This window comes from Helianthus annuus, chromosome 6, assembly GCF_002127325.2.
Source record: "Helianthus annuus cultivar XRQ/B chromosome 6, HanXRQr2.0-SUNRISE, whole genome shotgun sequence".
Classification (NCBI taxonomy): domain Eukaryota; kingdom Viridiplantae; phylum Streptophyta; class Magnoliopsida; order Asterales; family Asteraceae; genus Helianthus; species Helianthus annuus.
In genome coordinates this window covers 29,796,439-29,897,726 of record NC_035438.2, presented here as the reverse complement: position 1 = coordinate 29,897,726, position 101,288 = coordinate 29,796,439, and the positions used below count along the sequence as shown (strand labels likewise).

The 101,288-nt window shown below is 35.6% G+C and overlaps 3 protein-coding genes and 4 long non-coding RNA genes across 7 annotated transcripts; 6 read left to right on the top strand and 1 right to left on the bottom strand.

Moving 5' to 3' along the window:
• The first annotated feature begins 19,776 nt into the window (after positions 1–19,776).
• Positions 19,777–20,961, top strand: LOC118479747. Its single transcript, XR_004860386.1, has 3 exons — positions 19,777–19,869; positions 19,963–20,062; positions 20,847–20,961. It is a non-coding gene; the product is annotated as an uncharacterized LOC118479747 (long non-coding RNA).
• Positions 20,962–25,405: 4,444 nt separating this feature from the next.
• On the top strand, positions 25,406–34,019 carry LOC110893602. The gene is made up of 23 exons (XM_022140700.1): positions 25,406–25,465; positions 25,574–25,676; positions 26,530–26,727; positions 26,799–26,913; positions 27,032–27,244; positions 27,326–27,458; positions 27,527–27,729; positions 27,835–27,955; positions 28,041–28,219; positions 28,330–28,369; positions 28,489–28,560; positions 28,667–28,739; positions 29,725–29,829; positions 29,938–29,976; positions 30,043–30,111; positions 30,267–30,428; positions 30,525–30,641; positions 30,783–30,893; positions 30,991–31,429; positions 31,524–32,464; positions 32,621–32,782; positions 32,896–33,837; positions 33,922–34,019. Exons 1-23 carry the CDS (start codon positions 25,406–25,408, stop codon positions 34,017–34,019), a joined length of 4,695 nt encoding a protein of 1,564 aa, XP_021996392.1.
• Positions 34,020–35,043: 1,024 nt separating this feature from the next.
• On the top strand, positions 35,044–35,574 carry LOC110893601 (ATP-dependent DNA helicase PIF1-like). The gene has a single exon (XM_022140699.1). It carries the CDS (start codon positions 35,044–35,046, stop codon positions 35,572–35,574), a length of 531 nt encoding a protein of 176 aa, XP_021996391.1.
• A 3,856-nt stretch (positions 35,575–39,430) lies between these two features.
• LOC110897164 lies at positions 39,431–41,286 on the bottom strand. The gene is made up of 3 exons (XR_002568499.2): positions 41,046–41,286; positions 39,964–40,082; positions 39,431–39,752 (listed from the first exon to the last, which is right to left on the bottom strand). It is a non-coding gene; the product is annotated as an uncharacterized LOC110897164 (long non-coding RNA).
• A 9,629-nt stretch (positions 41,287–50,915) lies between these two features.
• LOC110897163 lies at positions 50,916–52,163 on the top strand. The gene is made up of 3 exons (XR_002568498.2): positions 50,916–51,054; positions 51,590–51,643; positions 51,900–52,163. It is a non-coding gene; the product is annotated as an uncharacterized LOC110897163 (long non-coding RNA).
• Positions 52,164–64,883: 12,720 nt separating this feature from the next.
• Positions 64,884–66,130, top strand: LOC110897161. Its single transcript, XR_002568497.1, has 3 exons — positions 64,884–65,013; positions 65,549–65,602; positions 65,859–66,130. It is a non-coding gene; the product is annotated as an uncharacterized LOC110897161 (long non-coding RNA).
• A 20,893-nt stretch (positions 66,131–87,023) lies between these two features.
• On the top strand, positions 87,024–93,423 carry LOC110893600 (uncharacterized protein At4g15970). Its single transcript, XM_022140698.1, has 3 exons — positions 87,024–87,290; positions 91,376–91,735; positions 92,926–93,423. Exons 1-3 carry the CDS (start codon positions 87,024–87,026, stop codon positions 93,421–93,423), a joined length of 1,125 nt encoding a protein of 374 aa, XP_021996390.1.
• The last annotated feature ends 7,865 nt before the right edge of the window (positions 93,424–101,288 follow it).

Sequence of the window (101,288 nt, the reverse complement as noted above, 5' to 3'; positions counted from 1 at the left end):
CATAGAGTACAAACTCCTAATGCATGCTTCTACCATATCATAATAACCATTCAAATTTCCACATGAACTCCATCTAAAACACACTTCACATATTAGTTAGTTAACAACTACTTCATTATCACTTTCTAAACTTATTTACTCACAACTTGCATATAATTCCACATTTAATTGTCACTTAAGCATTTCATCAAACACTTGGTGTGCATACAACGTTCTAAGCCTAATGTACAACCCATTCATGCTTTGTTACCCATTTCTTGTTTTCATTTATCAATTTCAACTAATTTCTCGTAACTTTCCTTCTAAATCAGATTCATTTAGCAATAATCTACAACATCAAACTTCATACATATCGAAACTACACCCTATCTAGCATAAGCAACAAAATCATCTTCTTGACATTACTTCCATAAGTGGGTTTTTATTAAAACATCAAAATAATCAGAAATTCGAGCATGATTCATGTTTCATGAGATGATTCTACTTCATTATCATTCTAATTTCACATAAATTCACGGATTGAACACAACCCATTTCATACAACTTCACCAAATTGGATTCTACAACTTACCTCATGTATAACAAGTCTAGATGAACATGGATTTGAGTTCATGCATAAGATTTGAGTTGAATCTCCCTTTTGATTTGGTCAAATTGCATTAACATGAGCATTCTTCCTTCCTTCTCTCTTATGGGTATCGACACACACCACCAACACCCCCACATAATACTGAATCTTCTAATTTAACTCAACTTGACTAAATATTTCCAAGTTTAGTCCCTCTAGTTTGTCACACCATCACAATTGTCACCAAATTCATTCTTTACTTGTTTTGACTAAGTATTTTAACTAGGTTAAATAACCTATTTTATTTTTATTTCGTGTCATATCATATGTGAAAATATAGGGCGAATATATGCGTTCAAATTTTGGGGCGTTACAAGTCTACCTCCCTTAAAGAAGGTTTCGTCCCCGAAACCTTTCTCATTCTTAGTAGACCAATACTACTCTTACTTTTTCATCTATCCATTCACGATGCTCAATATCACATGAATACATTCAGGATCTTTGCAAAAGTCTTATTCATGAATAAATATAATCATACCATCACATTATCGTACTAGAACTAAAGTGTGCAAACTAGAAGCAAACCCAAGGGGTTACTACCATGATTTACATAAAAGCAAAATGAAGTTCATATGAACTTGCTACCACATTCACCGTTTGTCACGGCCCCCGACCCGGTTTGACCCGGTTCAAGAGCCGCGGGACAGGAATCCCGTGGTATTTAATTTAAGCGACAGCGGAAGTCTTTTTAAAAACAGGATCTTTCAATAATTTAAACTACTCGTTTCATAACTTAGGGATAATTTCCCGAAATTTACAATAATGTGATTTCTCAGGGAAATCTTTATTTTCAAAACATGTTCATTTATTTATTTACATTGAGCCACTTTTCTAAGCTGGGAGTGCTCCGCGGCACTTTTCTTTGCTCATACCAGATCACCTGAAACATGTTTGAAAAAGGTTTTGTCAACGGGGAAATACTGAGTGAATCATTCATTTTACTGAAAACGACACATTTGTTATAATCTACAGTATTAAGGGGAATTACAATGTTTCTGATATCAAACCAACTACCCACAGTACTTGTCACTCGACTACCCATTGGCTATCTCGTTGTCCAAATGGTGTCTGTGACTGTGGTCAGATCACCCCTTGGCTAACTCGTTGTCCAAGTGTGATGGGAAATAAGTAATGTATACAAAACCCCACATACCGGCTGTAACTTGGTGATTACATAGACTTAATCACTGTAACTATAACTTTGAAAATAATTTGGAGTTTTGTAAAACAGTTGATAAAAAGAGAATGACTCACATTGCAGATTTACGAGCAGAGTATAAGCTTTACTGATTAGCCTGCTAACCTAATTTAAATAACAATGCACACACAAACGGGATTAGTAACTAATTCAGCAGTTATGTCAATTCATGAGATTAAACCCTCACAACTATTATCAAGTGCGATACTTAATAATTCAATGGATTCACAACGAATGACAGAGCATAGTCCGAATTCGAACAGCACTCAAACATTCAAGTTGAAATCACAATGAATAACAAAGTACAAGCTCAATTTGAGCAGCACTCGGACAATCGTTGGATAGTTATAATCGATCGGACGTTGAATCGTAATAGCGATCGAGTTATTACCCTGATTGCGGCAGTACCTCGTGATCGTGTGTGTTTAATTGTGGACTGTTTTGAGTATAACTCGACGTACAGACAGAATTCTTACGTCGTTTTCATTTCCCTGTTCAAGTCCCAATGTCTGCTATTTATAGTAATTTTTGGGACTCGCTTACGGACCGTATGCCTGACCCCTTACGGTCCGTAAGCTAAGCAGTCTAATTCATAGGCTGCCTAGACTCGGGACTAGCTTGCGTGATTCAACAAATTAACCAATCAGAACTGTGCAACGTTTTAATTAGCTTGGGTGATTCAACTAGGGTTTGCCCCCCTCGAGTTTTAGGGGCCCTGATCCTAATTCCGATTGTCCTGAAAATTTTAGGGCTAGTGCAGAATTAATTGGGTGTCTCAATTAGGGTTTTCTTATTGACTAATTATCGTCCTAATTATTGATTTTAGTGGCAGTTGTTACACCGTTAGTACTAGTTCTAATAATTTCGTATATACTTGAAGTTTTACTTCTACCTTCTTACTCATACATGCACTGTCTACTACTTAAGCCAGATTTAAAACTCATTCTTAGCCTACTTCTTATGTAGACTAGTTTCGTCTTTTATATCTTAAATATGTTTCGCGGATTCGATCACCTTATTCATACCTTTCGTACCTTCTATGTTTTGAATCCGTCTCACGGATTCAAACATTGCATTTACATCTTTCATTTGTTGAATCCGTCTCGCGGATTCAAACATTGCATTCACATCTTCCATTCTTTGAATCCGTCTCGCGGATTCAAACATTTCATTCATGCTTTTCATTCCTTGAATCCGTCTCGCGGATTCAAGCATTGCATTCATGCTTTTCATTCCTTGAATCCGTCTCGCGGATTCAAGAATTGCATTCATATCTTTCATTCTTTGAATCCGTCACGCGGATTCAAATATTGCATTCATACATTGTTGATTCGTACTTTCTTATGGATTCAACATTCTTTATTCTTATCATTCGCACTTTTCACTCTTACGTGGTACTCTCAATCTCCCGGTAGTATTACTACCCATTTCACTTATATGCCCACCTGCTACCCAATTCTAACGGACATACCTGTAACAATTATCGCGGTCTCACGAACGTCATACGCTTCTTGTGTACTGGCCAGGTACACAATCCACGTACTAGTTTCGTGTCTTCGCGCAATCGCCACATTATGTTCGAAGAATTAAGTTTCAGCACGTGTTATATTTTTTTTAAACTTCTTTACCATGTGGTTATTATATTCATTTAAAATTTTCTTTCACTTGCTTAATTATACAATTTCATACATCCACGTGTTGAGTTTACGTACCAGGGGTCAATTCGTCTTATTACTTGCCTTGATGTCGGTCCTAGACCGTATTCACGGACTCTCCCTTCTGAACAATTGTTCTTACCCTTCACATAACATACTATTAGTTCTCTCAAATACATAATCCGATACATACTTACCTTTGCTTCTACCTTTAGATCTTGACCGAGTCTCGGATTGTACGGATTTCTTGTTACAAGAGCACACAGGTTTGAGTTCAAGTATTCATCTTTTCATACTTGATTTCACTCAACCCATTGCTCTGATACCAACTTGTAAGACCCTAACTCGTATTTAACAAAAATCGCAGCGGAAATTTGTGCCATAAAATTTCTTTCATTACAACGTCTTGACTTACTTGAAAGTCCGTTTAAAAATAACTCTTTTACTAAACAAAAGCAAACTTCCTATTTGCTAAGGTACACAATCGATCATTCTCGTACAATCTACCTTGTGACTCAGTCTTCTATCTCTATTCCTTGTGATAATCGCCCGTACTCTCGTACAACCTGCACTCACCATATACATTTATAACATTAGCACACGTTATACATATAAACAAGATTCATACATGTACACTTTCCATTCAGCTTTCTCTCTAATTTTAAGCATATCATTCGCATATCCATTCCCTGGTGAGCCTTCAATAATGTACCTGCATAAATCTTCGTTTTCTAGGCACACGATTAATATCATTAACACTCAACGTATCCAAAATCATACTTACATATACACGTGCATACATCCATACCTCTCTACATACATGCATACACTCATACGTATCTTCATATATTCTTAAATACACTTCTACATACGTACCTACATTCGTACGTTTCTACATACATGCCTGCACTCATACGTATCTTCATACATACATAAATGCACATCTGCATACGTACCTACGTTCCTACGTCTCTACATACCTGCATACGATCACACATACTTCCATACATACATAAATACACATCTGCATACGTACATACATTCCTACGCCTTCACATATATACATACTATCATACGTATCTTCATATGTACATAAATACACTTCTACATACGTACCTACATTCGTACGTTTCTACATACACGCCTGCACTCATACGTATCTTCATACATACATAAATGCACATCTGCATACGTACCTACGTTCCTACATCTCTACATGCCTGCATACGATCACACATACTTCCATACATACATAAATACACATCTGCATACGTACATACATTCCTACGCCTTCACATATATACATACTGTCATACGTATCTTCATATGTACATAAATACACTTCTACATACGTACCTACATTCGTACGTTTCTACAAACATGCCTGCACTCATACGTATCTTCATACATACATAAATGCACATCTGCATACGTACCTACGTTCCTATGTCTCTACATACCTGCATATACTCATACATATCTTCCATATATACATAAATACACATTTACATACACGTATAAGATCTTGCATACCTCTTACATACTCATACGTTAACTACATGGGACTTAGACTTTGATTTATAGCCCATAAACATCTAAGGATCGATCAAAATCATGTTTAGAAAGCCCACCGTAGTCCACGGATAACAAACCGAAGCCTACGATACATAAATCAACTTAAATAACAAATTTCAGGTTTTTGGACTTGGAGAGGGCGTCGGCGACGGCCCTAGGGCCCGTCGGCGACGGCCTGTGGTTTTTCGCGTAGCCAAAAACCCCGTAGACAGGTAATTAGGGCGTCGGAGAAAATCTGGTTTTCTAGAGCCCGTCGGCGACGGCCCTAATCGCGTCGGCGACGCCCTCTAGAAAATGCCTTTTTCTGCAGATTCGTTTCGTCGTCCGTACGCACTAAAACGCGCATAACTTTTGAACCGTTTACCCGTTTAACCTCCCGTTTCTTCCTACATGATCGTAATTTGGTCCTCTATCATGTGGACCTAAAATCCCACACCCGGATTAAGAAAAACCTTTACTTACGCTTACGGCTTAATAATCATTTTTGACGTAATTGACCCATTCATATATTTGACAACATAACTTGTTGGTTTAACCTTAACTTTACATGAACTTAATAATTCCAAGGTCATCTACTATAAAAGAGTCATTCCCGGATACCTTACACCTTTTTCCATCCATTTTGCTCAAAAGCTTATTTTGACCCGTTAAGGTGTTTGCGCATTAAATGGTCTATGGTTTACAAAACCATACTCCCCACTTTTATACTTGACCAAAACCATTACACTAATCGAATAGCTTTCTTATAAACTACTTTTAAGATTGTTCGCCCAATATACCCATCAAGGGCGTTTTAATCAACTTTATTCCCATTATTTACAACGAAAGTCTTCAACACATACTTGACATCAAACATCATGTTTAATTAAATAAAGCATTATATTACATAAAAAAACTAAGAAGTGACTACGGACATCACTTACCTCGAGTGCCCGTTTCGTACCTGCTTCCTCCTATCCTTTCCGTTAGCCTTCCTTGTTTTCCCCATCTTGACATGATCCTATACTTTCATGTCATCATGGTTGCCACTTCGTTAGTATAAACTCACATATGGACATAGCATGTACTTAATGATTTCTCTAACATCACACTCGTGATAAAGCCTTGTTATGCTATTCATGCACAGTTGACTTTTAGAAAGTCAACTGTCTATCTTATGAATTATCAATCTAATCCATATATTCGCATCATTATAGTCGATTATACTACGGACATCAAATACATTCCCTACTCACATAGTAAAACACCATGCGACCACAAGATCATATATGCACACCACATAAACAATTCCTTCCATACTAGTCATCTCATAATTTCATGACTAAAAACATCATTCAAGATTAACTAATTTACACTATCCTTGAACCCGACATTAACCTTACTAGAAATCCACATACCATACAAAGACACCACTTTCACCCCTTGATCCCTACCACCAAATCAACTAAACGCATAGGGTGTACCGTATCTTCAAGCATAGAGTACAAACTCCTAATGCATGCTTCTACCATATCATAATAACCATTCAAATTTCCACATGAACTCCATCTAAAACACACTTCACATATTAGTTAGTTAACAACTACTTCATTATCACTTTCTAAACTTATTTACTCACAACTTGCATATAATTCCACATTTAATTGTCACTTAAGCATTTCATCAAACACTTGGTATGCATACAACGTTCTAAGCCTAATGTACAACCCATTCATGCTTTGTTACCCATTTCTTGTTTTCATTTATCAATTTCAACTAATTTCTCATAACTTTCCTTCTAAATCAGATTCATTTAGCAATAATCTACAACATCAAACTTCATACATATCGAAACTACACCCTATCTAGCATAAGCAACATAATCATCTTCATGACATTACTTCCATAAGTGGGTTTTTATTAAAACATCAAAATAATCAGAAATTCGAGCATGATTCATGTTTCATGAGATGATTCTACTTCATTATCATTCTAATTTCACATAAATTCACGGATTGAACACAACCTATTTCATACAACTTCACCAAATTGGATTCTACAACTTACCTCATGTATAACAAGTCTAGATGAACATGGATTTGAGTTCATGCATAAGATTTGAGTTGAATCTCCCTTTTGATTTGGTCAAATTGCATTAACATGAGCATTCTTCCTTCCTTCTCTCTTGTGGGTATCGACACACACCACCAACACCCCCACATAATACTGAATCTTCTAATTTAACTAAACTTGACTAAATATTTCCAAGTTTAGTCCCTCTAGTTTGTCACACCATCACAATTGTCACCAAATTCATTCTTTACTTGTTTTGACTAAGTATTTTAACTAGATTAAATAACCTATTTTATTTTTATTTCGTGTCATATCATATGTGGAAATATAGGGCGAATATATGCGTTCAAATTTTGGGGCGTTACACCTACCAACCAAATTCTGTTTTGGACAAGTGATATACCTTCGTGACTGTGATGCAACGAACTTTCCTTTTGTGCCGTGCCGCCATATACCACTACTGGAAAAATTGCTTCTAGACAGCAGGTTAACTGGTTGAAATCTTCGGTTATCGATGGACCCTTGTTTACACTCAATTCTTCGTATGAGCCTCAGTAACTCCCTGTTATCTCGATTTGGCAACCAATGTAATGAAACGCCAACAACCATACCACGATTTTCACCAAACACGAGACTACCTCACTACCCTGTTGGATGGTTCATTCTCATTCTATTTGACTAGCTCTCTCGTATACTCAACCTGGTGAATGGATGCCGTTGCTGGTGATATAGTCTTCAAGACGTTTGAGGACGGAGTTATGGATCAGTCGACCTACCAGCGAGCACGATAAATTTTACGTTTGCATGACCGACCTTACCCTACAAGAGACGTACTCTATTTCGTGATAGTTTTCTCGCTTATGCGAAATCTTTGCACTAGCTCATGTACCGACTCATGATTATTGATTGTTAGTATGTCCGCTTTCTACCATTTGCTTAGACCAAGCCATCACACCCTTACCATAGCAACGTTACGATCTCGCTCCCCATGACGAGCCACTGAAGCGAACACCCTCTAGCTTAGTACATACAACATGGGAAGCCCCCACTGACTGAACACTTATGGTTACAACTAGTCTAGTACATACTCTTGTTCTCGGGTTGAGAAGAACACTGATGGTTACAACTAGTCTAGTACATACAACATGGGAAGCCCCCACTGACTGAACATACTATTGGCCTAGTAGACTCAGCTTGATTATGAAACGAACTTACGATACCTGAACGAATACATTAACTGATTAATCAACTGTGAACTCGCTCAACTTTGTTGTTGACTCTCTGATTGCATGCCTTGCAGGACGTTAGGTGCTCATGGAGCTTGCACGTGAGGCACGATCGTTGTGGGAACATGGACTGTTGAGTTCCATGTTAAACTTTTACACTTTATGAGCTTATTACTTATGTTTGGGATTTCACAATTATGCTTCCGCTAAACACTTGACTATGATTTGTTTTGAACACCTTTTATATTGATGGGTTGAATTTTACTTACCTATAATGTTCAATATGATTGGTGGCTTGATCCTGGTCATGTCACGCCTCTAAGCGGTGGTACTCCGCGTGTGGATTTTGGGGGTGTGACAGTGGGTCCCCCGAAACTTTCTCTTGGTTTTTAGCTTTAAGTCTTTTTCTGAGAAAGCGTTCGGTTTCTTCAAGAGGTTCTTTTATGTCTCTACTAGAACTGGAGCTCATACACTACGTGGAAAGTTCAGATGTGGCGCCTGGGTTCCAAGTCCTGCAATAAAACATAAAATAATGTTGGTCAGAAGGTTCACCACGGCCCCGTGCTCACTGAGCACGGCCCGTGGTCGGAGATACAGTAATTGTTTTCCGGATCCCTGTTACTGGGGAGTTGGACACGGCCTCGTGTTGCACCGACACGGCCCCGTGTTCAACTCTCTGTAACTCGGAAAATAAAAACTGCCATTGACAATGCTGGGCACGGCCCGTGTCCGACCAGGCACGGCCCGTGCTGAGCTCTGCAGAAGCTGAAAAATTAAGAAAATCCTAAAAAAACAGAAAAAATAAAAAAAAACGATTAGGCCGCTGATTCCTAACTTTCTTAAAATCCTTGTGTCCCCGGCAACGGCACCAAAAACTTGATGCGTGTGTAGTGTAATATATTTTAGGTGTATATTTTAAGCCCTTTTACAGTTTTTAGCCAAGTTTTAATTTTATAAAACACGATATTTACTAACACTAAACACACATATGGGCAAGTGCACCCATCGTGGACGTAGTATAGTGTTGGTAAAATACCGAGGTCGTCCAAGGACACAAGAGCTTTTAATACGGTTTATCCTCAACGTCTAATCAAAATGAAAAAGTTAGAAAAAGGTTTTTAAACTAGAAAAATAAAACTAACTAAAATGCTGAAAAGTAAAATAAAAGTAAAAACAGATAGACAAGATGAATCACTTGGATCCGACTCGTGTGTAGTGTAACCTTTGATTATTTCCGCACTTTTGCACTTGTTATTATCTTAGTTATTGTAGTAGGCCCCTCTTTTGAAGGTGACGTTACCCTCAACTCAGTAGTTTGAGTCAACAAGGATACAATCCTAAAGGGTCGGATTATTGAAAGATAATTAATTAAGTTATTAATGCATAATGTGGTAGGCCCCTCTTTTGAAGGTGACGTTACCCTCGGCTAAGTAGTCTGAGTCAGCAGGGATACAGTCCTAAGTAGTCGGGTTAAAGTTTTAATAGTAGTTTAACTTATGAGGGGGTCAAAGAGTTTGGACCCCCGCCATCCAATACCGTTGGGTATTGAAGGAGGTCCTACTAAATTTGACCCAGGTCCTTTGAAGGATCTATACACTGAACAATGGCAAAACTCTTACCAAACCGTTCCCTTAACCCCCGATCAGGTAGCCAACATACCTCTATATAGACCGTGGAGATATGAATGGTGAAAATCTTTTATTTTATAAAGACAGTAAAATAATGCCAAGACACCACGGACAAACGATAAGAAAGAATCACCTTCAGCATAAGAAACTAGTTATTAAAGTCATTAATACATAACCAATTAAAAAGTGCGAAAAGATTAAAAATAAAAAGTATTACACTAAACACTTGTCTTCACCAAGTGATGTAAGAGACTTAGGCAAACATGGCCTTTGATTGTCAAGAACTCTTACGATCAATCTTGGATCCCGAGACGACTCACACACACTATGATGGGCAATGGATGATGGTGGTGGATGATGGTGTTGTGATGGTGGTGGGTGAAGTGTGAGAGAGGTGGTGTGCCAAAGGATGAGTTGCAAGAGCTCCAAGCACTCCTATTTATAGGCTGAACAGAAGCTCGGGCACGGCCCCGTGTCCATTGGGCACGACCCTGTGTCCATCCTCCTCTATTTCTTCATTAAATGCAGTTTGTCTGCATTAGTTGACCACGCCCCCGTGTCCGCTGAGCACGACCCCGTGTGCAGAAGCATATCTGTACTATCAAGATTTGCTTGGATTCCGCGAATCTTATAGTTGACCACGGCCCCGTGTCCGCTGAGCACGGCCCCGTGGTGGGCGATGGAAGCTTCTACAACTTTGTCTTTTCTGCTGACACTTGGGCACGCCCCCGTGCTCACTGAGCACGGGGCGTGTTCAGCCTTATGTTCTCTTGTTTTGCTTGGGAAGATGCTGTCGGGAGGTCGGGCATGCCACGTTTGTTCCTTTTCTTGTATTTATGTTAGATTTAGCTGCCTTTTTGCTTCTTTTGTTTATTTGAGCTCATTTAATCCTGAAAATACAAAAGGAAGACAAAAGCACACTTTTTCCAACATTAGTACTAAAAAAGGGTTAGTTTTATGCTACAATTGATGTAATTTATATGTTGCATTTTGTGCACATCATTCATCTTCTTGTTCAGGTTATAAACAACTTCCAAATTTAAAAAAAAAATAAAAACTTAGTCGACGGAACCATTAGAATGAACTGAACTGTAATTCGCATAAACATTTTAAAATAGGACGCGGGTTCGATTGGATACCTCAGTTGCCAAAAGGTGCTGGCCAGAGACCAACTTTTAGCGCTTCAGATGATGATTGTACGGAACTGAATCGAGGTGAATAACAATGGTTATTCACGGTTTACGCACGTCTGATCTCGAATCAAACCGACTTGAATGGGATGCGAGTGGTGATCCGCGGTGGCGACCCTGGTTCGTGGTGGCAGACGGTGACGCCGCGACGGTGTGTGGTGGTGATGTGGCGGCGTTTAACAAGGAATAAGGTAGAAGTTGATGTGAGGAGTTCGAATTTGGGGTCAAAGTTATTAAGTTTGGTTAAGAGGAGTAATACCCCAATCTTCGCCCATATCGTTTAACGAAGATAACCATTTAATTTGAATGGAGTCTGGATAATGATAAACGATAATTGCAGGATTTGAAATTTTGAAAACTGGAATGGAAGTCAAAAATGGAATATTTGCTATTTCCTTCCTCTAACAAGTACTGTTATTGTATATTATTTTATTATTTCTTTCTCAAATAAAAACACACTCATTAGTGTACAGAACATAAGAAAAATGAAAATGAATTATTTGCATAAGGATCAAATATTACTATACATGATTAAAGTATAAATATATAATAAAAATATAATTTATTAGTAAAGATATATACATAATAGTCCAATTAAATTATTACTAAATTTTCAGGATATTACAATTCTACTCCTCTAAAAAAAAGTTGTCCTCAAAATTTCTATGTACGGGTATAATGCTATCACACATAAAGAACACAAAATAGACTTTACATATAGTAAACATTTAGACATCAAACATATTAAGGTACTGAGTTTCTGAGACGGTCAATAGACGCATACTAAATAAATTCACATTCAAAAATAACAAAACAAGTAAAGTGAGATTTAGAATGTTAATACGCAACAAATTCGGGTACATACTAATCTACACAATAAGAGTCCAAAAGCACACATATGTACCTGTAAGTCACGATTACGTTCGCGACCATAATTGTCAACTACCTTACATAAGTGTACTAACGGTCCTCTTATCATGCATCTCAATGACCTATTAAAATTGTAAAGAAAAGGTAGTGTGGCGATAAACATATCATTGTTTTCAATAGTTCTAAAAAAACAATGTAGTAATATCTAAAGTAGTTGCGACGACTCCGCAAGGATACATATTACTGACAGTGGCGGATCCAGGATTTTTTTCCAATGGGTTCATTTTTTCAAATGTCCCAATATAAATACGGGTCGGTTCAACAATTCGGGTCGTGTATGGTTTATCACATAATAAAAATACGATACAATAATGGATAAAACATTTTAATGATTAATTTAAAAACACATAATATAAATAGAATGGTCTTTACAAATGAACAAACATATAAAAAGAATATTTTTTTTTCATATATCTAAAAGGATTCTAGAGAAAGCCTCATCATAGTTCTCAAAACACAAGACTACTTATAAATACTTCAAGTATCACATCCTTCATCTCACATTTAGTTAGTTTTCACATTCTTATATGTTTGTTATTAATAGAAAGGCATGTGTTATTAACTACTTGGATCAACCTAATGGAACCTAAAATGCATCCCAAGAAATTAAAAGGTGAAATAATGTAATCAAAATAAAATAATTGTTAGGTCAAGCAAAGGAGACGAGAACAATCATTTTAGCCAAATTAATTGATACATGCACAATAAATAAAAACAGAAAACAAAAAAAATAAATAAAAACAGAAAACAAATTATAAATTCTTGTCTCAAGTGTAGTCCACAATTCTACACCCCTTCGGTATTTCCACTTATTTTCACTGACATCAGTGAACATATTGAATCTTAAATCAACAAAGTGGAAGTTAAAAATGAAAAAAAAAACACACCTTACAAGACTCGAACTTGGGACATCTACAGTATGGACGCGCGCTTTACCATTTGAACACTAAATTAATTTGATTATAGGGTTCCACTACAAAATATTAAGGGGTTCCTTAATATTTTCTATATAACTTAACACTATAAATTTCGAACCGAACGGGTTCCTAGGAACCCCCTTCTTAGCCGTAGATCCGCCCCTGATTACTGATGTGAAATACCTCTTGAAGCACGTTTGGTAGCAAGGTTCTAATGGCGCGTAATCGACTTCGTCAATGTCGTACTTACTTTAGTCGTGTTATCCACCATTTTCCAAGTCAATTCATGAATTCGATAATGAGACCGCAATGATGATGGAATAACTATTTGACACATTCGAGAATAACTATTTGACACATTCGAGATACATTTAATAACTCTACAATTTTTAAAACCATAGAAGCAGCAACACTATTTAACTTATTTAAAGATTTGGAATTAATCGAATCTAATAACTTATTAAATTTACTAACAAATCCTTATTTGATAAAAATAACAACTTTTCTATGATTGAAAATTTATATTTAAGAAACAAATGATCTAGATAACAAGAATATGAAAACAAATACTTGAGAACTTGTGAAAACCTTCTATACTCATATGGAACAAGAAAAGGAAACAAAACTGATACTAAGACAGACACTTAAAACATGTGTTGGCAAATATAAGCTAAACACACAATCTACATCTAAATCTAAATCTAAATCTAAACCTAGCACTAAGACAAATAACAACCCAAAACCAATGCGGATAGTGTATCAAATAGTTACACCTGATACGGAAACAAAATCAGGTAGAGAACATGATCATAGGCAGATCTAGTAGCGATCGACAAAAGAAACGCCACAAACAGATAGACCCAAGACGAAAAACTAATGAGTAAGAAAATTGATTGAAAGTCGAAATCCTAACCAAACGTCTACCCATTAACTCACAGGTTGTTTTTAAGGTTTAACTTTTCTACAGGATCTGATACCATATTTGTAACACCCCAACCCGAAAGGGGCTGACATGTCACTCTTACAGATATCAATCCCACAAATCTATAAATGAATCCTAATTACATTTTCTTACTTTACTGAAATGAAACAAAACTTGATCTTCAAAGCACTCCTCACTTATTTCCCCAACTTCTCCATATTACCTGTCAAACAAATAAGACAAACACAAAAAGAAAAATACGGCTGAGCCAAAAAGTTGCTCAGTAACGGAGAAATCAACAGTACATGTAAAGACGAACAAATGGGAACGAAACACCACATAACGGAAGCTGAACCGGGACTGATATTGAACCACATTTGAAACTAAAACAATTTTCCTTCTTTCAAATAGTTTTATTATAATATAATATTGTTTACAAATCCCAATTCCTTTAAAACAAGAAAATATTCGAAATTACTATATCATGAATAAACATTTAGATTTAAATCAAAATCTAATGATAACTCGAATTTCGTAACAAATAATTATTTAGTCAAAACAACTATATTTCTAATTTGAAAATATATATATATTTAATTAACAAAATAGTTTAGATAACATGAGTTTCGAAACAAAGTCATTTTATACTTATAAAATTTTGTAAACCAATACCGTAAATCAATCAGTCTAAAGACAAATATTGAGGCGGACACCGGAACAAATGCTGAAAACATATAATGACGGATACAAACTAGCGTACAACACGACATGTGAATTTAAGCCAAAACTGAAACTAATATTAAGACGAATACTGAGACAAAACCGATACGGATACTGAGTCGAAACAACTATAACTAATACAAAACAGAATCAGATACTGAACATAAGGGCAGACATACAGAAAGAAACATCAAATGGCACTGACGCGTAATAAATCTAAATTCTGGCACTGAAACAAATACTTATGTATCTTGAATCCCAATACTTATACAAAACAGATACTGATCACAATCAGAGGTATATAAACTTATCACACATATCATAAAAGATACAAGACATACGTGACTACACATAACAATAACACAAGTCACGCAATATAGAAGCACCCACGAGCCTAAACAGAGGGGTACATAGCTAGCTAGTCCATGCACCGAGACGGTGCGTGTAGGCGTACACACATTATTCCATCTCAACAGGAGTCAGGAGTCAGGAGTCAGAGCTAAGATCGATCTATTCGCCTCTAGGGGACAGGTGCTACACAAGCACAAACTAGAGACGCCATGAACTTTAGTTACGCACCGTCATGATGAGTGCCATGTCGTTGACGCCCCAACGACAAGTCTTATAATTGCTCGGGTGACAGAGTACAACGCCGTATCATAAATAAACGTATCATATGGGAACATGCAATAACGAGCACAAGATTTAAAGTCTATTGCATGCTACTATATATATACTAGTCATATAACAAATACCAAACAGAGACGACCAACGAAAACATCCGTACTACAAAGTAACGGACTTGAATAAAAATACTATGATGACAAGAACAAGAACCCGTACCGAGTGACGAAAATAAAAATTATACTATGATGTAAAAGAAACAGAATCCGTACCTTAGGTGTAGCAAAGCAAAGCATAGCAAGATAAAGTTAAGTCACCCTTAAATAAACACGGAAACCTACATTTTAAATTATCTCAAAAATTAGACTTACTGAACCTAGATTATGATGTCCAATTCTTTCACTGATTAACGTTCCGACGACTTAGCGTTTCATGCTCATCATGTTGCTTATCAAAGAAAAGATACAAGAATACATAATTAGTACTCGACTTATACCCGTTTCTCATTTGCAAAAGAAAAAAAAACTATTTCTAAATAGTTTAGAAAACATATTCTAGGATGCTACAAAAATAACTCATATTAATTACTTGACGTATATTCCATATTAGTTACAAAAACTGTAGTGCATATATTAAACTTATTATTCATGACCCATCAAATTTAACTGCTAAGATTCTAATACTAACAATATAAGGTTTTGCTTATGTCATTTACTTGCAACTTATATTATAAAATGTAGCTTAATTTAATACCTCATATACCCATGTAGTAATATAGATGCTATACAACTAATGTAATGTAATAATATACTCATCAGTTTATCATTTACATCCTTTGTCGGTCCAGCCGAACAACAACAAGCAGAGCCAAAAACCTATTTCAACCCACCTATACTTACACACACCTGTAACATACACATGCAACAGACATCCTAATAAATCTCTATACACACTCACGCATCAACAATAACCATGCAACCAATTAACACATGCTTCATGCACACATCGACACACATATACTAGGTACCACACATCACAGTAACTACATACACATTTAATCCGATCATGGACTCTTGTTCATCTTCTTGTTCAGGTTATAAACAACTTCCAAATTAAAAAAAAAAATAAAAACTTAGTCGACGGAACCATCGGAATGAACTGGAACTCGCATAAACATTTTAAAATAGGACGCGGGTTCGATTAGATACCTCAGTTGCCAAAAGGTGCTGGCCGGAGACCAACTATTTGCGCTTCAGATGATGATTGTACGGAACTGAATCGAGGTGAATAACAATGGTTATTCATGGTTTACGCACGTCTGATCTCGAATCAAACCGACTTGAACGGGATGCGAGTGGTGATCCGCGGTGGCGACCCTGGTTCGTGGTGGCAGACGGTGACGCCGTGACGGTGTGTGGTGGTGATGTGGCGGCGTTTAACAAGGAATAAGGTAGAAGTTGATGTGAGGAGTTCGAATTTGGGGTCAAAGTTATTAAGGTTGGTTAAGAGGAGTAATACCCCAATCTTCGCCCATATCGTTTAACGAAGATAACCATTTAATTTGAATGGAGTCTGGATAATGATAAACGATAATTGCAGGATTTGAAATTTTGAAAACTGGAATGGAAGTCAAAAATGTAATATTTGCTATTTCTTTCATCTAACAAGTACTGTTATTGTATATTATTTTATTATTTCTTTCTCAAATAAAAATACACTCATTAGTGTACAGAACATAAGAAAAATGAAAATGAATTATTTACATAAGGATCAAATATTACTATACATGATTAAAGTATAAATATATAATAAAAATATAACTTATTAGTAAAGATATATACATAATAGTCCAATTAAATTATTACTATATTTTTTGGATATTACAATGTGTTTTCTATTACGAGGTTGGTGTTTAGTTTAATGATTTTTTTTTAATTTTTTTAGGGGTTATTGTCATGATTAGGAATGATTAAGAATTGTTAGGGTTTCGATCTGCAGGTCAATTAAGTTCTTCGTTTCTGTTCAGGGGGATATGTATTTTTGTGGTGAATTGTTTGACTTTTGAGTTTTTGTTTATGTTCTCATTAGGGTTATGTTAGATTTTGGGACCTTTTTGCTGGATTGATGTGTTGTTTGGTGAGGTGTTTTGTGAATTTTTGTGATTTAAGGTTGTATGGTGTTTGAATCATGTTTTTTAATTAGTTGTGGATAGATGGAAGTTTTTTATTTGAATATGAAGGTTTGTTATGGTAAATTTTTTATTTTTGTGTATGACACTTAGTTTTAATTACTGGAAATAAGCAATTGCAAATTGTAGTGTGATTTGTGTTGGAATGTGTTGGTGTGATTTGAGGTGGTGATTTTTAGGGGAATATGTGTTTTTGTGGTTAACTGTTTGACTTTTGGATTTTGTTTTGAGTTTTGATAGACAAAAGACAAGGCATAAGGTTACTTCCATTGAAGATGAGACAGAAGTCATGGACAGCACAGGTCCAGATCAACCTGAGGTTTACTATGTGCCATCACACATAGTGCTGCAATTGTTTATGCTGCTGGTGGAGTCGGATCAAAATTGCCACCTCACCTATATTTCACTGTCTACATCTTCTACAACTCGGATATCTGAATTCATGATGTATATTCAGGTCAAACGACACGTGATGACCCTTCAAGGAAATCACACAGCTACTAACACCGGAGATCACCGTAAGTGTTTATTATAAAAATTCGCGATAAAATTCTATTAGTTCGCTGTGAATTGGTTCAGATTTTGATGTTTACAGTTGGAAAATATGTAAATTTTCGCTTAATTTAGGCGCTGATCATGTTTTATTATGTTTTCTCCCACCTTAGGAGAGTAGGAGACTAAATATGGCGAACTTCAACATCTTGAAATTGATAAAATAAGTATAAAGATAATGAAAATGTAAAAGAATTCAAGGAGTTGTCAATTGAACCAATTGAATTTCGAAATGGTTAAACTAATAGCCATAATTGGCAAATAAATACAATAAATATAGTGTTCAATGTAGAGACATAGTGATAACAAAAAAGAATTCAAAGGCTTCGTAACTGACCGAATTAATTAAATTTTGAAACAGTCAAACTTTTGGCCATCATTGACGAATAAATATAGTGTCCAATGACCATCGACAGATACATCTAGAGTTCAAATTCACATGCATGGTGGCTATAAGTACCCGTAAGGAAATCATTTTGTGGATCTCAAATTTCGATCTTACGATACATTCACAAATTAGGAGCACTAAGCATGATGTCTTTAAGTTTTCGTTGTTTTAACCATCTTTATATCCTGTAGTTATAGATGTTTCACATTTATTATTTACCCGTAATCAACTTTCTTTGTTTCAGATTGCAAACAAAATGAATCGGCATTCTGCTATGTTATGTTACACCCCCGTAGGTGCTATATGGTAATTGGTTAGGTTTATCACTCTTATAGCAATGGAAAGCACTTTGAGAGTCTATCCTCCAGCTGAAGTACAACCAAAACCAACATAAAGTGGAACCTGCATTTTCGACTGGTGGAGCCTCACATCTGCCATGTGTCGAACAACGCCCCCAACCCAAGCTCTCCACACCCTATAGTCTTAGATTCAGTGGTTCCACAAGAAGGATCAGAAAGGTTGTTTAGTAACTGTTGTGATGACTGATGTACCAAAATATCAGCAAACAGATAACGTGCAGTACCTACCTCATCAGCTGAATCATGGCCTTTGTGACATAATTGGTCTTTATTTTTGTTTGGTGAGTTTTTCAATTTATGATTATAGAATGATATTTTAAGTCATTTAGTTTATATAAAATAATTCTCCTTAACCTATTTGTTGTTGTTATGATGATTTAAAATAGGTAACTGTTGATTATAACAAATGTTCGTAGCTTTCAAAGTTGAATGTGGGTGTCGAACTGAGGTAAACAAAGATGACTACTCTCTTACCAATTTAATTCAACACTTTTTTTTATATATTTTATTAACTATGAAAACGTACAAACAACTGTCTACAACATTTACTAACAAAAGTTTTAACTAATGTGAAATTGTGAAAAAGACATAGTTTTCGCTCAAAAACTAATTAGTTTCGATTATGTGTCTTTGTGTGTGGGACTTGAACCCAAGACCTCTCTCTCCCAAGGTGTTTAAAAGCCTTTGCCAATGGACCACCACCCCATTGGTAATTTTTGACTGTTGTGTTTTTTAGAATTATTTTGGTCTTATAGTATGTTGGTTTTACTCACTGGGTTAGAATGATTTTAAAACTTATATGGATATAAATCTAAGACTTATATGACATTGTTAATTGAAGTTTTCACCATTGTTGTTTGGAATGAGTCATGTTTTGTTCTGTTTTGCCATTGCTGTAAGAGTGATAAACCTAACCAATTATTCATTTGTTCATGGATAAACCTAACCAATTGTTCATTTGTTCATTACAAACTTCTCATATATTATTTTCATTGACTGTACTTATACATGATATTACCTTTTCAGCCATTGAGCCATTGACTGTACAATCAGGCGGAAAAGTCAAATGTATGGAGGAGAAACAAATTGAAGTGGATTAATTATTTTGACCACTCAAGTAAAGAACCTTTTTTACAATACTAATTAAAATAATTCAATTGCCGTAAGTTGTGTGACTTTAAATTTATATGGTGTAGCTGATCTGTGACAGGTTGGTGTTCTTGAAAAAATGGAATATGTTTGGAAATATAGAAAGCAATATCGGACGACACACGCCAGTTGTGTCACTTGAAGAAATAAAAACTGACTCGGTATTTTTTTCCTTCTCTTTTTCGTTATATTCAATTGCTTGAAGCACTTTTATTTATATAGGTTGGATAACGGATGTTGAAAAGGGTACATTTTTTTATCAATTGACAGGAGCTGATGTTGAGGATCGGTTGTTTGTGCATTTGCAACACTTGTTCCAACCACAAGGAGGGTACAGGTTGGTAATTTCTTTGGAAAACCTTATACCAGTATATTGATTGTATTTTGGTTTTCTTTTTATATATTGATTATAAAATGATTAGTAGTGTTAATATCATTTATATATATTTATGTAATTTTTAATATTGTTAATGTATTTTACTCTAGATGAAGAACGGAAACGAGTTTATACTAACGGATGTTGTTCCGTTTATTTAAAAGCTTTTTATAATGGTGTCTTTTCAACTGATACATGCTTCTCAATGGAGGCAAGATGTTAAAACTCTCATGCATTATTCTTTTTATCTTCTCGGTAGAGGTTGGAAACTAGACGAGTTTGGCAAAGGCCAGAGTGTGTACTGATAATGTGTGGGTCAAAACAAGTCAAGTTGAGACGACCCATCAACACTTTTAGTTCAAACTTTAGTACTTTTTAATTCCAAGAGTTTCTATAAGTGTATAATTTTCAACACATCTACTGGAAGTGACAGGTTGGGTAATAGTTCACAATAGTTTCGGGTCAAATGGTTAACTTTTACATGGGTGATTATCACAAGTATCAAACATATGATTACAACTCATTAAAAACGTAGTTTTTCTTAAACAGGTCTTATCGTGTGTTAACAGTTTCAATGGAGTTTGTCTTTGAAACGGAGATCTGCCATGTGTCTCGGAAATGTAAGCATTGGATTCAACGCAGTCCTGAATGCACAAAGGTCTAGATCGAGCCTAATAAATACCGTAAGTCGTCGTTGTTTATTAGTACAGGTTCATTGTATTGTAGATTTTTGAGCTAATATTAATCTTTATTTCATTGATATACACACGTGATTCAGAAGCTTCAATCATGGTTCCAAACATCTGACGGGAACTGGGAACTGGCCAAGATTCTATCTATTACAGGATCCGGGTCACTGATATTATTTTCCGAAGAAAAAGTAAGCGAACTTATTTTAATTACTTATTTTTATCGGTGATTCAAATAACCACGACTTATGATTTGATATCTCATTTTAGGTATTAAAGGTGAGCTCTGATAGCCTATTACCTGCAAATCCCGAAATCCTTGATGGAGTAGATGATCTTATGCAACTAAGTTATCTAAACGAACCGTCAGTCTTATACAATCTTCAATACACATTTGATAGAGACATGATCTATGTAATTATCTGCTAACATTGTAATATTTGTCAATTATTTTAAGTTTCTAATATTTGTTATACTCTCTTAATCTTGTATCTCTTTCATCCTCTATTACAATCCAAAGCAGGACCGGTTTTAGTTGCCATCACCGTAAGTGTTTATTTTAAAAATTCGCGATAAAATTCTATTAGTTCGTCGTGAAATGGTTCTGATTTTGATGTTTGCAGTTGGAGAATATGTTAATTTTCGCTTAATTTAGGCGCTGATCATGTTTTATTATGTCTTCTCTTGCAAATCGGTGTAATTTGTGTTTTTTACCCAGATATAGTCTGATCTTCTAGAGGTAAAGTAGATGATTATGGTAATTTTGCGTTGTCGAGAGTTCCTTCTATGTTTATTTTGAAAAAGAATGAAGGACCAGAAATTAGCGACCAGTGATATATCGATTGGTATATGTTTGTTGGTTACGTGTGTTTTAGATGGGTCGATGTTACTATGTTAAAAAGTGTACAGTGACTATGTATTGACGATAAACATGTGTGCAACTTGCAATACATAGTTGGTAATTTACTGATGCAGCATGTATCCATCATTGTGATGATATAGATATATAATTTCATCAATTCTGTACGAATTTATTATAGATTTATAACTTGACTAATCTACTAACTAACAACAGCCTTTGAATTTTGCTAAGGGTAGAGATGGTGGAACCTAAATTGATGCAATAATACCTGGAGGACCTACTGATGAGACCAAGATGTTCACTGTTGGGGATAGAGTTCTAGCCACCAGGTATTGGATGAAATGCTTAAGTCACTTTTACTTTATTAGTCCAAATCTTATTTTATATTAAAAAAATAAAAGAAAAAAAATAATTTTGTTACAATAATAATAATTGTTGTTGTTATTATTATTATTATTATTATTATTATTATTATTATTATTATTATTATTATTATTATTATTATTATTATTATTATTATTATAACTATTCAAAGCAATAAGTTGCTGAGGTGTCCAGTGATCTTTCTACAGATACACGCCTCTTGAATTCAATGAAGTCAGACCTTGATTATATATTTCAAAAGCCAAGGTTGGTTGACTAGCTGCTGCAGTTGTTTATGCTGTTGGTGGAGTCGGATCATTCGGAATTCAAATTCAGGTATTTTAATCTCTTAAAATCACATGTAGAGATATTCATGAATTATGTGTGTTTATTTCAAATACTTACTTAAAAAAATAAGATTATGTATGGTTATTTCAATTATGTATGTTTATTTCAAATACTTACTTAAAAAAATAAGATTATGTATGGTTATTTCAAATACTTATTTAAAAAATAAGACTTTGCATCAAAAAGGTAATAAACCTCTTCCCAAAAAATACTGTTCACATTTTTAACTTTTCAGCATTCCTAAAGGAAAAAATGCTGTAAAAACAAAAAATAAACCCTGTCTTTTTCTTCTTTTCGTATAGATTTTCATTTGACCTTCTCAAAGATCTTCCAGACAGGCAAGCTATGCTATTTACTCTTTCATTAAAATGGCTTTTTTAAAAGTATGTATATTTTCTCATGAATTATTGTTTAATAGGCATATATGCATATGCATGTATATATAAAATATAAAATATAGTGTTTTTAATTCAATTTCACATGGAAACGATGCAGGTGAATGGTGGGGGAGGTTACATTCGGGCGGATGATTTTAGTGGTGCGTATGCAAGTCTGTATATTAGCATACCGGCAGACGGGCACGGGCAAGACTTTCACCATGCTAATTAGTTTTTCTACTTATTATAACTAAACTATATTATTTTTTCACCTTACATATTATTGTTTGCTATCTTTAAAATAACATTTCTTTAACCTTTTTGTAACTGATATTCATGAATTATATGTTTATATCAAATACTTACTTGAAAAAAATAAGATTATGTATGGTTATTTCAAATACTTATTTAAAAAAAACAAGACTTTCCATCAACAAGGTAATAAACCTCTTCCCAAAAAATATTGTACACATTTTTTTAACTTTTCAGCATTCCTAAAGTAAAAAATGCTCTAAAAACAAAAAAATAAACCCCGTCTTTTTCTTTTTTCGTATAGATTTTCATTTGACCTTGTCAAAGGTCTTCTCTATACATTTGATCTTAGCAGCTTTTATGTGTAAGGTTACTTTTGCAAGAAAGCAGCTTTCAGACCCACAACATACATCTGAAACATAATATAGGTCAACTATAAAGGCAAATCAACCATTTCAAATTGTTTCACATTTTAGTTATCCAACTACCTAACCAAGAAATCTGATTTTTTTCTGTATACTTTCAGATACCCTAAAATAGATTTGTTTTCTTTTATCACCAACTATTTATAACCACTACCACCACCCTCATATTTCAGCAACTTAAACATACATTCTTGCATTTTACCTGTCCAACACTGAACTCATGGAGCACGGGTACATATCTAATAACTTTGCATTTAATAATTTAGTCATTCATATCATATTTTATATGTAATACTTCTAACCATATATTTCATGATACATTAACATCACCTACCTATTTGAAGGATTTGGATTTGGCTCGCCGTGATTACACTGTGAAGGTTCGTGTACTTCGGTTATGGAAGCAACCCATGTATAACAATCCAGAACAGTTTTACTCAATCGAGATGATTGTTGTTGATGAAGAGGTATATGTTTCAAATCTATTTTTTTAATATTTCACATTTAGTCAGTTATTATATTAATTAATTTAAACCTATCTAAAGGATAAACATATTCATAGTTTATATTTTTCATCTTTTATGTTGTAGGGAACAAGGATGCAAGCCAATGTTCTCCGAAGATGGTTTCCCAAGTTTGAGCATCTTTTAAATGAATTAGGTAACATGTTTCAACCTTTGGAGAACTTACTTTTTAAACAGAAGTCTTAGAACTTTCAATAGCCATTGATCTTAAATGGATATGATTAAACAAGGGTGTTATTGTAAAATGACATTTAACTTAATTAATTATTTGATTAGTGCACACTTAAGTTAGGGCTAAACTATAGTTTGGTTATAATATCTTTTTATTGTTCTGGTATGGTAGAGCTAGCCCAAAAATTGTAGGATTCATGTATGTTGTTCATTTTCCAAAACCCTAATTTATACGTCACAGATCTGTTCGATTTGAAACCCTAATTAATCAATTGCATTAATGAAAAGTCAGAACTTTCCAATCTAATCATATAGATCCACTGAAGCATATCTAATCACAGATCTGTTCGATTTGATATCTCATTTTTGCTTTCTGTTTTTTAATATACTTAAAGAGACACAAATCTACTATCATCACCCTAATATAACTCTGAAGCATCACTTTCTGTGTATCAAAGAAAAGAATCATTGGGTGATTTTGTGTCTGTTTGTTTTTATGCATATGCGCATAAAGTTGTATTAATTAGTTTGTAAGCGACCAAAATGGCTACTTAACTGAAAATGTGCTCTGTGTGATAGCTTCATCCATGTAGGCTTTTTTTTCTTCAATTTTTAGAACATATATTACCTCTGTGTGGGCACCTATATGGCTATACTTAACTTACAGTGAATTAAAGTTATCAAATCTTACACACTTAGAAAAGATTCAGTTTTCTAGATAGATGATGAAAATACAAACTGATATTGCATTTCAACGAGCTAACTTATTATAGGCAGCATAAGATCGTAATTTCATTAACTCAATGAGTTGAAAGTTTACTTCAAACGCTATACAAATTAATATTAGTACAAGTTCACCGTATTGTAGATTTTTGAGCTAATTTATACGTCACAGATCTGTTCGATTTGAAACCCTAATTAATCAATTGCGTTAATGAAAAATCAGAACTTTCCAATCTAATCATATAGATCCATTGAAGCATGTCTTACTTATTTTTTGCTTTCTGTTTTTTAATATACTTAAGACACACAAATCTACTATCATCACACTAATATAAGTCTGAAGCATATATTTGAAAACAGTTTTACACATACATTTAAAATGACATTTTAGATGATGGCAAGTGAGACGCTTTCTGTGTATCAAAGAAAAGAATCATTGGGTGATTTTGTGTCTGTTTGTTTTTATGCATATGCGCATAAAGTTGTATTAATTAGTTTATAAGCGACCAAAATGGCTACTTAACTGAAAATGTGCTCTGTGTGATTTAAAATGACATTTTAGATGATGGCAAGTGAGACGCTTTCTATGTATCAAAGAAAAGAATCATTGGGTGATTTTGTGTCTGTTTGTTTTTATGCATATGCGCATAAAGTTGTATTAATTAGTTTGTAAGCGACCAAAATGGCTACTTAACTGAAAATGTGCTCTGTGTGATAGCTTCATCCATGTAGGCTTTTTTTTCTTCAATTTTAGGAACATATATTACCTCTGTGTGGGCACCTATACATCTATACTTAACTTACAGTGAATTAAAGTTATCAAATATTAACAGTGAAAATCTAAAACAACATACAAAAAGACAAGAGTTCATTTTTTACATTTGGTAGATTACGATTTATAAGGTATAATTTACTGGAAGGAGTAGAGTAACATTCACAATTTAATAAGGGGCATCCTTTTTTTTGAGATTAGGGGTATCCTTTGTATAAAACCGGTTTTTTTTTTTTGAATTTTTTTACACTACGAAAACAGTACGGAGACGGGGTTGAGGGGTAACCCGTGCTACCTACCCCTTCTAATACACTAGCCCCCCCCTACTGGTATGGTTTATAGAAATAAATAACCAAATTAACTAAAAATTAAATCCAATATATATAACCAATATAACTGAAAAAATCGGTTATATAATCGAACTAGGCCACCCTTAGATTATAAAAAAGTATTGAGTGTTTGGATGATGATAATATGACCTTGAGCATCACTTCAAGGATATTATTATGAAACTTTTAAAAAGATTGTTATTGATATACTAAAATGCTAATTAATAAAATGTTGGGTGCCACTCCCCTTATTGTTTTGACTATGAAAACGTCTCATGTATGCTCGTAACCATCAATAAATATATTAACACATTTAGGATATCGCCACGGATTCGAACATTTATATTATAACCTACAATTTAGGATATCGTTATTTTTGACAAATTTTAATTTTATTTATGTTTATTTTTCTAATAGAATGTTATTTCATTGTCAAACCCACTATTGGGTTAAATGAGTCCAAGTACAAGTATGTGGACAACCAAAACAAGTTGGGCATCTACACTGATAGCAACGTGTACCTATGTGATGATTTCAATGGTCCAACCTATGGCTTCTCATTCACATCCTTTAAGGATATCATTGACAAAACTTTTCCTGAAAACAAATCTTTAGGTAACCAAAAACCTCAAAGATTAATTTTATTTTTTTCTTAAATACTTTAATCTGTTTATATATTCAATTAGATTTTCATTATCTAAATGTGATTGGTTTTGTTGCTGATGTTAAAGACCTTAAGAAGTTTAAGACGACAAAGGGGAAAGACACCAAGAAAATCAGTGTCATTATTCAAGATCTAGAGTATGTATTTTTTTAATTCTATATATATATATATATATATATATATATATATTAATATTTCAAATTTTATAATGTTAACACCTTTTGTAAACCCCTAATATTTATTAATTTTTTCAAGGATGGATTCAATATACTTGTCTTTGTGGGATTCTTATGCTGATCGGATTTTAGAGCATTGGGAAAACAGAGATCAACATGGTGTTATTGTTGTCATTCTCCAGTTTGCTACATTGAAGTACTTTGGACCATTTGGATATGTTAACAGTTGTTTCAGTGTTTCCAAGCTTTTCATCAATTCTGATATTGATGATATAACTTCTTTTCGAAACAGGTTTTATATGTCAAATAATAAAACAAAAAAAAATATTTTTTTAAACTGTTTTCACTGATCTAATATATATACTTATAACAGCCTTATCCAAAACTCTGCTGCTTCTTCATGTTCGAGCCAATCATCTAGGCTTTCAGGAATTTTTTTAACATTGTATGATGAATATGTTGTCAAAACTGAATTCAACAACATAGCCGAACTTAATCTCAGTGAGGTAAACTACATTATTGTGTTATATTAGTAACATGTTTTATGTCTTTATAACAAAACTAATTTTTTTAGGTCAAGTCTGTTGTTATTGTTGGGACTGTTCAGATGATAGCTGAGTTGCCTTGGTATTATTTTGCTTGTAAGGCTTGTAACAAGAAGGTTACTAAGAAAACTGCGAATGATACACCTACTGTTGGTGTCTTGGTGGATGAAGAAGAGATTTATGAGTGCAAAACGAAAACTTGCAAGAATAGTGTGATTGAATATGTGCAAAGGTCTGAATATACATACGTACATATACAAATACATATTATTTGAAAGTTATTTCTCAGTTCATTGTTTAGATTTCATACCTTACATGATAACACTTTGTTCTTTAGGATAAAAATCCCATTGACTGTTCAAGATTCAAGTGGAACTGTGTCGTTGACATTGTTTGATAGAGATGCTTGTAAAATTCTGAAAACAACTACATCAAACTTAATTGAAAAACATCTTGCTGTAAGATTGTCTTATTAAATTTACAATTCTTATATTTTTTCCATGTAATATGTCATTAATATATTACTATATATATATACTACAGGGTGGTGATAAGGGCCTTTATCCCGACGAGTTTGAAGCTCTTTTGGGAAAAAAATTTGCGTTTAAGATTGACATAAAACAATTCAACATTGATAACAACTTTTGGTTTTTTTGTGTTTCTAAATTGACCGATGATGAGGATATCATATGCGAGCTCGAAAAGAAAGCAACAACATTGAGGTAATACTATTATTGAGTACTTTATTTTAGTTATATTTAATATTGAAAGTGATTTGTCATAATATGTGAAATACATTGTAGGTCGACAAGTCTGCTTCTTTGACAAACAGGTTCACTGATATGGATTCACAAGAAACCGTTCACTTGAATGTATGCATTCTATAATCTCAATAATTTCTCATTAGTAATATATCTTTATTATTATATATGTTTACATTGTTAACCTTCTAAATTAGATTTTCTGAGAATTTATTTTACATACAATCCAGGATGATAACCCGATTGATGTTACTATGGGAATCTATGTTGGCACCCATTCAAACGAGAATCTCAAATCAAAGGTATGTTAATTCAAAAATATACTTCAAATTATGAACACTTTAATCTATTTAATTCAAATTATGTTTAGTCTTTATTTGTGAGACCAATTGTTTATATCATTTTTAGGCCGTTACCGAGTCGATGGATGATAATGTCATAACTCCTTTGCCAAAAAAATTGGATGGCGATTGCATGGAAAGTAAGCATATTGGTGAGGCTGTAATCTTTAAGAGGAAATCAAAGAAACTTGATTTCAAGAAAAACTTGGTGGAGAATTATGATTTTGAGGAAAATGGAGAATTATCAACCACCAAACCAGTTAACCATGTCAAACCAACTCTCCTGATTCCCAAAATTGAAAAATGAAGACTTCAAATGCTTTATGTTCCAAGTGTGGTTTTTCTATGTTGTTTTAATGTGTTTTGAATTATGTTAGTCGTTTAAGAACTATTTCATCAGCTTGGAATGATTCCACGTTTGGTTTTTCTATGTTGTTTTAATGTGTTTGAATTATGTTAGTCGTTTAAGAACTATTTCATCAGCTTGGAATGAGTCCAAGTTTTATGTTTTAAGAAGTTTAATTTCCTTTTGTTGGACTCATTGCTCTAAGACATATATGCCAAAACAATTATTATGTTTTGAGTTTTAATGTATTAATGTTTTGTTACATTTATGTTTTGATTTTTATAGCATTATATTTTGTCATTATAATGTAAAAAAATAAAACCTTTTTCAACAAATATCATCTTTCAACAACTTTATTCTTATAGTACAGATTATTATCTTCACTTGGATAATTATTATAAATTTCAGTCAGTTAGTTTTTAAAAATCGACAATCACAGTGAATTTGAGTGTATTATATTATCAACATTGAAGGCTATAAAATACTTTTTTGCAAAATGTAAAACAATGTTTGGTATTGAGTTTGACAAGGACGTATACAATCATGTAGTTTTTTTTTTAAAAAGCCACATTTAAAGCACCATTTTAGATCCATTAGTTGTGAGGTTTATACACTTTTAACATACAAAATTTCTTGAATATCAAAGTATTTGTTTACTTATAATGTATTTTTAAAATGTAAAAACTCAATAAGTTCTTTTTTGATTTATCACCAAACGTGTTTTATTTTTTACTCTAGGTAAGTTTATTATTTTCACACTTATGTTTTATTTTCCACAGATCAAAATGATCGATCTTTTGAAGCAAAGCTTATGCGAAAGAAAAGGAAATTGCATATGGCAGCCAAAAAAGGACAAGTCTCTGATTTTAGTTCCACAATCAAAGGTCATATTTTCAATACATTCTCATATATGTCATTCAATATTTTATTTTACAAATTATAAATCAATTATTTGAAACTAATGAAAATTGCATCTTATTTTTTGTATTCAGACATACAAATTCGAAGTCCGCTATCTAACATTTCAAATGGTATATATTTAATTGTTTTACTTATTACTTATTCAATCATAACTTAAATGTCTAATGTCGTTATAGATGGTAAAAAAAGAAGACTAATGAGAAAAAAAGGGATGGATAAAAGAAAATCCAACAACAATTTAAAAGGTAATGTATATGTTTACAAGTTTTTTGTTAATAATAACATATATTTTAAAGTTAATGTTCATTAGTAAGACCATATATAATTAATATTTTTAATTCCTGTAAATAATAATTGTACATTATTATTAAAATACTCAATGTTTGATATGTTAAAGCAGGTTTGCAAAATATCCAACTCAGTTCCAACAAATCACCAAATAACAGAAGTGTCATTTATGGGAAGGAAGTGGTTATTCCTTATCAATCAATTCAAAATCAACATACCATTGTTACTTCTTCAGATATCTATTATACTCCTCCGCTATCGGATATTACAAATGGTATATATAAATATATTTTCTATTTAATCCGTCGTTTAAAAACTACATATTTCCATTTAGTTTTTGTTTTTATATACAACATTCTATGTGTCACAGCTTCAATCACCAATGCTGATTACACTAGCCCCAAGTTTTGTCGGAGCATCAGAAAACGATATCTGGATAGCAAAAAACCAACCTATAAATCTACATCTGTAAACTTTCAAAGTTCAAGTACACAAACATCTATCAAATTTATCTGAAAGTATACTAGGTACTGATATATTTTACTTGCAAAATATAAATTCAAACTATTTTACATTATCTATTTTTATATTTATATGAACAAATTTAAAATATGAATTCTTTTTTCAGGTACATCTACGTTAAATAACAATATTCAAGCATCTTCATCCAACAATTTGCGAGAAGAACACCATCTTAACGGAGAAATTATTACAGACATATTTTGTGGCAAATCAAAAGGTAATATTCTATTTATAATATCTTTATTTATAAGTTTCACTTTTAGAATACTATATTATAATTATATACTAATCAAATTAAACAATGCCATTAACAGATTACTTGGATCATGGTGATCAAAATCATATATGTGAAACATGTCATGCAAAATTATGGAAGGATGAAGTATTAAGAAGTTATCAAAGAAAGACTAAATCAAGCTTTTCTCTATGTTGTGGTTACAGCAAAGTCAAACTTCCAGATTTCAAGGACCCCCCCTCTGATTATAAAAGTCTTTATACTTCTTTGGAATCAAAAAGCAAACATTTTTTGAAAAACATTCGTCGTTACAACTCAATGTTTTCTTTTACTTCCATGGGTGGAAAAGTAGATTCTTCCATTAACAAAGGTAATTCTCCCTTCGTATTCAGACTTAGCGGTGAAAATTATCATACTATTGGAAGTCTTCTACCAACGAATGGATCAAAGCCTAAATTCTCTCAGTTATATATATATGACCTTGAGAATGAGGTTGCAAACACACAAGCCGCTTTAGGGTATGTTTCCTAAATCATTTATAAAATTTCATTTAGCTAAAATACAGTTTTTTATCTAACCTTATTTACTTTATATTGTATTTATTCCAATTAGGCAAACCAAAAAAGTCTCCACATCAAGTACAGAAAATTTGGATTTTGAAATTATTCAAGATTTGAAGGCAATGTTAGATGCACACAATGAGTTGGTTAAGTCTTATAGAATGGCTCGAGATTGTTTTCGAAGCAATCCTCATATAAATCTAAAGATACGCCTTATTGCAAAAAGGAATCAAGATGGGAGGATATATAACTTGCCAACTGCTTCCGAAGTTGCTGCTTTAATAGTTGGAGATATTGACACTTCGTTTGAACCTAGAGATATTACTGTCAAGACTAAAGAAGGTTATCTCCAACGTATTAGTGAATTACATCGTTCTTATTTAGCTCTTCAATATCCCCTACTTTTTGTGTACGGTGATGATGGTTATAGAATTGATATCCTTCATCGCGATGTTTCTACTTCAACCATCAGTAAAAGACATACATGCACAATGAGAGAATACTTTTGTTATAGAATCCAAGACAGAGTAAATACTTTTTCTTTGATTCTTAATTCCAGAAGGCTTTTTCAACAATTTTTGGTTGATGCGTATACTATGATTGAAAGTGAAAGGCTCTTATACATACGTACTCAACAAAAGAAATTAAGACGCGAGACTTATGAGAATTTATGTTCTGTTAAAAATCAAGGAAAAAGTGATGTCTCCAAAATCGGCCAGCATGTTATATTACCTTCCTCTTTTACTGGTAGTGCACGGTACATGTTTCAAAATTATTTAGATCCCATGTCACTTTGTAAATGGTATGGATATCCATATTTTTTCATAACAATCACATGTAACCCAAAATGGCCTGAAGTGAAGAGGATTCTTAAAGACACGACTCTTAACCCGGAAGACAGACCTGATATTTTATGTCGATTATTTAAAATGAAGTTGGATTCCATTATCAAAGACTTAAGGGATCATGCAATTCTTGGAAAGCTTCAAGCAGGTATTTCATATCCTCATTTTATTCTTCAAATGTTTCTACATTGTTATGACATTTCTAATAAACTATGTTATATATGCATATGAACTCACTAAATGGCAACAAACATTATAAATCAATTATATGACATAAACTTTTTATTTTTTTTTATTATTGTAGTTGTATATACGGTGGAGTTTCAAAAACGTGGCTTGCCTCATGCTCATTTGTGCTTATTTATGCATGCCGACCACAAACTTCCAACTGTTGATTATATCGATCCATTCATTTCTGCCGAAATACCAGACAAAGACAAAGATCCAGAGTTATATTCTCTTGTAAGTGAGTTCATGATTCATGGTCCTTGTGGCGTTTAAAATATGAACTGTCCATGCATGGTTGACGGAAAGTGTTCTAAAAATTTCCAAAGAAATTTCGTGAATCTACATGCATAGATGGTGATGGTTTTCCTATTTATAGAAGATGCAACAATGGTTTTTTTGTTGATAAGTCAGATGTCAAGTTAGATAATCGAAGCGTTGTGCCATACAACAAAATACTTTTACAAAGATATCAAGCACACATCAACGTTGAGTGGTGCAATCAGGCTGGTTCAATCAAATATTTGTTTAAATACATAAACAAAGGTCATGATAGGGCATCAATTTGTTTTGTACCAACTAACGAAACAAATGAGCATGAAAAGAAGGTTGATGAAATCAAAGACTACTATAGTTGTAGATACATATCTGCTTGTGAAGCATCTTGGCGGATTTTTTCTTATGATATACATTATAGGAATCCTTCGGTCATTAGGCTTCCTTTTCATCTTCCTGGACAACAACATGTAATATATGAGGAAATTGAAGAAATAGAAGATGTCTTAGATAAACCTTCAGTGGCTGTTTCAATGTTTTTAGAGTGGTTTCGTTGCAATCAAAGTTACCCAGAAGCACGTCAACTAACTTATGTCAAATTCCCTACAAAATTTGTTTGGAAAAGCAACAAACGTATGTGGAAACAAAGAAAAAGAGGGTTTTCAATCGGCAGAATTCATTCAGTTTCTCCTTCTGTCGGGGAAGCTTATTATTTAAGAATTTTGTTGAACAAGGTGAAAGGTCCAAAAACATTCGAGGATATTAGAACAGTGAATGATGTTGAATACCCTACTTTTAGAGATGCATGTTATGCATATGGCCTTTTGGATGATGACAACGAATATGTTGAAGCAATTGTAAAAGCAAGTTTCACAGGCTCGGGTTATTATTTACGAAGTTTATTTTGTACAATGTTAATGTCCGAGGGTATGTCTAGACCTGAATTTGTGTGGGAAAGAACATTCACTTACTTGTCAGATGACATTCTCTACAACCAACATCTTATTTTAAAACATCCAGGTATTATCCATTATATTATTTTATATACAAATGTTATAGTAATGTAATTTATATCATTTTAACAATATTTTAAATTTTGTACAGGTTTAGTACTTAATGAAGATCAAATTAAAAACCTAACATTGTTGGAGATCGAAAAGTTTCTACTCAGAAATAATTCGACTCTAAAAGGTTTTCAATAATGCCTTTTCCTAATCATGATTGTATATCTTCCGCAAACAATCTTTTACTTAGTGAAGAGCTGGCTTACGACAAGGAGATATTAGCCGAAGAGTTTCATAACCTTTTTTCTTCACTAACTGATGAACAATGTGTTATATATCAAGAAATCATCACGGCGGTTGATAACAACAAAGGAGGCGTGTTTTTCGTTTATGGTTACGGTGGAACTGGAAAAACATATCTTTGGAAGACCTTATGTGCATCTATAAGATCGGAAGGCAAAATTGTTTTAAGTGTTGCTTCAAGTGGAAATGCATCTCTTTTGCTATCAGGAGGGAGGACTGCTCACTCCCGATTTCACATTCCTATAGATGAGGATTATTTTTGCTTCATAAAGCCAGACAGCGACCTTGCACGTTTATTACAAGAAACATCACTTATTATCTGGGATGAAGCTCCAATGGTACATAAACATGGATTTGAAGCTTTGGATAGATCGTTAAAAGACATCTTTAGATCTGCATCTGGAGCATCATCAGAATTACCATTTGGTGGAAAAGTTATAGTTTTTGGAGGAGATTTCCGACAAATACTACCGGTGGTCCCAGGTGGAAGTACACAACAAATTGTAAATGCTTCTTTAAGTTCGTCTTACATCTAGAGAAATTGCAGGGTCCTTAAATTGACAAAAAACTTGAGGTTGAGTACCTCAAATGATTCAGTTGAAATAGAGAAAACTAGGGACTTTGCAAAATGGCTTTTGGATATAGGGGAAGGTAATGTTGGTGATATCAATGACGGTGACGCAAAAATACAAATACCCGAAGATCTTCTCATCAAAGATTCATGAGATCCCATTTATGCGTTAATAGAGTTTGTGTATCTGTCTCTTCTAGATCATTTCAATGATGAAAATTTCTTCCATCAAAGAGCAATCCTGGCTCCAAAAAATGATGTTGTTCAAGAAATTAACGACCGGTTGCTCTCAGTTTTTCCTGAGAAGAAAAGCAATATCTAAGTTCAGATAGTATATGTCCAACAGAAATGATTAATGAGAATTTAGATGACAGTTTATGCTCACCGGATATTCTTAATGGAATTAAAGCTTCAGGTTTGCCCAACCATAGGTTAGTGTTGAAGGTAGGTGTTCCGGTTATGCTTCTTAGAAATATTGATAAAAAAAGTGGACTGTGTAACGGAACTCGATTAAAGGTGGTCTATTTGGGTCAGCGTGTTATACAGGTAGAGATTATATCCGGAAGTCACATTGGAGATCGTCATTATATTCCTAGAATTACGTTGATACCTACAGACAAAAAACTTCACATTAAGTTACAAAGAAGACAATTCCCGCTTGCGGTATCTTTTGCAATGACCATAAACAAAAGTCAAGGACAATCTCTCTCCAGAGTTGGTTTGTTTTTGAAAAAACTAGTCTTTACACATGGTCAATTGTATGTTGCATTATCAAGAGTTACAAGACGAGATGGCCTCAAAGTTATTCTAAATAGTGATGGTAATCTTTCAAATACAACATCAAATGTTGTATACAAAGAAGTTTTTAGAAATTTGTAAAGTATGTTTATATTTTTTTTGGTACATCTTTCATGTCAAATTATTTAGTTTGTTATTTATTTACTTATTTTTATTATTTTATTTTAGATTAACATTAATTTCTATTATTTCATACTCTAAACAAACATTTCATAGGACATTTAAAAAAAATGAAGATATCGACTTATATTTCCTGAACAACTTACTAAATTGAAACTTGTGTTCATAAAATTAAAAATTGAACTGACAAGCGTCAAAACATTATTATTTTAAATTACTTGGTTACATGTTTTTTTCTATTCTTTAAAAAATCATACATCATATTTATTCATATGTTTTAAATTTTATTTTTTGAACCCGTGTGTCACACGGGATATAAGCTAGTATCCTATATACAAAACATTTTAAGCTATACTTAAATTGTCCTTTCCGTGTAAGTATTAAAACTAATTGTGAGAAGTTTAGTGTGGCTTATATTTGGTTATTGTCGAGAGTTGTATGCATGTATTGTTCTAGTATGTATGTTGCTAACTGTATTAAAACCGAGATAACTTTGAGATATGTACGTTTATGATACAGTCACTTATACTTTGTTTTTCATAACTCGGTATTGAGTAAAATTTACGTGTTAAATATAAGCACGTCACAACGACGTTATCGTAATTTTATAAAATATTGTATCTAAAAGCTATAAACGAAAAAATAAAATATGATTAAAAGTAATTATAATAATATAATATTATAACAAATAAATTATTAAATAATATAAAAAACAAATTAGGGCACTGTAGTTCGTGATGTAAATTGTAATTACACTAGTAAATTTTCTCGCGCATTGTGACGGGTTCGAAATGTAAAGTAACTCGAATTTATACCTTCTAATGAAAACGTATTATATTTGACCCGACTTATTTCTGAACAAAACTTACGTTAAAATGTAGACAAACTAAAAACGTACATAAAATAAGTACGAAAACGTATTATATTTGATCCGACTAATTTACGAAAGAAATTTACGTTGAAACGTTAACAGATTTTAACTTATACCGACACCTACATAAAAATAAGTACGTAAGAAAATTAAGTTTTTTATGTTAAAGAATACTACGTGGCGTTGCGGTAGCATTGAAACGTAATACATTTGACCCGACTTATTTTAAAATAAAATTTATGCCAGAATGTAAACCAACTAAAAAGGTACCAAATTCTAAATAATTTTTAGACCCAGGAAGAGTAGTGAAAACATACCCTAAAATATATTATTTTCTATATATATATATATATATAGGGCAAGGATAAATCGAAAACCCACTCCAGTTGACTAAACCCTGAAAACCCAAGATCTACCATTGATTAAAAAAGATCAACAGCTGTGATCATTTTTGGTGTGAGTCTGATGTTACTTTGTGCTTTATAGTAAGAGAAAGTACATGCAAGGGCATTATTGGCATCAAGTAAAAATTAGTGTCTTGGGATAAATGTAGTTGCATGTACATTACGGTCATATCCATCAGAAAATAAAAAAAGGTCCATGCACCCTACCCTACAGCATTCAAAATTCAAACCCCCAGTACAAAACTAAAATATTCCTCTTCTTTCCATTTTTTATCAAAAAATACACACAAAATTTCCCTCTCCCCTTCAACTGATCTTCGAGAGGAAGTTCGAAGAATTTATCTGCATGTTCCTCCACAAGAAAAACACACAAGCTTTAGCAACAACCTTCGTGGGGATTAATCTACAATTTCCAGTACGTCGACTTAAGTAGTTAATTTTTTCTTTCTTTTTGTTGTTTTTGGAGATCTGTTGGGATTTATTTCTACCATATGCAAAATCCGTTTTTGATTGTTTATTTTACATCATTCAGTGACGATATCGCATTTGATAGTATCTCACAACTGAAAAGATGTATCAGCCTTTTTTGGTATCATTTTTATTTGTTGTTGTTTTAAAGGTGCTAAAAAGAAAGGGTTTGATGTGGTTTTGACAATGCTACAAGAAAGTTTTTAGGGTTTTAACATTTCTACAAGATATTTTGTTAAAAATTTGGGTTGGAAATTACAAAATTGTAGTTTTTGACAAAAAAAGAAAAGAATAGGGTATGGAAATTACAAAAAAAAAAATGTAGTTTTTACTAAGTTGTTGATGTGTGGATTAACAAAAAGTTTAAAATAAAAAAAAAGTGTGATATGGTTCTAACCTTGTTTACATTTTTTGGGTATGTATTTTAAGTGTAACGCCCATGTGTATAATGTAAAAAATGTAAAATGAAACTTTTGTACATGTAAACATATTATTTCTTGTTATAACCATGTCAATGTAGGAGATTGACGATAGGCAAGAGAACAACAGGGATGAACTACAAAAGGAAAAAGGCAAAAATCCAACAAAATCACAAAAAGTGTCATCTTTATCAACTAACTATTTTTTTGTACATTTTTTCATTTCTTCAAAAACAAAAAATGTGTTGTTACATTTTTTGCTATGTACTGTATTCGCTTAAGAAAAAAACAATGTAACAACTGTCATTCGGATAAATTTGTAACTTTTTTAGCGCAAATTTTGTTACACCAAAAAAGCGTACCGTGACATGCTTTATTTATTTTTTTTTTCACAAGACTTGTTACAAAAAAATGAAGATATATTATATTACAAGTAAACGAATGGAAAAACATAGCAACTCAAGGGGAGTAGTCGGATAAAATTCTTACTATTTTGAGTGATCATAATAATGTCATTATTTCTTGTTTTAGTTTTTATTATGATATACATATGTAATGTATCATAATTATGGGGGGCATGATATATGTAAAATTAATGCTCATAAACTATTGTCTTGTTAAATTTGTTACTTTTTGATAAATAGCTAATGCAACAATTGGCAAGTGGCGGGGTTTATATAACATATGAAAAAATAATTTGTTTTGTAATTAAAACTTTTTATTTATTATATACTGGGTAAATGGTTGTATGATGTTTAAAAAGTCTTTGTGTACTTTAACAAGAAACAAAAGATACACATTTTTCTATTAAAAATGTGATTGAAAAAGATAAACTAATAAAGACTGATGTGACTATATGGAAGTACACTGTACTAGTCAACTTTTGCTAATTTCTCTCTCTTACTCATTTTCCCATACTCTCTCTCTCTCGTTTTAAATTTTTTTTCAAAGATAAATGTACCAGCATAAAATAATACATAGAAATGTTATACACAAAAACATAACATAAAACATGTAAACGTTACATAAACATGTGGTTTTGACAATGCGACAAGAAAGTTTTTAGGGTTTTAAAATTTCTACAAAATATTTTGTTGAAAAAAATGATGTGACTTTTGTTCATAAGGGTTTTGATTTGATAAAACAAAAAATAAATTAAAACAAAGGGGCGTTTATTTAGGCTTTGATTCCCCACCACGTACACATTTGGGCTTTGAATAAACAAAAAACTTTCAATACACCGACCAATGTAAAAACAAAATCGTGTCGTTATTATATGATTAAAAAAAAGATGATATCTTAAAAGAAAGCTTACACGAGTTACACACTTTAGGAAAAAATAATAAATAAAAAAGAGTCACGTGATCAAATCTAAAAAAACATACAACGTTGTCGGGGAAAAAAAGATATTCAAGCAACCTTCAACAAAAGCACATGATCAAACACACATAGAGCAAAAATATACAAAAATCTCAGTGAAAAAAAAAATGTAACTCGCATACAGCAAAAATGTACAAAAATCAGAGGCAAAAAAAATGTAACATGGTAAAAACAAAACCAAAAAATCAATAACATATAAAATTCTCAGATTCAACACAGCAAAAGTCTACATAAATCTGAGGGGAAAAATGTAACATGGTAAAAACAAAACCAAAAAATCCATAACAAAGAAAATTCTCAGATTCAACCAAACATCAACAAGTACATACTACAAATGTCATTAACATACTAAGAAGGATAATCCAACTAAGTACCACCTATTTCTTAATCACAACAAACAATGCTAACAAGTAAGCTGCCAATCACTATCGCTAATATCAGTAACCATATAACCCTCTTCTTCTTCCGAATTTCTTGCTCACGGGTAAACAGTTCAGCTTGCAGGTTGTTGATGTTCCTCAAAAGACCTGGTATGATCCTAGTTGACCGTAAGCACATCGGTGGGTCAACCCAACCAATGAAAGGGCAGTTGCTAGGCTACATTAAAATAATGGGGATAAAACACGATTAGAACATACATTTACTTATTAAAATCGGGGTTCAATCATCATAACAATAAACAAGAAAGTAACGTAGATTTTAATCCAATACATAAGAACTTAAATCAAATTGTTTCCATTTGTTCATATCTGAAAACGAATTTTACACAAAAAAATAAAGAAATCAGTAATAAAAAACAACATCGAACCGTTATATGGAATATCATCTTCAACATCGAACATCTTCAACCGGATCTGGAGCATCTTTTGGATCTGGTAGCATCTTGGAACTGGATCCTCTTTTTGGATTTCAGATCATCTTTTAGATCTGGAACAATAAGACCCACTTTTTACATGAGCAAAAAATGCAACATGCAATTACAAAAATGCTTCAAATCTTAACCAGTTGTTCAACATCGACCCTGTAATCTGAAACATCGAACCGTCATATGAACCTCACCATGCTTCACGTCACTCTACAAAAATCAACAGTGGCGGACCCAAGAAATTTTTCTAGGTTGCGGAAAATTATTAAGAGTTTTAGCCCCCTAACGATATATAATATTTTTTTCGGTTCATAGCGAATCGGATCAGGTCGGGTCGGGTCAAATTCAAAAAAGATAATAAAACTAAAATTCATATAATTTGGACAATCCATAGTTCCTTTCGTTCTCACAACTCATATTCATTTTATCTAATCCTTATATATATAAACGCATATTGCTAAGCTAGCCTAATAAAAATTTAAATAAGTGTAAAATAATAAGTGTGGTAAAACAAAAAAATTATTTTATTATTATTAAGTATTTTATATTAACTGATAAAAAAACTGAATACAGATACGGATTCATCCAGAATTGCATATTAAGTATTTCATATGAACCCGTATCGGTTCAGATGAAAATAAAAAACAATGTAACACAATTAATAAATATGTTTCAGTGTTATAAAGAAAAACAAAAATAAAAATTGAAGATGGTGCAACTAGTTTTTGAAGATAAAGAGGTGCACGTCTCACCAATTATTTGGAACAACACTTTTTAGTGGACCTGTTAAATTACAGAAATGCCCCTATTTAACTAAAAAGATCATCTTCTCCAAAATATTGTTCCATGTCTCACACAATCAGAAAACTTTTCCAGTGAACACATTTTTGACCAACTTTCTTTATTTCTGTTAAAAACACTAGATCTAAGGCCAATTTAAGAAAGGAAAAAACTAGGATAAAAAAACATCATCTCCAAAAATAAATCGAGACCTGAAAATGGAAACGAGAATTCAAGTAACTAACCATGGACCACCACCGCCAAGTAGCTACTAAGTGGTTTTCCGGCAGGAGGAACCACTGTCACCTCCACCACTTGAACCAGATCTGAATCTGATGTTATATGGAACACCCGTTCGATCTTCTGATCTTTCTCCGATCTTCACTGCCTCTCTCACCGATCCTCATTGCCTCTCTCTCTCCGATCTTCTCTCTCTTACCATCTATCTCTCTGGATTTTTGGGAGGTAAAAATATGTTCTTCATTTGAGAAATACTTCAAAAAAGTAAAACATGGATCTGTTCTTCATTTAAGAAATGTAATAAGAAGGAGAGAAGGTAAAACATGCAATAAGAAGGAAAGAAGGTAAAACATGGATCTGTTCTTCATTTAAGAAATGCTTTCAAAAAAGAAAAAATAGGAGAGAGAAAGTGATATGTTCTTCATTTGAGAAATGGTTCAAAACGTCAAAACAATAGTGACAGAAAGTGAATTGAAAGTGATGTCTGCCATGTCTTAACACTTCTCTACCCTCTAATGTAAAAAAACTCATTTACCCTTCTTATCATTTGGTGTGCATGTGACGTGGTTCGATCCTAACCACACATATAGGTTTCCAGGGTTTAGTCAACTGGAGTGGGTTTTCTCCTTATAATTAGCCTATATATATATATATATATATATATATATATATATATATATATATAGAAACGGGATCAGGAGAAAACGGCAAAAAGTGTGAGAACGGTGAGAACGCATCCTGGCCGAACACGTGGCGTGGAGCCTGATCAAGGACCGAGGGGTTTTTTTTGTCTTTTTAGTATTCTTCTCCTTTCATGGTTTTCGAGTTTGAGAAGCTTCTTTATTTTTTGCGTGCAAGATAATTTTGGCGTTCTGTAGATTTATTAATTATTTGGCGTTTATTGTTTTTTCACAGATTTCTTCTCTTTGAGGTAATTCTTTTTGTGTCACATAGTTAATATTTTTGGCGTTATGGCTTTTCCATGTTTTTTTGGCGTTTTGTATCTTTTTGTTAATAATTCATTACCATAGATTAATATTTCAAAAAATTACAATAAGTAGAAAATCAAAATAATCTAATAGTCTTCCGTAGGTGGGATTACATCGGAGATGTACCCATCGCTTTGTTCTTCACTTTCTTCAGATTCTTCATCATCAAATTTCATTTTTGCGTATAACGCCATTAGCTCGCCTCTTCTTTGCTGCAGCCTATTCAAGAATATTACTGCATCATTGGATTTTGGATCGTTTGAAGGTGTTAAATCACAGAGTTGTTCAATGATAGATAGCAACCCTGTCTTCAACATTTCTTCCATTGGTCTTGAATATTGCACCCCGTTTTCATAAGTTACTTCAAGTGTTCATTCTTTCTCATGCAATACCCAACTCCTAAGTTTTGGTATTTGTGTATCTTCAATATCATCATCTTCATTATCTTCTGCTGGAAACTTTCTCTCTAGTCTTCTTATTACAGTTCTTATTCTTTCACAGTCGTTGTCTCTTGGAACCCCAAGGGCCAGGATATCTTTTTGAATATTTTCATTCATTCCCATCATGGCTTTTATTGTTCTTACCTTAACCCTTCTCCTGTCAGCGAACTTTATGATGAATCTTTTTTCTTTCCTTACAAACCTCCATGCAATAACCTTAGCCATTTTTAAAATTTTTTGGCGTTTTGGAGAATATGTGGCGTTTTAATTTTTTTGGCGTGTTTGAACTTGGGTTCTGATGATCTTCTTTTATATTGACTTTTTTTCCCCGCGTATGTCAGGTAATTATGGCGTTTTGAAAAAGATAGATAAATTTAATATAATAAATGTTAGTAATTATGTTTTCCGTCAGTTTCATTTTACTGATTTTTTTGCAGTTTACCGTGTTTTGTTTTAAGACTCAATTGTTTTAATGGTGTAACACGTCAAATCTTTTGACGGCTGTAATTAAGGCGTTTTGTTTTCCAATGACGGTTAGATAACTATTGGACTTCTTTTGTTTTATATTCTTTTGCACATTTTCACTCTTTTTTTAATAATATTAGTTGTTCAAATTAATTTTATTATAGTTTGGTAGTTTATTTGGGGGCTTTTGTATGGCATCATGGCGTTTTACACGTATTTGCTAATTTTGGCGTTTTATTATATTTTTCGTTATAGCATTAATATTATTTTGTCGTTTATTAATTGACGTTACAAAACAAACAATAGACAAAGAAAATTAAAAAAAAGTAAAAAAAAAGAAAAAACAAAGTAGAAGCAATTTATTATTTTAAATTTTCAGTGTCATCAGTCTCTTTTTTCTTTTGAAACTACAAGAAATGTGACAAATAAATGACGTTTTGGGTTTGGCGTTGTTTATTTTCTTTGTTCATGTGTTGAATTGTCTTTGTTGATGTTTGAGTCATAGAGCGACCCCCTGTGGGTGGATGCTATCTGCAACTGGTATAGGTCTCTTCTTATCATCCAAACCTTCTTCAGGAACAAAGATGACAGTATGACATATGGGTGTCATCAGTCCCCCTTTTTTCAATTTTGTCCATCTCATGCAACAAAGATGACAGTATGACATATGGGTGTCATCATTAAATGAAGCTTCATGCAGAACTTTACTGAGGATAAAAGAAAAAGATGTTTTTTGCTGTCGTATTTTTTGGCGTTTTACATTGAGTTGTAATTTTTTTTAGCAACCACTGTGTGTTTTTTTTTGTATTTTTTTTGGTGTGATAAACGGAAGGTGGTGAGACGTTTCTATTTATAGAACTTTTTGGCGCGTAGGTCAGGTGGGATGTTATTTTTATAACACAAAATGTAAATAACATTTATTCGGATGTAAAGTTTGGCATTATATATAATGGCGTTTCCTATGTTATGGCGTTTTTGTAACCAGAGAGTTTAAATAAAAACACAGAAAAAAAGCACCCAGTGATAAATTTGGCGTTTTGTTTTTTTTGGCGTTTTATTTTCAATGGCGTTTTATGTGAGGAATAGTTTTTTTTACTTTTTTACCCTTAATGACGCGCGTCCACGTAATAAAATTGGTGTTATTTACTAAAATGCCACCGCGCCAATCTAGTCCATAGATTGTTTTGATCGGACGATGCATAAGCGTTCTCTCCGTTCTCACACTTTTGAGCGTTTTCTCTAAATCCTGACCCTATATATATATATATATATATATATATATATATATATATATATATATATATATATATATATATATATATGTAGTGGTTCCTGTAAAAAAGGGTGTTTTTTGTGAGAAAGGTAAGAAAGAATCTACACCATTAGATCTGGTTGAGATCATAATGGCAAAATTGTAAATAATGTTTACTATTAAACATATTAATTTTATAGATTAAGGGTATACAGGTAAATTTAACATTTTTAAATTAAGAAACTAACATTAATGCACATGCAACTTCCCCCCGTCTTTTTTAAAGGGCAATAACTTTTTATACGTACCTTTTTTTTATAAAAAATACACCATAATAACGAGCGTTTTTTTATCTTTAATATAAGTACCATATTGCTATACTTATATAGAGAAAAAAATATGTTTCGATCAGATGTTTTGTCTATGTTCATACAGTGGTGTTTTAATTGTATTGTGATTCAAAGCGTGGTGTTTTAAACACATACTGAAATGCAGGTATAAAACACCATACGATGAACATGTAAAGAACATGTACTGGAATGTAGGTTTAAAATACCATGGTGTTTTAACATATGGAATCTGGAACATCTACTAGCATGCAGATGTAAAACACTATGCATGCAGGTTTAAAATACCATGTACAATAACCATACTATGAACATTATACTAAGAACACATTCTCGAAATGGAGGTAATGTCTTTAATAGTGTTATATACTTATTGAATGGTGTTATATACTTATTGAATGGTGTTATATAATTATTGAATGGTGTTATATACTTATTGAATGGTGTTATATAATTATGAATGGTGTTATATATGTGCTGAATGGTGATTTTGCAGTGTTATTCATAGTGTTTTTATAGAGATCTTTAAAATGGTGTTATATACTTATTGAATAGTGTTATATACTTATTGAATAGTGTTATATAATTATTGAATGGTATTATATACGTGATGAATGGTGGTTGCAGTGTTATTCGTAATGCTTTTATAGAGATCTTTAAAATGATGTTATATACTTATTGAATGTTGTTATATACTTATTGAATGTTGTTATATAATTATTGAATAGTGTTATATACGTGCAGAATGGTGGTTGCAGTGTTATTCGTAGTGTTTTTATAGAGATCTTTTAAAAAAATCATGTTCCTATAAATAAGGTAACGGTTATGGAAGGTTTTGAATTAATTCAATCAATGATAAAATTACTTGTTTACCTTTTTGAATTAATTTAGATTGAGGACACGTGTCATCTCCACAATATTTCTCACACTTTTAACCTTTTTTTACAATAACCTTACCATATATATATATATATATATATATATATATATATATATATATTCATAAAGCTTAAAACGTTTAAAAAAACTTAAAGATACGATAAAAATTAATAAAATATATATAAAATAATATTTTAAATGCCCAATATGACTAACAAAAATGGGCCTCTATATGGGCTCATATATATGTTTAAACCTTATATATTGGTATACCCTTGAAAAGTATAATTGACAAAACAAATAAAGATATAATTGACAAAATAAATAAAGATAGCTTAAAAGAGAATTAATTTATTAAACTTATCTATATCTATACTATATAATAAAAGAAACTAATTGATGGACACGTGTCATTATTCTAGACCATCTTAATTGTAGATAATTATTATTTAATTTAAATTATTAAATATTAATTAAATTAATATAATATTAGTTTGATATAATATTAATTTATCTTTGAATTTTAGAATAATTCTTTCGAAGTTTTAATTTTAAAGTTACTAATTTTGTAAAATATCATCTTAATAATAATTCGAAGTATTTAACCTTTAATAGTGCAAATTGAGATCATTATTATATTCCCGACTTTTCGAAATGTTTATCACATATCCAATAATCTATATCTTCTATACTATATATAATAAAAGAAATCGGACACTTGTCAATTCTAGACCATCCTTAATTGTAGATAATCAGGGGCGGCTCTTATGGTGTGCGGGGAGGACTTCCGCACAAGGCCCGTGGTTTCGAGGGGCACAGGATTTTTTTTAAAAAAAAAATCGATATATATATATATATGTATATGTGTGTGTGTGTGTGTGTGTGTGTTATTTAAAAAAAAATTGTAAACACATACAAATCCAATATAGAGGCCCATTATCAAATACCTTTTTATGCTTTATAATTTACCCAACTTAACATTGGGTTTATTGGGCCCAACCAATACTAATATGATTTAAAAAAAAAACAATTTTCGTTAAAGCATACGGGCACATTTTTCGAGCTCGAACAAGGTACATGAATTCTCAGAGAGACGCCACTATAGTTAATTATTACTTAATTTAAATTATTAAATATTAATTAAATTAATATAAATCTTATCAACCTCTAAATTATTGGTATAAACTTAACTTCAAATCATAAAGTCTTATCTAAACTAAAAAGCATTGTTTCACTTAACATAGATAAACATGCATATTATTTATTGTTTTAGATTTATTCAACCCGTATAATACACGGAGTTTTTTTAAATATAACTTTTTTTATTATTTAGTATATAAAATTACATTTCTTCCACCCGTGAATACACATTTTTTTAAATAGAACTTTTTTATTGTTTGGTATATATTATTACATTTATTCAAACCGCACAATAAAAGAGGTTCTTAAATATATAACTTTTTCAATAACTAATATATAAAATTGTATTTACTCAACACGTTTAATAAATAAGGTTTTTAAAAATATATTGTTTTTCTATTTAGTATATAAAATTACATTTATTCAACCTGTGTAATACACGGGGTTCTAACCTAGTATTTTACTCATAGAAAGATATTAAATCTTTATTTGTAAACAATATCTTTCTGTCACATGATATTTGATTCATTTTAAACATCGGAAAAAATACCTTATAAGTGACGGTATAAACATGCAATCCAAGTATAATCACAGAAGGAACAAACCATCTCTACTACATGAAATTGAAATTTTTAAGTTCATATTTATTTTATAATAGATAAAACGAAGATTTATTGGGCCCTTAAGGGTTAGGGGCCCTGTGTGATAGCTCACCCGCACATCCTATGGGCCAGTCCTGACTCACCGATTTAGGTTTCAAGTAGGATATCCGAATCAGGTTCACCGTCTGAGTACCCCAAATTGGGTAGTGGCTTGCAAAGTTGTGTGGATATGAGAGAGAGAGAAAGTAGTATGTATGGGGATAGAGAGGATAGTGTAAAAAGGTGTAGTCCATGGCTTAGGTTAGTGAAAATTGGGACAATAATGCGTTTTGGGACAATTTAGGATAAAAATGTGTTGACAGCGCGTGATTAGTGAAAATTGGGGTATGTTCATGTTGTGCCCTACCCCCCCCCCCCCCCCCCCCCCCCCCCCGCACAATATCCTTTATAATAGTTTCACGTGTTTTCCCTTGCAAAAAAAAAGTATTAAAACTTTGTAATCTTTATATTGTTACTGGTGATGTATTATACAGGGTTGAAGAAATAAGAGATTGTAAAATGAAAAGATATCCTTAATATGATTTATAAGTTTGTAAATATTTATTTGTATACAATGTTAAAGGATTTATTTGTAATTTTTTCCTCACTTTTTAAAAGTTTTAATCCGTCCATCCTTTTATTTTTGTATTTCTTGGTTAAACTTATAATAGTTTGACGGGTTTCCCCTTGCCATAAAAAAAGTTTTAATCCGTCCATTCTTTTATTTTTGTAATTCTTGGTTAAACTTTATAATAGTTTGAGGGGTTTCCCCTTACCATAAGAGAAAAGTATGAACTTCATCATCTTTATACCGTTGTATTTCTTCATTATAATTATAATTTTCTTATATCTAGAAATATAATAAAACTTTGATAGTTGATCTAATAAAGGGTATTTTACGTATAAATGTCACATTAATTTACGTGTGACAAAAGTGATTATGAAGTAATGTGTGACGGAAATGATCACAATATCGCAAACGTCTACGGTGGATTAGTGGATGAGTTTGTTATTTAATTAAAGACATTCAGTTTGTTCGAAAAATTATGATTAATAACTCTTCTAGTCATCAACAAAAATTATTCATCAAATAGCTTTGCTACATCCCACCCTTCATAGACCTTAGCAACACTTTTGCTATTTGTGGGATTTACTAGGTACGATTGTTGTTATTTTATCGTATAAGTCCCAAAATAGGTAAGTAGTTTATATATTTTTTTAATATAAAACTTATACAATATTAGACAAGGAATAAATAGCGTTAACTTTTAGAATTTTTAGAAATGAAATGTTATCTTTCTCTTTGTTTGAATTTAATGCGAGTTGAACAACAACATCATGATCATTACAAATAAACTAATGGTTTTAAACCTATGCATTGCGGCGAGGATGACGAACGAAACACAATTCTAAACAAATATGTCGGAAAGGTAAATAGTAACGTAAACAGTTCATTGTATAATGGTTTAAACAAGATTTACAATCAACAATAACAATATTTAACATAATAGGATTATTCCCTCAGGCATGTTGCGCGGGCGAGTCCGGTTTAACTGTGGTTCAAACCAAACTAGCTCATATGTAGGCGTTTCCATCATCTTAGCCACACAAAAATCAAAGCATAAAGTGGTTCATATAGTATATGATCATCACCGGTAACAATTGAACATATCTCATGGAAATCAACAACAATATAAGTTTACAAGTCGTATACATTTGTTGGGGTGCGTAAAACCATGTTAAAAAGTAACAGCGAAACGAAGCAAAAAATCACACCCAAGGGGGGGGGGGGTTGCATGCCAAATCTTACCATCTACCATCCTTGCCAGTTGCCACGCCACCTCATCAATTGTGTGAAAAATTTTGAACTCATCACAGCCATCCGACAAAACCCGTTGTTAGAAAAAAAAATCTGAACTCACCACAGGCAAGCGACGAAACCCTAACCAAGCAAAACAGTCGAAATAAAGAGCACAAAAAGAATAATTCGATGCAAAACCCTAACAAACACCGATAGGTCATGCAAAAACCCTAAGAAAACAACTGTTACATATATCGACAATCACCGCTAAGGTCTTTCAACCATCAATCCATCATGCAAAAACCCTAGGAAACCATCCGTTACATAGATCGATGACCACCAGAGCAATAGGAAGAGGCAGCAAGGGCATCACCGATACATATATCGACCACCATTGCCACCATCTGTAGCCAGAGCGATACGTAGAGGTGGCTAAGTGTAACAACCCTCAAAAAGGTCCCACAACGATTCATAATCGAAACCCCGAACACGTTCGACGAGAACCAGCACGAAAAACTAGAAAAACCAAGTTTTGGTAACCGTCGCGTAACGCAACGAGATCCTTAAGGACCGTCGCGTAGCGCGGCGGGTCCAGATTTCCCGGATGCTACATGATGCGTGTAAAGTGTGTTATATTTTTATTAATATTTTAAGCCAACTTTACACATTAGTCAAGTTTTAAATTTATAAAACACGATATTCTACTAACACTAAACACACATATAGGCAAGTGCACCCATCGTGAGCGTAGTATAGCGTTGGTAAGATACCGAGGTCGTCCAAGGACACAAGAGCTTTTAGTACCGGTTTATCCTCAACGTCTAATCAAATCAAAATTTTTAGAAAAGGTTTTAAACATGAAAAATAAAAACTAAAATGCTGAAAAATTGAAAAATGAAAATAAAAACAGATAGACAAGATGAATCACTTGGACCTGACTCGCCTTTAATGTAACCTTTGATGATATCCGCACTTTTGCACTTTTTAAGAGATTATCTTAGTTATAGTAGTAGGCCCCTCTTTTGAAGGTGACGTTACCCTCAACCCAGTGGTTTGAGTCAACAAGGATACAATCCCAACGGATCGGAATATTGAAAGATAATTAATTAAGTTATTAATGCGTAAAGTGGTAGGCCCCTCTTTTGAAGGCGATGTTACCCTCGGCTAAGTGGTTTGAGTCACCAGGGATACAATCCCAAGTAGCCGGATTAATGTATTAATAGTAGTTTACATATGAGGGGTTCAAGCTATTCGCACCCCCGCCATCTAATACCAGTGGGTATTGAAGGAGGTCCTAGTAAGCTTGACCCAGGTCCTTACAGGATCTATACACTGAACAAGGCAAGAACCTTACCAAACCATTCCCTTAACCCCCGACCAGGTAGCCAACATATCTCTATATAGACCGTAGAGATATGAATGGTGAAAATCTTTTACTTTATATAGAGAGTAAAGTAATGCTAAGACACCACGAACAAATGATAAGGAAGTTTCACCTTCAACATAAGAAACTAGTTATTAAAGTCATTAATATAGAACCAAATAAAAAGTGCGAAAACATTAAAAATCAAAAGTTTTACATTAAATGCTTGTCTTCACCAAGTGATGTAAGAGACTTAGCCAAACATGGCCTTTGATTGACAAGAACTCTTACTATCAATCTTGGATCCCGAGACTACTACACACACTCTAAGGTGTAACGCCCCAGAATTTAATATTTTTATTTTATATTGCTATAACATGTTATAAGAAATAGCTATGAGTGTTAACCTATTTAGAATGTGAATTAGAAATTGTTAGTTAGGAGAAGCAAGTTGGGCCATTTAAAAATGAGTATGCATACTTGAAGGGGGGAAATGTAAATAATGAAAGATTAACTTAACAAAAAGGGGCTAGTAACACAAAACCACACACATATGCGTGTGTTTATGTCGCCAGGAGCAAGCACAAGATGAACCCCCTTCAAGTCTCACTAAATTAAGCAAATTGAGGCCCTAATCAAGACAATTACTCTTGCATGTTGGTAGATTCTGGATCATCTAAGCTTAATACACCATAAGGTAACAAGAATTTTACGATTTGATAATCTTGTATACATAGGGTTTCAAGAAATCTTTGAATTTATATGAAATTAGTATGATTATGAGTTAGAATCACCAATTAGAGAATGATAAACCCTTGTAGAATGTTAAATTGGTGTTTAAAGAGAAAAAACCCACTTAGGTCAAGATAATGGTTCTATGTAATATGGAATCTTGTTGTAAAAATTTGTATAAAAATGTTGTATGATGATATTCTTGCTTAAATTCGATATGGGAAATTGAATTGGGTTGGAGGTTATATGAGATGTTGAGTGAAATTGATGTTATTAGAGTTATTGATATGACTGGGTCAATAAGGCATAAAATAGTTGTACATTATGCTTAACTATTAGTATGCACGCCAAGTGTTTGTCAAAATGCTCGAACGAATTAACCACGGGATTTACAATGTAGAATGGTTAGAATAGAGAGTCGGTTGTTTGCTAATGAAAGTATGTTGATATTGGAAGGAAAAGAATGACGTGAATCTAAAGCATGTGATTATTGATTATAGGGATCAAACAAGAAAGCTCGAGTCACTCCGGATCACATACAAACAACGACAAAGGTAAGTTCTTGCTTACATAACGTTATTAGCATGTATTGTCGTAGCATACTATTGTTCAATGGTTGAAGTCGTTTCCTTGTAACGAGTTATTGCAAGCCGATTATGTAATTTAGGTATGGGTCGAATGAGTTAGAAGAGTAATGTGAAAAATGGAAGAAACTTCATGTTCGGAAGAAGGTTTACTTGAGGGTCATGTTTGTAATTAACGTTGTATGAATTTTAGTAACTAAATGTCTAACGGTTTGGTTGTATGTAGGTAAAGCGACTTGTTAAATGGCGTTACTTGGATCGAACACATTCATGATGCACGCTTCCGTGAAGAAACTAGTTTTAGTCAAAACTTTTGTTAAATGCTTTCCTTTTGTTCCAAACGGGTCTTTTGTAAGTTTTATGATCCGAAAGTGGTAGATGTTGAACTTATAGTTAAAAGACTATGTTAGTAGTTTATGTAATGTTTGGGTTAAAAACTTTTGTAGTCGTTATGTTGTTCGTTACCAAGTTAAATGCAGAATTTTGGTTTATAAATTATTCGACCCGTTTACTATTTTTGTTAAATGAAAGTTCGTTAGTGTCTTTAAAAAAGTTTGGATCTTACAAGTTGGTATAAGAGCCAAGGTTTGAGAGATTCGAGTAAGTTATGGTGCTCGAACTCAAACCGAAAGCTCTTGCGAAAGTGAGTTCGTTCCAAGCGCCACGCAAGTAAGTAATTTAAGGATTTCATGCTAGTAGACAAAAATGGGAATGGGTTATGGTTTAGTTACTAGCATGACTTGGGTTTGGATGATAATGGGTACTATAGAAGGCTTCGGGACTGCCCAGGACCGTTTCGGGTTGGAAAAAGGGGCTGGAAATGGAAGATTTTAGTTAATCAGCGTTTGCACACCAGGAAGCCCGTCGGCGATGGCCTATATGCCGTCGGCGACGGCACCCTCCCATCCGACGGCTTAAGCACCTGCCTACGGGCAATTTGTGGCGACGGGGTTTTCCCGAGCCCGTCGGCGACACACCCAAGGCCGGCGACGGGTCCCCCCTAATAGTGTTTGCTGAAATTGTTTGTTTATCATGTTAAGGCCCTTAATTCGATTATGGCATTCGTTAAACATAAGGAATACCCCGAATCGACTATGAAACTAAGAAATTCATTATAGCTAGCATGTTTTAATAATGAACGTGCGAAAGAATGAGGAGTCCTTACATACGAATGGATGAAGTAAGCGACACATTAAGAATGTTTATAAAGAAGGATTGGACGGGTTCACGACTCGTGAAAATGAACTTATTAAGAATAAATGATGTATATATAGAAAGACGAGGAGGATGAAAGTAACAATAATTAATACGAACGTTTAAATTGTAGATGGTAAGTGGAGGAAACACGGATGCTACAGAACGTATAACTCGAAACGAGTTAAACCAGATGATTTCGGATGAAGTAACGAAGGCAATTGATGCAAACGTTTCCAAGCTAGCACAAGAGGTGGAGGGCCAAGTACTAAGTACGGTAGAGAATATGATCACGAGCAAAGTGGATGAATTGAAGGAAATGATAGCCGGAATTCAAGGCAAGAAGGAGGCAAGACGGTGCACCTACAAGGATTTCATGGCATGTAAGCCTACAACCTTTAATGGGGAAATTGATCCCATAGAATGCCAAAGATGGATAGCTAACATGGAAGGGGTGTTCATTCAAAGTCATTGTGACAAGGAAGATCAAGTCATGTTTGCCACGGGGCAACTTTTACGAAGGGCTAAAGATTGGTGGGACTCGTATAGTAAGGAGATCGGAGAGAATCGAGTTCAAACTTTGACTTGGCAAGAATTCAAACAACCTTTTATCAAGTACCATTGTCCACAATCAGCGGTGGATCGAATCCAAGAAGACTTTCTCCGACTCCGACAAAGAGATGAATCTGTCAATGAGATCACGAACACCTTCCTTGATCAACTGAAGTTTTGTGAAGAGATAGTTGGAACGGAGAGAAAGAAGATTATCCGTTATCATGGCATGCTTAAGGCTGAAATTCGGGAGTTCATAACTCCTTCAAAATGCGAAACTTTGGACGAGATCATTGATCTAGCGAGGGATAGGGAAATTGAAATAAAGAGGCAAGACGAACGTGGAGAGAAAAGGCAAGTCGAGAAGGGGTCAACGCAAGGTTCTTCTAAGAAACCCAAGACGCACGATCAAGGAAAGAAAGAAGCTCCCAAAGGCGGGTTTCCACGATGCAAGACATGTGGAAAACCCCATTCCGGTGAATGTTTGTTGGGAAGGAAGGGGTGTTACAATTGCGGACAAGAAGGGCATCCGTACTATAACTGTCCGAATCCCGAAAGGGTATGCTACAATTGTAACGAATCGGGCCATGTGAAAGCTGAATGCCCAAAGCTTAAACAAGGGGTGAAGAAGGAAGGAAAGAAAGAAGAACCCGCGAAAGCTAAGGGAAGAATGTTCCAAATCTCCACGGAAGAAGCAAGGGCTCACCCGAATGTGGTCTCAGGTATCTATATGATAAACTCTATACCCACTTATATATTATTCGATACTGGAGCTAGTAGATCATTTATTTCTAGTGAGCTTGCACGTTTCCCTTTATTCACGATAGAAAGAATGTGTACACCTCTCGAAGTAGAAATTGCCGATTGTAAGAGTTACCTTTTGCACGAAATATGTAGAGGTTGTAGAATCACTATAGATGATGAAGATTTTGATATTGATTTGATTCCCATGGTTTTAGGAGAATTTAAAGTAGTAGTAGGTATGGATTGGTTATCCCGTTATCACGCGGAAATTTTATGCGAAAACAAAATTATTCATGTGACATCCCCTAAAGGGAAACGGGTAACCATTCATGGGGAAAGGGAAGTAGGGGCTAAATTGTGTACTATCTTGGAAGCAATTAAGTACGTGAGGAATGGAAGTAAAGCATTTTTAGCCTATGTTGTCGATACCAAGTTAGGAGTTTCAAAAATTGAAGATACTAAGATAGTAAATGAATACCCGGATGTATTTTCGGACGAATTGCCGGGACTTCCACCCGAGCGGGAAGTCGAGTTTCGTATCGAATTAGAACCAAATGCCAAACCGGCAGCCAAAGCCCCTTACCGGTTGGCACCCGCGGAAGTACGGGAATTAATGGTCCAATTACAAGAACTTCTTGACAAGGGTTTCATACGCCCTAGCGTGTCCCTGTGGGGAGCGCCTGTTTTGTTCGTTAAAAAGAAGGATGGGTCGATGAGAATGTGCATCGACTATCGTGAACTTAACAAACTCACGGTAAAGAACCGATACCCACTTCCGAGAATAGATGATCTCTTTGATCAACTACAAGGGGCAAGTTGGTTCTCAAAAATCGACTTGCGATCGGGCTACCACCAAGTACGAGTAAGGGAAGAGGATGTACCTAAGACTGCGTTCAGAACTCGCTACGGACATTACGAATTCCTAGTAATGTCATTCGGGTTAACTAACGCTCCGGCCGCTTTCATGGATCTAATGAATAGGGTATGCCGAAATATGTTAGATCAGTTCGTCATAGTGTTTATTGACGACATTTTAGTATACTCTCGTAGCGAGTTTGAACATGCAAGTCATTTACGTCAGGTACTTGAGACGCTTCGAAAGGAAAGATTATATGCTAAGTTTTCTAAGTGTGCGTTTTGGCTTAGGGAAGTGTAGTTTTTAGGACACGTAATTAACGAAAAGGGGATTTTGGTGGATCCCTCTAAGGTGGAAGCCGTGATAAAATGGGTACCCCCGAAAAATGTTAGTGAAGTAAGAAGTTTCCTAGGTCTAGCCGGCTATTATCGGAGGTTTATCCAAGACTTATCCAAAATAGCCCTTCCTTTAACTAAACTGACAAAGAAAGAAGAAAGGTTTGAATGGAATGAAGATCAACAGAAAGCTTTTCGAATGTTAAAGGAGAAATTGTCAAGTTCTCCCGTATTAACACTACCAGAGGGAACGGAAGACTTAGTTGTATACGCGGACGCATCCCATCAAGGGTTGGGTTGTGTCTTGATGCAACGAGGCAAGGTTATTGCCTATGCTTCAAGACAGCTAAAGCAACATGAAATTAACTATCCAACCCACGATCTCGAACTGGCGGCGGTAGTGTTTGCCTTAAAAATCTGGAGGCATTATTTGTATGGAACAAAGTGCACAATTTATTCGGACCACAAAAGCCTTAAATACTTCTTCGAGCAGAAAGACCTCAATATGAGGCAACGGAGATGGATGGAATTGATTAAAGATTATGACTGTGACATTCTTTACCATCCGGGTAAAGCTAATGTTGTGGCGGATGCACTTAGTCGGAAGGAATACCCACCACCTATTCGAGTGAAATCAATGAGAATGATAGTTACCCCAAACCTTCTCGAAACGATACGCGAGGTGCAAGATAAGTCCTTAAATGTTGGTGATCCGAAAAGTGAAAGAACGAAAGGGTTTGAAAATGAATTTGAAGTGAACGCAAGTGGGTTAAGAACGAGGTTTGCACGGATTTGGATACCGCGACACTGTGAGGCGAAGACCTTATTATTGGAAGAAGCACACAAGTCCCGTTACTCGGTTCATCCGGGAGCCACTAAAATGTACCGAGATTTGAAAGAAAATTTTTGGTGGCCGGGAATGAAACGCGACATTGTTAAGTATGTATCTAAATGCTTGACATGTTCCCAAGTTAAGGCGGAACATCAAAAACCATACGGGAAATTGCAACCCTTAGAAATTCCGGTACGGAAATGGGAAAATATAGCCATGGACCTTGTAACTAAACTGCCGAAGACAAAGAAAGGGCATGACGCAATATGGGTCATTGTCGACCGCCTTACTAAAAGCGCCCATTTTCTACCCATTCGGGAGACTTTTTCCTCGGAAAGGTTAGCGGAAATTTATGTGAATGAGATTGTTTCTCGCCACGGTGTACCGGTGTCTATTGTTTCAGACCGGGATACGCGATTCACCTCCCATTACTGGCGAAAATTTCATGAAGGAATGGGTACCCAATTGCATGTGAGTACCGCATACCACCCACAAACGGATGGCCAATCCGAACGAACGATTCAAACTCTCTTAGACATGTTGAGAGCGTGCGTGATGGATTTTGGGGGAAACTGGGATGAACATTTGCCTTTAGTGGAATTTTCGTATAATAATAGCTACCAAAGTAGCATACAAATGGCGCCATATGAGATGTTGTATGGGAGAAGGTGTAGAACCCCTGTTTGTTGGGGAGAAGTAGGACAAAGAGAACTCGCACCAAATGATGTGGTGGCGATAACTAATGAAAAGATCGACATTGTACGGGCTCGATTAAAAGCGGCGCAAGACCGACAAAAGTCCTATGCGGATGAAAGAAGACGCCCTATTGAGTTTCAAGTGGGGGACCGAGTGTTCCTGAAAGTGTCCCCGTGGAAAGGCATAATCCGATTTCGGAAGCGAGGAAAGTTGGGTCCTCGATATATCGGACCGTTCGAGATTTTAGCTCGAGTTGGAAAGGTGGCCTACCGGTTAAGGTTACCTCCCTCCTTAGAGGGAATTCACAATACCTTCCATGTGTCACAATTGCGGAAATGTATAACGGATGAAACGGCTCATGTACCTCTTGAAGACATTGAGATAGACGAGAAAATGAATTACATAGAAAGGCCGGTAGCCATAAGGGATTCAAAGATAAAGACTCTTCGCAACAAAGAAATTAAACAAGTTCTAGTTCAATGGCAACACAGAAAGGGGTCGGATCTCACTTGGGAAGTGGAGGATGATATGAAAAAGTTCTACCCGTCTTTGTTTGGTACGTAATCGGGTTTCGGGGACGAAACCTTCTTTAAGGGGGGTGGACTTGTGACGCCCCAGAATTTAATATTTTTATTTTATATTGCTATAACATGTTATAAGAAATAGCTATGAGTGTTAACCTATTTAGAATGTGAATTAGAAATTGTTAGTTAGGAGAAGCAAGTTGGGCCATTTAAAAATGAGTATGCATACTTGAAGGGGGGAAATGTAAATAATGAAAGATTAACTTAACAAAAAGGGGCTAGTAACACAAAACCACACACATATTGTAGGATCGTTTGCTGACCCGATGAGTCGTTCAGAAGAGCACTTAGACTAATCCAGAGGCGGAATTCATTGAATTAGTCTTCGTAAAGCTTGATTTCACACTTTAACGTCTCCTTTATTGATTATATATCAGTTTACAAGCACATGGAGACAATCGGACAGGACTTTGCTTTTTCACATTCGAAAACACACACAACCAGCTACCTGGAACCGCCCATATGACACCTATATATAGGAGTCTTGGGCCGCTCATATGGACAAGTCCATATGAGCGATCCAACCAAGTGACAGATGAGCGGTCCACTATGAATGCCACAAAAGCGGTCCAGCTCAACTACCCTATAAGCGGTCCTAAATCTAATACATGATTTCTCGTTTATCGTTTACTATACAAACAGCCCTATCCTAAGACTCGAACTAAGATGTAGTCGACAGACAACTGCACCAACAGACTCCCCCTTGAATGTTGACGGAATCTTCAGTGAGAGTCTTCAATCATTTCCAGCTCTTCACTCTTGTTCGGTCTTCTTCAGGAACTCAGCCTGGAATCAAATCTTCTACAGAAACTTCTTCCTGAAATCATATGCCTGGGTCTTTCTCTGGTTTTAACTTTCGTCAGACTCCCCCTATCATCATGCTGGGATCTCTGTCTGGAAATCGTTATCACCATTGAAATCAACTCCTGGCTTTCTCTGTAGCAACAGGATCAGAAGCCTGCAAAACTCAAACACTCTATCACAAACCAAAATAATTGTGATTCAACTTAATGAATCAACTAATCATTCGATAGCTTTTTCAAATTAAACACTGATTCACAAATTTGAAATATTTCAATTTCTGATTCAACCTAATGAATCATTTTAAACATTTCAAATGATTTAACCAACCCGTCTGTTCATCAAGTTTAGCCTTTGAGATTTTGAAAAACAGCTCTTCACCATCAGTTGTCGAAAATCTTTTTGGATTTTTGAAAATATGAAACATAAATGCAAAGACAGAAATTTAAATGCAAAACAAACATATTTTTGTGAGTTTGTGCAAGAGGATCACATCAGTTTTTGAGACATAACACAAGCACCGTTAAGCTTTTAATCGTTTTAAGTTCTAAACGATTCACGTAGATTGACGATATAATTGTCCTCTTAAATTTTCATACAATTTTCAATCTATTCAGGATACTATTTAGGTATTTTATGAACTTAGTTCAATTCATGTGTCCCACCTCTTGAATATACTCCTGTATCCAGACTCCCAATATTCAGTCTTACAGGTATGAACACTACAATGATGTCTGTACATAAATTAGGGGAAAGATGCGAGAACTGAGGGATCTCAGGTCAGAACTTCCGTTCAGCAGAGAGATATCAACTTCGACTTAGCAGTGTGTCCCCTTTAGAGGATCTTTTCAGCTACAACAGATGATTATCAATTTTATTGTCTAATCAACTGAGGGCTTTATGCTATATTTCAAGCATTTTGTGAAAGGTATTAGCCAAGGACTAGGTCAGAACTACCGTTCGGCAGAAGTCCCGGAATAATACCCCAGACATCATAGAGTATAAACATCTAGTATATCAGAATATGAGACCTTTCAAACGAGATTTCAGGGGTTACCTATATATCCAAGTAGTGTTCCCCACGAATTTCACAAGTTTGAAATTTTAGGTTTATATCCCGAAAAAATCTACTAAATGTACAAAAACCTATCGTCACATCATCAGTGAGACCGTTTATTACATTTTGCATTACATTTCTTTAGCATGCTGTGATAGTCTAACTGATTTACTATCATTTCCTCTTGTTTCGCAACAAAACTCATTTTACAATTTTTTAATGTTTTTGACATTTTCAAATTTTTCTAATTTTTTTAAAATTTTACTCCCCCTAAAATCAAAATATGTTTCAATTTTGATTTTTTGGGAAAATTTGAAACAAACTATACAAAAATGACAACATGATGAAAATCACTTCAATTCTCCATCCATAAGGCATAAACAATCAGAACTCCCCCTTACAACAAACTAATTTCCCATTGTGATCTCAAAACACTTAAGCTTGTTTTAATCAAAATGATTTTTCTGAAAAATTAGTTTGTGTTCAAACCATTTGTAGGTTCGGGGTTATCTCTACATCTTGTTTTCTTCAAACATTTTAAAGATTTATCATTCCCAGTTTTACCATAAACCATCTTGTAGAAAATCAAGTACAAATTAATGTCCCTGATTTACCACATGTAAAGCGAAAAATCACCAAAGTGAAATTTCTCAAGAAATGTGCCGATTCATGATCCACGATACCATCTTGGGATCTCCGGCAAGTCAGGGTTTTTCATTTAAAAAGATCCACCCAAGCCCGACCATCCTTGGGTGTTTTCGACAACTTTATCTCTACCAAAGGCTCCTCTGGCTTTGACGAACCAGAATCATTGCCTGAATGTGGCTTGTCTGATTTTGACCTATCAGATTCATCGCCGACATGTGGCTCCTTTGTTTCCGAAGAAACAGATTCATCGCCAGGAAGTGAAAACTTCACTTTCTTCTTTTTCTTCTCCTCTTTTGTCCCCATATTTGTATCTGATGAATTCTTTTTGCTTGTTTTTGCAGCTGAGGAAGTAGATTCATCAGAACTATTATTCTGTTTATCCCGTGAACCCGAGGACAAAATATTCTCAAGATACTCTCTTGCCTTCTTTCTCTTTTTCCTCAGTCTGTCTTTCTGCCCCTGTGAAAGTTTTACTTTCTTTTCTTGAGTTGACTGTTCTTGAACTTTAGGTTTCAAAACCTTCTGTTCCTGGGGCTTGACTTTGACTGGAATCTTTGCCATTTTCTGAGAATTAACCCTCAATCTTTCACTAGATTTCCTTGGGCAATCTCTGGCAATGTGACCTTTGATGTTGCAATTAAAGCACCTCCTGGTCTCATAACTCCAATACTGGCAGTTAACAGCAATATGCCCCTGATAGCCGCAGCTGTAGCACATTCTGTTATCGTACCTATCACCATTTTTAGTCCAAACACTCAGATCAAAGCATTGTTTGGCCTGGTGATACTCCTTCCTCAACTCTGCTGGATTTAGCTTTTGAGCACTGTGGTCCGACCTGCACCACTTATTACCAACAATTTTTGAGTTTTCATTTTTTACCTTTTTTAATTTTTTCTTTTGATTGGATGAACGATCTGATGAATTTTTTATATCTTTTTGAACAATTTTCTCATTTTTAATCTTTTGATTCTGTTCTGCTTTCTTCTTCAAAGGTTTTTGCTTCGAGCATTCACCCTTTTCAGTTGATTGCAGAACAATATTCTGAAATTTTTCCTTTTTATCATCAGATTTTTCACCACAATCTTTAACTTTGACTTTGTCAAAGTTTGTGACTTTGTCACTCATTGGAACAGAGTTGATTGGTTTTGGACAAGGAATATTCAACTTGTCAGATGAAGTCACAAAACCGATCAATTTCTTTTCAAGTTCATCAATTCTGTTCCTCGAATTCTCAGCTTCACTTTCAAGCTGAGATATTCTTTCAAGATGAGACTTGATTGAATTTTCATTTTCATTTTTCAAGTTTTCAAGAACAGTCTTTTCAATTTCCAAAATTTTTATCTGTTCTTGAAATTTTTGTTCACTGGCTTTCAGGTTTTTGTTTTCAAGCTTGATCCAGAAATCCTCATCTTCTGACGATTTCTGTTTGTTTTCAAAAACCTTTATATTTTCTTTCAACTTCCTGTTTTCAAATGTCAAACTGTTCAAGTTACTTAACAATTTGTCATTTTCAACTTTCAACTTTTCACAATTTTCCTGAACTATAAGAATCTGCTTATCATCAGTTTGCTTCACATCTTCTAGCTTCTTGACTTCCAATGTCAAACTTTCCGCATTCTTCAAGAGTTTGTCATTTTCAGTCTTGAAGCGGTCACATTTTGAACAAACTGATGCAGAGCTTGAAGTTTCATGCTTCACAGATTCTTCAACCTTCGGCATTTGTTCTTTCTCTATCTTATATGTACCTGCACCAAAGATTGTAACAAGATCAAGAGGATTTCTATTATCATCGATATAACAGCCTCTTTTCATATCATACATTGAATTTCTTTTTGTTCCCAAACAAAAATTGATTCTTTTGTTTATTTCTTTTATCACTTCTAAACTCAAACCTTCCAAATTTATTTTTATCTTATCCAATAATTCTCTTTTCTTTTGATAATTCTCATAATCATGATTTTTAAGTTCGCTGATGAATTCATTCATAGTTAATTTTGAAAAATTAGAATTTTCTTTCAAATTTTTCAAAAAATCATCCCATTCAACTGATAAACCATTAGCGAACTTTGATACCATCTCAGCTTCTGATATCACTATTTGATTTTCCTTCAAATAGTCTATCAAACGATCAAAACGTTTCTCCAAATCATCCAATTTTTCATCTTTCTTACTCAAAAAGCAGTTGAAACGTTCATACCAAACTTCTTTTGATATTCTCTGATAAGAACAACTAAGATATCCTCGATACCAACTATTCATTCTCTCAAGATCATTGTTTTCTTGCACATCAAACCTCATCGTCATTTTTCACAAATCCAATACGTAATTGTTGACTAAAAAGCGAATCAACAATTTGTCAGATAAGCGGTCCGAGTGAGTTCAAATAAGCGATCTAAGTTGGATTAACACAAAAGCGGTCCAACTAATATCCTTTTGAGCGGTCCAAAATCTTGTCCAGATAAGCGGTTCCAACCACTAAACCAAATAAGCGGCCCAGACAAGTTTGTCGAATAAGCGGTCCAAACAAACTGTCCGAATAAGCGGTTCACAATCAGTCCAAATAAGCGGTTCAGAACTCGTTTGTTCAAGCGGCCCAAAAGATATCTGTTCGAGCGGTTTAAACTATGTCCGTTTGAGCGGTTCAAGAAGTGTTCAAACAAGCGATCCAAGATTGTTTGAATGAGCGATTCAAGTCACCAGTTTGGAGCGAACCAGAACCTAATTTGTACCAATCAGCGGTCCAACACGTGATCTAAGAGCGGTCCATACTGATGTCACTTCGAGCGATCCCAATAACGAACATGTTTTGACCTGCTAAAACTTCAAATTTTGGCACAAAACTTTCCAGGGTTTGTCTCGGTACTATAATGAACAGTCTGTGAAAATTTGAGCAAATTTTGACCGTGAAATCTTTCCGGATCAGTAAAAGAAGGTGTAGAAGTGAGAATTTCGAGCGAAAATCGAGCTAAACAGTAAGAACTCTTCCTCCTGAGCTCTGATACCACATGTAGGATCGTTTGCTGACCCGATGAGTCGTTCAGAAGAGCACTTAGACTAATCCAGAGGCGGAATTCATTGAATTAGTCTTCGTAAAGCTTGATTTCACACTTTAACGTCTCCTTTATTGATTATATATCAGTTTACAAGCACATGGAGACAATCGGACAGGACTTTGCCTTTTCACCTTCGAAAACACACACAACCAGCTACCTGGAACCGCCCATATGACACCTATATATAGGAGTCTTGGGCCGCTCATATGGACATGTCCATATGAGCGATCCAACCTAGTGACAAATGAGCGATCCATAATGATGACCACATAAGCGATCCTACTCATCTACCCTATAAGCGGTCCAATACAATTCAAGATTTCTCGTTTATCGTTTACTATACAAACAACCCTATCCTAAGACTCGAACGAAGATGTAGTCGACAGACAACTGCACCAACAGACTCCCCCTTGAATGTTGACGGAATCTTCAGTGAGAGTCTTCAATCATTTCCAGCTCTTCACTCTTGTTCGGTCTTCTTCAGGAACTCAGCCTGGAATCAAATCTTCTACAGAAACTTCTTCCTGAAATCATATGCCTGGGTCTTTCTCTGGTTTTAACTTTCGTCAGACTCCCCCTATCATCATGCTAGGATCTCTGTCTGGAAATCGTTATCACCATTGAAATCAACTCCTGGCTTTCTCTGTAGCAACAGGATCAGAAGCCTGCAAAACTCAAACACTCTATCACAAACCAAAATAATTGTGATTCAACTTAATGAATCAACTAATCATTTGATAACTTTTTAGAATTAAACACTGATTCACAAATTTGAAATATTTCAATTTCTGATTCAACTTAATGAATCATTTTAAACATTTCAAATGATTTAACCAACCTGTCTGTTCGTCAAGTTTAGCCTTTGAAATTTTGAATGTCAGCTCTTCAACATCAGTCATCGAAAATCTTTTTGGATTTTAAAACATAAAATGTAAATGCAAAAACAGAAATTTAATGCAAAACATATTTTTGTGAGTTTGTGCAAGAGGATCATATCAGTTTTTGAGACATAACACAAGCACCGTTAAGCTTTTAATCGTTTTAAGTTCTAAACGATTCACGTAGATTGACGATATAATTGTCCTCTTAAATTTTCATACAATTTTCAATCTATTCAGGATACTATTTAGGTATTTTATGAACTTAGTTCAATTCATGTGTCCCACCTCTTGAATATACTCCCGTATCCAGAATCCCAATATTCAGTCTTACAGGTATGAACACTACAATGATGTCTGTATATAAATTAGGGGAAAGATGCGAGAACTGAGGGATCTCAGGTCAGAACTTCCGTTCAGCAGAGAGATATCAGCTTCGACTTAGCAGTGTGTCCCCTTTAGAGGATCTTTTAGCTACAACAGATGATTATCAATTTTATTGTCTAATCATTCTGAGGGCTATAATGCTATGTTTCAAGCATTTTGCAGAAAGTATTAGCCAAGGACTAGGTCAGAACTACCGTTCAGCAGAAGTCCCGGAATAATACCCCAGACATCATAGAGTATAAACACCTAGTATATCAGAATACGAGACCTTTCAAACGAGATTTCAGGGGTTACCTATATATCCAAGTAGTGTTCCCCACGAATTTCACAAGTTTGAAATTTTAGGTTTATATCCCGAATAAATCTACTAAATGTACAAAAACCTATCGTCATATCATTAGTGAGACCGTTTATCACATTTTACATTACATTTCTTTAGCATGCTGTGATAGTCCACTGATTTACAATCATTTCCTCTTTTTGCAACAAAACTCATTTTCAATGTTTCAATTTTTTTAAATTTTTCAAAATTTTCTTACTCCCCCTAAAATCAAAATATGTTTCAAAATTTTCTTTAGCATGCGTGTGTTTATGTCGCCAGGAGCAAGCACAAGATGAACCCCCTTCAAGTCTCACTAAATTAAGCAAATTGAGGCCCTAATCAAGACAATTACTCTTGCATGTTGGTAGATTCTGGATCATCTAAGCTTAATACACCATAAGGTAACAAGAATTTTACGATTTGATAATCTTGTATACATGGGGTTTCAAGAAATCTTTGAATTTATATGAAATTAGTATGATTATGAGTTAGAATCACCAATTAGAGAATGATAAACCCTTGTAGAATGTTGAATTGGTGTTTAAAGAGAAAAAACCCACTTAGGTCAAGATAATGGTTCTATGTAATATGGAATCTTGTTGTAAAAATTTGTATAAAAATGTTGTATGATGATATTCTTGCTTAAATTCGATATGGGAAATTGAATTGGGTTGGAGGTTATATGAGATGTTGAGTGAAATTGATGTTATTAGAGTTATTGATATGAATGGGTCAATAAGGCATAAAATAGTTGTACATTATGCTTAACTATTAGTATGCACGCCAAGTGTTTGTCAAAATGCTCGAACGAATTAACCACGGGATTTACAATGTAGAATGGTTAGAATAGAGAGTCGGTTGTTTGCTAATGAAAGTATGTTGATATTGGAAGGAAAAGAATGACGTGAATCTAAAGCATGTGATTATTGATTATAGGGATCAAACAAGAAAGCTCGAGTCACTCCGGATCACATACAAACAACGACAAAGGTAAGTTCTTGCTTACATAACGTTATTAGCATGTATTGTCGTAGCTTACTATTGTTCAATGGTTGAAGTTGTTTCCTTGTAACGAGTTATTGCAAGCCGATTATGTAATTTAGGTATGGGTCGAATGAGTTAGAAGAGTAATGTGAAAAATGGAAGAAACTTCATGTTCGGAAGAAGGTTTACTTGAGGGTCATGTTTGTAATTAACGTTGTATGAATTTTAGTAACTAAATGTCTAACGGTTTGGTTGTATGTAGGTAAAGCGACTTGTTAAATGGCGTTACTTGGATCGAACACATTCATGATGCACGCTTCCGTGAAGAAACTAGTTTTAGTCAAAACTTTTGTTAAATGCTTTCCTTTTGTTCCAAACGGGTCTTTTGTAAGTTTTATGATCCGAAAGTGGTAGATGTTGAACTTATAGTTAAAAGACTATGTTAGTAGTTTATGTAATGTTTGGGTTAAAAACTTTTGTAGTCGTTATGTTGTTCGTTACCAAGTTAAATGCAGAATTTTGGTTTGTAAATTATTCGACCCGTTTACTATTTTTGTTAAATGAAAGTTCGTTAGTGTCTTTAAAAAAGTTTGGATCTTACATAAGGTGGATAATGGATGATGGTGGTGGATGGATGTGGGTGTTGTAGTGGTGGTGGAGTGGTGGTGAAGTGGGAGAGAGGTGGTTTGCCAAGGGATGCCTTTGAAGTGAACCAAGCACCCCTATTTATAGCCTAAACAGAAGCCTGGCCACGGCCCCGTGTCTGCTGGACACGGCCCCGTGGCCATCCTCTTTCTCTTTCTTCATTAATTAGAATTGTCTGCATTAGACTCCACACGACCTCGTGTTCGCTGGGCACGGCCCCGTGTGCAGAAGCGTATCTGTACTATCAAGATTTGCAAGATTTTGCGAATCTTAGCGTTGACCACGCCCTGTGCTGAGCTGGGCACGCCCCCGTGCTGGGAATGGAAGCTTCTACAACTTTGTCATTTTTTGCAGACTTCTGACCACGCCCCTGTGTCCGCTGGGCCCGGGCCATAGTCAGCCTTCTATTTCTTCTTTTTGCTTGGGGAGATGCTGTCGAGGGGTCGGGCATGCCACGTTTATTCCTTTTCTTTGTATTTATTAGTTTTTGCTGCATATTTGTTCCTTTTATGCATTTAAGCTCATTTGGTCCTAAAAATACAAAAGGAAGACAAAAGCACCCTTTTTCCAACATTAGTACTAAAAAGGGTTAGTTTTATGCCTTATTTGATGTAATTTATATGTTGCATTTACACACATCACTACATGTTGCCACGTGTCGCCACGTGGCAGAACTGTAGGGGTGACTCATGGCACCTAAGGCCTAGCACACCCCGTCGCGTGATGCGGCGGGGAATGTGGAGTTGGTCGTGTGACGCGACGGCGTCGAATTCCAGCAATAAATAGAGCAGTTCTTGGGCATTCCAAACTACTCATATTCGATTTTTGAATCTCTTTCTCTCATTTTTCTGTCCCGATTCCTATGTACGAAACCCTAATTGCTGAAACGATACCCTATCAAATTGATCTGAAACCCTAGCAACGAAAAGCTAAAGTTCCGCCTGATTAAGGTGATACTTTATACGTTGCGGTTTTGATCTCATGATTGTCGTTAAAAGTTTGACTTGGTTTCTTACACTAATCCGTATCACATTTTGGTATATCTAGAAATTAGAACTTATAACTAGGGGGATGCTAAACCAGGAAAACTTAGTGGTTAAAGAAAACATAGCGGTTAAGAAAACCTAGCAGTTAAGAAAGCTTAGTGGTTAAGTAAACTTAATAACTAAGAAAACTTAACAGCTAAGTAAGCTAAGTAAGTTAATTAAATAATCGGTTAAGTAAGTTAGTAAGTTAATTAATTAATCGATTAAGTAAGTTACTTAATTAAATAGTTAAAGTAAAATTAATTAGTTAAACAACTAAGTTTAACAACAAAACGGTTAAGTAAGTTTTATAACTTAACATCTAAATAGATATATATATAAGGTAGATAACATCTAAATATGTATATAGATGGGAATAAGAATTACTGATAGATGGAAATGAAAAAATATGTAGCAAGTTATGTCTCTAAGTATTTAATTTGTTAGCAAGTTAAAATTGAACGTTAGAAACCTTTAGGTTTACTTCAATGATTAGAAATGCTAGTATGGAAATGAGATTGATAACAAATAGATGTTGTTACCAAAATAATCGAAACCCAGGAAAAGATCGACGAGAACCAGCATGAGAAAAACCAAGTTTTGGTCATCGTCGTGTGACGCGATGAGATCCTTAAGGACCGTCGCGTAGCGCGGCGGGTCCAGATTCCCCGGATGCCACATGTTGCTACGTGTCGCCATGTTGCAGACCTATAGGGGTGACTCATGCCACCTAAGCCCTAGCAGACCTCGCCGCGTGATGCGATGGGGGAATGTAGAGTTGGTCACGTGACGTGACGATGTCGAATTCCAGCTATAAATAGAGCAGTCTTTGGGCATTCCAAACTGCTCATATTCGATTTCTGAATCTCTTTCTCTCGTTTTTCTGTCTCGATTCCTGTGTACCAAACCCTAATCGCTGAAATGATACCCTATCCAATCGATCTGAAACCCTATCAACGAAAAGCTGAAGTTCTGCCTGATTAAGGTGATACTTTATACGTTGCAGTTTTGATCTCGTGATTGTCATTAAAAGTTTGATTTGGTTTCTTACACTAATCCTTATCACATTTTGGTATATCTAGAAATTAGAACTTATAACTAGGGGGCTTCTAAACCAGGAAAACTTAGTGGTTAAAGAAAACATAGCGGTTAAGAAAACCTAGCAGTTAAGAAAGCTTAGTGGTTAAGTAAACTTAATAACTAAGGAAACTTAATAGGAAATGAAACTTAACAGCTAAGTAAGCTAAGTAAGTTAATTAATTAATCGGTTAAGTAAGTTAGCAAGTTAATTAATTAATCGTTTAAGTAAGTTACTTAATTAAACAGTTAAAGTAAAACTAATTAGTTAAACAGCTATGTTTAACAACAAAACTGAAGAAACACCGGATCTAAATTGACCAGAATCAATTAGATCTGGGGGGTAGGGTTTCTGCATAAAAAGGTTAATCCTCTCGTCGATTGCCGGATGGAGATACTTCACAAGAGAACACTACAAAACAAAAAGCCGTTAGACTCACCACGGGGAGAATGGGGGTTCTCTCCGTTACCACCCTCCGGCGTGAGAATAAGTACAGTGATCTCAAAGAAGAAGATGAAGTAGTAAGAGTGAAAGTATGTGAAAGTAGCTTTTGAGATCATAACTAAATTCCCATATTTATAACCAAGGTTTTGGTGCCAAAAAGGTGATGGAGGTAATGATGGAAATTACTTTTCGTTAACAGTTATTTCTTCTTCCGTTAATAACTAACTCCACATCCATGCACACAGATCGTTGATCTAATCAAAGGCTGGGGAGGTGCTACGTGGAAAGTGGTTTGTTATAGATCCACCTTTAAGTTTGTTGCTATTATCGTGACTTAGATGAGCGACTAGGATGTTGCCACGTCACATTCGGTTATAACCGAATGAAGCCATGCACGATGAGCACTTAAGGCCTTCTAGAAGATCTACAGCTGTAAACCATTGCATTATTGCTACGTGTCCATTCTGTTGTAACAGAAAAGATTCCTTTTGTGCAAGTCCTGATTTCATGCGTGCTGATATGTTTAGGACTTCATCTTCCAGCCTAACTGTACCTTGCGCGAGCCCACGCAAGGATGTTAGTTAAATATTTGTCTTTCTTTTCTCCGGCGCATGGTCATCGAAGATTGATCCTTCCAAACCTTGTTTTAGAACCGCTGCGCGGCCACGCAGGCTCTTGTTTAAGATGATTTTGGATTGAAGTTATGGTATGGTCCTATGTGCTTGCGCAAGTTTTTTGGGACCATACCCCTTCACGTCCCCCCAGTCCAGTGTTGCTCCTATGCGCCAATGGCAAGTAGGTCACTGGACTATAAAAATGAAGTGTGCGCTTTTGCTGTTGAGAGGTAAGCAAGTTGTTTGGCGTAAGGTATGAAGATATGTCTTTGCAGGAGATATTTCCTTTACTTCAAGCTGAGGTTTTCATAATTTGAATTTTGAAAACACTTGATTTATGGCAGGAAAGTTGGTAAAAGGTACTGTACTGATACTGACATGTGACGGTTAAGTGACAAGCTATCACCCGTGTCAGTCGTCAAACATTAATTGGGTGTCGTCATACGTGGTTTCCAAGCGCGCGTGAAGCCCCTTCTTGTTCCCCACTCGCCCTTATTGCCTTGGTAACCGTGTTTTCCTGAAAAAGGGGTTTTACGGTTTTCGAGAGCATTAATGGCGATGAGTATATATATTCTTGTGAAACTTCCTCTTTAGGCACTTTTCTATGAAACCTTTCGTGTTCCTCCTCTATTTCTTCTTTAAAAGGTCTACAACTGTTTTTCTTTGATCTCCATGTCCACCTGTGAAAACCAAGAGAACCTAGAGGAGATGTCGTCTGCTTTGCCTTCCATAAAATGGTCTGAAGAGATCTTTAATGATCTGGTAAAAATTTTCAAATTTCCGGTGAGTTGGGGTGCGATTTACCCTCAAGAAGGGCAAACGACGGCTCAAGCTCCGGCCAGCTATATTACCTTATTTTGGGATTATTTTGCTAAGGGAAACTTCCGGTTGCCAGCAACAAAATTGGTTCTTGAGGTTCTGAGTTACTATAAATTTCATATATCTCAGTTGAATCCCATGGGGATGGTTCTAATCCGGCGTTTTGAGTTTCTTTGCCAATTGATGCATATTGAGCCCTTGGTTGATCGATTTCGAGTATTCTATCTGCTGCATTGTTCTCAAGCTTTCTACTCATTTGCGCAACGTCCAACAGCCAAGAAGATTCTGCTTGTGCCTCCGAAATCGTTCCATGAATGGAAAACCAAGTTCTTTTATATCAAAACAGGAGTAATTCCGATGAAGATGAGCTTCCGAGGTGCAGAGGATATTTTGATAGAGACCCTTAAGACTTCGGAGACAGAAATATGGTATCAAGATATTAAGGATGTTCCTTCTATTGAACTGCCTGAAAAGGATTTGGTTGCTGCTAGAATGAGTTTGCACTAGAAAGCAGATCGTCATGATAAGCCAGTTTACGTAGAAGATGACAAGAGTAAGTCTTGAAATCTTTTCTTACTATTATGCGAAACTGTTTGTTATCGATTTGTTCTTTGCAGTTGTTGCCTTGTACGTTGTGGCGTACAAGAAAGAAAAAGGGAAAATGTCCACAGTCTAGAAAGGTGCGGATGAGGAGACGTGGTATCATCAGATAGTGAAAAACTTTGCGCTTCCAAAGGATGCAGATCTGAATGCGCAACCATCTATTGGTGTTGGTACGTTTCTTCTTAATATTTTTTAGGTAATATTGCAATATTAATCTTTGCTGATGTTGCGCTCTGGGTAATATTGCAATATTTCTTCTTTTGTATAGGTGAGTTGATCAACTTAGGCGTAGGCCCGGAATCTAAGAAGAAAAAACGCGGACCTGTTGCCTCCACTATCTCCAAGAAAGTTGATGCGCCGAAGGCGGATATCCTGAAAGAAGAGAAGAAGAAAGGTTTGCGCCTTGTTTCTGAACCTTGGTGTGATTACATAGTGGTGTCTGACACGTTAGAGGGTCTTGCGCCTGTAGTTGTGAAACAACCCAAGGCGGAGCCCCGAGACACCGCGGACATCCCACCGTCAAACCCAGAGGAACCCATTGATCTTGAATCAAGTCCCGAGCCCTTGGTGAGGACCAAGGCAGTCAAAAGGAAGAAACCTGAAGGCGAAGCTATGGCGCAGCCTGCTAAGAAGATCTTGAGGAAAAAGATCAGCAAGAAAGGCAATCTTGACGCCCTGGCTGCAAAACTTTCCCCTGGTAAGGCTTGTTTCAAGTTCCCATTATCATACAATGAAATATCTTAATGAACTTTCCTTTGCAGAAAAACCTGTTCATCAAGAGTCGTCATCCGCTTTCAATGATGACCTGTGACGTCACCCCCTCGTATGTCTATCAAAGAAAAATTAGAGGGTACTAAGACTGTGGAAGCAGAGGTGAAGAAGACTGTGGAGGTGGAAGCAGAAAAAGCTGCAGAGGTGGAGACAGCTGATGCTGGTGTTACCAAGCCAAAGTCTCCTGAGGTTGTGGCGCAGGGGCCAGAAAAGGAAAAATTCATTAATGAAGAAGTGCCAGTGATAACTGTTCCTTCTTCCTCTGTGCCTGCTTCCGAACTTCCAACAGATGATGTTCAAGAAAATCCAGTGCATGTTGAGCAAGGCTTTGTCATTCATGATGAAGAGGAAAATTCTCCTATCTGCCCGGATGAGACTCCAGGGGATTATTATTATAGGACATATTCGGAGAAGAAAGCCTTTGACATCCATGTGCCTGTGTGCAAATTGAAGCAAGGCTGCGCATTCTCGGATTGGCAAGTATGCCGTGATTAGCTGCAGGGTATTTTTCCGCCTGCTGAAATCAAGTTCCAAGAAGAACAGTCCCATGAGCGTACCTACCACTCATACCTTGAAGAGACTGCCAGTTCAACTTCAACCACTCATCGAATAGTGCGCGAATGGCGCAGCATGCACAAAGAGTGGGATGCTTTTGAATCTTCCAAAAAAGAAGTTGCTGAAGAAAAGGCGAAGGTTGCTGTGTTGAGGGCTAAGCTTGAAGCTGATCAAGCCAAGTTCGAGAGTGAGCAAAAGACAGAAGAGTGGTCCGCTATGGGATAGAAGAAAAAAGCGGAAGCTGAAGCTGCTCAACTTGCGGAGGCTCGCAAGCGGTGGAAAGAGATTTGTGAGAAAGATAACAATGAGAAGAGGGTTCTTCGTACTGATGTGAACAATCTTAAAGCTAAGATTAAGAAATTAAAGAAAGACAAAGCGGATGCGGAAGCTGCCCGTGATGAAGCTCGTTCTCACAGGGAAAGGAGTGAGTAGAGAGAGGTACAAACTTGCGCAACCCTTGCCCTTAGAAATAAAGAAGATTGAAGAACTTACTTCTTTATTAACTGATCAGGAACAAACCAAGGTGGGACTTGAGTCTGCCAAGAAAGATTTGCAACTCGAAAGAGTTGAAAAGGCTGAAGCTGCACGCCGTCTCGCCGAGACCGAAGAAAAACTTGAAAGTTCTGAGACTGTGAGGGTGACAGTGGAAAGCTTGATTGAGCCCTTGCAGAATGATATGCTATGGATGAAACATCATGGAATCATAAATGTTAGTATCTGAATCCCTCTGTATTATGCTGAATGAGTTTGTATCTAAACTTATTGTGACTTCTGTCAGCGCAGGTTGCAAATTAAATCTTGAACTCAACTGATTTGGACCAAACCGTTGCTAACCTGATGGTGACCGCGCACAGTGATGGGTATACACAAGTATATGCAGAGTGTACCCAACATTTCACTAATGCTCTGAGGGTTGATTGGGATACCAATAGATCTGCCACCCGCGGGGTTGACACCGGTGCTGCCCATGCAGCTGCTAAAGCCGAATATAATAACCTGCGCCTTCCAGTGATGGATGTGGTGACCACTGCGCTGCAGTCTGAGGACTTTGTGAATCAGCTGAAGGAGATATTCCCTGATGAAGCGGATGCTTCAGATGAAGAAGACCTAGAGTAGGTCGTTGTACTTGTGGAAGTTGTTGTTTGAACATGTTTGGGATGTGGGATTGATGTGCACAAAATGCAACATATAAATTACATCAAATGTGGCATAAAACTAACCCTTTTTTAGTACTAATGTTGGAAAAAGTGTGTTTTTCTCTTCCTTTTGTATTTTCAGGATTAAATGAGCTCAAATGAACAAAAGAAGCAAAAAGGCTGCTAAATCTAACGTAAATACAAGAAAAGGAACAAACGTGGCATGCCCGACCCCCAGACAGCATCTTCCCAAGCAAAAACAAGAGAACAGAAGGCTGAACATGCCCCGTGCTTAGTGAGCACGGGGGCGTGCCCAAGTGTCTGCAGAAAAGACAAAGTTGTAGAAGCTTCTATCACCCACCACGGGGGCGTGCCCAGCGGACACGGGGCCGTGGTCAACTCTAAGATTCGCAGAATCTGAGGAAATCTTGATACTACATATACGCTTCTGCACATGGGGTCGTGCCAACGGACACGAGGGTGTGGTCAACTAATGCAGACAAACTGCAATTAATGAAGAAAGAGAAGGAGGATGGACACGGGGCCGTGCCCAATGGACACGGGGCCGTGCCCGAGCTGCTGTTCAGGCTATAAATAGGGGTGCTTGGCTCATTTGCAAATCATCCCTTGGCACACCACCTCTATCACGCTTCACCCACACTCCACCACCACCACAACACCATCATCCACCACCATCATCCATCATCCATCATAGAGTGTGTGAGTCGTCTCGGGATCCAAGATTGATCGTAAGAGTTCTTGATAATCAAAGGCCATGTTTACCTAAGTCTCTTACATCACTTAGTGAAGACAAGTGTCTAGTGTAATACTTTTTATTTTTAATCTTTTCGCACTTTTTATTTGGTTATGTATTAATGACTTTAATAATTAGTTTCTTATGTTGAAGGTGATTCTTCCTTATCATTTGTCCGTGGTGTCTTGGCATTATTTTACTGTCTATATAAAATAAAAGATTTTCACCATTCATATCTCCACGGTCTATATGGAGATATGTTGTCTACCTGGTCGGGGGTTAAGGGAATGGTTTGGTAAGAGTCTTGCCTTGTTCAGTGTATTGATCCTGCAAGGACCTGGGTCAAATTTAGTAGGACCTCCTTCAATACCCACCGGTATTGGATGGCGGGGGTCCAAACTCTTTGATCCCCTCATATGTAAGCTACTATTAAAACTTTAACCCGGCTACTTAGGACTGTATCCCTGCTGACTCAGACTACTTAGCCGAGGGTAACGTCACCTTCAAAAGAGGGGCCTACCACATTATGCATTAATAACTTAATTAATTATCTTTCAATAATCCGACCCTTTAGGATTGTATCCTTGCTGACTCAAACTTCTGGGTTGAGGGTAATGTCAACTTCAAAAGAGGGGCCTACTACAATAACTAAGATAATCTCTTAAAAATTGCACAAGTGCAGAAATAATCAAAGGTTACACTACACACGAGTCGGATCCAAGTGATTCATCTTATCTATCTGTTTTACTTTTATTTTTATTTTCAGCATTTTTAGTTTTTATTTTCTAGTTTAAAACATTTTTCAAAACTTTTGATTTGATTAGACGTTGAGGATAAACCGGTACTAAAAGCTCTTGTGTCCTTGGACGACCTCGGTATCTTACCAACACTATACTACGCTCACGATGGGTGCACTTGCCCATATGTGTGTTTGGTGTTAGTAAAATATCGTGTTTTATAAATTTAAAACTTGATTAACGTGTAAAAAGGGCTAAAAATATATATAAAAATATACAACACCACACGCGCATCAGGGATCCCGTTTTGTAATGTTTGTTAATGCGTTTGTGCGCAAGTAACTTTTGTTAATATATGATATGTTTCAATTACAATATTTGCATGAGTACAATTACTTTGTTTAGGTAAGACAAATAACGATGGCATAAAGCTCATGTATGAACGTAGGACTGGACCTTGCGCAATACCTGTGACTGCGGACCGTTCATGAGACTTGTATTAGATTACCATAGTGTTTTTGTGCTTACCAAAAGAAATTGCATGCATTTGTAATAAAACATAAAGGCGTAATGTAAGTAACAGACTTTGCATTAATAGGTGATAAGGCGCAGAGGCGAGCAGATACAAAGCTGCTAAGATTACATTTTAGGATAATTAAGATAACTCAAGTTGAGGCGCATGTAAGTAGCTATCCTTGTGTTATATGTTGAGTAGTTGTAAGAAACTTGTCAAATATAAAGGAAGCTAAGATTACATGCGCGGTGCACCACCTTGGACCATCAAGTTTGCTTTGCTTTCTTGTTGCTGGGTCCTTCATCTCCGTGGGTGATCTGTCGAATCTCTTTTCACACATTTTGTACCAAATGAGTAAGTTCCCCGCTTTTGAGTGCCTTTTCTATTTCACTGCGCAGGCTGATACAGTTGTCGGTGGTGTGACATGTATCGTTGTGATACTCACAAAAAATATTTGGATCTTGTCCCCGCTTGTTCTTCATCTGCTGTGGCGGTTTGAATTGATAATTTTCAGTGCTGAGTACCTCCGCGGGCGTTTTGGTGAGGGGCGTCCATTGCCTTTTGCGATTTTCTTGCTTGATTTCTTTCTGAGCTGTGATTTTGTTGATTATTGTGCGGGCATCCACTGAAGAGTATGCACTCGAAGTTGAATCTTTCCAGTTTTTCTTGAACTTTCGGCCACTGTTTTCGCTCATGTCTTGAGGACGATTCTGGGGTAGCGGTGGTCAGTTGGAGCTTAAATTGCACTCAGTCTGAGCATAAACCTTGGCTGCGGCCATCAACTTCTCCTAGCTCTTTGGCAATCCCTTAGTTCCTGATAACACTTTTATCATGTCATCACACTGTACTGCGTATTTGAATTGTGCGTGAATTAGGTGCTCGTGCACATCACCAATCTCCAACACTTCTTTGTTATATCGCGTGATGAAATCTTCCAAACTTTCATCATCTCTCCACCAGATGTTCATGACATCTGCAGAGTCCCGGATAGAGCGCCGCTTCTGACTGAAATGGACTAAGAATTTTTTTCTTGAGATCAACCCAGGATGTTAACTTGCCTATTGGTAAGTTGTCAAACCAAAGGCGCGCGACGCCTGTGAGGGTTTGGACGAACAAGTGACACCACATAGGTAGTGTCCATCCACCGATTAGCCCTACGCTGGTGAATACGCGCAAATGATCATCGGGATCTGACAATCCATTGAACTTCCCTATGTTTGAAGGTAATTTTGCCCGCTCGAGGGGAGCCAGTGCAATTTCTCTGACAAACTTGGAATTCTCAGCAGCTTCCGCCAGTCAATCGATCAGATTGTAATCATACTGTGCTTCTGGATTGTACACCACACGTATTTTTGGTTTATAATTTGCATGATCCTTTTGCAACCGATTGAAAACACTTGTGATATCATCCTCATTATATGTTCTATCGTATTCATCGGTCTGAGTGTCCCGTTTTTGTGAGAAACGCGGGACCAGCAGTGAATGGACAAATTGTTTTCTCTGGGTGTGCTGCTCTTCACGTTGATCCCGATGTCTAGTACTAGAATGAGTAGACTCATATCTAGTGCGAGACTGGGAATTAACTTATGTATCTTCGACTGACATGTATGATGATAAATCGTAATGTAAAACTCGAGGTGCAGATGGAGCTCGCACCTGAGCTGCAGATCTACATGCCTGTGGTGCCGTTTGAGCAGTTTGTGCACAAAGTTGTGCATAAACGGCATTCAAGGCTCCTTGAGATTTGACAAACTAGGAAATCGGAGTTTCACCAGGAGGTAGGATCGAACTAATCGGAATTTCAGGCTGAACACCTGGAGTAACAGGATCGTTCACGTGATTCGTATCATGTTGAACTTCGTTGTCATCAGAAGCTTCTTCCACGATTCCTTCGACACGGGAGGCATGAGAAAAATTGCCCCAGTTCTCGGATCAAGGACCTGGTGTAACACCTCGAAATTTTGTGTCCAATAATGTGTTAACACCTGTCATGAGTTCACACGTGGCATTAAATATTAAATAAAGGACTGAAGTTGACAAACCTTGTAAGTATGTAAATTCGAGGGTTATAAATGTCAACAAAGGGAAAATATACTGTATAGTAACCCTAAACGATGCTCGTACCTTCAAACGAATAAATCATGGATCGTACGGAGCGAAATGCAGAAGAAAGTGAGAGATTACAAGCTGCAGGGGTTAACTGTGTCAACATGTTTAATTATACCTCTGAGTGACCCTTTGAAGAACCCGAAGCTTTGTAACAGTAAAATATACTCACTAGAATATACTATATAAATTTCGCGAAGTTCCGTTTTAAAACGAGAAAGTTATGACCAAATTCGTATGAGAGGGGTTAAAAGCATCAACAATGAAAGCTAAGGCTTTTCGGATAGTAATTAAACTAACCGGGGACTTAATAATGCGAGTAAAGGTCACGAGGCCCTTAACGGTAAATAATCGAGGGCCAAATCGCAAAGTTACCCCTTCGAAACCGAAAGGTCAGGTTAATGATTACAAAAGATTTGAAAATCTTGAAATTTAGGCCTTAGGCGGCCCGCCTGAGTGAAATAAGCAAGTTGAAGCGGGCCGCGAGCCACCTGTAGATACGTTTCCTGACATGAAGATCCAGGCGGCCCGCGTGCAAGTAGCCTGAATCTAATGCGGGCCGCGTACAAGTCCCAGATGCAGAAACTTTGGACAGATTCAATGATTTAGCTTGTGAACGATCTTGTGAGCAATTAATGAAGCATGGGCGCCCTCTACATGACCCCTAGCACCCAGGGCCACCTGCTGAACATCCATGATGCCTTGTAGGTTGATGTGTAATGATCTTAAGTCCATTTTTTCACTATAAAAGGCACCACATTGTGCATAAGTGAAACACACCTCAAAACCTGCCTTCTGATCATTCTTGGAGCTCTCAAGCATTCCTCTATCATTCTTAGTCGTGCACCAAGCTTCTGTAAGTTGCCTAATCCTTTGTGGTTTCGTTTTTCCATAGTTTTAGCCTAAAAGTCAATCCGTCGTAACTAACGATTGACTTGGCGATAAATCACGAATGGTCTAGTGATTTGTCGAATCAAAGATAGTTATATGATGGTAATCATGTGGGCATTAAACCCCTAAAAGGGCACCCTCTGATTCCCACTCTAACTAGTTCAAATATCGAGTCAAACGTGCTTAGAAAAAGTCAACAGAAATGTCATTTTGCGATTTCTTGCATAATCTGTAATGTAGATGATATGTAACCTGTTTGAACACTCATAAAACATGATAATAAGTATATAAACTAGTCTAAGCTTGTTTGATCCGACCATTTATCGTTTTGACACGGTTCGGAGCCGAAAGTCGCAAAAGTTTGACTTTTGCATTGACTTCAGTTCTGACCCGTTAATATTTGATTTAGATATGCCTTAGGACTCTCTTAGGACCAGGTTACATGATGGTATAACCCTCTGTGACCGGTTCGTTGGTTGTCCGAGTCTTTTACACATTTCCGTTAAATGCTTAAAAGTTGACCGTAACGCCCTTTTTGATTTAAAACGAGGATTTCGGACATGTGAAAGAATCATAACCTTAGTTACTGATTTCTAAGCATGTCCCTAAAATTTCATGGCAATCCGAGGTCCAGAATAGGAGTTATGCTAAATAGCGCAAATTGCGAAACTTTAGTAATTAAATAGCGCAATTAGCATAACGCCTACCTAAACCCGGATTTCGACACCAAACCTTTTACTCACTAATGTAAAATAATATTTTGGTATTTTTAAATATTTTTAATTATTTTTAACCTGCTCATAACCTGCGGTTATGGCAACGGTTCGGTAAATACCGAATATACCCTTTTCGGCCATAACTTGAGTTCTACAAGGTCTTTTGACCCGATTCCAGTTGCTACTGATTTTAAATAATAAATAAATTATTTTAGACTTTATAAACTATTCGGGAAACTCAGATTTCCTGTAGAACTCAGAAACCTCTTTTATAATCTTTAAAAAGACCGAAATACCCCTACGGGGCATAATATTAACTTAAACTCGTTATGGGCATTATGGAAGATATCCTACTGATACCACAACCTCTTTAAAGCATGTTGACTTAGGAAAACAGTGTAGGACTCTTACGGATTACCCGTTGCGCCTTTTGCGCGCACGGTTCGGCTTATGTAACTAGTTTACATAAATTAGCCGAAACGGGTCAAACCATATTGTTTTGACCCCAAAACCCAGAGTATGATTATTATACCCCTATAAAACAAGTCTTCAAACTTGTTGACTCAAAATCACACTCCATTCACGGTTTCCGCCCTTCACGCGATTAAACCGTAACTATCCTACGAAACTGACCGGTCTAAGCTACGGCTAAATTAAAGACCCGTTAGGATTCTAATAGGTTAATTTAAACCTTCGTTCTAGAATAGGGGACCAGTAAAAGCTATCTGCACTTTATTTCAATTAAGGAATTATACTTGCAAAGGTAAATACTTTTAACTTATTTTCCGTTATACGGGCTTGGGTTACGGTATCTAAAATACCGCTTGGTCGGGCAATTGACCCCAACTCATTAGTAGTTAGGTATTATCAATGTGACCCGTTTAAAAACTTGTTTTGTTGGCTTTACGCCTTTGGGGGCTTAGTGACCATGTCCCGGATATCCTTGGCAGCATTTACGAATGGCCACGACCTTGACATCCCGGTGTAGGCGTACACTCGGCATTATGTCCATGATTATAAAAGTGTAGCCGTTGGTTACCCGCCACGGTTTTATGTTATGTGGTGTGTCTATTAAACTTTAACCCGGCACGACCCGGGCGACCGAACGCATAGTAACATGTAATTCTTTACAAGATTTGATTATAAATTATCCCAAGTTATAAAGAGTTTGTGCCTTGAGCATTTAAACCAATTTTATCGAACATTTTACAACAGTGTCAGTTGAATGTATTTACCAGTGTAAACTGACGTATTTTCCCCAAAAGACTAAATGCAGGTACTATGCGTAATTGGCTGGGATTTCTCCTTAGCATCATTAGAAGTCTCGCAAGCTTAAGATGCCTGAAGTCTGTTGAACAATACTTTTGTTATTATTATTAGATCCCCTGTGGATTTTATTTCAACAATGGTGATACTTTGATATTACACTTAATGTTGAAATATATATTTATCTTTATGCTTCCGCTGTGCATTCATATATTGTGTGGTTTGATTATATTGTTGCCAACTATGTCACGGTAATCCCCCACCGGGCCCACCGGCGAGACACGTGGAAATCGGGGTGTGACACCTGGTGGGTAATTTGACGGACCTTCTGCCATTGAAAACAGAAGAGAGAGAAATGAATCTAATCGAGAGGATGAGAATAAAAGTAGAAAATCGGTGGGCACCAATGAAGAGACACCGGATCTAATTTGACCGGAATCAATTAGATCTGAGGGTAGGGTTTCTACATAAAAAGGTTAATCCTCTTGTCGATTGTCAGATGGAGATACTTCACCAGAGAGCACTGCAAAACAGAAAGCCGTTAGACTCACCACGGGGAGAATGGGGGTTCTCTCCGTGACCACTCTCCTGCGTGAGAATAAGTACAGTGATCTAAAAGAAGAAGATGAAGTAGTAAGAGTGAAAGTAGCTTTTGAGATCATACCTGAATTCCCATATTTATAACCAAGGTACTGGCGCCAAAAAGGTGATGGAGGTAATGACGGAAATTGCTTTTGGTTAACAGTTATTTCTTCTTCCGTTAATAGTTAACTCCACATCCATGCACACGGATCGTGGATCTGATCAAAGGCTGGGGAGGTGCCACGTGGAAAGTGGTTTGTTATAGATCCACCTTAAGTTTGTTGCCATCATCGTGACTTAGATGAGCGACTAGGATGTTGCCACGTCACATTCGGTTATAACCGAATGAAGCCATGCATGATGAGCACTTAAGGCGTTCTAGAAGATCTACAACTGTAAACCATTGCATTATTGCCATGTGTCCATTCTGTTGTAACAGAAAAGATTCCTTTTGTTCAAGTCCTGATTTCATGCGTGCGGATATGTTTAGGACTTCATCTTCCAGCCTAATTGTACCCTTGCGCGAGCCTGCGCAAGGGTGTTAGTTGAATATTTGTGTTTCCTTTCTCCAGCGCATGGTCATCGAAGACTGATCCTTCCAAAACTTGTTTTAGAACCGCTGTGCGGCCGCACAGGGTCTTGTTTAAGATGATTTTGGAATGAAGTTATGGTATGGTCCTATGTGCTTGCGTAAGGTTTTTGGGACCATACCCCTTCAAAAACGGTTAAGTAAGTTTTATAACTTAACATCTAAATAGATATATATAAGGTAGATAACATCTAAATAAGTATAAGGAAGATATATATAAGGAAGGTATATATGGTAGATAACAACTGGGAAAGTAGTATATGGGTAGCTAGTAACTAGGGAAGGTATATATAAAACTTCCTAGAAAAGAAAGGCATATTCCTTACCTATAAATAAGAAGCTTAGGATTCATTTTTCCTTGCCCATTCTTTCTCTTCTTCTCTCTATACGTTGGCGTTCTAACCAATAATCACCGATACAATATTCTGTTCGATCGATGAGAGAACCAACTAACGAATGCCAAAGTGCTGTCTGAATAAGGCTATACTTTGTTAACTTACGTTATGGTTCTGATCACGTGACCATCGTTAGGTTTGAATTGGTTTTACACTAATACGTGTTCTACTCTATTAAACTAAATGTTTAACTATTAGAAAGCTTAGAACTATAAACTTACTGTCAAAATAGATGTTTAATTACCAGAAGATTCAGAACTATAAGTAGATGCTTAACTATCAGAAGGCTTAGAATCAGGAGGCCTGTTAAAACAAGAACTAGAAACCTACAAGGTGAGTCATTCTCTTTTACTAAAACAATTTTGCAAAACCCTAAATGTTTTCCAGTTGTATTTACAGTGATTATGTTTTTGTATTCTAAAATTACTGCCGGTATGTGGGGTTTTGTATACACTACTTGATAAGCTTTGCTATTGGACCATTGAGGGCCAATAGTGACATGACCGTAGTCACAGGAACTGCCACCGAGTGACAAATACTGATTTGAGTAACTGAAAGATATAAACAAATATAGAAACCCTTAATGCTGTAATTATAACAATGTGTCTTTTTATACAAAATGAATGATCTCACCAGTATTTCCTCCTGATAAAATGTTTTTAAACATGTTTTCCAGGTGACTACAGTAGTCTGAATAAGAGTTGTGATACGCACCAAAAGGCTTAAAGAAGTGGCTTATTTTATCAAATTAAAATTAAGAAACGTTGTTTTATGAATTCGGGTTTATCCCTTATTAAAACTACCTTTGTAAAATATGGGTTTTATTCCCGTTGGTTATAAATAAAATTATGGTGTTTCTAAACTCTGATATTTTTCTTAACTCATGGTCTTGATGAAATTTCCGCTGGAATATTTTCGAAATAATCACCGGTACCACTTGACTGTTCACGACTCCCGTCCAGTGTGTGGGGTTGTGACACCAAGGCAACAACGATACACCATTGGCCAACATCACCACCATCCACATCCGATATTAAAACCAGAGTTGCGCCCATCGCCACCATTCTCGTTTTCCGAAAACCCTCAAGGATTCAAAGAACAAAACAGATGCCAAGACACCAAATACAATAGAAACCATCGCCAACGACGGACGAACGGGATGACAAGGCAAAAGTGGCGCGAATTTGTGCCCATCGACTCCCCCACCCCCGTCTCTTTCTCTCTCTCTCTCTAACATAGGAGGTGACATATGAAGAATATAAGGGCAATAAAAGGAGTAGGCTGGAGAAGAGGCGCAATGGACACATACAAATTTGGTGGAGATCTTTCATTGGGTGCATCAACCAATCAAAAGAATCACTGGCTATTTAATTTACAAATTAATATATAATTATTTTTTTTTGTCAAAAGAATGTGATTAATCCCATCACATTTATTAACAAAGATGGCCGGCCAGGCCGCACCCCCAGCTAAGCTCGAAAATTTCGAAGGCCTAAAATATATATATATATATATATATATATATATATATATATATATATATAGGAAAAGTGTAAAATACATTACGGCTTATCGTACGATACGTTCTGGTGCGGATCTGATGCGAATTCAATCTTCGCATGTTATAAAAAGGCAAATGAAATCGCATGGCTTGAAAATGCAATGAAATCGCATCTTTGATATCGCATGCAAATGAAATCGCATGTGAAAAAATGGTTAGCATGGGGTAATGTGAAAAATGGCATGGGGTGCGTAGATGGACAAAATCGCATGTGGAATATTGAATATCGCATGTGAAAAAATGGCTAGCATGGGGTAATGTGAAAAATGGCATGGGGTGTGTAGAATCGCATGTGGAAGATTGAATATCGCATGTGAAAAAATGGCTAGCATGGGGTAGTGTGAAAAATGGCATGGGGTGTGTAGAATCGCATGTGGAAGATTGAATATCGCATGTGAAAGAATGGTTAGCCTGGGGTAATGTGAAAAATGGCATGGGATGTGTAGGTGGACAAAATCGCATGTGGAAGATTGAATTCGCACAGTTCGTACAGTTCGCATGGAGGTATAAAATCGCATGGGAGATGAAGATCTGACGGCTGAGGTTATCGCGTACGTAATATACGATAAGCCCTATTGTACGTTAACTGGCCTCTAGATATATATATATATATATATATATATATATATATATATATATATATATATATAGGGTAAGGTTCATGCGAGAACCACCCTTATTGCGAGAACCGCGAGAATCAATGTGAACACAAAATAAAATCTAAAAAAATTCAAAATAACACTCAATTTTTTTTTAATATTTTTCTTTAAAGAATCGCTATATTTCGTTACCATAAAAAAAAAAACAAAAAAAAAACTTTTTTTTTCGAGTAACAGTTATCCATGCACATGTGCATATGTATCATTACTTCGACAAATTCGGTAATACGTTATCAGGAATAGACAATTGCACTTTAATTTACAATACCATTCGTAATACACTACTTTTTACATTACCAATATTCAAAATGCACATGTGCATTATTAGGTATAACCATGATATAACGTGTTTTGGTGTAAAAAGTTTGTGATTTTGAATAAAGAAGTAGGCCCATATACATGTTTCTTGGTTAGTTATATCTAGTGGTTGATGGTTTAGTTATAGTTGTCAATTTATGATGTAATATGTTGATTGGATGGTATAAATGGTGTTTACATACATGTAATAAAGTGAAAATATTGGTAATGGTATTGTATTATGGATGGTAGGAGGTAATGGTATTGTATTATGGATGGTAGGAGGTAATGGTAGTGTATTATGGATGGTATGATAGATGAAAGGGAAAGTGTACTCAAAGTAATGTACCAAAACACCTTATTTCATGTTGATACATATAGATGCACATGTGCATTTCTAATATTGGTAATGTAAAAAGTATTGTATTACACATGATAGTGTAAATGAAAGTGCAATTGTCTAATAGTTGTAATGAATTACGGAATTTGTCAAAGAAATGACAAAAATGCACATGTGCATGTTTGTGTATTATGGATGGAATGATAGATGAAAGAGAAAGTAGTGTACCAACACACATTATTTCATGCTGATACATATAGATGCACATGTGCATTTCTAATATTGTTAACGTAAAAAGTAGTGTAGTACACGTGGTAGTGTAAATGAAAGTGCAATTGTCTAATATTTGTAATGAATTACGGAATTTGTCAAAGAAATGATACAAATGCACATGTGCATGGATAAATGTGGCTCGATTTTTTTTTAATTTTTTTATTTTTTTATTATAAACAAAATATAGCGATTTTTACAAAAAAAATGGTAAAAAAAATTGGGTGTTTTTTTAGATTTTTTAGGTATTACTGTTTGTGTTCACACTGGTTCTCACGGTTCTCACAATAAATGGTGGTTCCTAACGGATCCTTCTCCTATATATATATATATATATATATATATATATATATATATATTAAAAAAATGTGAAATCGGGAAATTTATTAAACCCTCTATGTAAAAGTAAATCTTAGTTTGGTCCGTATCTAATATCTTATAACTTATTGGGCCTAATAATCTTATTTTAATCCATATCTAATCTCCTTAATGATAAAAAGTAAAAAACAAAAAACAAAAAAAGAACTTGACGCTACTATTGTGGTTGTTGTTGCGGTAAATTATTTTTTATATATTGTTGATCAAGCTATTAGTTCTTTTGAGACAAGATTTGATTAACTCAAAAAGTATGAGAAAGTATTTGGTTATATATTTCCATATAACTTGGGGGGAATTGAAGATGATGATCTTAAGTTGGCTCATCATTTTTCTTTAAAATGCACTCAACTTTGAAGGAAGATCGGATATTGATGGTGTTGAACTTTCTATGGAGTTAAAGCCATTTAACAGATTAGAATCAGTGAATTTAGCAACCTTATAGATGTTTAAAGTATTTAAAAGACCTCGATTATTACCCAAAGGCAAGGATTGCATACAAAATATTGTTGACTCTTCCAATCATGATGGCATCTGCAGAAATGAGTTTTTCGAAATTGAAGTTATTGAAACTTTACTTACGATCCACAGTGTCCCAAGAAAAGACTTGGTGGATTGGCGATAATAGCTATCGAGAATGAAATCTTAAAGGGTATAAATTGCGAAGAGGTGATCAACCAGTTTGTTATAAAAAATACTAGGAGAGCTTCACGAATCATCGGTTAACTATCAAGGCATACAATTTTATTATTCTAATATCATAGTTTTGCTATGTTTATTGCTATAAAGTTAGTTGTCGTTTAAAAAAAAATATAGTTTCTATAATTCGTTATGCCAAAGGGCCTTTTCTTCGACCCATCGAAGACATTTAAATTCTCAAGGATGTCTTTATTAACCAAAAAAACCCATTGTTCAGAAGGGTTTTTAATGGTCTCATACTCTTGTAGTTATATCGGCTATAGCAAACAGATTAGAGAACCTTTCATATACTTTTTTTTATTGATTTTTTTTAGTAATATAATCTAATACTAATAGAGAATTACTTCTAATGACACATGGCATTCTCTACTCTAATCTCCATTCGAATTAATGCCAAATGGCATTTTCATCTTTAATTTATTAATAATTAATATATAATAATTAATATCTAATTCTAATTTATGATTAAAAATATACATAAATGATCTATAATTTTATAAACTGTGATTTTAATACTTCTTAAAATAAAATAACTTAAATTACAAAAAATAGCTATTATCCATATATGAGATTATATATAAAATCAATTTATAAGTTTTTCTAACATATAAATAAAAGCTAAAAAAGAGCAACTATTGCGAGGACTATCTCGCAAAAGGACTAAAATTTTATTGAACTCAATTTTAATTTGACAGACGGAGAGAACTTAACGTTTCGAGGTTTTATAACTAATGGGAAGGTTTATGCCCATTTTTTAAAGATTATATAACTATATCATTTATACTGTATAAACTCGTATAATACGCGGATGTATAACCTACTAAATTATAAAATGTTGATAACAAGATTATAAAAATTAGAACACTTCCCATTAGTTACGTTTGCATTTATTACTTGACTAGATACTTTCGCCACTACAATTAGTATCAACATTACTTAATCCAATTAAGGGTGCTGGCTGCCATATACATCATACATACCAAGAAATGCCACTCCAAACTACCAACCACGGTATGGGTTCAGAGACTCCAACCAACATGGCGACCTCCGGCCATCATCGTAAGAAATCTCCACCGCCCTCGCCCCCACCGGAGTTCAGCCACCACCGCCGTCCCCATTCTGACCGCTTTAAATCCCGTATTCGAACTCCTGAAGCGGTGATCATCTTTGCTATGGTGGCCATTACATGCTTGCTTTTGTATCACTCGGTACCATATGATTCGTTTGCTGCCACCAAGCAACTCCCTAATTCAGTAAGTATTTTGCATGTCACAACTAAATATGGAGTCATAATACGAAAGGCAAAAGGATATAGTTTTTATAAATGTAACGCGAAACTATAACTTTTTTAATTGGGATCATAATAAACTTTTTCACTTGCTATTACACATTACATAGTTCATTTTTTTTTATCAACAGTTTTATTTTGATACATAGTTTATTATTTTTTTACCAACAGTTTTATTTTGTAATACTTCAACGTGTTCTTGTCCTTTTTTTAATTATTTTATGGATTTGTAAAATCTTAATATTGCTATTGTGTGTTATAGTACAATTCTAATAACAAATGTAAAATACTTTGAATTGCTATTGTGTGTTATAGTACACCTAAATCACTAAGCTCCTTTACATTGTGTTCTCAGATCACTCTAAACTGGGGTGAGCGATTCGTGGTTTCGACCCACGAGAACCTTGGAACCGATCCACGAGAACTTTGCACCCAAACCTTTTTAAATATATGGATTGGTTCGCGGTTCTAGATTTATATGAAATATCGGTTCTAAGTCGGGTCGGTTCAACCCGACAGTTCTATGATAAGAACCACAAGAACCGTTTGTATTTTAATTAGAATGTATAAAAAACCCGACAATTTATAGAAATGGTCCAATAGATGTGCACTTTAACGCAAAAAATAAAACAATACTTTTCTTTCATCTCTTCGCTATTCTTTTTTACGTGTCACTGTAATCGATTTCACGTAATGATATTACAATATTAAAAGAATATTATTTTAAAGAATAACAATATGTTTTTCATGAAATATTTTTCAATTAGATGTATATGTATGGATGCGATATATTACATAATATATTTATTATATCCAAATTTGAAGTATATATTTACATATGTTGCTCTAATGTATTTATATGTATGTCTTTGTGACAAAAATAAAAGTAAACACGTCACAAATTATGGTATAATCTTACCACATAGCTTTGGATTACTAGATTATGTTTGATTGGGTATGTTCTAATGTATATATACATGTATCTTTGTTTTGTGATGTATACGTTTTGGATTCACATAATGCTTCGAGTGATGAGAATGACAAAACCCTTATTAAAACAAAAGTTGGGAAACAAAAAGAGATTTAAAAAAGAAAGATCATGGGCTATTGTTGAAACCACATAGAGGAATTCTTTGACGAACATATTTAAGAAATGGGAAGATGTAACCTTTTAAAGACCTATTACATAAAAAAGGTTTTGGTTCATTAGACCCTTTATTTGACCCATCAGAACCTTTAGGACTCGGAACCATAAATTCTTCTAAGGTTCAATTCGTAGTTCTCAATTTCATCAATAAAAGGGTATGTGGTTTTAGTGGGTCCGGGCTGAGTCAGGTCGGTTCTGACCCTTTGAAGAACCCTACTCTAAACTATCTAGTATGTACTACCATGTGTTCAACTTTTTTCTACAGATGCTAACATATAATAAAATATTAGGACTTTTAATCGTTTTTTTTTGGTAATGATCCATCCAATTTTTTTTTTCAGGCCGAAAAATAGTAAGACAGTATTATTTATCTTCTCTCTTTAATTTCCCTTTCTCACTCATTCTCTAGTAGATGATAAAATGATCAATATAAACTCCAAATGTGTTCTCTTCTCTAGTTTATTCATTTTTGTACCCTGATAAACTACAAATGTGTTCGGTTGAAGGGTCAAGAGACCCTGGACCACCTCTAGTTCCGCCGATTTAACCCAACCAACCGCATGGATTTAAGAACACTAATAAAAAGAGTATATGTTTAAACAAATTAAAAACCAATGAAATAACCCTTATGACATGAGTATTATAAAATCTATAACCATAAAACACACTTATCATTTTTAGACTCTTACTTCCAATTAAAACCCCTTACAACAAATTTTTTTACCTTCCTTACCTAATGTAGAAATTATTAATATTGATTGTATACGTAATATGTCGTACTTAGATTAACATACGATTTTAGCATTTCTAAGTCTAGGTTTTAGCAAAAATAATATTACAACAAGAGATCAATAATATTACAAAAATAATATTACAACAAGAGATCAATATATTTGTTGCCTCTAACTATAAAACAACGTTCATTGTTGGTGCTCGTGCGCCATGGCCCGCCTAGCTCGTCCGTGGGACGGGCGTGCATTGAAGGGTGATGTCCGTAAGGAGGCCAGGCGAGGCCGCGGCAGGGGATTGAGACTTGTATGTTATTTTTCAAATTTGTTAGTTCTGTTAATAAACTAAAAAATAACTTGTGAATAATTTAATAAAGAAAACTAAATATCAAATGACATTAAAATTTCAAATTTTCAACGGCTATATTTAAAAAAACAAATCACTATATACAACTCTTCAGTGTTTCATAATATTTTTATTTAATTCATGTATGTTAAATTTTTTATTTATAAATTTTAATGTTTAAATTTTGTAATTTTAAAACCTGTAATTTTAATGTACTTCACGGCTTAACGTACGTTAACGTACGCGACAAATTTACGCACGTTAATATGAAAATCACACACGTACAAAACTGATAAAACCTAATCACGCTTTCAGCAACTTGGATATAATCACGCATACATGTGTGTAATCACGCATGGGATTTTGATCAAATATATAATAACGCACGTTATAAACTTAATCACGCATGTTGTTATTCGTCGCGTACGTTAACGTACGTTAAGCAGTTTTGTACGTTAACTTCTCTCTCTCTCTCTCTCTCTCTCTCTCTCTCTCTATATATATATATATATATATATATATAATACAAATTATATTTTTTTAAATAAGTTATATTATTTTATATTAATACGAAACTAAAAAAAGTTTAGTATAAAAAACAAATTAATTATGGAAATTAAACGTGAAGACCGGTGATTTTCTTCAACTCGGTCAACATTACTTAGAATCTGTCAAACTCAAAACTAGTACCAACTCGGATAAGTCGGATTTTCATTGTTTGTCACCGAGTCTTGTTGGATTTTCGTTGTTTTTCACAGAGATACAATGGAAGATGAGAATTATATGATTACTATGTATATAATATTAAAAAATGATTATCAATGTCGCCACTAATGCCCCACATTTCTTGTAGTGTATTTTAACATGTATCATTTTGATTTATATTGATATTTACGTATTTTATTATAAAGTAAGTAAAATTATGATAATTGACATACATATAATTTCCAGAAAATTAACTTATTTATAGTTTCGAATACTCACAACTCCTCAGTCGATCGACCTAACAACGCCTAATAACTTTTGCAACATTGATAATGATGTTTGTGACTGATGAAGTTGTGTTGTAGAGAAAACATGTGTTTTTTAAGATTAGCAATGTGAGTTTTTGTATGTGTTTTTAGGCCCTTGTGCTAGAGATGCACTAAGACTTTTATGATGCATGATATAAAAAAATATACGGCTCATTCAAAAAATAAAAAAAACAAAACAATTATAAGTAAATAATTGTATCATACATATGAGTGGTAGAAAGAGAGTAGGTATTACGTAATCGCCTTATCTGTTATATCTAAGTAATAAGTACAAGTGTTTATATAATACTCATAATTGTTTACTTAAAATTAGTTTTATTCCTTCATATGTATACACATGGTTGTAAAACAAGGTTTCCAAGGCTGAGTACTCCCCGAGTAGTCGCTACAAGGTAAGCTGCCGAGGCGACTTTTTTTGACTCCGCCTAATTACTCAGAATCGGTCAAACACGGTCAACCTCAGCTAAAATCGTATCTAGTTGATCAAGTCGGGCCGAGTTTCACTAAAAAAATAATAAAACATAGTTTCTATGCCTATTATATTAAAGAATAAATATCATTTTCACGTATTTCATTATAGATATTATTAAATTATGTTATTTGACATATATTTAATTTTCAAAAACTAATTTCTTTATAATTAAACATGTCCAATTACTCCTCGAGTACTCTCCGCCTAGGCCGAGTACTCTCAACTCCCCAGTCGACCGACTAGGGAGCGCCTAACGACTTTTGCAACCATGTGTATACATATACATATTCTAATATTTTTTGGATTCTTTTTGTATGGAGAAGAAAGTTGGTGAACTGAAAAGCATACTGAAAGAAGCTGCAACTAGTAGCAAGACGATTATAATAACTGCAGTAAATCATGCTTGGGCGGAACCAAACTTTATTTTTGATCTTTTTCTTGAAAGCTTTAAATTCGGGAATGAAACCCGAATATTTCTAAAGCACTTAGTTGTCATTGCTCTAGACCAAAAGGCATACACTCGTTGCTTGAAGTTACATCCTTATTGTTACAATCTTACTACAAAGGGAGTTGATTTTTCTGAAGAGGCTTATTTTATGGCACCCGACTATTTGAAAATGGTGTGGAGAAGAATCGATTTTCTACATACTGTTCTACAACTAGGATATAACTTTATCCTCACGGTACTACTTTCTCTTTTATCCTATATTCATCATCAAATCAAATATACATGTTAATGTCTAAAAATTGTAGGAAACTACTAGAAAACTTGACATTTTATAAGGAGTAAGGGTAAATTGGTATAAAAAATTAGGCCCAAATAAAATGTGATGTTGAAATATTTGAATTATATTAAAAATTTGGACAAAAAAACATCATGTTGTAGCAATTAAGACGCAATGTTCAAATAACTTTTTTTAATGGTAAACTTCATGTATAAAGTTATCACATTCTCCAAATTGAAGAGCCACGTATTACCCCACTTTAGCCAGGCTATGTTGTCTTAACCGAGTCCACGCTAGATTAGTTTGAATATGTTGAAATAGCTTAAAACACCATGTTGAAAGTTTAAACACCGTCATATTAAACATTAAAAACACCATGTTGAAAATTTGCACACAGCTCAACACATTAAAAAACTTTTTCTATTTTTCTTAAAACTATAATATTATTAAATTATAAATAAAAAGTACTCAGTTTTATGGTATGACGTTTTAAAAATAATAATTATATAAAAATTGTTACTTAGTTTTTCCAATTTTACATTACAATCCATTTATTTCAAGAAGTTCGCTAATGTTACACCCTTAGATCATCTCAACCCTTTATCCGAATATATAAAAAAATTTAACGGCAAATTTCATTTTTTACTCCTTGTGCTACTTGAATCCATGACCTCCCCAAATTAGGTGCTCCTAAAAGCTTTGTTTCTCCCATTTGACCACCAACCCTAATTGGATATAAATATATTGGTTCAGGAGAACACCAGGAGAACACCGATACAACTTAAAAACCGAGAATACCAATATTAACCAATCATTTTTTGTTAATTTCTTTTAATTAAAAGATTAGTATTGCACAAGGTATATATATATGAGCTACATATATGTATCTCACGAACCATGCGTATATTTTTTTTTTCCTGAAAGATCAATAACATATAAAAAGAACGGGTTTTTTTTTTTTTTGTTAATAGTGATTTTAGGACAGTTTTCAAGTATCTTTCAGGTTTCTTATAATCACTCTCATGTATATTTATATTTACATAGACAGTGAAGAATAAGTATAAAGTTGGTGTCAATTATAGCTTTAATGGGTGTGTTTATGGTTGATATAAACAACTAACATACATATTTTCATTTTTATAATGAAGGATGCAGACATAATGTGGTTTAGGGATCCATTTCCACACTTCCATGACGATGGTGATTTCCAACTTGCTTGTGATTACTATAGAGGGGACCCAATTGACCTAAATAATTTGGCAAATACTGGTTTTACTTATGTAAAGTCAAACAAAAAGACAACCAAATTTTACAAATTTTGGTTCGATTCAAGATTAACTTATCCGGGCTTACATGACCAAGATGTGTTCAATAAGATCAAGCTTGACCCGTTCATTCGTCATATCGGCCTAAAAATCCGGTTTCTCGATACAACTTTCTTTGGTGGATTCTGTGAGCCAAGTAGGGATTTTGACAAGGTGTGCACCATGCATGCAAATTGTTGTGGTGGGTTAGAAAATAAGGTTCATGATATTAGAATTATGCTTCAAGATTGGCGAAACTATACGCAGATGCTCGGGAATCAAACTGCCATGGTTAGACCAGTTTCTTGGACGGTTCCCCAATTATGCAAAATAGTAATCTAGATTTATATTACTTAGCATATATTCTATTTGTATTATTATTATTACTATCATTATGATAGTTAATCAGGTATAACAAACAATCAATTTCTGTAAGAGGCGCATTGTGTCTCTTCAAAGTTAAGTCCTTTATCGCAATCTATATGATGTATGTTATTCTCATATATTGAACCATCATTTATATAACAAAGAGCTAAATATTGTCTTCAGTTTCTTTTTGTCTCATTGTATCATTCTTAATTAATTGGTAAGAAGTGACGATGTCACACCACCAAAATCCACACGCGGAGTACCACCGCTTGGAGGCGTGACATGACCAGGATCAAGCCACCAATCATATCGAACATAATAAGTAATAAATGTAAATCAACCAAACAATGTGAAAGGTGTTCAAAACAAAGCATATTAAGTGTCTAGCGGAAGCATAAATGTAAACCCAATGTAAGTAATAAGTTTAAATGTTTAAATGTTTTAGCGTGGCATCCACGATCCATGTCCCACAACGACTGTGCCTCCCGTGCAAGCTCCATGTATACCTAAGGTCCTGCAAGGCATGTAACAGAGAGTCAACAACTAGTTGAGCGAGTTCACAGTAAGTAAGTTCGTTGCATCACCATGCGTTAGTAACTAAGTCAATTGTATGTTCGTATAGTGGGGGCTTCCCATGTGTGCATGTACTAGACTAGAGGTAACCATAAGTGTTCTTCTTAACCCGAGAACAGTAGTACGTACAAGGTTTACGTAGGTTTTACGTAAGTGCCCTTCTTATCCCGAGGACAGTGGTACGCGGGGGTTTACGTAGGTTTTACGTAAGTGTCCTTCATAACCCTAGGACAGTAGTATATATGAGTTTACGTAGGTTTTACGTAAGTGTCCCTCGAACCCTGAGGACAGTAGTAAGCACAAGAATTACGTAGGTTTTACGTAAGGGTCCTTCACAACCGAGGACGATGGTAGATAGTCTAGTAACAGTGTAAATCCAAATAATTCACTAATCCTTTTCCTTCAATCCCATTCCCTACCCACCGGGAATCCCATGCCTTGGTAAGAGTGTGAACTCACCTTGGTTTACTCGGTTTGTTATTGTGCTTCTCGTGTTAATTAATGGTTAGGTCCGTACACACGACCTAAGGTACATTGTACATAACTCAATGTAAGTGTTTACGTTCAAGTAAGGTTTACAATTCCTCGGTGTCCAAACAACTGTGTTCCGTGTGATAATTGTTTACAGGTTGACATAACATAGAATACACAGTATCATACAGTAACATACAGTAATACACAGTATCATACAGTAACATACAGTGGCATGCAGGGTGTTCTTCATACATGGTTTTGAACTTAGCATTAAACAATAACTAAAACTCAGACCCAAGGATCTTCTAATAACTCGGATCATGTATTATTCATAAAACTCAGATCATGTATCACATACAACCTCGGACTATATAGCATCAAACAAAACTCAGACCAAACACCCCTCTTAAAACTCGGACCAAACACCCCCTTGTAAAAGTCGGACCAAGCACCCCCTTGTAAAAGTCGGACCTTGTTTACCCTTAACAAAACTCGGACCATGCCTTCCCCTTACAAAAATTCGGACACCACACAATATCACAAAATTCGGACCATTACAAGGCTTCAAAATTCGGACCATTACAAGGCTTCAAAGGTCGGACCATGCATCTCATATAAAAATTCGGACCACAAGTATATTAGAAATTCGGACGATACATCAAGTGTAAACTCAGACCATACAATCAAGTGTAAAACTCGGACCCCATACCTTATTCACAAAAACTCAGACTATATAACATTTAATCAAAACTCAGATCAAACATCCTTACAAATTCGGACCATGTGCATCAAATAAAACTCAGACTTGTGACTTCACAAAACCCTGACACTTAACTCCGAGTTTTCAACATGCGTGAATTCCAAAACCATTTTACAGAATTTCAATGGAACAGTTACGTTTTACGATCAAGAACCCTAATCCCAGACATTGCCAGTGCTGTAATCAAACAGACAATCTAACTATTCTAGCATATCAAACATCATAGTGACAGGCAAAAGGTTACGCAGATACTCATAAACCATTGTGCAAACAATCAGAATGATCAATAAACACAGAACCATTGTTTGTAGAACTAGGGTTTTGCATGAATCACATAATCAAGGATTAACAACAAATAATCATTAAACGTTTACCTTAGATTGATTCTAGACGAAGAGAGAGATCAAAAGTGATGATTGAGAGCTTGTGCCACCAAGAATGATGAAGAAGATGATTGTAGGAGATGATTGGAGAGAAAGATTGAGAGTACGTATGATGATTTGTGAGAGAGGTTAGGGTTAAGAGTTATTAAGATTTCACTAACTACTCTACACACACATCACAATATAATTTACAATCAAGGCACAAAGTTCTCATGTAAGTCAAATAATGCATAAAGTAATGTATAGTTCCATGCAATGCTAAAGGTTGTGAGACTAACTTAATTGTGTTAAGTTAAAGCATTAACCTGAAGTTACGAGTTGTCACAGACTGTAACACCCCGTGTTTTCGAATGTCAAAGTCAAAGTCAAAGTCCAAGACAACTTTGACTTTCTTTGACTGTAAATAGCCGATTTTATGTTTTAGTTGTATTATGTGGAGTAAGTGTTGTAATCAGCAAGAATCGAAGTAATCGAAGGTGTTTTAACGCGAACCGACCTACGACTGTGAATGATAGGAAGTAGCAATGCGATAAAGATAACTAATCAGTAATCAAACCGATCTAACAATCAATCGAACTCGAGACTCGAATTATGCGAATTGCAATATTGTTATATGTGTGTGCGTGCCTTATGTGTTACTTGTGCGTGTTTACTTTGGGTTTGGTGTGGTATTCAAGCAAATCAATCGAAAATCGAATCGAAACTCGAAAAGCAATCGAACTCAATCGAAACCGACATCGAAATGTGACTTGTAGAAGATTGTATGTTAGATATAGTGGTTGGGATTAAAAGTAATTTTACTAGGAACCCTATCGTATTCGTATCATCGTCCATCGAAATCGAAACGTCGAAAATCGTCGCAAGGTACTCGAAGTGCGTGGCGGATCGAACAGGAAGCATCCTGATCGAACAGGCCAGCCGATCGGCTAGCACCTTGCCAGCCGATCGAGCAGCCCACTCGATCGGAGCTCCCAGCCGATCGGCTGCCACTTTCCTCTTTTGGAAGCCTATAAATAGGGCTGTTATTGTCATACTTTCCATTTTTGGAAAGCTCTGACCGAACCAGCTATCTTCTTCACCTTTTCCTCAGATTTCTCTCAATCCCGGTAAGTTTTCACTCTAATTCTTGTATGTTTTTTTATCATTACTTGATTCTACACCTTTCTATCTTTCAAAACTTGAATTCTAACCGTGAAATCACCAAGATCTAAGTGTTCTTGGGTGATGTCATCATGGCGTTCTTGAAGAACTTCAAACTTTGGCATCATTCAACCATGAATAGCTTAGATCTAACCGATTTCCACATAAACAAGTTAAGATCCATCATAGATCTAAACATTTTCATGATGTAAAGGATTGAAAGAAGGATTTCCAACTTTCTTTCAACTCTTTTACACTCAATGCCTTCAATCAATAGAAACGGAGCTTGAACCGGCTAACTAATCATTCAAATACTTAAAAGGTTCAAGATTCGGGTCCTATGAACAAGGTTCACCGATTTCGGGTTAAACTCTAAACCGACATTCTGAACCGTTCACCGGCCGGACTTGGGTGATTCCTGTTCGAGCCAAGGGAACAAGTAGGAACGAGGGTTATCATGGTTCAACACGTTGTCAAGATACCTTGAAAGAATGACAAATAAACAAACAGCCAAGTGTTAGACGAAAGGCCGACCAGGTCAGAAATGCTGGCCGAACGGCTAGGCTGTTCGAACAGCCCAGCCGATCGGACATGCCAGCCGATCGACCGGGCCAGCCGATCGGCTAGCACATGGTCCCACACTTTCAAACTTTTGAAGTATAGTATTGACGAAGTAATGTTCGATCGAATGGGTCACTCGATTGGTAAACATTACTGTTCGGATCATGAGATACTATGCTTCAACACTTAATCGTTTTCACAACTCGTTCGTAGTAGGGAAAGTCAGCCGATCGAACAGACTGTTTGATCGAGTGACATTCAGTTGAGGACCACTCCTGAAGTTCCTAGCCGATCGAGTGAGCTAGCCGATCGAGCGAACCGCTCGATCGACCGACTTGAAAAGTAGGAACACTTCAGTGTCCTCAAATGCTGCAACGAAAACTTCAAAAGTTCAAATCCTCAAACACAAACACACCAGAGGAAGAAACAATCCACTCGAATAGCCCAGCCGATCGAGCCAACCGGCCGATCGAACAAGACTGTCCAATCGGGTATACCAGCCGATCGAACGGGCCGTCCGATCGAACCTGCTGTTCGATCGACCAGCCCATTCGATCCATCCATACTTGTTTACTTTTCCGCGTTACTTACCGTTATGCTATCGAACTATTCAGGCTAATCTTACTCTCAGCGCTCCCTTCAATCCATAATCAATCACTGTGAGTATACTCGAACCCTTTTTGCTTTAGCACTTTTGGGTGTTACATACGTTACTTATCAAAATCACATCGAACACACTATACAAACTATCTGAACGCTAACCGATTGCATGTATTACATGATTAAATGTATGCTTGTTATTATGTTTACACGTGGAAAGCTGTCTACCTGCCTTAGCAACATAGTACTATAGTTTGGACTCAGCACCCGTTCACAAGGGGGTTGTTAAGGACAATCTACTTGCATGATTTACGGTGGTGATCATGTAGTGCGAACTGTCTCGGACAGTCAACCCGCAGTCATTGGTATTGATAGGTCCATGTCGATAATTTACATGCATCATTGCTCTCTGTGTACGTGCTGCTTATGCGTAAACTATTCGAACTCTATATACTATTATCAAACTTGTATGCTCACCTTTACATTATATGTATTGACTTTATTTTAACGTATGTGACAGGTGCTTAAGTTGCTAGGATGCTTAGGTGCATGGAGATGAAATCAATGCTAGGGAGTCTAGAAACAATAAACATTTGTCTGTAATAATTAAATCTGAGTTGTCGGAACGGAATTACTTGTCTTGTTGCTTTCTGTGATAACTTGTTATGTATTTGGGACACGGTATGGGACGTGTCATTCAAACTAAATTTATATGATAGTTGTTGTGGAAAGTTCTGGACAATCTATTTCGCTCAGTGTCGCGCCCCGATGATTCCGCCATCGGTTGGGGTGTGACAGATTGGTATCAGAGCCATAACTATAGGGAATTAGGCAGGCACGACCTAGTCCGGATCGCTGTCTTAGAGACCTAGACTATAGTTAGGAACCATCAGACCCAGTTTATGTGCATTATTCTGTAATTCTTCACTATCACTGCGCTCAAATTTTCAACTAACGTCAGGCGATTCAGTCAGGAAGAGGTGTGAAAACCGCAAACTCCCGACTAAATTTCCTGACTTATGGGGATTTTATTCCTTCATCTCGATACTTTCGTCAATAAACGAGGAGAATTATACCAAATCAGTTGTGAAACCCCCATTTTGAAGAAAGTTCTTCTCGATTTTACTAAAAACAAGGAAGAAATTGCTAAGCCAAGGGGTGGAACCCTAACCTTAGCAGTTTGTTCTGTATTTTATCCATCTCACCAAGGCTTCGATGGACTCCAACGACCTGAACTCACAAGTATGACCTAGGAGGCGCGTGTGGAATGCCCAAGAATCGAGGCAGAAACACAACCTCTAGAGTCGGAAGTGATGACAAGTCTACTGTGAATAGTCGAGTTGCCTGGGTTAGTCGATGTCTAGTAGCCGCAGACAATCTATCTCTCGATTTTATATGTTTATGTGTGCTTTCTCTGTTTTGTGTTATATTTGCTTCTCTGTTTTATTTTAGGATGAGATCCGATTCTGCTATCATTTAAATCAACAACATACGACTCGTACTGTTATTCTATCCCTAATCGACACCCAGCTATCGCAAATCTAGATGATATCATACTATACTCTGCTATATGACTAAGTTAGGTTATACTATACGATGCTATTCGATACGATAATCGAATGACACGCGAACTTTGAAGGATAGGTTTCTGTTTTCTGACTACCTCAGTGATTAAGTGCATAGGTAATTTACGTGTGTCTGTGTTTTGTGCTTCTGTGCTTCTGTGCTCTATTTCGGTGCTTACATGTATATGTGGTTATGTGCTTCTGTGTTTATGTGATACGTATTTCGACGTAATTCTAAGCTTTAGATAGTAGTAGACGTGTGAGGTGAGATTCGATTACGTTGTGTTGAGTCCTGTGACGATGTCTATTGCAGACCATGTCGTCGTCTGGATCACGTCACCGTCTGACTCGCCAAGAAAAGAGAGACCGACGTCTCGCTGCTATCATCTCCAAACAAGTGGCGAAAGCCGTGAGTGAGGTGTATGAAAATGCCAGCAAAACGTCTGAGGAATCCCGAGCTGAGAACCCTAAGGATTCAAGCAAGACCGCTTTTAGCTTTAAGCAGTTTAAGGCATGCGGACCGAAGGAGTTCACCAGTGAGGATGGCCCTACCGCCATGTTTCATTGGTTCGACTCAGTTGAAGTCACCCTGCGACAAAGCGGATGCCCCGAAAATCTCTGCACTCTCAATGCTACTGGCGTCTTCCAGTCCCGTGCTCTAGACTGGTGGACTGCTGAACGAAACAAGCGTGGGAATGATGCAGCTTACGAGCTGACATGGGAGGAACTGAAGGCAATTATGATCGATGAATTATGTCCTCCTCATGAATGCCAAAAGCTGGAGGATGAATTCTGGGTCATCAAGCAGAAAGACGGAGACAACGCTGCCCTCACTGCTCGCTTCAAGCAGCTCAGTATCATATGTCCCGATCAGGTCAAGACTCTAGAGATGACCATCAAGAAGTACATCCGAGCTCTGCCAGACTATGTAGCAGATTTCGTTCACGCCTCCAAGCCAGCAACGATCGAAGAAACCTACCTACTCGCCGCTGAGATCAACAATAAGCGAGTCAAGTCTGGTTTCTGGGATAAGCAAACCAAGTCTCTGCATCAAGCCACTGCGATACCCACCGACTCATCTGCTCAATCCTCCAAGTCTTCAAGAAGGAAGAAGAAGAACAACAACAACAACAACAGCTCCAGCAACAAGAGCTGTGCTGCCGCGACAAACGCCACTCCCCTGCAAGCAGTACCAGCTCAACAGCAGCACCACCAGCGCTCAGCTCCAGTGATCAATGCACCGCCAGCAAAGCGTGCATACACAGGCCCTCACCCACTCTGCTCGACATTTTCGTATCATCATCCAATGGGTCTAGCTTGTCGTTTTTGCGCTCACTGCAATCTGTACGGTCATTTCACTGCGAACTGTCGCTATGGTCCTCGTCAAGCCCCAGTTCAAGCTACTGTCAACCAAGTTCTACTCCCTGCCCCTCAAGACCAGCAAGCAGCTCAAGCACCAGCAGTCAATGCTCGAGTCTGCTTTGCATGTGGTGACCCTAACCACTTTGCCAACAGATGCCCGAACAGGGTGGTCAAGCAAGAGCCCCAGCAGCAACAGCAACAACAGCAGCCTCAGCACCAGCAGCAAGCAGCCCATGCCCGAACCTTTAACATCAATGCCCGCCAGGCTCAGGCGGATAACAACGTGGTTAATGGTACGTTCCTTGTGAATGGTATTTATGCATCATGTTTGTTTGATACTGGAGCCGATAACTGCTTTGTGTCATTTGAATTCGAGAGGCTCCTTAGTCGTAAGCGCTCTTATCTGTCCTCGTCATTCGA

Coding starts and splice junctions, on each gene's coding strand:
- LOC110893602 (XM_022140700.1), top strand. CDS start 25,406: ATGGCAAGTGAGACGCTTTCTGTGTATCAAAGAAAAGAATCATTGGGT. Junction 26,728..26,798: donor TCCTGAAAACAAATCTTTAG/GTAACCAAAAAC, acceptor ATATTCAATTAG/ATTTTCATTATCTAAATGTG. Junction 28,740..29,724: donor GGATGGCGATTGCATGGAAA/GTAAGCATATTG, acceptor TATTTTCCACAG/ATCAAAATGATCGATCTTTT.
- LOC110893600 (XM_022140698.1), top strand. CDS start 87,024: ATGCCACTCCAAACTACCAACCACGGTATGGGTTCAGAGACTCCAACC. Junction 87,291..91,375: donor CCAAGCAACTCCCTAATTCA/GTAAGTATTTTG, acceptor TGTATGGAGAAG/AAAGTTGGTGAACTGAAAAG. Junction 91,736..92,925: donor GATATAACTTTATCCTCACG/GTACTACTTTCT, acceptor TTTATAATGAAG/GATGCAGACATAATGTGGTT.
- LOC110893601 (XM_022140699.1), top strand. CDS start 35,044: ATGATTAATGAGAATTTAGATGACAGTTTATGCTCACCGGATATTCTT.